Source organism: Papaver somniferum, chromosome 8 (assembly GCF_003573695.1).
Source record: "Papaver somniferum cultivar HN1 chromosome 8, ASM357369v1, whole genome shotgun sequence".
NCBI classification, from domain to species: Eukaryota; Viridiplantae; Streptophyta; class Magnoliopsida; order Ranunculales; family Papaveraceae; genus Papaver; species Papaver somniferum.
In genome coordinates, this window is record NC_039365.1 from 33,534,433 (window position 1) to 33,678,611 (window position 144,179).

Genomic DNA, 144,179 nt, shown 5'->3' on the forward strand with positions numbered 1-144,179 from the left:
GAATACTCCATATAGGAATAAACTCCATATAAGAATAAAAATTTATGGTCCCAATTTGGGCCAGTTATATTTAAGAATAAACTCCAAATTGGAATAAGTCATAATATTTTCTAGTCTCGCCTTAAGGAACCTACCTCCATATAAGAATAATTGACATTATAATATAAATATATAACACTTGTCATACATAAAAATTTAAGATGAACAGATTTTAGTAACCATATTAAAAGTCGTTTTGTTTCAAAAGGATTTTTTTTATTTTTTGTGCACAACTTAATACGAATTTATTCATACTCATTTGATTTCATTTGTCAAATTTTCGATGTGATGATTATGATGTATGTGAATTGTTTTATTAAAAATTTTGTATATACATAAAAATATAAAAAAATTCTCATTTAAATAGTGTTTGTACATACTTAGATACATTTTTATACTTTCTATGCATATGCATGCTCATAAATCTATCATTAGGTCCGACAGGTACGATATCCCACAATTTCTTGATCTACGATTAATATAAACAATTGACGGATAAGTTTGCAGTTTTTCTAAAACATATAGAGAATAAAAGTAACAACCATCGACATGAAGTAGGAAAGAGTATATACACATATGAAATTTTTTATTTGGTATTTAAGTTAGACCTTCATATAAGAATAGCTTCCATGTAAGAATATTTTTTTGTGGTTCCTAGAATATTCTTACACAGAGGTTTTACTGTATTTTCTCTTATCATTTTCTGTATACATCGACTGTCAGCTAAGAAATTACCAACTGTAGTGTAATTGTAATGGATACATCTGTTGATTGATAAAATACACAACGAAAAGGAATGGGTTTTAAGGTATACTCATTCCAACCTCTTGAAATGGAGGAATAAATCACCAGATAAGTCTTTTACAAAGTTTGTAACCTGACTGAAGTGTAGAAATGACGATGATAATGAATGTGATGCACGGCATACTCGCAGATAGAACCGCAGATTTCCAAACTGATGTTGTAGGTATTAATTCATACCTTGTAATCGCTCCAAATGCGGATGAATTAAAACTGATGGATCACTTGCGTCTCATGTTCTTGAACCTTCAAACTCGACGGTGAGTAGGTGCCACGATAACGAGCACAAACTATATTTCCATAAACTAAGTACCGTATAAAACCATAACTTTCTCACCAAAGGAAACTAAGGTATTTGGGTGATTCTTCGCAACTAATGTTGTATACGTGAAGACTTTCTCACTAACTTGAATGCTCACCGAGAATTCTCTAGCTTTGATTGCTCACTTAGAACTCTCTATCTTAATCTCCATACATGGTTTATTTCTTGCTAAACTCACTACTATTGAGTTATTGTGTTTTCTACTTCTTGTTATGTTTTAACAAATGAAACTAGAAGCCTATTTATATTTAAACTTCAGGTATCCTCTCTTGAAAAGTGTCAAGGAAAAACCAAACACTTGGAGCAAGTTCTAACACTAGTTAGCATGGTGTAAACACATGGAGTAAGTGACTAAACACTTGTTATCTTTAAGTAACCACATGGAGGAAAGAAACAAGAGACTTGTTTCACCATGGATTAGTTAGTTGGAGAAGCATTTTTCCTTTGACAAAGTCAAGCACATGAATTCTAGCTAAGATAACTTGAGAATCAAACAAATAATAGGTCTTCAAACTACAATAAAAGATTATACACATAGGTTCGGTTACTGAACCGTGTATAATGACTGTTCGGTTTGGAAAGTTATCCAAAGAACTAAAATCTACTTGATGTTAATTTAAACACCTAAGAAATTAATCACGATTCAAACACATAAGTGTTTAATAAATCAATGATGTCTTAGAAGTGTTTAAGAGAGTTCTAGTAATGTTAAACATATTAAAATAATAAGTATTTAAGCATCTGCTAAACGTTGTCGGGAAAATTGATACGACGGTTCGTCAACCGTAAGGCTTGTTCACAAGTAGGGGTAATTTGGTTCTTGAACCGGGTTCACCAACTGTTATCCAATCAATCCAACTTATTAAAATCAGTTCACCACGGGTCACCAACCGGTTTCGTGAACTGTTCCCAACTAAACTTGTGGTTTGCAAACTGGTTCGCCAACCTTCCTGTAATTCCGAATCTCAGATATCTATGGTTTTCAAACTGAGTTAGCCAACCTACCCTGAGTAGAAATTCCTGTAAGTTCATATTTATCTCTTTTGATGTTTGGAACATTCCCGAGTGATATAATCATTTGCATGGAAAATTTTCAACTGATCCACAAATTAATTCATAGAAAATATTGTTAAGGACCTTTGAACATCCAATCACTAGATCATATTTCGAGATTTTTCACAAGACAAGCTTGACTCAAAACATCTTCTTTGTTAATCTACTATAAATCATAGACATAGTCTCAATAGATAGAATGATGATGTAGTAAGTAAAATAGAAGTGTTCATCGTTCACATACTGATACATAAGTCTTCCAAATGTCTTCGTCGATCTTCAGTCTTCAAAGGTGATCTCTGATAATCAACTACAATTCTAACCTATATGAAACTTGACTTAGTAGACTAGAAATCAATATATAGTTTTGATCACTTAACATTGAAAATAATCTTGAATAAAAAAACTTGTGGTTCAACCGAGTAATGCTCTAACAAATGTGAAATCTTTTTCCACCTTTTACCATCTTCTAAACATTTTCTCTGCATCTCTGTCCCATAGGTAAGGACTACCTAAATCAATGTAACACATATTTAATAGGATAACATCGCATGTTATCCATATATTTCCTATTAATGGAGAATTCAAAGGTGCATTGAGCCGTCACTTGTATTTTTTTATCCTTCTTCAACCATTCAAATGGGTATGGCTTAAAGTGCGGTGTTGCCTTCACATTCACTTTCTTCACAAGTTGTTCAGATATCAAGTTTTATTGTAATTCACTATCAAGTAAAGTAGAGGATTTATGTCTTGTAGACTTGAGCATACACCCAAAATAACTCTTCTATAACATATTATGGTATCGATGGTTCCAGACCAGTGTCTTTTTTTGTTGTCGCGGTTGTGACCCCTTTTCTTGTAATCGTCATAATCTTATGATTATGTTAAGGCGGTCCATCGATTACTTCTTCTTCGTTTTCTTCTTTATTATAGATGGTTGTGGCAGTTTGCTTACGATCTTTCCACCATGCTGGCTTCAACTCCAGGTGAAATTTCCAACATCCTTCATTCGAGTGTCGATCAGTTATTCAATTCTCACAGTATTGATTGTTTTTATTTGCCATAATATGATATGTCTTTCCCTCTTTATAAGCAGTGTTCGAAATCTCCATTTATTTTTTTTATTGTCTTGCCCTGGAAGGTTGATTATTCATCTCAATATATATGGATTTCTTGCAAGCATCGTCAATATCAGTTAATGAAAATAATGCCAGTTCTGTCTGTATAGAAAAAAATCAGTCCTCCTTTATATTTCTAATTAGTCTCGGAATCTCTCATATTCACATTTAATGTTATATCTTTCTTGTGAAATCTTTCACTTGTCGCAAGAACTGCCATTGTTCGCGATTTGAGTTTGTGAACCTAAAAGGGTGAGTTCCCGAACCCAGTACAAGAAAAATTCTCCTACAACTTTTTGAGCATTTGAGTTCGCGAACCTAAAGGCTTGAATGTTTCTTATAACTTCATTTGTGTTTAAGTTCTCGAACCTATAAAAATTCTGAATTCTATTTTCTCTCTTATGAGTTCATGAAGTCATCACCCGAGTTCATGGACTTCAAAGATAAACAGGTCAATCTAATAAACTATTGGCTTTGAAATCATTTAATCTTCTTTAGATTTCAAGAAAAACTTTTCACACACTTAAGAATTGCTTTTATAAGTAATTCCTTTATGTGCAAAGTTTTAAGTTCTTTCTAAGAATTTATATAACTTGAGATTAAAGATTTTAGATCTTCTTCCAGACAACTGCCTCTTTGTACACATTGTATACTCTTAGTAGTTTGAAATTATCTTTGGTAGTAATAATTTTAATAGAATGTACTTAAGCTAACAATAATGTACAACTTCAAACTATGGAAATCACCTCATTGCAAGTCTAACTCTTACCAAAGAATAAATTTATGTATCTAACGAAACTAGGGGAATCACTTCTCCAACAAATCCTCCATATGGAGTCTGACCCCTCCCCCTAAGATTTGCTGGGAAACTTATCAAGGGATTTCTGGACCCATTTTTTAAATCCTAAATATATATATAATTTTAATATTTTGAGGGTGTTGCCAAACTGTACACAAATTTAAAACAAGGAAATTCTATGAATCCTAAGTATTTTGACTGAGTTACCAAACACACGAGGGATTTGCATGAATCTAGGAATTTTTAACCCAACTGGATTTTAAATTCTTCGAAATTGTGAATTCTACAATCAGACCCGCTATAATCATTTTTTATGGTTATCATAACCAGAATATTTTAATTAGGATTTGTTTTTCTTCTTTACTAAAGAACGCGCGATTGGGGGATATTGAGACTAATTGGGGATATAGGAAAATGACAAAAACTGGATCCAAATATCAAATCAGGGTCACCCCTTATCTAATTAATTTTTTAATTCCTAATCTACCCCTCACTAATCAGGTTTTGTGGTTAATAATAATTAGTAAAATCTTAAGATTTTTGATAAATGATTAGTGTGTATTTTTATTTGAATTTGTGTGAGTGAGGTGAGAGTAGAAGGAGGGAATTTTTTTTTGAGAGGGAACTTTTTTTGTGAAAATGGAAGATGATTGTGAGGAGAGAATTGCAGCTGCTGAATCTTTATCTCAACTACAACAAGAAGCATATCTTCAATCTTCGGTTAATGATAACACCTCACAATTTGAATTATATGAAGAACCAACACCCTTGGATCATGATTTTTGTGAGCATGAAGTGTTTTTTGAAGAACCAACCCAAGAAAGTAAACCAATTCAATATACAAGCATCCCCAATACACATGTAATGCTGCTAAGAGGTCGAAAACTTGATTAATTTTTTTTTGAATCCGCCATTTTTTTCTCTGAAAAAGCGTTGTGCCGGCATAGAAATAGTAAGATTACCATGCCGGCACCATCAATACCGGCATAGTATTCATACTATTTCCATGCCGGCTAACAATATCCCCCGTTTTGAAACATTTATCGGCGTGGCTTTCAACCAAAAATTCCATACCGGCGTGCAGTTAACTTTTTACCTACCACCGAATATTATATGGAATATTCCACCGGCATGGTTCACTCCTAACTTTACCATGCCGGTACCCCAATAAAAACATCCAGGAGTCAAAGAATTTTGAAATTCAATACCGACGTGGTATATAAATTATCAAGCACGACGGTACTACATTCCGGCTTTGAACCTTATAAAAGGAGCATGCCGGTACCACAAAAAAAACATCCAGAAGTTAGTGATTTTGGTGGTAATATACCGGCGTGGTTTTTAAGTTATCGACAGTGCCGGCTCTTGGTTCCGGCGTCGAAACTTGTGTAATGAGCGTGCCAGCAATTCCATTTCCGTCATTTATCTTCAAGAAAATACAATGCCGGTATTGTTTAAAATTAGATCCTCTTTTTCAAGTACAGTTTCGGAATTCAGGAACATTATTCGAGAATGCCGGCACCAGTTTCCGGATTTGGTTGTTTTGAGATTAATATGTCGGAGCTGTCGTCGAACATGCCGGAACTAGTATTCGGCATAATAATTTCATCTTATTTGGTAATAATTCAATTTTTTTTCATTCATTCCTTAGATTGTGACATACATTGATCCAACAAATTCCCAACTGCTTGGTCTGGATATGTCCAAATACTATAAAATGCCTCTGGTATGTTACCAAACAATACTTTTCACCTAGTTTTTAGAACTTTATGTGGGGATTTCTTGTAATGAACCTTATAATCACCCATTGTTTCCCTTATGTAGGGAATAAAATATCCAGAGGAATCAATTACTTGGCCAAAGAGACAGCTCTTAAGAACATGTGTGTGTTGTGAGGAATACCCCACGTTCAGATAATCGTTTTGAGATGGTTTGCAAGAGAAGTGGGCAATACAAGAAGAAGGATATCCATAAGAGAAAGGGTTATGTATATCCAAAAAAGACTAATAGGGTATACAAGACTCGTACGAGGAAAGATAATTGCTCCTTTAAGCTTGTATTCCATTTAAGAGACAAAGAAAAGGAATGGGATTGTACGGTGTGGTTTGGCCGTCACAACCACCGGGATCCGAAAGATTTTGTTGGTCACTCCCTAGTTGCAAAGCCAAAACCTCATGAATTCTCATAGGCTTCAAGGAAAAGGATGATACGAACGTTTGTTTTCTAAGTATAATTTATAGCAGACAAGCAACCATTAGAAGGGTGGAATGGGAAGGGAGGACCATTATGAAAGAATTTGAGAAGATAGTTTGGGATCACAACTACACGCGTATCATTAAAAGAGGACAGGACAACAAACCCCTTCAAATATTCATTGCGCATCCTTTGCTTTCACAATTGGCTCATACATGTTGTGGTGTTCTTATGATGGATTGCACCTACATGACAAACAAATACAACATGTCGTTGTTCAACATCGTAGGGCAAACATCGGACAAGGTATCATTCACATTGGCTTGGTGTTTAATGGAAAATGAGAGGGATTACAATTATCATTGGGCATTACGACAATTGAAATTATTATTCCCGGAAAATCAATTTTCGAGGGTCATCATAACCAATCAAGATGACGCACTAATGAATGTTATATCCGACGTATTTCCGGATGCACAAAATTTCCTATGTACGTATCATATAGGTCAAAATGTAACAAAACATTGTCATGCTTTGTGTGAACCCTCTAAGGCGGATATTAAGAAGAGAATGATTTCTCAACTAGAGAAAGATGTTCGCAAGAAGAAACTATCACCCGAAGAAGAAGACGACAAAATAGGAAATATTAAAGAGAGAGTGGACAAAGAACACGATAAAAATCATAAAAAGTGGTTGGAATTTCTAAAGGATTGGGATAAATTTTATGTCATATACCTAGTGCTTGTAGGTTTTCTTGGTCTCACTATATTCTGTTTCAGTCCTTATTTCTTTGTTAAGCCCATTGTAGAAAGGTTAGATTAATTTCTGTTTTAGGGCGAAGCCGGTTGTTTGGACCCAACGGCTGTTGAATCTTTTTCCTTGTTTATCTTATCGGATTAGGTGTTGTAAGAACCAGTTAACCAATTATTGAAATTTAATTGAGGCTCATCCTTCTTGAGGAGAGTAGGCACTGGAAGAGGTGAATCTTTGATTTAGTTCATGACAATTGGTATCAGCCTGTTCCGATCCTGATTCCCTGCGTTATGGCTGGAGGTGGATAGAAACCTACAACACTGAAGGAGGTTTTTGTTGTTCAACAAGATCAATCAGATCGAGATCGATTACAGCTTTTGGAAGATTCGTTTAAGGACCTATCGGCTGAAGTTCGTACTCTTTATACAGATATGGCTTCTGTTAAGACATCGTTGGCTACTATTGATTTATTCTGTCAACAACAGGTTGGTAATATCGTTCATCCTGTAGATTCAACTGATGGAGCATCTACTTCTCAGGGTAATGAAATGATGCACAAATTTGGTAAATTCTCTAAACATCCTAGAATTGATTTTCCTAGATTTGACGGTACTAATCCTCGAGGTTGGCTTCGTAAGTGTGATCGATACTTTCATCTGAATTCAGTAGAAGAGGGTCACAAGGTAGATCTAGCTTCCATTCATTTTGATGGTAAAACAGATTCTTGGTTTCTCGATTATCAGGAGGGTAAAATTTTCATCGATTGGCTTCAATTTTCTTCTGATATTTGTGGTCTTTTTGAAGATGTTTTTTATGGTAATTATGTGGGTAGCTTTAATAAATTGTCTCAGCTCACTACGGTTGAAGAGTATTATGAACGTTATGAGTCATTAAAAGCTTTAATGAGAGCTCATAATCCATCTCTTAATGATTCATATTTTACAATGAGTTTTATTAGTGGCTTAAAGGAGAAAATTCGTATCCCAGTGCAAATGTTTAAACCTACCTCAGACACTGATGCTTTTTATCTTGCTAGAATGCAACAAGCTTCTGTAGATTTTCAACATAAACGTTTTCGTCAATTCCCTAAACCATTTCCACCTTCACCAACTACTTTTTCCACTATACCATCATCTTCTAAGCCTTCCCTGCCTCAACTCACTAATATACCAAGGCCATATTTCTCTAACACTAAACTGTTTGTGACTCTTCCTAGTACACCTACTAAAACTACTCCATCTATTCCTCCTATCTGATGTTTAACTCCAGATGAAAACTAAAAGAGATCAAGGCCTTTGTTACAATTGTGATGAGTTTTACAAATCGGGACATTTTTGTAAGATACAACAATTGTTTATGTTGGTCGAGAGGAAGCTTCCTATCCTTCTTCTGTGGAGGATCTTAAAGAAGACCCTACTCCTCATACTTATCCTATAGAATCTTCTATGAAGATATCTCTACATGCTGTGACAGGGTTAGTCACTCAAAACACTATAAGGGTACCAGGCCTACTCCAGTCTGAAGATATATTGATCATAATAGATACTGGCAGTACTCATAGTTTTGTTGATTCACAATTGGTTGAGAAATTGCAACCCATTACACCCACAGGCAAAATGTTGGTGACAGTAGCCAATGGTGACACTACCATAAGCAATGGCTTATGTTCTGGCTTGGGTTGGAGTATGCAAGGCTATGAATTTTGTGGAGATTTACGAGTACTTCCTTTAGGTGGTTGTCACATGGTATTGGGTGTCAACTGGTTGAAGCAGTTAGGAGATGTCATGTTCAACTTGGCTGATTTGAAAGTTTCTTTTCTCCATCAAGGACAACAAATCACTCTTCAAGGTACTTCTTCCATTCCTTCTTGCAATATGATCAGTGGTAGCTCTTTTATGAAGTTTATTAAAGCCAACACTCCGGCTATTATTGGTCAATTTTTTTCCATTATCACTACTCCTTTAGAAGAAATTCCACCTGAGACAACAATCATTATAGACTCCTTCTCAGATGTTTTTGATAAGCCAACTACCTTACCTCCTCCAAGAGTTGTAGACCATAAAATTCCCTTAAAACCTAATTACACTCATGTTTCTCAGAGACCCTATAGATGTCCCTATATTCAAAAGGAAGTGGTTGAAAAATTGTTTCAAGACATGCTCAACACTGGGGTGATCCAAGAGAGTCATTGTCCATTTGCATCATCCATTTTACTTGTCAAGAAAAAAGATGGTTCATGGAGGTTCTGTGTGGACTATAGAAAGTTAAATGATATTACAATTAAGGACAAATTCCCAATTCCTTTAATTGAGGAGTTATTAGATGAGTTGAATGGAGCAATCATTTTTACAAAAATTGATCTTACATCTGGTTACCACCAAATCAGGATGAATTTGTCTGATATTTTTAAGACTGCCTTCAGAACACATCAAGGCCATTATGAATTCAGAGTGATTCCCTTTGGCCTTACCAATGCACCAGCCACTTTTCAGTCTCTCATGAACTCCATTTTCAAACCTTATTTAAGGAAGTTCATATTGGTTTTCTTTGATGACATTTTGATCTATAGCAAATCTGTGGAAGAATATACTTTACACCTGTCACAGGCATTATCAGTCTTAAGAGCACACTCTTTATTTGCAAACAAGAAGAAATGTTGTTTTGCTCAACCTCTGTTGGATTACTTGGGCCACCTTATTACTTCTCAAGGAGTTGTTGCTGACCCTGACAAAATTGCAGCCATGCAGACTTCGCCCCAATCTATTAACTTGAAGCAATTAAGAGGGTTCTTGGGCCTAACAGGTTATTACAGAAGGTTTGTGAAAGGGTATGGAGTTATCAGCAAGCCTCTCACAGACATGTTAAAGAAGGATTCTTTTTTATGGCCTCCTATGGCATTACATGCTTTCACTGCTCTGAAGGAAGCCATGATTTCTGCTCCAATTTTGGCTCTACCAAAATTTTCACAGCCTTTCACACTGGAAACAGATGCTTGTTCTTCTGGGGTGGATGCACTGTTGATGCAAAATGGCAGGCCAATTGCATTTTACAGCAAAGCATTAAGACCAAAAGCTTTGGCCTTGTCCACTTATGAGAAGGAACTGCTTGCCATTGTCATGGAAGTTCAAAAATTGAGACATTATTTGTCTCACAGCCAGTTCATTATCCACACTGATCATCAGAGTTTAAAATTTCTAATGAAACAAAGGCTTACTACTATCCTCCAACAAAAGTGGCTCATGAAGTTAATGGGATTGGATTACATAATCAAATACAAGAAGGGAATGGACAACAAAGTGGCAGATGCTCTATCTAGGATTCCTTCCGGCAATTCTACTAGTCAATCTATGGCAGTCTATCAACCTCAGTGGTGCCAAGACATTATTTCTAGTTATACTGAGGACCCTCTTTCTCAACGATTGATTTCTGAATTGCTCATTACTCCCAACAACAAACTTTATTCTCTCACAGATGGCATTCTCATATTTAAATCCAGACTGTATGTGGGATCTCATCTCAACATAAGACAGACTATCATTCATTTTGTTCATGCCTCAGCTTTTGGTGGACATTCTGGCATGATGGGCACATACAACAGAGCTAAAGCCTATTTTTACTGGCCTCACATGAAAGAGACATCTTCAAATTTGTGGCTTCTTGTGATATCTGCCAATGTAACAAGACTGACCATTCTTCTCCTGGAGGACTTTTGCAGCCACTACCAATTCCAGATTGAGCATGGCAGCATATATCTATGGATTTCATAGAAGGCCTACCAATGTCCTACAAGAAGACTGTTATTTTGGTGGTGGTAGACAGGTTGACTAAATATAATCACTTCATAGCTTTAAATCATCCATTCATTGTTGTCTCTGTACCCAAGGAGTTTATGCACCACATTTTCAAGCTTCATGGACTACCCAGCTCCATTGTATCTGACAGAGACAAGGTATTTATCAGTTCTTTTTGGAAACAAATTTTTAAATCATTGGGCACCCAACTGCACCTCAGTAATTAATACCATCCTCAAACTGATGGTCAAACATAAAGAACCAATGCCTGTCTAGAACAATATCTCAGATGTACGACTGGAGCTAATCCTAAACAATGGTTTCATTAGCTGGCACTTGCTGAATGGTGGTTCAACACAAATTACCACACCAACCTCAAAATGACCCCATTTTAGGTCTTATATGGTTATACTCCACCACACATGGCTTTTCCAGTGCAGGTTACTACTTCTGTTGCAGCAGTGCAAGATTACCTCCAAGCAAGAGATCACATGTTGCAGTTACTCAAGGAAGATTTATTACATGCTCAGCACAGGATGAAACACTTTGCTGATCTCAAAAGAACTGACAGATCTTTTGTTGTTGGTGACTTGGTCTTTTTGAAATTACATCCTTACAGACAGTCTTCGGTTTCCCTCAGAACAAATATGAAGCTTGCTGCAAAATACTTTGGTACCTTTGAAGTAGTGCAAAGAATTGGTGATGTTGCTTACAAATTGAAGTTGCCTGTTGGTTCCAGAATACATCCTGTGTTTCATGTGTCCCAACTAAAGAAGAAAATTGGTCAACACCTAGTTGTTTCTCCTGCATTTCCACTGGTGGATAATGCTTGTACATTTATTGTTACCCCAATTGTTGTGCTGGATTCCAGATATCTCATCAGAGATTCCACTACTGTGCCTCAAGTTTTGATTCAATGGGCCGGCGCTCCTGCTGAAGATGCAACATGGGAAGACTTAAGCCACATGCAATACCAGTTTCCAGATTTTATCCTTGAGGACAAGGATATGCCAAAGAAGGGGGTATTGTCATATACCTAGTTCTTGTAGTTTTGATGGGTCTCACTATATTATGTTTCAGTCCTTATTTCTTTGTTAAGCCCATTGTATAAAGGCTAGCTTAATTTCTGTTTTAGGGTGAAGCAGGTTGTTTGCACCCAACGGATGTTGAATCCTTTTCCTTGTTTATCTTCTCGGATTGGGTGTTGTAAGAACCAGTTAACCAATTATTGAAATTGAATTGAGGCTCATCCTTCTTGAGGAGAGTATGCACTGGAAGAGGTGAATCTTTGATTTAGTTCATGATAGTTTATTGGTCTGTTACCGAGGATATATATGAAAAGAGATTGAACATGTTTATTGCCAAATATAACGAAGTGTATCCAAGTGCCGTCTCATATTATCGGGATAAATTATTGGATAAGTTCAAGGAAAAATTTATGCATGCATGGAAAAATCGGTATAGACACTACGGGAATGAAACAATTAGTATAGCGGAGTCCTCTTATGGGAGATTTAAAGATCTCATCCAGTCCGTCCAAGGAAACGTGGTTACAGTCACCGAGGCAATGGAGCAATACTTTAAGGATGATATCGATAGGATCAAGAAGGCTTTTGAGAAAAGCTCAATGGAAAGGATGACATCACATTTTCGATATGATAATTTGCTCCAAGGAATAGAATTCAACGTCTCACATTGGGGAATAAAACATATGATTAAAGAAATGGAAAAGGAGATAAACTACGACAAATCGGGTGATGTGTGTATTTTTCCCGACATGTCTTCGTTGGGGCTTCCGTGTCGTCGTATGCTTGTGAAGTATGAAGAAGTGATACCTATTGAGGTCATTGATCCGTTTTGGAAGAAACTATATTTCGACCCCCCCCCCCCCCTACGGAAGCTCCCGGATAATCACCATGGATACAAACGATGCAAAGCAATTCTATGAAGCTTACTCACGTGGCAACTCGGCTAGCCGACAAGTATTGTTGATCCAACTAAGGCTAATTGCACGCCCATGGATAGCACAAAATGAAGAGCCAACAAAGGGAGATCCGCCCAGTAGACCAGAAACTAAAACGACAAGGAGAAAACAAAGGAAAGAATTGAAAGCAATGAGTCAACGCGAATGTGAATACGAGGCAAGTAAGAAACGAGACCAAATCGGATGTGAGCTTTCGGAAGAAAGGTTCGCGGAAGCGTCGGTTCCAAAGAAAAGGGGTAGGCCGAGGAAGGAACCGCCATCAAGTCAACAACAAACGGGTAATTCCGTTTCCACACCACAAGTCGATGAAGTGCCGGTTCCAAAGAAAAGGGGTAGGTCGAAGAAGTTACCGCTATCAAGTCAAGAACAAATGACGGATTCCGTATCAACACCACAAGCCGATGAAGTGCCGGTTCCAAAGAAAATTGTGTTTTACCAAAAGCACTTTGTAACAAACTGTGTTTGGTAAAAAAAAATTACCAAAAATTGTGTTTCGTAAAAAAAATTCAAAGTGCTTTGGAGAGAAGCACTTTCACTTTAAGCCTGCTGATAGACGCATTTATGTGTCTATTTTGATTTTAATTTTCTATGTTGTTAGCTGATGAGTGCTAAAAAGTGCATATTTCTATATGTTTTTCTTGGCATTTAACTCATCTTTTGTGCATTAATTCTACATTTTATCCCATATTCTGTGTTTTCGTTGTTTTCAAGAATAAATAATTTTCTTGATTAATTTTGCATTTTTAGGTACTAAATAAAGCCTGGTTATCTCACGGAGCGAAAAGAGCAAAGGAACGGCAAAGACTCCCGCTAGGAGGAAGCGAAGAATGATGTTTGCAAGAGCCGGATCAATTAGAAGTGGGCTTGAAGAGGAAGAATTGTTCTTAAAGAAGATATGGGCTTGGCATACCCAAGACCCTTAACCAAATCCATTTCCATTATCCATACCCATTTCCATGAGAGCCCTCAGATTGGATCCATCTCATCATCCAACGGTTGCCTCATCATTGTGCATCAAACTCCGAAGCTCCCGTCAAACACTATAGTACCTAACTCCATCTGAAGCCGTCAGTTTTGTTGTATCTCATCATCCAACGGTCGCTTCTATCGTGTCGTTGGATCATTCCATCACCTTTTCAACCTACACTTTCGCTTCGCTGAGCATCAACCTTTGATACATCCGCCTCACACCCTAGCATAAGAAACCTATACCCCCAACCAAACGGACCCTTCTTCTCCATCGGGTTCTTCTTACCAAATCAATTTTCCCAAAAACCAGCTCCTCCTTCCACCCGACCATGGCAGCCTGCAACTGCTGCTCCTCGAGCTTCACTACACCCCTCTACGCCTCTACCAAAACCCGTACGCACCACAGTTTTCTCTCCCTAGCCTAGTCGTTTCCCCAAACCTACATCTCTCTGACCTAGGTGTGGAGTTGATGAAACAACTCGAGCTAGGGTTGCAGTACATCAATTGGAGCAGGAAGAGCATCAGAGGGACATCAAGAAGCATGGGTCGAGCAGAATTCACACATGGGTGAGAGAATTTGATTTTCCCCAAATCAATTTAGGGTTTTCAAAATTAGGGTTTTTAGAAATTAGGAATTTGATGTAAGCTATAAATAGAAACTGATGTAGGATGTTAAAAGGGTTCTTGGGTCATCCTAGTTCCCCCTAATTGGGTTAATTTGATTTTTCAATCCAATGCATATCTTCTTCTTATCCACTGTTAATGTTTGTTGTGTGAATGTTCAATTGTTTGTTGTCTTGTGAATCTTCTACTGTTAGTCCTGTAATTCCCCTGTTTACTTATATGTTCTTGTTTTGAGTCTTAATGCTTGACAACGTGAAAGCTCCTAACTCCAGCATGTTCTAATCCATCACTAGGGTGAGAAGACCCTTGAGCCAAATGGTTAGCCATTTGAGTTAGTCCCTGTTGAGCTAAAAACAGTTAGGTTAGTGACTTTCCAAGGGTTCATTGGCTTGTGATTAGTGGTGCTTTAAACAGACCATTAATGCTAGGAGTCAGTGATAGTCTGAGGGATTAACAAAGCCATATTAGTTAGAGACCTAGACCCTAAGTGACCTGTGATTGCCTATGCTTTAATCAGATAGGAAATGCTAGGGGTTAATCCAAGGACTTTAGGTAGTTAACTAGACACATGACAAGGTTAACCTAGGTGAACTAGCTAGGTGAAAGAGAATCCTCATCCATCTTCATACACTTCCATTCCCACTGTTTTCAGTTTCTTCACTGTTTTCTTTCACTTGTTTTACCTTCATTGCTCACTGTTTGTTTCCCCTCACGCTCACAGTGGTGTCTTAACACCACAATCTTTACTTGTTTCACTCACTGTTCACTGCCCCCATTCAGCTCTCATACCTCAGTCCATTCAGCTCCATGTTAGTTTAGGAAACTTCAACTTACACACACCTAGTCTCTGTGGTTCGACCCTGACTTGCACACGTCTACTACAATAGACCCTGTGCACTTGCAGGTATCACTGTAGGCTGTCTTTGCTCTTATTTTATACACTCTTAAAAGCCTACCAAGTTTTTGGCGCCGCTGCCGGGGACTTGGCTGTGCTGTTTTGAAGATTTCTTAGCCATATTGAATTTCATTCTAGTCCATTTGCATCATTGCATCATTGTCTGCATCAGCATCTTGCATCTGCATTGCATTCCTGCATCTTAGTGTAACTTGCATAACCATTGCATTCGCATCTTCCCTGTTTCAGTGTAACATTTTTTGCATTATTGCATCATAACTTGCATATTCATCTCTTGTCTTTGCATACTCACTTGCATTCATTACATCTTGTTGTTCTTACTATTTTGTTGTTGTGCCTCACTTTCTTCTTTGAGCTGCAGGTACAATTGAAGTCCTGCTCTGTGCCTTGTGGTGCCTCTGAACTTGTGGTGCTGTTGTTGTGGAGCTGGTGCTGCACTATTGTTGCTAGAACTTGTGCTGCTGTGGTGCTCCTTCTGGTGCCAGGCCAAGTCTGCTGCAACCCCTGCTGCCTGGTGCTAAACTGAGCCATTAAAGCCCAACTGGGCTGTAAGCTGCAGAAGGTGAACCAAAGCCCAACTGGGCTTTCGCAACCAAACTGAGCAGCTGGGCTGTGCTTAAGCAAGTAAGCCTAAACCCATTAAGAGAACCCAACCTGTGGGCTTCCATTTTTAATTTGTGGGCTTGTAATAATTTTTTCCATTTTTCTCTTGGGTTTGTAATTAATTTCTTGTGGGCTTGTTTGTTTAATTGCTTGTGGGCTTGTGGTGTTAGATTGATTTGGGCCTGTAGTTTTAAATTAGAAAAACTGAACTTTTGAAAGCCCAACTGGGCCTCAGACCAAACAAGCAACAGTTGGGCTATTTCAAAAGCTACATTGGGCTTCAGTTTGCATACACATTGTGGTTAGTTAGTTCACCTTCCCTTGGCAAAGCAATTTCTCCCACCAATGTGGGCTTGCTCCCAACACTAAAACCAAAATTCTTGCTCCCAATACTAAAACCAAAATTTTTGCTCCCAATTAAAACCAAATTTTTCTACCTCTTTAAAACCAAATTTGCTCCCATCAAAACCAAAAGCTCCCAAATGGGCTTTGTCTTCAAAGTCTAAAACCAAAGTTTTCAAAACCCAATAAACCAAAGTTCTTCGAACCCATTAAAACCAAATTTCTTTTCAAACCCGACAAAACCAAATGTTACCCATAAAAACCAAATTTTTCCCAAAAATCCAAACCCATTAAAAAAAAATTTTGGGCTTTGTAACATAGTTACTTAGCTTTTGAGCCAAATCATGTCTAGATCTTGGTCTACAGTTGGGGAATACAACAAATCCCTTAGAGAACTTGCGTATGGACATACTCCACGTTATGAACCTCCCATAGACCATGATGTCAATAGTTATAGGAAATTATGGACATTTTCAAAGTCCCGAGCCTCAATACATGAACCCTAATAACTATTCACACATGCATCATTCACCACAACGTGAAAATGAACATTTTGCTAGTGCCTCACTCACACAATCATCACTGATCGATCAATTAGAAGCTCGAATCGCAGCTTTAGAAATGCAATCACATGAGGAATCTGTCACATCTAATTTTCTTAGGCAACCTGAAATCTATGCATGTCCCGCATGTGGTAGTTTAGACCACCCTGTTGAGAATTGTCATATTTTGCATAATTTTAGGCAATCTAGAGAAAATCCAAGGTATGAAATGCCCATAAATTGTGAGAATGGTAGTCATTGGGACCATAATCAATCCTTTGAGGGTTGCGATCAATATTTTGTAAACCCTAATGACCATGCACACATGTACCATTCACCACAATTTGAACATGAAGAATTTTGTACTCCCATGAATTTAGACTCCACCACAGAAGCTTTAAGACTCAGTAAGCAAAACTTTGATAGATCTACATCACGAATTCATGCATATTTAGATCAGATTTTGCTTCACCTACAAAAGGAGGAAATTCATGAGGAAATGTATGTTGTCCCTAATGAAGTGTCTAGTCCCATTCATGTAAATGATGTTGAATATGAACCTAATTTAGAGGAACATGAATCGACTAATGACACCACCACTGTTAATGAGGACCAATATGCATGCTACCATGATGATGATTATGATGATTATGATGATATGTTAGAAGAACATGAAAATATTGTGGAACCTGTTGGTTCAATAACATATGGCTTCTCGCCCTCGACCTTCATGAATGTTGTTTTTTCTAATACTCATTGTAATTCATATGATTTTGATATTGACATGGGATTCGTACAATTATTCTGAAGATGAGCATGACATAGGAATAGTTGAATCTTCTGTAGACACTAATGCTTATGCATGAAAATATATTTGATGTGTCTGATTCTACCTAGGTCACATTGTGATATTTCTCCTGATTTGCCGATGCATGAGAATAAATTTGTTGATGATGTTGATGACTCTGATTGTGATCTTGCCAATTTGTTTGATGATTGTGAGCATGTTGTGACACGTGTAGAAGACTTAGGAGATGTTGATGTGATTAGTAATGATGTGCCTATCGTCCTACATAAGTCACAATCTGATGGCCTTCCACCCAACCTAGATTTGGTTTGTACCCATATTGTCAAACCGACTTTTCTGAGAGTCCCTAATCTAGGTTTGGAACTGTGTGCTTCCCAAGTCCTTTTGGACTATTTTGCATCTAAGTATAATATCTTTGAGGAGCCACAGTTGGAATTAGCATGTTTGCCCGTCCCTAGCAAGTTCATTTCGAGCTAGACCTTGTGCATGATGAACCCCCAAAACTGCGAGATTTTGTTTCCAAAATTTATCCGTTAAAAATCCAGGTTTGGGGGTAGCTCATTTTGTTTCACAGTTTCACTTGCGTTTCTTTCCTGTTATATTTGTGTGAAGCTGTTGAAACCTCTACACTTTGTCTTTTGGGTTGATCCTCAACTCTTTAGATTGTTAGTGTATGGTGAATTTTTGTATATAATCCAGTAGATAAAATTTCTTAAAACCCTTTTGTTCCTTTTGTATATATTTTGCTAATCCAATATGATCTCGGCTGACATATGTTGGATTCTTGCCTTGAATAACGGAGTTCTAATCTTGCTTTCGCCGAAATCGGGTATTCTCTTTCCTTTTTCTCTACTCAACATGATCCTCTTCATATGTTGTATTATAATTTTGTTCATATTTTGAAACATTGAGGACAATGTTTAGTTTAGGTTTGGGGGTGAAAAGTAGATACTTTGATAATATGCCATAATTGAAAACAAGAACTCCTTCTTTTTGAAAAAAATTAAAAATTCAAAAAAAAAATTAAAAATGAAAAAAAACATAAAAATGGAGCTCATTTACCTTGAAATGTTGACTCTTGTGCAAATATGTAATTTTTAGGAGTCTTAGTCTAGATATTTAGGCACCCTGATTCTAGCACAATTCACATAGTGATAAGAAACTTGCACGCGCACGATCTACCAATACATGTATAGCCTCATCCTTGAGGTGTTCTATCGGAAGTTTTAGTTGCCAATCACTTTAGAATACTGAACGAAACTTGACTAGCTTGTTCTTTGGTTGGTTGGGATAGAAGGTGGAGGTTACATTAAGAAAGACAACCATCGAATTTAACTGGGTGCATCAAAAAGGGCTACCTCTTGCAAAGTGTCATGTAATTTTGTTTCCTTTTGTATATGTATCAAAAGTGTTTCCTTAAAAAAAAAAAAATGATGTATATATTCAGAAAAAAAAAAAAAAAAAAAAAAGAATGAAAAAAATGAAAAAATCAATCAAGTATTTATCAATTCCATCCTCTCTTGTTCCAAAAATAAAAGAGAGTAGTCAATGTAAATAAGAGTCATGTAAATAGTCATTTTGTTGTTTCATTGTAATAAGCAAGGAGGGTGTATGCCATTGATGTACAACGCGAGTAATTGTGAAACACCTCCTACTCATTCACAATTCTCGTAAAGTCCGGACAGCTAGCTAGATTTCGACCTTGGTTCTTAGCCTGAGAAACTATCTCTTGGTGATTAGTAGTCATAACATCCGATCTTTATTTACACATGTGTAGATACACTTTACACTCTTATCACATGTCTTTATTTGTTATCAGTGCTAGGATTGTGCCTTTGATAGCTAGATTGACATCTCCATTTTGCTGTGAGCTTAAACTGACTTGCACATGTCACATTTGATGGAATCTGAGCTTATATTTTGACCTAGAACTTTGTAGGTATTTTCTAAGCAAACCTTCACGAGACTTCACTCGTCCACTAGGGACACTTAGTGGTTTAAAAGGCTTAGTGCATACGCTAAATGCATTCGAGAGACCAGCGACAGTGGTATAGGTAGGATTTCCTTAGTTTTGTTTTACTTGAGGACAAGTAAAATTCAGGTTTGGGGGTATTTGATGAGTGCTAAAAAGTGCATATTTCTATATATTTTTCTTGGCATTTAACTCATCTTTTGTGCATTAATTCTACATTTTATCCCATATTCTGTGTTTTCGTTGTTTTCAAGAATAAATACTTTTCTTGATTAATTTTGCATTTTTAGGTACTAAATAAAGCCTGGTTATCTCATGGAGAGAAAAGAGCAAAGGAACGGCAAAGACTCCCGCTAGGAGGAAGCGAAGAATGATGTTTGCAAGAGCCGGATCAATTAGAAGTGGGCTTGAAGAGGAAGAATTGTTCTTAAAGAAGATATGGGCTTGGCATACCCAAGACCCTTACCCAAATCCATTTCCATTATCCATACCCATTTCCATGAGAGCCGTCAGATTGGATCCATCTCATCATCCAACGGTCGCCTCATCATTGTGCATCAAACTCCGAAGCTCCCGTCAAACACTATAGTACCTAACTCCATCTGAAGCCGTCAGTTTTGTTTTATCTCATCATCCAACGGTCGCTTCTATCGCGTCGTTGGATCATTCCATCACCTTTTCATCCTACACTTTCGCTTCGCTGAGCATCAACCTTTGATACATCCGCCTCACACCCTAGCATCATAAACCTATACCCCTAACCAAACGGACCCTTCTTCTCCATCGGGTTCTTCTTCCCAAATCAATTTTCCCCAAAACCAGCTCCTCCTTCCACCCGACCATGGAAGCCTGCAACTGCTGCTCCTCGAGCTTCACTACACCCCTCTCCGCCTCTACCAAAACCCGTACGCACCACAGTTTTCTCTCCCTAGCCTAGTCGTTTCCCCAAACCTACATCTCTCTGACCTAGGTGTGGAGTTGATGAAACAACTCGAGCTAGGGTTGTAGTACATCAATTGGAGAAGGAAGAGCATCAGAGGGACATCAAGAAGCATGGGTCGAGCAGAATTCACACATGGGTGAGAGAATTTGATTTTCCCCAAATCAATTTAGGGTTTTCAAAATTAGGGTTTTTAGAAATTAGGAATTTGATGTAAGCTATAAATAGAAACTGATGTAGGATGTTAAAAGGGTTCTTGGGTCATCCTAGTTCCCCCTAATTGGGTTAATTTGATTTTTCAATCCAATGCATATCTTCTTCTTATCCACTGTTAATGTTTGTTGTGTGAATGTTCAATTGTTTGTTGTCTTGTGAATCTTCTACTGTTAGTCCTGTAATTCCCCTGTTTACTTATATGTTCTTGTTTTGAGTCTTAATGCTTGACAACGTGAAAGCTCCTAACTCCAGCATGTTCTAATCCATCACTAGGGTGAGAAGACCCTTGATCCAAATGGTTAGCCATTTGAGTTAGTCTCTGTTGAGCTAAAAACAGTTAGGTTAGTGACTTTCCAAGGGTTCATTGGCTTGTGATTAGTGGTGCTTTAAACAGACCATTAATGCTAGGAGTCAGTGATAGTCTGAGGGATTAACAAAGCCATATTAGTTAGAGACCTAGACTCTAAGTGACCTGTGATTGCCTATGCTTTAATCAGATAGGAAATGCTAGGGGTTAATCCAAGGACTTTAGGTAGTTAACTAGACACATGACAAGGTTAACCTAGGTGAACTAGATAGGTGAAAGAGAATCCTCATCCATCTTCATACACTTCCATTCCCACTGTTTTCAGTTTCTTCACTGTTTTCTTTCACTTGTTTTACCTTCATTGATCACTGTTTGTTTCCCCTCATGCTCACAGTGGTGTCTTAACACCACAATCTTTACTTGTTTCACTCACTGTTCACTGCCCCCATTCAGCTCTCATACCTCAGTCCATTCAGCTCCATGTTAGTTTAGGAAACTTCAACTTACACACACCTAGTCTCTGTGGTTCGACCCTGACTTGCACACGTCTACTACAACAGACCCTATGCACTTGCAGGTATCACTGTAGGCTGTCTTTGCTCTTATTTTATACACTCTTAAAAGCCTACCATTAGCATCCATTTTTGTACTTATTTTGGTACTTTATCTCTTTGTAGTTATTTTTTGAGAAATAAACATGTGTGGAAAAATTGGCTCGAAAAGTGATATATGCGCTCATGGGAGAAAATCACTAAAGGCACCCTTTATTTGGATAAGGGGCACCTCACTTACTAATGGGCACCCACTTGTTATTTACACCCCAAGACACCCAAGTGTTAATGGCACCCAGAATTGGTTAGAGGGACACCCATCTTCTATATTCAAATTCTAAAAATTAGCGGGAAAGTATGAGTTCTACGACAGAAATTAGGGTTCGATTTTTGGGTGACTTATAGAAAGATTCAATCGTTGTAATCAATTGCAGTGGGCTTGTTTTGGTTAAATAGAGATGGTATGGTGATTAGATTCAATCAACTTGGGCCGTAACAAAGAATTTGAAGAAAACAGGGGAGGATAGTTTCTCGGGTTTGTTTGGATTTGTTGAGGATAAAATCGATGTTTTATCTTGGACAGAACCTGTTAGAGCATAAAGGGGTTGTTATGTGTCTTTGGATCGATTGTATTTGGCTGCATAGTCGTGTTGAAGCTAAACAGGGAAGGTGAAATATCCACGGAAGTTTTTGGATTTTTTTATGGCAGTTACGTGCAGTTTGGAAAATATACAGTACACCTGTGTTCATAGGATTTTATCCTAATGGTTGGAACGAGCTTTGACAACTAAGAAAAGCCGCGTAGAGCAGAGAATAAAAAAAGGGAAGACCGAGACTTTCTGGAAAAGAAAGAAATAAGATATTTGCGTGATTTCTTAACCCTGTTGGCTATAAAAAGGCTTGCAGGAGTTCAAGGAAGGGGTGTCGAGATTTGGGGGCACCAGTAGGGATAACTGGGAGGCTACAGAGCCGAACAAATCAAGTTGAAGAAAGGTATTCTTTTGATGCTGAAGAAAAAGGAGACGAAGAGCATTAGACCCACACACACAGACGCAGATTCTGCTGCAATAACAAACTTTCGTTCTTTCTGCAGTCTTATTCTTTTGTAACAGTGTCTTCTGTAACGACCAATAAGTGTTGCAGATTCGCTGTATTATTATTTCTCTTCAATAAAAACACCTTTTGAGCCATGTTTCTTTCTTACGAGTGTGTTTTGAACATGATGAGCTAAACCCCAACACTGGGACGATGGAGGAAGCCATGTTTCACAATTACTTGGTAACTATAATGATTCTTCATGACTTTTAGCATTTATTTAATTGATTTATGTTTTTTATTAATTAGTTGTGATTTTGTCTGATGACGTATGCTTAGACTTAGAGCTTTTCATGCGTCATGCTTATGATTTACAATTAATATTTTAGAAAATCTACTTTTGGCAAAGAAATATAGTCCATAAAAGAGTTATAATTGTTATGAATCAATATACGAACCAATTGAATGTGATTAATGGTGGAAACCTGAGTCTCAGTAATTTCTCGTTATTGTGACAACCTTTCTATATTTTCTATTTAAATTCTGAAACCAAATCTCAACGAGTCTGAGTGAACGACAACTTTCTTACCACTATAAAAATATCATCAATTTTTGACGCCGCCGATGCGGACTTGTTTTTAGGTTAGGTTTTAGAAATTTTTTTATGTTTATTTTTTTTATATTATTTCTTTTGTCAAGATTTTACTTGGGTATTTTTTTTTTGGTGTGCAGGTTTTGCTTGAAGCTAAAAGTGGAAAGTTGGACTTGCCTAATATAGTACAGAGAATCCAAGATTTTTTTTTCTTTTTTCTTGGAATTTTTATATATTTTTTTTTTAGTATTTTATTTATATATATAAAACACGTGCACACACCAGTTGCATCGTCAGACTACCAAGTTTAGGAAAAATCGTGGATAAGTAAGCTGAACTCGTGCCTTGGGCCTTATGGGAGTTACCAACTGAAAGTCCACAAGCCTCAGCCTTGTACCTTTGACCAGTCTTTGACTGTAGGTATATTTTGTTATGGTAACATGAGCTTACCCAGTTTAGTCAACCTTGCATTTGCACGTACATAATATAATGTCGAGCTGGTATTACAATAGCCAATACAATGAATATCCGACTGAGCAACATGGACATTATTCTTATTATGACCATACTGTGAATAGTGGTTGAGAACGCCAACCTTTTCAAGGTTATGGTTCATACCATGGTGAGCCCAATTACTATTCGCACACCCACCAATCATATGAGCAAAACAATCCTTCTATTTCTCTATAAGAAGCTCTCAAGAGTCATTCCTTATTTATGAAGGAAACCTTAATATTCCAGATGAGTCCTTAGAGCAGTCAAAGATGTCACTAGATCAAGAAATTTACTGAGAATACAAATAGGATTGTGGAAAAACTTGCTCAAGATAGTCTTAATTTCCAATAATACCCCTGAAACTGAGGATAGTTATTTGCATAATCAAGATGACGAGGTTAGAATTGGTAACACTACATGTTTAGATGAGGTTCAACTATTTTCATCATATTATGATGACTATGATGAGGATAGTGTTGATGAAGAATTTGAAATATGTAGGCATCGTGATCAAGAATTTATTACTCCAACTAAGCTTTATATTGATCATGTTATTTCTAGTTCAAATCCAAATAATTTTAATGATTATTCACCTATTAAAAAGGACGAGGATTTGACAAGAAATACTCTCGTTTTAGACGATGTAGTATTTCCTTTTGATTACGAAGATAATTATGGTTTAGAGGAATGGGTATATTTTGAGTCTAGCGATTTAGAAAGAATAGTCTTAGACAAAGAAAATAAACTCGTAGAGATGAGTAAGGATGAACCTGACTTAGAAGAATCAATTGACCATTTTCAGGAATCTGATGACCTAGAAATTAGGGAAGTTGTGACTAGTCTTTATAGAGACATTGAAAACTCTAAGTTTGGAGGTGATTATCATTCTCCATGTGCTTTAACTCTTATAAAGGTCCATCACTTGGGACTTGACATATGTGCCTCAACCATTTTAAAAGATTATCTTCAAACACGTTTTCCTGAACCTAGTGATGTCCATAAGGAAGTTAAGTTGTTAGAAACCCATCCTCTGGTTGATGTGGTTTACCCAGGCTATGATACCCAGGTAGATTTTGTTTTCCCACAAAAAACTTTTCTTCCAATTGTGGGAATATTTGAATTCCAAATGTGTCAGTTATTAAGTTATGAGACTAAACTTAATTATTTTAGGAAAATAGAATTGACACATTTGCTTAAGAATTACCACCACTCTCATTATGGTCAACTGTGTGACTCAAATATGATTGACTTAGAGGATCCTCAATTATTCAGGTTATTATTGTGTGCTTCTAAATTTTTCCAGACCTTAGAACCTGATATTTCGGATCTTACTTATGAGGAGGTGCAACCCATGAAAATATTTTATTTAGACCCTTTATAGAACCAGAACCTGAACCACAAATAGATGTAGTTGTCTTAGACAAGAAACTAGGCTAGGGTGTGCTATGTTTATTCATTTTCTTGTATTTTTGCAGTTTCCTTTTGTCTGTGATAACACTTTTTGATGCAGACGACCCACAATTATTCCGGTTATTTCTTTATGATATGAGGTGATTAATTATTTCTTATGTCTGGCTAAAGACGTTAAACTTAGCACTTTTTGGGAGGTAACCCATGCTCATGCAACACGGTAATATATTTTCTTAACTCTTTTGCTTCAAATGGTAACAATTTCTCCTTGTTCATGCTTTTAATTTTATTTTTAGAACATTGAGGACAAGGTTAGATTTAAGTTTGAGGGTATGGGATAAACTTTTTAGTTGCAATAAATAAACTCCAGAGCCTAGAAATTTATGCCTATTAAATGTGGCACTAACCAATCTAAGTGAATGGAAGCATCTTGGTTGTAGGAGTTGAGGAACCAATCTGAGTGGATGGAAACATCTAAATAGAGTTTATTTACAAAAGCACATAGCTCCGGTGTCAGAAATAACATGGTAGTTTCTCCATATCTCGTTGATTCCTTTTCACTTTCTGTTTTTATTTTATTTTATTTTAAAAATATGTTTCTAAGTGATTTGTTTGGGCCCACAACATCGAGTTGTTACCACTGCCAGGGTGAAATAAAGTGATTGAGTTACGAAAAAAAATACCAGACCAATCAGACCAAACAGAATAATTCTCAAAAATAAAAATAAATTAACACTTGGATAGCAATATGTGTGTGTTTTCCCTGTCTTCGTCGCTTAAACAAGCGTGGAATGCAGGATCCATGGGAATTACCATGTAATCTGCTGACAAGAAGCATGCGCTTGGATCCGCAAGATCTAATCATGTTGTTAATGTTCAATAAATCGACCACCGGTTCCCTTATATATGCCAGCTGAGTTGATATAGAATTAGGATTATCGACCACTGGTTCCCTCACATATGCCAGTTATGTTGATATTAGTCATACCAGTATCTCAGTCTGTTAGGATAGGTTCATCTTGGAAGTAGCCTTCAGACAGATATGGGAAACACCGCTCACCTTAGTCAACATCAAAACCATGTACATTTTTTCTATATCCATCTTCTTAATCTATCCATGTGATTTGTTGACTCCGGATATTGATGTCCATAGTGCGGCTATCTGAGTAGAGCTTTGTCACTTATATATGAATTTTAGCATGCTTGAGTGCGAACTCGTCAGGGTACTTCCTCCTTTAGTCAATGAGAGTATGCCAACCAAGGAGATTCTTTAGTGCCTTCTAAGGTTCTGCGTAGATAGATAAGGTATGGAGTAAAGGTTTTGTGGGTACATCTCTTGTAAACCCTCCCGAGACTATAACTCGGCCACTAGGGCCACCTAGGGGTTTAAAGGCTTGTTGTACACGCTAAGTGCAATCGCGATGCCTGCGACAGTGAGTTAGGATTTTATTTTCTAGATTAGATTTGCTCGAGGACTAGCAACTAATAAGTTTGGAGGTATTTGATAGACGCATTTAAGTATCTATTTTATTATCAATATTTTATATTTTTAGTGTCCAGTTTTTTACTTATTTTGGTATTTTATCTCTTTGTAGGTATTTTTGGAGAAATAAACAAGTGTGGAAAAATTGGCTCGAAAAGTGATATTTGCACTCGTGGGAGAAAATCACTAAAGGAACTCCTCATTTGGATAAGGGGTACCTCACTTATTAAGGGGTACCCACTTGCTATTTACACCCCAAGACACCCAAGTGTTAAAGGAACCCGAAATTGGTTAGGGGGACACCCATCTTTTACATCCAAATTCTGAAAATTGGCGAGAAAATCTGAGTTCCACGGCAGAAATTAGGGTTCGATTTTTGGGTGACTTATAGAAAGATTCAATCGTTGTAATCAATTGCAATGGGCCCGTTTTGGTTAAACAGGGATGGTATGGTGATTATATTCAATCAACTTGGGCCGTAACAAAGAATTTGAAGAAAACAAGGGAGGATAGTTTCTCGGGTTTGTTTGGATTTTTTGAGATGTTTTAGTGGAGATTAAATCGTTGTTTTGTCTTGGACTAGACCTGTTAGAGCATAAAGAGGTTGTTATGTGTCTTTGGATCAATTGTATTTGGCTGTATAGTCGTGTTGAAGCTAAACAGGGAAAGTTGAACTATCCTCGGAAGTTTTTGGATTTCTTTTATGGCAGTTACGTGCAGTTTGGAAAATATACATTATACCTGTGTTCATTGGATTCTATCCTATTGTTAGAACGAGCTTTGGCAACTCACAAAAGCCGCGTAGAGCAGAGAATAAAAAAAAGGGAAGACCGAGACTTTCTGGAAAAGAAAGAAAGAAGATATTTGCGTGATTTCTTAACCTTGTTGGCTATAAAAAAGGCTTGCACGAGTTCAAGGAAGGGGTGTCGAGAGTTGGGGGCACCAGTAGGGATAATTGGGAGGCTACATAGCCGAACAAATCAAGTTGCAGAAAGGTATTCTGCTGGTGCTGAAGAAGAAGGAAACGAAGAACATTAGACCCACACATACAGTCGCAAAGTCTGCTGCAATAACAAACTATCGTTCTTTCTGCAGTCTTATTCTTTTGTAATGGTGTCTTCTGTAACGATCACTAAGTGTTGCAGATTCGTTGTATTATTATTTCTCTTTAATAAAAATACCTTTTGAGACATGTTTCTATCGTATGAGTGTGTTTTGAGCATGATGAGCTAAACCCCAGCACGACGGAGGAAGCCATGTTTCACAATTGCTTGGTAACTATAATGATTCTTCATGACTTTTTGCATTGATTTAATTGATTTATGATTTTTATTAATTAGTTGTGATTTTGTCTGATGATGTATGCTTAGACTTAGATCTTTTGATGCGTCATGCTTATGATTTACAATTAATATTTTAGAAAGTCTACCTTTGGCAAAAAAATAGAGTCCATAAAAGAGCTAGAAGTATTATGAATCAATATACGAACCAATTGAATGTGATTAATGGTGGAAACTTGAGTCTCAGCAATCTCTCGTTATTGTGACAACCTTTACTGTATTTTCTATTTAAATTCTGAAACCAAATCTCAACGAGTCTGAGTGAACGACAACTTTCTTACCACTATAAAAATAACATCAGTTTCTGGCGCCGCCGACGTGGATTTTTTTTTGAGGTTAGGTTTTAGAAAAAAATTTAGATTTATTTTTTTTATATTATTTCTTTTGTCAAGATTTTACTTGGGTATTTTTGTTTTAAGTGTGCAGGTTTTGCTTGAAGCTAAAAGTTGAAAGTTGGACTTGCCTAATATAGTATAGAGAATCCAAGATTTTTTTTTAATTTTTATTTTGGACTTGTATATATTGTTTGTTTTATTATTTATTTTTTTTACTATTTTATTGATATATATAAAACACGAGCACACACCATTTGCATCTTCAGACTACCGAGTTCAGGAAAACTCGTGGATTAGTAAGTTGAACCCGTGCCTTGGGCCTTATGGGAGTTACTCGCTGAAAGTCCACAAGCCTCAGCCTTGTACCTTTGACCAGTCTTTGATTGTAAGTATATTTTGTTGTGGTAACCTGAGCTTACACAGTTTAGTCAACCTTGCATTTGCACATGCACAATATAATGTCGAACTGGTATTACAATAACCAATACAATGAATATCCGACTGAGCAACATGGACATTATTCTTATTATGACCATAGTGTGAATAGTAGTTGGGAAAGCCAACCTTTTCAAGGTTATGGTTCATATCATGGTGAGCCCAATTACTATTCGCACACCCACCAATCATATGAGCAAAACAATCCTTCTATTTATCTAGAAGAAGCTCTCAAGAGTCATTCCTTATTTATGAAGGAAACCTTTAATATTCCAGATGAGTCCTTAGAACAATCAAAGATGTCACTGGAAGAGTCTCTCAAGCAATTTACTGAGAATACAAATAGGATTGTGGAAAAACTTGCTCAAGATAATCTTACTTTCCAACATAGTGTTTCTAATAATACCCTTGAAAATGAGGATAGTTATTTGCATAATCAAGATGACGAGGTTAGAATTGGTAACATTACATGTTTAGATGAGGTTCAACTATTTTCATGCTATTATGATGATTATGATGAGGACAGTGTTGATGAAGAATTTGAAATATGTAGGCATTGTGATCAAGAATTTGTTACTCCAACTGAGTTTTATAATGATCATGTTATTTCTAGTTCAAATCCAAACAATTTAAATGATTATTCACCTATTCAAAAGGACGAGGATTTGACTAGAAATACCCCCGTTTTAGACGATGTAGTATTTCCTTTTGATTACGAAGATGATTATGGTTTAGAGGAACGGGTATATTTTGAGTCTAGCGATTTAGAAAGAATAGTCTTAGACAAAGAAAATGAACTCGTAGAGATGAGTGAGGATGAACCTGACTTAGAAGAATCAATTGACCATTTTCAGAAATTTGATGACCTGGAAATTAGGGAAGTTGTGACTATTCTCTATAGAGACATTGAAAACTCTAAGTTTGGGGGTGATTATCATTCTCCATGTGCTTTAACTCTTAGAAAGATCCCTCACTTGGGACTTGACATATGTGCCTCAACCATTTTAAAAGATTATCTTCACATGTTTTCCTGAACCTAGTGATGTCCATAAGGGAGTTCAGTTGTTAGAAACCCATCCTCTGGTTGATGTGGTTTACCCAAGCTATGTTACCCAGATAGATTTTGTTTTCCCACCAAAAACTTTTCTTCCAATTATGGGAATATTTTAATTCTAAATGTGTCAGTTATTAAGTTATGAGACTAAACCTAATTATTTCAGGAAAATGAATTGACACATTTGCTTAAGAATGACCACCACTCTCATTATGGTCAACTGTGCGAGTCAAATATGATTGATTTAGAGGATCCTCAATTATTCAGGTTATTATTGTGCGCTTCTAAATTTTTCCAGACCTTAGAACCTGATATTTCAGATCTTACTTATGAGGAGGTGCAACCCATGAAAATATTTTATTTTGACCCCTTTATAGAACCTGAACCTGAACCACAACTAGATGTAGTTGTCTTAGACAAGAAACTAGGCAAGGGTGTGCTATGATTATTCACTTTCTTGGATCGTTGCAGTTTTCTTTTGTCTGTGATAACACTTTTTGATGCAGACCACCCAGAGTTATTTTGGTTGCTTTATGATATGAGGTGATTAATTCTTTCTTATGTTTGGCTGAAGACGTTAAACTTAGCACTTTTTGGGAGGTAACTCATGCTCATGCAACACGGTAATCTCTTTCCTTAACTCTTTTGCTTCAAATGGTAACAATTTCTCCTTGTTCATGCTTTTAATTTTATTTTTAGAACATTGAGGACAATGTTAGATTTAAGTTTGGGGGTATGGGAGAAACTTTTTAGTTGCAATAAATAAACTCCAGAGCCTAGAAATTTATTCCTATTAAGGATGGTACTAACCAATTTAAGTGGATGGAAGCATCTTGGTTGTAGGAGTTGAAGAACCAATTTGAGTGGATGGAAACATCTAAATAGAGTCTATTCACAAAAGCACATAGCTCAGGTGTTAGAAATAACATGGTAGTTTCGCCATATCTCGTTGAGTCCTTTTTACCTTTTGTTTTTATTTTCTTTTTAAAATATGTATCTAAGTGATTTGGTGGGCCCATAACATGGAGTTGTTACCACTGCTAGGGTGAAATAAAGTGATTGAGTTACTAAAAAAAAAGACCAGACCAAACGGAATAATTCTCAAGTATAAAAATAAATTAACACTTAGATAGCAATATGTGTGTGTTCTCCCTGTCTCCGTCGCCTAAATAAGCATGGAAAGCAAGATCCACAGGAATTACCATGTAATCTGCTGACGGGAAGCATGTGCTTGGATCCGCAAGATCTAATCATGTTGTTAAAAAAAAGTTGTTAATGTTCAATAAATCGACCACTGGTTCCCTTGTATATGCCAGATGAGTTGATATAGAATTAGGATTGTCGATCACTGGTTCCCTTGTATATGCCAGTTGTGTTGATATTAGTCAGACCAGTATCCCAGTCTATTAGGATAAGTTCATCTTAGCAGTGGCCTTCAGACAGATATGAGAAACACCGTTCACCTTAGTCAAGGTATATAGAGGTTTATGAGAGGTAATGGTGGATTAATGATATCCCAATAAGTGTGCCCTCTTTCCCCTTTTATAATGACCATCTTATGGATAAGTTCCCATAAGATTAACATATTACAAAACTACCATTTCCCTCTCCTTAAGTTATCACCAAACCCTAAGAGTCTTTCTCCTTGGGCCAAAGCCTAACTAACTTAATATACTCTTGGATGGACTAGAACTATCTCATTCTAATGGGTTAGGCCTAGTCCCCTAGTCTCTTTATCTTAAAAGGACCCTTTGATAGGCTATAACAGAAAAGTTTTTTTTTTCTAAAACTCACATCAATACCAAACTAGCCTTAAATCACCTACTATTCAAACCTTAATCATAATAATTATTCTGTGAGTGATCCAGGAAGATACAGGCTAAACCTTTAAATGAATCGGGAAAAAAAGTCAAGGTCAAACCCATTTGGCAAGGTATGGGCATGTTCAGAGAGCTTCTAATCTGGTACTGAAATTGTTGGACAAGATTAAAGTAGGGCACCCGAGTATAGGGTATAAGCAGTGGGTTTTTTTGGGCGAAGGAAAATTGGTTCAATCCATGGATCTATGTGGTACCATCTCATCAACAAGTTTGGCAGGTTGCAACCCAATAGACTCATAAATACCAAATTATGATTTTGGGTCGTATATGAAATAATTGTGAAAACCAATCATAGTTACATTTAAAAAATTACACAAAAAGAGGGAGATGTATTTAGTTAGAGCAAGTCTTATAGTGGAATCCATCCTATTCCAAGTGTGGAAAATTGCGGAATGTCAAATCTAGTGGATTCCAAACTGTTGTTTTCCATGAAAAATCCAAGAAGTGTTCCATGGTTTCGTGGGAGGTCCCTTGGAATCCATCTGAGCGCTAATCAGAATAGCGCTCAACGCTATTCAGAATAACGTTTTTTTTAATCTGTAGATTTAAAACGAGCCCTTGAAAATCTAATGGATGAAAAAAAAAGCGTTAATCTTAATAGCGTAAAGCGCTATTCTGAATAACGTTTTTCTAACGCTATTCCGATTAGCGTAAAACGCTATTTTAATTAGCATTTTTGTTGTTCCACCACTACACTTCCACAATTCTAAATGCTCTTAGAGTTGTGTTTACCTTAGTTAGGTTGTATTTACGAGACAAGCGGCTTTCTAATGCTTCACAAAAAGAGAAAAAATAAAATAAAATATTTTTTAAATTTTGGGCCTTAGGCCTATTCCTATGCACATGCCAAAACATGATATTTAGCATATATGCACCCACTATGGGTACGCCAAACTCATATGTCTATATGCTAGTCCTGGCATATAGGCATACACGCCAGAGTTTCCATCGAGCGATAGAGATTCCATCGCTCGATGGTCTTTGAAACGCCAGCGATAGTCAAGCTAGCGCTCGGTTCTCTGATCATCGCTTATCAAATCTTCATCCAACGGCTACCATTTTCCTCCCTATAAATACCTAATTTCAATCTCATTTCAACTCACACCAGAATTTCTAAACATCTCTAGAATTTCTCAATCTCCAATTCTTTTCATCACTCTTCCAATTCCAATTCATTGTTTGCTCATATGGACGATAATATGAGCGTTGCTGAGTTCATAGCAAACCAACGTGCTGACACAAATCGAAGAGATGATGATCGTGCCAATGTGGATAATGAAATTAGGAGAAGGAAAATTAGATTGAGAAATGAAAATAGGATAAGTCGAATAAGGCGGAAACCAAAATTCACTGTTGCGGAAGATGAATGTATTTGCAGGAATTATGTTTCTTCTACTGAGGATACTGTATTCAGAAATGCATTACATCACGAAACATTATGGCAAATGATTTTTTTAGATTTTTTTGGGAAATTTCAAGAAAAGACAATGAATCTCAATAATCGTGATGTTTCAGAGTTGATTCAACGCTTCAGTACAATCAGTAAGGAAGTTATTAGGTTTGTTGCTTTACTTCATCAAGAAGGTCCAACTTTGAGGAGTGGTGAAACCATGATGGAATTTCAACGAAGGTGTCGTGCGGAATATCGTCGCATCTACGAAAAAGACTTCAAATTTGAAAATTGTTTCGACATTTTAAAATATTTGCCCAAATATTGTCCAATATTTATGTTTTAATTTCTCGATTGTCTAAGTATTAGTTTAAGTTCTTATGTTTTAATTTGAAAATTGTCTAAGTATTATGTTTTAATAATTGTTTAAATGTATCTCTAATTAAAATGTAAGATCGGATTAAGAATAGAATTAAGCTTAATTTTCATTGAATTTCGATATAATCATTAAATAGTCATTTTTTACAAGGCATAAAACTAGACAAGAAAATTTTGAAATATACACTTTAAAAATAAAAATTTGGGACAATGTTTTTCATCTTGTTAATCTTCTTCATTTCATCAAATTTCCAATCAATGCGCTCATGAACGGATTCTCCTTTGTTTATCTTCTTCTTTGGCTTCAAATTTGTTTTGCCTTGAGTTTCCTTGCCTTGAACTTTTCTTTGCCTTTTCTTAGTTGCGGTTTTGACTTGGTTGATATCCAAAATTTGGAGACTTCTTTGCTTCTTACTTAATTCTTTATACTTATCACATATCTTGTTAACGGCACCTTCAAGCGCTACTCCCGAAAAATCAAGTTGTGTTACCGAATAAAGTTGGATTTGAAATTGTGACATTTGGGAAATTTCAAAAAAATAAATTTGATTTAGAAAGAGAGAAATAAAGAAATTTAGATTAAGAAAAAGAGAATTTCAGAAGAAAAAGATTGTGTAAAAAATTTCGGAGTAAATATTTGGGTTTGAAAATTACCTATTTATAGCAATAAAGAACTAGCCGTTGGCGTTATTCATAATACCGATCGACAGAAACTCCGTCGCTCAATAATTTTTCCATAGTGGCACAACTCATTTGCCATGCCACCCGGTATGCCAAACAACATTTTTTTTTGTGCCATACCCATGGGAATAGGCCTTATCAATGTGAGAGGCTCTAGAGTCTGGGCAATAGCCTAAATGCTCTGAAGTCTGAACTCAAAACGAGGGAAGAGTAAAGTTTCGGTGGAAGTCTGGAAGACGAGGAATTAGTGATAAACAAGAAGAAATTAAGGATTGGGTTTGGTGATTTGAGGATTATCAATCTATGTTTTAAACTAAATTAGAGAACGAAGTGAGATCAGTGGAGGGAGGGCATTGGGAATTTTTTTTGGGTTCTGAAGGTGATTGAAAATAAAAATTTATAGTTAGGGTTTGAAGTGATGATTCAGAAGTTTAATTGAGGCAAAACAAGAAATCAAGATCAACTGCTTCAATCTAAGAGTTTGGTTTAAGGTAAATTTTGTTTATCCCTAATACTATGTGAATTTGGTAAGCTCATTTGTTTAGGTTCAAAAGATGATTTTTCTCTTTTCAACAATGAATATGTCATGTGTGTCAGTAAACTAGCATGCACATTCTACCTTTTGATTTCATCGATCATACTTGTTAATTTTTCTTTGTTGAGTCGTTGAAGGAGAGATTTATTTGCAGAAAACTTTTGAGCAATTTTCTTTTCTTCAAATGCACCAGATATCCCGAGTACTTGTGAAGCCAATTGCACTTCTAAATATTTTACGCATCATCAGATGTGGGCATTGAATGAACATAAGATTAAGAACATGTAATAAATCAACTATCTTGCATTCAATAGGAATGTTGTTTCATCCACATACTATCAGTAGTCAGTGGAATGGAATCAAATTGGTATTATGAAAGTTCCATCCTCCTTAAGCTTTACTGGAACAATGTTGGTGAATTTAACTGACAAATGAGAAACACTCGTTTACTTCACTTCACAAATCTATATGCTCTGAGAACTTATACATGTTGTAGTTGAAGCATAACTCTTTAAGTCATAATTGACTTCCTTTTGTTCAATCCATTGCATTTTCTACTGTTCAATAGAGTATTCTCTTATATAAAGAAGACAAAAAAACCTGAAACATTACACTTTTTCTTCTTTGAATATTCTCTACTCAGTTGAAATCTCTTACGGCATTGTGTTTACTAGATTAGGAAAGTGATGTTTTGCATGTTTTCTTTAGACTGATGATGAATACTTTTTGGATGTTCATTTTGTTCTGTTGCAAAATGTAAATGTTTCTGCAAAATCCAAGTGCAGTTTGATCTTTCCTTTTTATTTGTGAAGGAGATGGAAAATGTTGAGTGCATAATTCACAAAAGCTTGGAAATGTAGTCTGCACACAAGTTTTGCTATATAATCTTTAATGTCTTCTTCCTATTTTTGAAGTTCAAAATTGCCTTTGCTAATTTTACTGCATCCTTGTTAAGAGTGTAGACTACACCTTCTTATATGTCTTTTGTTTACTGCAAACTAACTTATTTCATCGTATGCAGGTATGTTTATATTAGGAGGGGATAAAAGATAGAACACGTAATAGAAATAGAAGAAAAGAATTGGGGGAGATCATAGATGTGTGATAAGATCAACTGACCAAGGACAGATACGGGATAGCCACTATCCGTTCCGATAAGTACCGTTGACAGCCCTACTCAGCTCAGATAATCATGAACGTTTCAATAATCGGTAATTTCTATCAATATTTGACAGTTTCTCTTACTTATGCTTTTCAAATTGATTACTAATTTGCATGATTTGTTTTTGTGGGGGGGGTTTGTGAAGATCCTTTACAGGGAGATTTTCCTGAAGTCATTGAGGAGTTTTTGGAACACGGGGTTATGAAATGTATTGCATTTAACCGTAGGGGAACTCTTCTCGCTGGTAAGGAATTATATATAGTTCATCTTTTAAGTCTACTCTTATTGTAAACTTTAAAACCTAGACTAGTTCTGTTGGGAGTGGAATTATGCAGTCAGCGCAATCACTTCTCTGCATTCATGTTGTTGTTGTCGTTCTCTTCCTTTTTTGACTAGTAGATGTTTTCTTATTGTTTCTTCAGCTGGGTGCTCAGATGGAAGCTGCATTATTTGGGATTTTGAGACAAGGGGAATAGCCAAGAAACTTAAAGACTCAGAGTGTAAAACTCCTGTCACAAGCATTTGCTGGTCAAAGTATGGTCATGACGTACTTGTAGCAGCCATTGACAAATCCTTAACACTTTGGAATGTTGTCAATGGAGAGAAAGTAACGCGCATAACTGTGCAGCAGACTACACTTCAGGCTCATCTGCATCCTGGATCTCACACACCATCCGCCTGCCTAGCATGCCCTCTCTCTTCTGCTCCACTCCTTGTTGAACTAAACACTGGAAACACTACAGTGCTACCAGTGTCACTATCTGATTTGGATAGTGGTGCTGTTTCCTCCCGCAACAAGTTTTCAGATGGATCTGCTCCTTTAACCCCAACATCTGTTTGCTTTTACAAGTACGGAGATCTAATTTATGTAGGGAACTCCAAAGGTGAAATACTAATTATTGATTACAAGAAAGTTGAATTATACAGAGTTGTCGTCAATTCAGGTGTTGCTGTTATCAAGAGTATTTCATTTAGTAGGAATGCGATGTATCTTCTTACAAACTCAAATGATCGCACCATTTGGGTTTATGAGAATCATCTTTCTCAAAAAGATGGAGTTAAAGCCCTTGACGAATTACGTACTAGCTTCGATGATCTTCAGGGTGTTGAGAAATTGAAGGCAGTAGGATCTAAATGCCTAGCACTTTCTCGGGAGTTTCAGGATTCAATAAATAGGATACATTGGAAAGCACCTTGTTTCAGTGGCGATGGTGAGTGGGTAGTTGGGGCTTCTGGTAATAAAGGAGAGCATAAGATATATATCTGGGATAGGGCTGGACATCTTGTGAAGATTTTAGAAGGTCCTAAAGAAGCATTGACAGATCTAGCATGGCATCCAGTGAACCCCATTGTGGTCTCAGTTTCTATATCTGGGTTGGTCTATATTTGGGCGAAAGACTATACTGAGAACTGGAGTGCATTTGCTCCCGACTTCAAAGAGCTAGAGGAAAATGAAGAATATGTTGAGCGGGAAGATAAATTTGATTTGATGCCTGAAACTGAAAGGTTATAAATATCGATTTTGGCCAGCTGAAACTTTAGATTTGGGCTTATTCTTTCTTATTTTTTGTTCGTTGTTTGATTATGAGAAGTGGTGATGTAGGTGAAACATTCAGGTCTGAACGAAGATGAAGACGTTGATATCCTGACCATGGAGAAGGAGTCAGCTTTAAGTGATTCTGATATGTCACAGGAAGAGCTGTGTTTCTAACCAGCAGTGCCTTCTCCTGACGTTCTTGATCTCCAAAACAAGTATGTTGGGAGTTCATCGAAAATGATCGATAGCAATCACTCTGGTTCTCCACTCTCTGATGAGGCTGGTCAGGATGGGCATGGAGTAAACCTTGATTCAAGTCCAGTGGATGGTAGCTAACTTACAACTTTATCTAGATATTATCATTTTGTGGGTAGAAACACATTGTAATCTACAGTTTGTTTATTGCAGCATTAGGTAATTTAGTTGCAGATGATACAGGTGCAACTACTGCATCCATGAAGAGAAAACGGAAACTGTCAGAGAAGGGGTTGCAGTTACAACAGGCAGAGAAAGTGCGAAAAGCCATTAAAAAAACCTATCAAATCTTTTGGCGGCAAGATATTGAAAAACCGAAATAAATCTGTTGATGAATATATGTCTGCAGATGATGAAACCGACTGAGTAAATTGTTGGCAATTCTTTACTTCTTAGTTTTATATCCAATATTATATAATCAGTTTTCCACTTGCTTTTCATGTGGGGAACTTCTCTTAAATGAAAGATTACAGAACTTCCAGAGGATACATGTTAAGTATGCTCATGGTCAGAATTCAAAATTGCCATTACTTAACCATGATTTTTGAGATATGCTGTGTTTCTATTTGTTGCACGATTTTTAATACTTTAGTTTAGTTCCATATCTGAATGTTGTGATGTTGTATAGGCTTCTGATCTATTTGTAGTGATGAGTTCCTTTCTTCCTAAAAGTGGAAAAATTGTGTCTATTGCTGTGTATCCATCTGAGTTTGGGCTTAAGCGTATGGAAGAGGAAGCAGTGAAGGGTCCCGTTGGTTTATTTGACGATGGCAAAGGGAAGAGTGATGATGACGACGACGATGATGATCATGAAATTGACGAAGAAAAGTCGCGTACTTATGAGAAAAGTCGCCTCAGGTAATCTCTTAACTGCAAAAGGCGCCTATTTCTATGTTATTACTTTCAGTTTTGTTTTTGTATATATCCTGGAGTTAATATTATAATCGTAGCTGTTTCTTAATTTGGAAAAGCCAATCACTACGATGATGGTAAAGTTAGTTTATGTTCTGCATTCTTGGTGTTGATACTACTTCTACTAGTAGGCACGTCATAATGCTTCCAGCTTCTTAACGAGCTTTCTTTGGCCTTACTGCATTGTATTTCTGGATATCATTATATGCTTTCTACAATCATTTGAACAAGTTCGATATATCAAGTTATTGTGTATGTTTAATTTCAGGTATATGTGGTTGTGGAGTGTGATTCGAGCAATACGGCAGATTACCTGTACAAAAATTGTGATGGTATTGAATTCAAAAAAACATCTAATGTGTTGGATCTGCGGTTTATACTTGATTCTATGGAATTTAAGCATCCCCCCAGGGACATCGCCACAGAGGTACTATTCTTTGACATTTTTTTTTTGGACTAACTTATGAAGCGGAACAGTGTTACATGTACATGCTTCTGAAATATTCTGCTATTACGGTGTTTCACTTCTAAGACTAGATAACTTTTCAGTTGATGTGTTAGTCATTCCACTGGTAGAATATTACTTCAGGCACCTACAGACTATGAATGTATAGATTTTCAAACTCGTGCACTGCAGCATAGCAACCTTGAACTTACGTGGGACGAAGATGAGCCACAACGTATTAAGGCCCCGAAACGAACTTTCAATGCTGACCAGGTTGGTGAATATTGTTATGGTCCTATTACTGAAGTGATTTGGTTTGGTTCAGTAACTTTGAATTTTACAAGAGATTCGAGGTATTAAACTAGTTTGTGTAATTTAATGATTAAGGTCGCCTTGTGGGTTTCTGGTCCATGTATAATTATGGACTAGTCATTTCATGATAATCTGAAAATTTAAATTCTGCACGGGACAAGATTGAGATGCTTAACTAAAGTCCCATTTTAAAATTTCCCTAGCATTAGCTATATATTTATTCCTAAAGCTATGCTGACAAGTGCTATCACTTTTATAGCTTGCTGAATCGTAGATGAATGCGTATTTAGCTTCTGATGTAAGCGATGATGATGATGATGATGATGAAGATGAGATCGTCGCTCAGGATGACCAATCCAAAGAAATGATTACTAAAGCAGAGAAGTATCGGGTTCTATTTGAGAGGGGTGATGAGGGTTCAGATGGAGGAGATGATGATGAGGATGGGAACAAGGATATGGAGGTTACTTTCAATACTGGATTAGAAGACTTAAGTAAGCGCATTCTTGAGAAGAAAAAGGACAAGGACTCCGAAACAGTGTAGAATCAATATCTTAGAAAGAAGAGCGAGAAAAAGAAGGCAAGAAAGAACGCTTCTGAGCACTCGTCAGAGGATGAGAGTGGTGGCGAACAGGATGACCTTTTCATTGACGAATCTTCAATTAAATTCAGTAAGGGGGGTAAAAGTAATCGCAAGGAAAAGCAGCTTGAAGATACAGAAAAGGAACATGAAGCCAGCAAAAGCAGCTGACTACACTGATCCTCGATTTCAAAATCTGTTTAAATCTTCTCTTTTTGTGTTGGATCTTACAGATCCACAGTACAAAAGGTATGTAGCTTGCTTTACACACCCAGTAATAAGTTCTCCAGTACCAAATATATCCAATATGTACTCACATTTGAATGCTGAATCAAATCCTGTTCAATACATTCTTAACTAGACGAATTAAGCTGTTCCTTTTGATGACAAATCATTCTTGGGCATTGGAAGGGCTGTAGCGCTTGCTGGGTTGTGATCATCAGATAGAGTGGAACTCTGCATAAGTATATGCCCCAGAGGTGCATAGCATGCACTTGTCCCACTTTTCTATGTGTGTCGTTTACTATATACAACATTGGACCCTGTCGTGTAGCCAAGCTAGTCTTCTTCTCATTGAACTGTATTTGTAAAGTTTGGTTTCTAAAAATGGTTCTAATGGACAAGAATGTGGATGGATTTTGCAGAAGTGTAGCTTATGCTCGTCAAGTGGGAGCACAGAAGCAAAATGGTGTCCATGGAGACCTAGGCAACGGGGAAGAATTGACACCACACGCTCAATTGTCCTCAAACAACTCCGTGCCTGGCAAAAAAGTGGAGGATGACTTGAAATCTTAGGAAATGCCAAGTTCTTCAAAGAAAGAGAAGTTTGAGCTTTCATCCTTTGGTCCGATCTCTTAAGAGAAAGTCTCAACAAGCTCAAATTCCGTCTTCCTCGATAAACGTGCTAGAAAAAACTCAGAATCCAAACCCAATGGTCACATTGTAAAATATTTTAACAGAATATCACAGCTATACTGAATCTAAAAATAAAAATAAATGACACTGTGAGTGTTTGCACAAAAGATCAAAACATGATAATTAAGGTCTAAATCATTAGTTTAATCGAGATGAAAGGATAAGGACGTGATCATAAAATTATATTGTTGGGTTTGAAGAATCAAGAACGCATAACCGTACTTTCTACCACATAAGGGACATTATTGTACTTGTGTAACTTGTCAATATATTCAACGCTTTTGTTTAACTGTATTATCAACTTAATTTTGATTGGACTTATCCGGAGCAAAACTTAGCTAAAAAAAGCATAGACCAGGAATTGATTGTTAAACACAATCGACTCGATTAGTAATATACTGATGAAACATTTTTGCTATTAAAAACAAGCCAGTGCCTTAAAGGTCAGCCATGAAACTGGAAATTGTCAGCTGGAGAAGTGCAAAGATAATTGAGCCAAGATTGGTTGCCCATTTTTAATTTTTGCACTCTTGTTCCAGGAAACATTCATTCGCATAATGAATTAAATTTTTTGTTGATTTGTAAGAAGCTAAGCAGAGTAAGGATTCAATCAGATAGACCTTCAAAATATTTTTCATTGACTCATCAGGCAAAAGTCGTCTACATAAAATATCCAACTTAAAAAGTGCCAAGCAATTATTTGTTTGTGCGTGGTTTGGAGCTTCTAGGCGAAGGGTTCATCCGTGAAGGTAGGTTCCTCTTGGGATAGAGAAACATCAATTCCTCTGCATGTCAACTGAATAAAGTTTCAGTTAAGGACTTGATTCAACTGGCGCAGGTATGGGTGCTCCTCGATGAGCCTGTGGCGATGGTGGTGGCGATGGAGACATATGAACTGCAAAAGGGGATGGTGGCGATTGTTTTCCTCCAGTTATGGATGCACAATAGCCCTTGATTACATTTGGGTAAGCAGGATTGAAAGGTATTCCGATTCCCCATCCCCAATCATATGAGAAAACGGCCGGCAAGCAAGTCTCACTGAGGTCAATAATAGCTTTGCAACATGCCGGACCTAGTCGGAGCTGAAATGTAAATAGGAAATTCAAGATCTCAGCTTTGCAACCTTCAATATCAACAAGAGCTGACCAACATTTTCCGATATCCGGATTGTATGGACCTGGCAATATTGGTGGAAACAACTCAGGAATCCCAACTGTATCCAGTTGGGTGGGAGCTAGAGATTGGGATTCAGCTATGCCCATTGTAACAGCTGATGCGACAATCAGTAGTACCAGAATGGAAAACTGTTTTACCTTCTTAGCCAACATCTCTTGAAAGCTCAAACTCTTCATTTTTACTGTTTATCTTTCTTGCTACTATTGTTATACTATAGTGCACTACTGGGAAGTACTTATATAGTGTTCAAGATATGGTGAAACTGTTATACTCTTCATTTACACCTATTAATGTCGAGGATTTATGAACATCGGTTTTCTTGTTCACCTCTTAAGTAATTCTTACTGTAACCATTTTTCATTTACACTGTAGTAAAATCTAATTAATGCAATAACTATTTCAGTTGTTTTCATGCAATGAATGAAAACATGACTTGTATTTTCACAAACCAGTCTACATTATAGGCCATTTGTCACACCCTTCCTTACACAGTCCCTTGTAGCCACTCTCAAGTCTAGAGTTCCAAATGAGTTTACCTGGGCGGCTGGGCCAGTAACATTTTTCTCCATCACAAAATACCTTGACGATTTGTTTCTGCGTTTTACCATTCGAAATGTGCAATATGAATTTTAACACAAACTTCTATATACTTCACAATTTGAATACATTTTTGTTAGTTACACTTGACAAATATTTTTGGTATGCGTTAATGCATATCTCTTATTATTGTATATATAATTTGAGTCCAAATTAGAGAGCTGTGGTTGAAAGCTGAACAAACCTCGAATTTTAGAGCTTCCGGCCCCACTTGAAATAATATAGAGCAATAGCAATTTTGGGTTTTGAGATCTTTTCGGTGTTTTTGGTTGCACACGTTTTTGGGTAAGTGATGAGTACCTTCCCAAAAATCATACAAAAACCTAATCTGATAGCGTCTTTCCGCCTCTCTACTCTTTTTTCTCTTAAAACCCTAATAAGATCATTCTTTTTCCTGTTTTTTTTTCTGCGAGTAAACATAAATCTCAAAGGGTTTGTTATATCAGTGTTCATTTTTTTTTTGTTTTTTGTTTTGTTTTTTGGAGGCTTCAGAGAATCGATCACTTTAAGGTAAATAAACTCAACTCCAAGTAGTATGTGTTTGATTATTTGAATATTTTTTATTTGCTTATTCTTTTTTTCTTTGATACTGTTTGGTTATGGTTAATATTATGATGTTGTATTTTATTATTTTCGACAGACAGCGGTTTAATTAAGTCATGGATATGGAAGAAGAACCTCTTTAGCGGGTTAATCCAGATACATTCCCTTGCGGATGATATCTTGAAACATTTCAAAGTGGAAAAGATAATTTGTTGATCATTCAGGGTCGACTAAAGACGCCCGCCTTTGTGTTGGTGGTGGTATTTTTCCTGAAGCATCGGTAGAGGATGATTGGTCGGTGTTTGGCGATCCACCTCATCTTCTGTTTATAGCTGCGTTTGTGTTTCCCCAACAACTTTTACAAAATCTTAGGCGAGAATGTTGTAGTTAGGATGAACACTTCTCAAGAAAGTAATGTTTCCCTTGCCTTCTAAAGATTTCTTAAAGGTTAACACTGCTTCAGCAGTATCATCTGGTATATTCCTTTTCACTTTTCCACACATACGTGTGGGTATTGATTATTTCAGATGCTTTTATTGTGAAATTATAAGATAACTCAATTAGTGAAATTGCCTAATCATCACCACGATTATATAAAGGGAACCACAAGATTGAAATCACTGTCTACAATTGCTTATAATGAGTTGCATGCAACATAAATTTCTGACACACAAGCAAGTGTTTTATGTTTCAAAGTTTCAGTATTAATCATAGATTCTTTTTTTCTTCTTGATCGGTTTTAATCTTAGATATTCAATAATGATGTTATTGTCTCCTTAACTTTCAAGTGTTGTATGTTTACATATAGAGCTATAGTTCTGAGATCCATGAAGTAAAACTGTGCCACTATATGCATGCCACGGGGGAAATGAAGTATATGATATGCATATGCACTTGATGGATGAAAGGTATGTACTGCAATGTCTAAATGCTATTATTTACGGACTCCCACTATTTTTTGATTAACCATGCTAAAGTAATCGCTGTGTGTACCACAGAATAATCAAATGCAGGCTAAAGTACCAATAGCAGGCATGCATAGGTTTGAACTTTGAACCTCTTCTACTAAAAGAAATGTTGTCCAATAATTGTGAGATTCACTACTGCAACACCATATGGAAACTACATAATCATGCATCCTAAAGATGTTATGTAGTTAAACAAGCTCACCAAGGTCCAGTACTGCGTGGCAAATAGGAAATCTTTCCATGAGGGAGATGGTGATCGTAAATGCGAGGTAAACAAACTATTATACATTTCTTATTTGGTTACCACATGTAGTACATATCTTTCTTTGCTACGCGTAATACAATTTTTAGGCAGCTGAGCCATCATGAATATAAACGTATGAGGTGAATGGATAAAGTGTAATTCAACGATGGGAATGGGATGGTCGAGGGTAATGGACAAGCTTGTGGCAAATCTTTGCCATTGGTAGTGCCTACTTGAAAGTTCTTTAGCTTTTGTGGGATTAAAAACATTTAATTCAGTTCCAAATTCGCTCTGGAGTTCTTATTATTGGAACTTAAGCTAAATATTTATGATTGTAAGTTCCTTTGTTCCATTTCAAACTTAATGACGCTCAGAGACATTTTACTAAGGATGTTGGTGTGATTGCAAGATAAAGAGTAGCAAGAATCATCATCGAGCCAACTATAGCCGCTAGCTATCTCCTATGGTTAGCTGGTGATAGTGTTGATAGGGTAAGAGAAAAATCGAAACATAAATTGCAATAGAATGCGTGTCATATTGTACCAAGGTTAACATTGGATAGGTTTTTGCAAGGGTCCATCCTATCAAGTACACACCGAAATTTACTCAACTTTACAGAAAATCCATTGCTCCTATGAAACAAAATATTGATTACTTTTTGCTTTGTTATTTGCAGAATTTAAGGGTATACCAGTATCCAGCATGGATGAAAACCTTATACCAGAGTACTTGCACGGTTTGCGCTTGAAGAGTAAAGAAAAATCTGGATGTTCTCATCCTACTGTTACCTACAATTAGTACAAGGTGGTACGCTTCTGTAATTTAGTGTCACTTTTATTTGAACTTTTGTTATGATTCTCGCTGCTCTCATTCTATTGTAACTATAATCCTGAATGTGGAGCTGCGATCAAGAAGAACGAGGCGAGATGAGTTAAAAGTTTTGATTAAAAAAAAGGATGGTGCACCATAGGGTTGTGCTCAGATGTAAGCAATTTCTTAACTTTTTTCTACACTTCCCCGCTTCATTAAGTCACCTATCTTATATGTCATATAAATTTCTACCTGGACTATTTTCTAACGCGTATAGTCTCTTAAAATTGTAGAGGCTGGAACTAGAGATGCCTTTTCTACAACCTATCTAATACGGGCCACTTGACATATCCTCATGCCTTATACGCTTCCTTTGTTGTCGGATGATGATCGATGAACACCTCATGATTTACAAAGTAAAAACTGCCTACAGTTATATGTAGTCGCCCAGTCATATTTCCATAGTCTTAGCGTAAAAGAGTGTGGTTGCTCTATAGACGATCATCTCATCCATGAGGAATCAACTGCAGATCATTGTTATCCCTGGACTGGGGTTGGTCTAATCTTGGATAGGTTTAACTACACGATGGCTCGAAGTTTGTTTTGATTCCAACTCTAACATTTCTTTGCACCGGCCTTGCTTTCATTTTTGGCTCACCGGCTAATTGTACTAATCGCCTGTCTAACTCGCAAAAAAAAATCCACGAAGAAAATATTGAAATTTCAGACACGGGGTATCGGCCTTACTCACTCCTTTTGGCACTCACTATATGTCTTACATTGGGAAGATGGATTTAGGCCCGTGCAAAGCATGGGAGAAACACTAGTACAACATGAAAAAAATTCTTACAAACTGTAAGAGACAGTCATCATCTACAAGACACAGTCAGCATATACAACTCATCATCCTACACAGTCAGCATATACAGCTCATCATCCTACACAGTCAACCAATGTACTTATGACATGTGTATCTTAGCAGCTCATTGATGTATCTTTACAGCTCATTGTAACTGTTTTTGTTTCTTTCTTCTGAACTTTACTTTTCTTCTGTAACTAGATACTATAAGTATCTCCTTCATTTCTCTTTGTAAAGTTAACTGAATCAATACAATTTATCACAGTTCCCGTATGGTATCAGATACCAAGAGTGGAATTTCAACTTCCAACATCAAAATCTGCTTAACTCGATCCTTTACAATCTAGTTGTTGAGCAATCATGCCTACAACCACCAACAATTCATCTTCTTCCGCTGCAAATCAATCAAATTCACACACCAATAACAACAACAACATCAAAAATCTCATTCCTAATCTAAATTCTTCTGTTTTTCCACCTCTTACTGGTTCTCCATTGATGAATCGGTCACAACCACAACCAAATTCACCACAACCACCACCATATCAATATCTTTTTCGTTGTCCACAACTTCCATTTCAGAACATCTCAAATTTTGTTTTAAAAAAATTAGATGGATCAAATTTTCTGGTTTGGAGAGATCAACTTTCATCGATCTTGATTAGCACCAACTTATATGGTCTTGTAGATGGATCTATATCTCAACCGCCTCAATTTTTGGTGCAGAACAATCTTCAAACACTTTATCCGCAGTTTCTTGAATAGCGATCGATGGATCAATTTGTAAGTTCTTGCATCAATGCCACAGTTTCACCTTGTCTTGCTTCTGAATTGCTTGGAAAGATTACTGCTAAAGAAAAATGGGATCATCTTTCAAGAATCTTTACTCAACATTTTTTTGCAAGAAAATCTCAATTGAGGTCTCAGCTCCATACAATCAAGAGAGGTAACAGCTCTATCTTTGAGTTTCTTCGACAAATCAAGTCTATCTCTGATTCTTTGGCTGAAATTGGTGAACCTGTTACTGATGAAGATTTGGTAATGTATACATTATCTGGTTTAGGAAGAGAGTTTGCTCATTTTGTTATTATTATTCAGAATCGTGAAACTCCTCTTGTCTTTTCTGAACTTAGAGCTCGTTTAATTCACCATGAGCAATGGCTTAATTAAAGATCAAGATCATGAATCTTACTCTCCTCAAGTTGTAGATCCCACTAATTCTGCATTTTTTGTGCGAAAATTTGCAAATTCTCAACATTCTCATGGTAGTTCTTCTAATACTTCTGGTAATCATCCTACACCTACTACTGCAAGAGTTACTGGAAATCATCTTCTCACAATAGTCATGGTGGTTCCTCATTTCCAAGAGGTGAATTTAATCCTGGTCAGAGAGTTGATTATTCAACTATTTCTTGTCAAATCTGCAATAAGATGGGACACTTTGCTAATAGATATAGATTTAGGTATTCTGCTTCCAAGAAGAATTCTACTTCAGCTGTTCAAAAAGCCTTTGCTGGAATGGAGATTTCATCTCCAGTGTTCAATCCTTGGACTGCTGCTACTTCTCATGCTTCTACAAATGCTTCACCACCTGCTAATTCTGGTGAATATTTTACTCCTACTGGTCATTGGGGAGTTGATGAGACTGGTTCTTTTTGGATTCCTGATTCTGGTGCAACCAGTCACATGAAAAATGATTCTACAATTCTCAATAATTCAGAGGAATTCACTGGTGATGAACAAATTATGATTGGTGATGGTAAGCTTCTACCAATCTCTCTTACTGGTACAACTACATTAGCTCCTGCCACTAGCTCTAAGTCCTTTGTGTTGGATAATGTTTTGTTTGTCCCACATATAAAACATAATCTGCTTTCCACTGCTAAATTCACCGCTGATAATAAATGTTCTTTTGAATTCTTTCCTTGGGGATATGAAATAAAGTCAATTCTCAATAAACAAGTGCTGGCTAGAGGTTTGATGCAGCACAATCTATATCCTATGAAGTCTTCTCACCAACATCTTCTACAGCCAGTAACTACAAGAGCTCTTTCTTCAGTTTTAGCTTCACCTGACATATGGCATCAAAGACTAGGACATCCAGCTGCAAAAATAATCAAGAAACTTGAATCTTCATCAACCATCAAGCTCTCCAGTAAAGTGTTTGAGAATGTTTGCAGTTCTTGTCAGCTTGGGAAAAGCAAATGTTTACCATTTTGTATCTCTAGCTCTATTTCCAATAAGCCTTTGGCTCTTATCCACTGTGACATTTGGGGACCTGCTCCCATTCAGTCTACTTTAGGATACAGATATTACATCTTGTTTGTAGATGACTACAGTAAATTCAATTGGATTTTTCCAATGAAGTGTAAATCTGATAGTTTATCTTGTTTCAAACTATTCATTCAATGGAATATTTATTGGATTTCAAAATAAAGGAGTTTCAAACTGATGGTGCTTATGAGCTAGTTAAAGCACAGTTTAGAAATTTTCTGGATTCTAATGGTATTTCTGTGAGAATATCTTGTCCAAATATTCATCAACAGAATGGGGCTGCTGAAAGAAAGCACATGCAGATTACTGAGGCTGGTAATACAATATCTTTTAGAGCTTCTCTACCTAAGAAATTTTGGTTTGATGCCTTTTTAACAACCACATACCTTGTCAACAGAACACCAACAAAGTTATTAGACTATAAATGTCCTTATGCAGTTTTGTTTGACAGACTACATGACTATGCTTTCCTAAAGATTTTTGGGTGTTTATGCTTCCCAAATATTGTTCATACTAGAAAGGACAAATTGAGTCATAGATCTACTCCTTGTGTGTTTATAGGATATAGCCCCTTTCACAAGGGTTATAGATGTTATGATCTAGCTACTCACAAAGTTTATACTACTATTCATATTGTGTTCAATGAATCAGTATTCCCATATGGTGCCAGTAATATCTATTCTGCTACTTCAGTTCATCCTAATACTTCTGCAGAACTCATTACTTCGACTGTGTCACTTCCTACTGGTACTTCAGCTACATCTGATACTTCTACAGCTTACATTCCTTTTGCTGCTTCATTGCCTCATACTGCTTCAGATTCAAGTGATACTTCTGCACTACATATTCCAGTTTCAAGTGATGCTTCTGACACAATACTTCTCCTCAGGTATCTTCAGACTCTTTACCTCATTGATCAAGTACTGATTCAACACCTACTCTAATCCATACTAGGTGTAAATCTGGTGTTAACAAATCCAAACAATTACCATCTGATTTTGTTGCTCATAGTCACACTAAACATCCAGTTCTTAAGGATTTTACTATTATCTTAGATACACTGAAAGAACCTACTTCTATCTTGGATACACTGAAAGAACCTACTTCTTTTAAGCAAGATTCCAAACTTCATAACTGGGTTCAAGCAATGACTAATGAACATACTGCATTATTTGAAAATGACACTTTTGAATATGTTCCTTATGTTCCTGGCATGAATGTACTTGGCTGTAAAGGGGTCTATAAGACAAAACTAAAGCCTGATGGTATTTGGAGAGGTTCAAAGCCAGACTAGTAGGAAAAGGCTATCATCAGGTAGATGGAATTGATTATGAAGAGACTTTTAGTCATGTTGTAAAGGCCACCACTATTAGATGTGTTCTCAGTTTAGCTTTACAACACAAATGGACAATTAAGCAACTTGATGTCTCAAATGCCTTCTTACATGGAACCCTCACTTAAGATGTGTATATGGAACAACCTCCTGGTTTTGTTTCTTCTCAATTTCCTTCTCATGTTTGTCATCTAAAGAAGTCTCTTTATGGTCTTAAACAGTCCCCTAGGGCATGGTTCGATAAATTCAGTGGTTTTCTTCTCTCTTATGGTTTCAAACAGTCAGCTTGTGATCACTCCATGTTCTATTTCAGTCAGTCTGGCATCAAAATGATTCTCTTAGTATATGTTGATAATATTATACTTGTTGGGAATTCTGATGCTAAGTTATCAACTTTTATTTCTTGTATCAAGAAGGAGTTTGCTATGAAGGATTTAGGTAATCTATCTTACTTTTTGGGAATTGAAGCTAAGTTAGATGAATCAATACATTCTTTGCTTCTTACTCAAAATAAGTATTCTCTTGAGTTATTAAAGAAATTTGACATGATTGACTGCAAACCTTGCAAATCACCTGTTTCTCAAGGAAGAAGAGCTTCTTTGTATGATGGTACTTTGTTAGAGGATCCAACTTATTATAGAAGCTTAGTAGGAGGGTTACAGTATCTCACTCTTATTAGACCAGATGTTAGTTATGCTGTGAATTATGTGGCACAGTTTATGCATCATCCTACTGATATTCATTTACAATTGGCCAAGAGAATTTTGAGATTCATTAAAGGTTCTTTAGGTACTGGTATCACTCTTGGCAGAGGTGATTGTTCAGTCATTACATCCTTTACTGACAGTGATTAGGCAGGTTGTCCTGAAAAAAGAAAATCTACTTCCGGTTACTGTGTTTTTCTTGGTCAAAATCTAGTTGCTTGGTCCTTAAAGAAGCAACTTACACAGTCTCATTCTTCTACTGAAGCTGAGTATAAGGCTCTGGCAGTTGCAGCTTCAGAAGTTAGATGGATCTCTTACATTTTGGATGAACTTGGTGCTCCAATTAGATATCCTTGTACCTTATTTTGTGATAATATTGGTGCAGGGAGCTTAGCTGCAAATCATGTCTATCATGCAAGAACCAAGCATATTGAAATTGACTATCACTCCATTAGAAGTCTAGTCATGATTGGATTTTTGACAGTCAAGTATGTGCCTTCACTCCAGAACATTGCAGATTTATTCACTAAAGGATTGTCAAAGACCTTGTTTCTCAGACTACAAGGAAAATCGTTGCACTTTGATAGTGCTCAGTTTGAGGGGGTATGTAAGAGACAGTCATCATCTACAGCCTGTCACTACAAGACACAGTCAGCATATACAACTCATCATCCTACACAGTCAGCATATACAGCTCATCATCCTACACAGTCAACCAATGTATTTATGACATGTGTATCTTAACAGCTCATTGTTGTATCTTTACAGCTCATTGTAACTTTTTTTGTTTCTTTCTTCTGAACTTTACTTTTCTTCTGTAACTAGATACTATAAGTGTCTCCTTCCTTTCTCTTTGTAAAGTTAACCGAATCAATACAATTTATCACAGTTCCCGTACAAACATAAAAGGGGGCCAAGTTATATACTCAATGACTTTTAATTAATGGCAGAACAAATTCTTCGGATCTCGCCTTGTGTGCCAGTTTTCACTTCAATATTACTCATTTTCACCATAGACCGGCCGAACTCCACACTGAATCTCAACCCGCTCAAGCCTTTAAACGGACCTGAAAAGCGTCGAACAAAAGTTTGTGTGGTAGCATCATTCCATAACTTCTGATCAGATTCTAGAACTCCTCTTCCGTTCCTCAAGTTTGTGTAATAACTATGGTCAAATCTTGTTTCGCTGCCAGTGTCTAGTGCTACACGTCTAGATCCATCGCCATTTTCTGGGCAAAGATTTTGCAAGGTAGTAAGAAATGTTGGGTTGATTGTGGGATCAGCAGTTCAGCTCCATTGAAATTGTATAATCTGTTGCTAAAGAACTGACAAGCTGATGTCCCAATTGTATGGGCACCTAATAAAACCACAATATACCACTGATCAGTAGCTTATAAACGCATAACGACTCGGGAAAATGTCATTTCGCTACAGAAAATTATATATATATATATATATATATATATATATCCTTACCAACTAAAGTAACAAGGTCTTGAGTATTAAGTCCTTTATCATCAAACTTTTGTATTTGCCTTTGATAGAGTCTGTAGCGCGAGGCAGCTCAGCAGTCTCTGATGCTATTGATACCCGACCGTCTAGCCGACCTGTTGGCACTGACCAGCTTGCACCTCCACTCTGCATTATCAGTTAGGATTGTTCAGTATTTAGTTGTACATTAAAAAATAGTTAAAATCTTAAAATTATCAATTTTAATTAATAACAATGGATTATCAAATGATCTAGTTACCACGACAACAGAGTCACGAGCAGCAATGGCAAGAATATCAGCACAAGAAACGACGTTAGGGCAAGCAGCTTCAATCTGTGTTTTTGCATCATCAATAACTTCACAACCTGGAATTAGATTGTTAGATATAGAAGTTTTTTCTGTGGAAGTTCCATCAATAAGGATAGATGCATCACATCCTCGAACAAAGCAATCATGAAAATGCATTCTAAGTAAACCAGGAGCGATGGTAGGATTTGATCGAAAATGGGTATTGACTGTTGATCGAATAATCGCTTCAGCTCTAGGACAAGAACTCGAGTAAAATCCCACTCTGGTTTGTGCTTGAACAGATATGATGTTACTGTTCAACATCATGAAAATGTTAGCCAAGATACAAAGGAATGCAAGAGAAGTGTGTGCCATTACTGTGTAATGTGCGAATCTCCAAAGATTGAGATAAACAGATGAAGGGAGAAGATATAGCTGGGGAGTTAGAGAGTTTGTGAATGATTGGCCGCTAACGGTATTGATATGGAGTGTTAGGAGGCACGGAGTGCAATTTACAGAGGGATTGATTAAAGCAGAAAGTGGGTAAGAACTGAAAAGTAAGTTGCGACGGCTGAGTTGACATCAAGGAAATAACCAAAAACGAATGATTAAACGCTGACATTAAATGCATGAGAAATCGAGGGAGAAGAAACTTCAAAGTTTGATTGCTATGTGTGAACCAAATTAAGTGTGCCAGGCCTACACGTTTATATACCGCAAAGTACAGGAACTGGCACAACGCTAGAATCGTGCTTTTGCGTTGGGCTAGACGAATCAGCACACTGGCCGCATGGATAAACACGAAGCTAGCACACAAGGCAAAATTAATTTTCTAGCACAATGCAACAAGGCAGCATGGTCTTGTACATTTTATTTTTTTATCAAGCTTATTATAGGGGCGGCATGTGGTTTATTAGAGGGGCGGCGGTGTGATAGTAATGTCCCTTTAGTTGGTTAGGGGATGTCCTAAAGGGGATGTAAATTGATTAGATTATCCTTTTCACCTTAAGCAACCAAAATCAAATCAGTTTTTCTAAATCTAATAAATCAGAAAAAATCAAATCAGTTTTGTTTTCATCTTCTTCTTCATCTTCTTTTCTCCTCCATCAACTGTAACCTCCATCAAAATTGAAATTTTATTGTTTTCGATTAATCGGCGATTTGAAAATGTTTGGAAAAACCCAGTTAGGGTTTAGTTTATTGTGTTGGATTTAAGTTAGTTTTGTATCAAAAATTAGGATTTTGTATTAAAATTGAAATTGAAATTTCTGGTTGCATGTGAGTTACGGTTGGTAATAACTCAAATACGAACCGTAACTGTAGATTGGGTTGATGTTACGGTTGGTTTTAACTCAAATACCAACTGTAAGTTCTTAGTTTTGAGAAATATGTTCAGTTACGGTTTGTATTTGCATCATACTTATCAACCGTAATTGAGTTACGGTTTGTAACTCAAACAACCATACCAATTGTAAATAATCCTGTGTCTTAAGAATTTATCAAATAATGATTTACGGTTCAAAAGTTAAGTTGACACACCAACCGTAGTGTAGTTACGGTTGGTCTCGATTCATTAGTTACCAACCGTAATTTAGTTATGGTTGTTGTCCAAATTTAATTACCAACCGTAACTGGTTTTACGATTGGATCTTCCCCAAATTTAACCAGTTGCGGTTGGTATTCGATAACTAACGAACCGTAACTAAGAGTTACGGTTGGTCACGAGCAAAATTGCAACCGTAAGTTCTTCTGAAAATTTAAAAGTTTTGATTTTGTTACGTACTTTAGATAATTTTGAGCGAGAAAAAGCTAATGGGAACTAATTTAGAAGTATACCGGGTTACTGGAATCACTCATTTGGTTGAGTGAATCAAAATCTAGGGTTTCAAAAATATCACAAAAGTTTTTCTTTTTCTTCTCCCCTGAACTCTTTTTTTATTTTTAACTCTATAAATCTGATTTTGTTTTGATATTGAGTTAATATAAGTGAAATTAATCGTTAACACTAAACTTGATTATCATCACTAAACTAGGTTATTAATACTGAGAGTTAATTTGTCATTTCCAGTTTTTTTTATAAGGGACACCTTGAATGATCATGTAATGACCCTTTTTATCCTATTAGAACGGCGTATCTCTAATAAACCATGTCGCCACCATAATAAACTTGTTTTTTTATTGAAAGAAAACTGTTTCTTTTTTCGTTTTTTTTATTGAAAAGAGCTTTCCTGAAATTGTATCCACTTGCATGTTTAGTTGACCGAGCAAGTATTTTATAGATGACATTCCAAAACGCTGCTGCTCCCTGACTGATGAATCCACTTGCATCAGTTGTGTTTTAGTTAGAGATAATGAAACACAAGTAGTATCGCAATCAATGTAAAAGCTTTTTGTATAAAGTTAAGATAAGATACATCTAACTGTTAAGAAAAATAAATTAACAGATGTCCCTGTCCACAAACACGTTGGCTTACCATGTATATTCTATTGAAATGTCTACGGAAAGAAAATTGTTGATCAAAAGAGCTGGCAACAATTTAGCAAATTGGCAATAATATGCATTGCTTAAAGTGCCGTAAGACATAACTCAATAATGAAAGGGTTGAAAACTGAAACTGATCAGTTCTTTGCTATAGTTCATCTACCGATAATTAACCATAGCACGTACGTACTTTAGTAATCTTGAAGATGGACCACATATTGTATGTTGAACATCTTAATTTGCTAATGGAACTTCTTGAATCGAAACAACATTCAAGAGTTGCCCATCCTAATGGTTCTTGTCATAAACTATTAAAGACAAGTCAGTACCTTAATACGGCATACATATTGTGCATTATACGTCACTTGCAAAGATAAATGAGCCAAGATTAGCAAATTTCATGCAAACAAACAAGGTGAAAAATGTTGTCTTATTAGCAAAGTTGAAGATAAGTTATCCATTCTGTATTTTTGAATTCATGTTCGTGGAGACATTCATTCGCATCATGTAATAACCTTTTCATTCATTTGTAAAAGAAACTGAGCAGAATGAGGATTCAAACAGATAGCCTTGAAAAGTATTTTTCATTGACGCGTCTGGAAATAGTCATCTACTTTAAAGTGCTAAGAATTTATTATACGCATTCCCCAAAAGAATGGATGTCTAGTTATGGTGCACTTCTGTTGAGGGAGCGTGGTTTAGAGCGGGTGGTGATGTTTTCCCTCCCGTTATGGAGGCACAGTAGCCCTTGACTACATTTGGGTAAACAGGGTTGAACGGTATTCCTCTTCCCCACCCCCAATCCGATGAGAAAACAGCCGGAAAGCAAGTTTCAGTGAGGCCAATGATAGCTTTGCAACATGCAGGACCTAGTCGGAGCTGAAACGTGAATAGGAAATTCAAGATCTCAGCATTGCAACCTTGGATATCAACAAGAGTTGACCAACACTTTCCGATTTCTGAATTATATGGACCTGGTGGTAGTGGTGGAAACAATCCAGGCATCTGAACTGTATCTAGTTGGGTGGGAGCAAGAGGTTGGGATTCAGCTGCGGCAATTGCAAAAGAGGTGGTTGGTGGTTCAACTGACGCAGGTCCAGGTGCTCCTAGATGAACCTGTGGTGGTGGCGGTGGAGACATATGAGCAGCAAAAGGAGCTGGCGGTGATTTCCCCCCTGCAGTTATGGACGCACAATAGCCTTTGACTACATTTGGGTAAGTAGGGTTGAGTATTCCTCCTCCCCATGCGAAAACGGCCGGCAAGCAAGTCTCACTGAGGTCAATAATAGCTTTGCAACATGCCGGACCTAGTCGGAGCTGAAATGTAAATAGGAAATTCAAGATCTCAGCTTTGCAACCTTCAATATTAACAAGAGTTGACCAACATTTTCCGATATCCGGATTGTATGGACCTGGCAATATTGGTGGAAACAACCCAGGAATCCCAACTGTATCCAGTTGGGTGGGAGCTAGAGATTGGGATTCAGCTATGCCCATTGTAACAGCTGATGCGACAATCAGTAGTACCAGAATGGAAAACTGTTTTACCTTCTTAGCCAACATCTCTTGAAAGCTCAAACTCTTCATTTTTACTGTTTATCTTTCTTGCTACTATTGTTATACTATAGTGCACTACTGGGAAGTACTTATATAGTGTTCAAGATATGGTGAAACTGTTATACTCTTCATTTACACCTATTAATGTCGAGGATTTATGAACATCGGTTTTCTTCACCTGTTAAGTAATTCTTACTGTAACCATTTTTCATTTACACTGTAGTAAAATCTAATTAATGCAATAACTATTTCAGTTGTTTTTCCAAACTTTATACTCCCGCCATGAATGAAAACATGACTTGCATTTTCTATATCTCCCTTCCTGACATAGCCACTTTAGTGAGAAGGCCTTGCCACAAAACGAAACTAATCATTGTGGAAACTCTAGCTAGCGTTCCAAATGAATTTACCTCGGGTAGTAGCATTTTTCTCGATCAGAAATAGTATATCTCTTAATAATAATTTAACAAAAACTTTTATAGAACTTGACAATTCGATTACATTTTTATTAGTTACACTTGACAAATAATTTTGGTATGCGTTAATGCATATCTCTTATTATACGACATGAAACAAATTCTTATAAACACAAAACGGAGCCAAGTTAAACCCAATGACTCTTAATTAATGGCTGAACAAATTCTTCGGATCTCGCCTTGTGCACCAGTTTTCACTTCAATATTACTCATTTTCACCATAGACCGACCGAACTCCACATTGAATACCAATCCGCTCAAGCCTCTAAATGGACCTGAAAAGCGTCGAACAAAAGTCTGCGTTGTAGTATCATTCCATAACTTCTGATCAGATTCTAGAACTCCTCTTCCGTTCCTCAAGTTTGTGTAATAACTTTGGTCAAATCTGGTTTCGCTACCAGTATCCATTGCTACACGTACAGATCCATCGCCGTTGGCAGGACAAAGATTTCGCAAGGTAGTAAGAAATGTTGGGTTGATTGTGGGATCGGCAGCTCCAGTTCCATTGAAATCGTATAATCTGTATCGGAAGGTAAAACAAGATGCTGACCCAATGGTATGGGCACCTAATAAAACGACAATATATTACTGAATTAGTAGCTTATACATGCATAACGACTATAAAAGATCATTTCGTTACAGAAAATTATACTCAGTTGCTTACTACATATAGCCATTATTCTTACCAACTAAAGTAACGAGATCTTGAATATCAAGTCCTTTATCGGTGATGAACTTCCGTATTTGATCTACAATAGAGTCTGTAAAAGCGGGTAGCTCAGCAGTATCCGATGCTAATGATACCCGACCGTCTAGCCGACCTGTTGGTACCGACCATCTTGCACCTCCACTCTGCATAAGGAAAAAGGGTTAATTAATTATTTTTTATGATCGGTAAAGAAAAATGGCAAGAATATCATTTGGCTGAGGCTGAGAAATATAGTTACCACGACAACAGAGTCGCCAGCAGCAATGGCAAGAATATCAGCACAAGAAACTGTTGGAACAAAGGAGAATATTTGGTTTCTCTATTTATGTTTGGCTTACACTGCAAGAAAATATTCTCTAGATATGTTGCTATTTGTACGAATATGTGGCATGTATAGGATATACATATACACGTCTTGTAAAACCTCCATTGATAATAAGAAACCCTAATCATTCTTCTCCCGTGGACGTAGGCTATAGCCGAACCACGTTAAACTGTGTTTCTTCTTTAATCTGTTTAGTTAACTGCATAACATCTTATGCAGATCCTACATTGACTGCATAACAAGTTATGCATACTTTAATCTGTTAGTTAACGACATGGTATCAGGGGATCGTTAACGATCCTGGCCATTTCTCTGTAATCAAGTTTCGTTTCTCTATGTGTTTACTATGGCACAATCAGATCATAATACTAGTTTGCGTTTAACCTCTGTCTTGCTGAATGATGTCAATTATGTCAGCTGGTCTAGGGCTGCTGCTCTTGCTCTTGGGGGTAAAAGAAAATCTGGGTATATTGGTGAGAATAGTACTTTTCCAGATGCTAAAGATCCAAAGTATGAAGATTGGATTGCTGATGAACAACTGGTTCGCACGTGGCTGCTCCAGTCGATGGAACCCCATATTTCTGAAATTTTCTCGTTTTCAGAATCTGCAAAGGATTTGTGGAAGTCTGTTGCTAGTCTGTATGGCTTACGGAATAATGCTGCTCGGGTGTTTGAGCTGAAACGTGAGATTGCTGAGGCTGCACAAGGTACGAAAAGTTTTACTGAGCATTTTGGTTATTTAAAAAAAAAAGTGGGATGAACTGGATACATATCGTCCTCATACAACTGATGCCAAAATTCTCTTGAAGAGGGTTGAGGAGGATAAAATTTTTGATGTGCTCAGTAGCCTCACATCAGAGTATGAATCTCTTAGAAGCACTATTCTCATGAGTGCTGAATTGCCAAGTTTGTCTAGTATCTGTGCGACTGTGCAGCGTGAAGAGACACGTAAGAAAGTTATGAATCCTGTTTCTAAAAGCATTGTAGACCTGGATGCTGCTGAATCCAGTGCTCTTCTGAGCTCCAGAGATGATAAAGAGCCATGCCATTTGATAAGGACAAGAATTCTCGTGCTAAGGGTAAGAGAGAAGTTTTTCATTGTGATCATTGTAATAAAACTGGTCACACCAAGGATCGTTGTTGGGATATTGATCCTCATCTTAAAGATAATTTTGACAAAAATAAGCTTGCTCGAGCTGCTGTAGCTGATAATTCATCCTTTACTATCGACCAGTTGAAGGATTTCTTTCACCAGTTGGGTAATAAGAATGAGCGCAAGGCCAACCATACTTCAGGTAACCTGCTAGCCTTTCTTACTACGCCTGTTTCCAACCGCCATATTTGGATTATTGATTCAGGAGCTACAGATCATATGGCGAATGATCCTTCGTCAGTTCATGCATTTATTCGCAGCTCTCATAAAAATGTGTCTGTTGCTAATGGCTCTACTGCTCCTGTGATGGGAAGTGGGAAAGTGCATTTTTTTCCAGATTGTCCGCCATCTAATGCACTTGTTGTTCCCTCGTTTCCTACTCAGTTGTTATCTGTTGGTCAAATCACTAATTCTCTGAATTGTGATGTTACATTTACCCCTACCTCGGTCATCTTTCATGATCGAAAGACGAAGAAGACGATTGGTAGAGGCATCTTTTCTCATGGATTGTACCTGTTACGCTCTAGTGACATGGCATGTCTCACTCAAAGATCAACTCCGCAGTTTCTTTATCATCAAAGACTTGGTCATCCTTCCAGTCGTGTTTTGTCTAGGATTTTTCCCACATTTTCTGTTCAGTCTCAAGTCTGTGATGTTTGCCAGTTTTCTAAACAATCTCGTTTTCCATTTCCTAACTCTGTGACTCGAGCTACAATGCCTTTTGAATTAATTCATTCTGATTTATGGGGTCCTGCTCCAATTGATGCTTATGACGGGTATAAATATTTTGTTATCTTTATAGATGATTGGTCACGTGCTACATGGATCTATTTACTCAAATCCAAAACTAAAGTTTCATATGTATTTGCGGATTTTCATTGTATGATACGCAACCAATTTGATGCACAGGTTAAAATTTTTAGATCAGATAATGGCACTGAGTTTGTCAAAGGCCCTCTTCCAGGCTATTTGCGTAGTCATGGTATTATCCATCAAACTAGCTGTGTTGGTACTTCACACCAAAATGGTGTTGCTGAAAGGAAACTTCGTCATATTCTGGAAACAACACGTGCTCTTATGATTCAGATGCATGTTCCAAAGGAATTCTGGTCTCATGGTTCTCTGACGGCCACTTACTTGATCAATCGTCTGCCTAGTCATGTGCTTGAGTTCAAATCTCCATTAGAGGTTTTAAAACATCATCAGCCTGGAATTTCTCATCTCAGAGTTTTCGGTTGTGTTTGTTATGTACATTTACAAGCTAAGCATCGTGATAAACTGGATTCACGGGCAACTAAGTGTGTGTTCTTTGGTTACTCATCTACAAAGAAAGGATATATTTGTTATCATCCACCCACTAGAAAGCTCCAGATTTCTCGTGATGTTGTGTTTGATGAAACAGTGGCTTATTTTCAGTGTGATTCTGGCAGTCGGTCTCAGGGGAGTGTTATACAGATTTGGCACCACTTCCAGTTATTAATGAGATACCTACTGCAACAGATTCCCACAGAGATAATGGTGATGGGGTAGAGTTGGTGGACGTGCCTAATACAGTGTTGGATGTGCATAATGAAGCAGTTCATGAAGAAGCTTCAGACAATAATGTTAGTGTTACTGATGATAATACAGGACTACAAGATGTGCAGCATCAAGTTCCAGAAACTGAGGTTATGGTTCCACAAGATCATCAACCAGTGGTACCAATTGTCAGAACCTCAAGTCGTGAGAAGAAGGCTCTAGAGAAATACAAAGATTTCTTTACATATCATTCCGCTGCGTATCCTATACAAGCACATTTAACTTATGATCATGTAGGTTCTTCACACTCTGCATTTCTAAGTGCTATATCCAGTCATCAAGAACCTAAAAACTACAATGAAGCAAAGTCTAATCCAAAATGGAGGGAACCAATGGAGAATGAGTTACGTGCCTTAGATCTAAATAATACATACAGTATTGTCAAGTTGCCTCCCGGGAAGAAGACTGTTGTATGTAGATGGGTGTACAAAATTAAATACAGAAGTGATAGAACTGTTGAGCGTTATAAGGAAAGATTAGTGGCAAGAGGTTTTACTCAGAGATATGGAGAAGACTACATAGAAACCTTTGCACCAGTTGCAAAGATGAATACGTTTCGTGTTCTTATGTCTCTTGCAGTTAATAAAGATTGGAAATTGTTTCAAATGGATGTGAAGAATGCATTCTTACAAGGTGATCTAGAAGAAGAGGTGTATATGAGTATACCACCTGGACACCCTCGAGAAGGAGAGAGCAATATGGTTTGCAATCTTAAGAAGGCAATATATGGTTTAAAGCAATCACCACGTGCATGGTATGCAAAGCTAAGTTCAGTACTCATCCGGAATAAGTTCAAAAGGAGCTCTGCCGATTCTTCCTTGTTTGTTAAAAGAAGTAATCTTGGTACAACTATAGTTCTAGTGTATGTTGATGACCTTGTGATTACAGGAGACAATCAACAAGAAATTAGAAATCTTAAAGAAATGCTTCACTCCAGATTTGACATCAAGGATTTAGGAATACTGAAGTATTTCCTGGGATTAGAAGTTGCTTACCCAAAGAAGGGTATTTTTCTGAATCAAAGAAAATATGTGTTGGACCTGCTGAAAGCTACAGGAAAAATGGGAGTAAAGCCTTGTGATACTCCTACAGAAAATGACAACAAACTTGATAATGATGGTGATGTGTTAAGTGACATTGGGTCTTATCAAAGGTTAGTAGGCAAGTTAATTTATCTCACTGTTACCAGACCTGACATAGCACATGCAGTAAGCTTAGTCAGTCATTATATGCATACACCTCGTGTTAAACATTTGAATGCAGTAACTAGGATTCTACAGTATTTGAAAGGATCACCATGAAGAGGAGTTTTGATGACAAAGAATGAAGCCTATTCAATTTCTAGCTATTGTATAACAGCATATTCAGATGCTGATTATGTTGGATGTCCAGTTGATCGTAAATCAACAACAGGGTATTGCATATTCTTTGGTGGTAATCTGGTTACATGGAGAAGCAAGAAACAAAATATTGTTTCTCGATCAAGTGCTGAAGCAGAATACAGAGTCATGGCTTCAACAACATGTGAGATTGTTTGGCTGCGAGCATTACTTAAAGATTTGGGTTTTCTGTCACCTCAGCCAGCTAAGATGTTCTGTGACAATCAAGCAGCGATACAAATCGCATCAAATCCCACCTTTCATGAGCGTACAAAGCACATAGAAGTGGGTTGTCATTTTGTTAGAGAGAAGGTATTGGCCAAAGTAATATGCACTCCCTTCGTTCGTAGTCATCAACAACTGGAAGATGTTTTTACTAAGGGTTTACCTGTCAAGCAATTCAATGGAATTCTATCCAAGTTGGGATCCATTGATATCTTCGCACCAACTTGAGGGGGAGTGTTGGAACAAAGGAGAATATTTGGTTTCTCTATTTATGTTTGGCTTACACTGCAAGAAAATATTCTCTAGATATGTTGTTATCTATACGAATATGTGGCATGTATAGGATATATATATACACGTCTTGTAAAACCTCCATTGATAATAAGAAATCCTAATCATTCTTCTCCCGTGGACGTAGGCTATAGCCGAACCACGTTAAACTGTGTTTCTTCTTTAATCTGTTTAGTTAACTGCATAACATCTTATGCAGATCCTATATTGACTGCATAACAAGTTATGCATACTTTAATCTGTTAGTTAACAACAGAAACGACGCCAGGGCAAGCAGCTTCAAGCTGTGTTTTTGCATCATTAATAACTTCATAACCTCTCTAAAGAAGATTAGGTGGAGCATTTTTTTCTGTGGAAGTTCCATTAATAAGGATAGATGCATCGCATCCTTTAACAAAACAATCATGAAAATGCATTCAAGTAAACCAGGAGCAATGGTAGGATCTGACTGAAAATGGGTATCGACTGTTGATCGCATAATCGCTTCGGCTCTTGGACAAGAACTCGAGTAAAATCCTACTCGGGTTTGTGCTTGAACAGAAATGATGTTACTGTTAAACATCATGAAAATGTTAGCCAAGATACAAAGGAGTGCAACAGAAGTGTGTGCATAGTATGCCATTATTATGCAATGTGTGAAGCTCCAAATTGTGATAGGAGAATATCTAAGAGAGTTTATGAATTCTAGGCCGCTAAGGGTATTGATATGAAGTGTTAGGAGGCATGGAGTGTGATTTACAGGGATTTGCTTCAGCAGAAAGTTGGTAAGAACTTAAAAGTAAGTAAAAACGGCTGAGTTAACATCAAAAACGAATAATCAAACGCGACATTTAGTGCACGAGGAATCGAGGGAGAAGAAGAAATTTCAAAGTTTGATTTGCCTGCAAGAGCTAGGGGGTGAAGTGTGCAACTTTATAACACAACACGATAAAATTTGAGCAGAACATGAACCTGGCATAACATGACAGCTTCGTATATTGTGTTGTGCCAGACCTTTCAGCATATTGCACAACACAGTATCGCGGAATGGATAAAAACGAAGTAGAGCACAACTAGATTAATTTTCTGGCACAATGCGGTACGGCACATGTGGAAAAACAATAGTCCCACATTGCTAGTAATTACATAATTATTTAAAATATAATATGGAAGGGCCACTCCATTCATGGCCAATCTTTTTTGAGTTGGATGACCGCAGACTTTAACATGGTATCAGAGCAAGGTTCGATTTTGGCCTCTGTGACCGAATGACGTACGTAGATGCACGTGCCTTACACGTGGAGGGGCGTGTGGAAAGACAATAGTCCCACATTGTTAGTAATTACATAATTAACTTAAAATATAATATGAAAGGACCACTCTATTCATGGCCAATTGATTTTGAGTTGGATGTTTAACAGCATGGCAAATCTTTTACATATGTGATTAAGTCAACAAACATTGTGTTGGGCAAGTATTTTACCAGTAACATTCAAAAACGCCGTTGCCACTTGCATGCTTTGTATTTTAGTACCGAAATGTAAGAAATTAACAGATGTCCCAATCAAGAAACACGTTGGCTTACCATCTATTCTATTGAAATGTCCAAGGAAAGAATTGTTGATTAAAAAAGCTGGCAAAAATTTAACAAGTTGGCAATAATATGCATTGACATAACTCAATCCAAGTACATAATAAAGGGTTGAAAATTGAAACTGATCAGCTCTTTCTCCCGCTCGATTACATATAGTTCATCTTCTGATGATGAAGCGTCGTTGTCATAAACTACTACAGACAAGTCAGTACCAAGGGTATACATATTGTGCATTGTAGAAACTTGTCGCCTGAGAAGTGCAAAGATGAATGAGCCAAGATAAGCATATTCCATTAAGATAGACTAGGTGAAAAATACTTAGCAATGCTGAAGATTAGTTATCCATTTTATATTTATTCAACTCATGTTCGAGGAAACATTCATTCGCATCATGTAATAAATTCTTGTTTCGTTTGTAAAAGAAACTGAGCAGGATGAGGCTTATATATAGCCTTGAAAAGTATTTTTCATTGACGCGTCAGGCAAAAGTCATCTACATTAAAAATCTAATTTAAAAAGTGCCAAGCATTTATTATACGCATCCTCCACAACAATGGTCAATGAATGTCTAGTTAAGGTGCAATTTTGTTGAGCGAGCAAGTGGTGATGTTTTCCCTCCAGTTATGGACGCACAATATCCCTTGACTACATTTGGGTAAACAGGGTTGAACAGTATTCCTCTTCCCCACCCCCAATCCGATGAGAAAACAGCTGGCAAGCAAGTTTCACTGAGGTCAATGATAGCTTTGCAACATGCAGGACCTAGACGAAGCTGAAATGTAAATAGGAAATTCAAGATCTCAGCTTGGCAACCTTGGATATCAACAAGAGTTGACCAACACTTCCCGATTTCTGGATTGTATGGACCTGGTAGTAGTGGTGGAAACAGCCCGGGAATCTGAACTGTATCCAGTTGGGTTGGTGCTAGAGGTTGGGATTCAGCTGTACCCATTGTAACAGCTGACGCGACAATGAGTAGTACCAGAATGGAAACTGTTTTACCTTGTTAGCCAACATCTCTTCAAAGTTGAAACTCTTCATTCTTACTGTTTATCTTTCTTGATATGTTACTGTTGTACTATTGTGCATTGCTGGAAGTACTTATATAGAGTTCGAGACATGGTGAAACTGTTCTACTCTTCGATTGCAGCTTTAATGTCAAGGATTTATGACCATCGGTTTTCTTATTCACTTCTAATGCAGTAATTTTTTTCTGTAACATTCAAGCTGTTAATAAGATCTAGTGAATGCAATAACGTAACTACGCACATACACTTGCGGTAACCAACAAAGCCCAGCCCAATTTGTCAAGTGGGAAAAAAACAGTTCAATCCAAAAACGCGTGAAAAGTTACAGATTAGTCCATCCCGAGTTAATTAGGTACAATTTAATCCAAAAGTCATTGAAAATACGGAAAATACACATATAACTTTCCTGATTTGAATTTAGTTCAAATACTTACACTTTAGTCCAAAATGACTCATGATGATGTCAGCAACTTTAAATAATATAAAAATAATTTATTTTTTGAACCGTTTGTCCAAAATCTTTCCGAGAGCTACAAAAAGAGTATCTATATGACTATATAATTCTAATTTTTAAAAAATCTCTATTTACACTGCACAAACATGTACATATTTACAAAATTCCAGAAAATGAATCCAAAGACAACACCACTAACGCTATCCATATTAAATGAACATAACATGACATGGAGACTCAAGTGGATTTGAACCATTAACCTCCGTAGACCTTGTGATAGGCTTCTCCACTTTCTTAAGCTCCCTCGAAAAGTACCTAAACCCATAACAAGCTTGCTATTAAAATCATCTCATGATATCGAAAAACAATAATTTAGGGTTTCATGAAGATTTTTTTTTTTAATATATTTTTGAGAGAACAATGTTGTACAATTACATACACACCTACAGAAATCTAACATCTCTACCCACAAAACATACCATATATGATTGAGATGGCACAGTGGTGTACAACTATGTACACACCTAAAACAAATCAAAAAAATCTAAATAATCAACAAGAGGACAACTATCTACACCTGAATAACGTAACATGCGCATACAACTATGTACACATTAGTGCTTTGTCTAATTTCTGACACTTCAAAATGAATAATATTTGTACAACTATGTATACCTAAATAATCAACATATGTACAAATATGTACACATTAAAAACCAACATGTGTACAATCATGTTACATTAAGAATATTGCTAAGGAATCAATCCATGGCTTTGAAGTCAGTACCACCGACAAAATGATTAGCACATATAAAGTTAAAGCAAGAGCTCCAACCAAAGAATCATTATTTCTTACTGATTAGTTACTACGCCGTCCTATAAAGCAAAGCAATGTATGAGAAAGAAATAAACTCAAAACATTTTGATGCATGCATTAGTGATTATATACTCCAGCATTTGATATTATTAAGAAGATATGAGCACTGTTGAAGACAAATTTGAAACATTGTTGATGCACGAATAAGTAATTACATACTCCTTCATGAGATTATTAAGAATATACGAGCACTGAAGATATCTCAACTAGCACTATTTTACAACTTGATTCATTTATGCAATCAAATATGAAACTCAAAACAGTAGTCCTAATATGTGTCATTAAGAAAAGTACAATTGACAAAATAAGGGTGGTACCTGTGGCTACGACCCCATCATCGCCATTATATCCTCTTTTTCCTTGTGATCTACCTAAGCCATTGCCTCTATCATCTCACCGAGACGGTGGGGGTGCAGGAGTCTGTACACAAGGCTGTTGTCAATTGCACCGCGAACAAAAACCAATAAATAAATAAATGACAGTAAGAACTTTAAACTATTTCAAGTACTGAAGACAACTTACAACTCAGCCATCTGGCAGACCCATCAACACCATTGTTATTCCTACTGGCATTGGTCTTCTACCATATATCATATCCCATGCGACATATTGCACCCACTCCATGAGAAAAATGCAAAATTGAAAGAAGAAAAATAGCCCAAACTCTACCCAAAATGAGAATAAATTCACAGAAGAGCATAAATTGGAGAGAAAAGCCATCCACTAAATGAATAATCCACCAAGTGATTATTATCGAAAATAAGATGGCACTGCAGAGAGAAACTAATAACACCAACATAAAATCCGTGATCATCGAAATTTTAAATAATACTTTTTCTTCCAAAAAATTATAAGGTCAGGAGCCTAAGAGACCAATGTAAATTTAAGAATATATGTCACAAGAATAATTAATTTCCTACTTAAACCAATGTAAATTTACAAGTACAAAATTTCATGGTTCACATAGTTCCTCTGACACATATAACACCAGCCAACAACTCAAAAAATGATATCACCGTCATTTGACACAGTCCTACGAAGCCATCAAACAAATGATTCCTGACTAAAAGAGTCGAGTAACGATGTCACACCTACGGATAAGCCCCGTTAAGAAGATGCAATTTAGGTAGCAAGTTGAAGCCTCTTACTCATGCAGCTGATCACCATGTTCTTTAATTTAACTACAATCATATCACTATCTTTTTTTCCCCTATAACGATCAATAGGTGTACAAATATGTGCACGCTAACGATAAACAGTGTATGGTAGGTATACAACTATGTGCACATTAAAGATCAACAAGTGTACAACTATGTGCACATTAACGATCTGCATGTGTACATTATGTACGCATTCAATATGTGTACAACTATGTGCACATTAACAATTCACTAACAAAATGTGCACAAACCGGTTAGGGAAGTGTTTAAAGTATCATATAAATATGGTAACACTAACTTTGGTCATTTTGCCTCAAAACAGTCCTCACCTAATTCCCTTAGACTCCTTTGTTCATGTCATTAAAATCACATTCCAAAATTCACTTATAATACCTTTATTAGCCGTACAACATCTCACAACCTGATGGTAGAATTAGATATGAGAAACAAAACATGTTCGGGTAAAATCCAACTGGTATATGGTTTCAATTTGTCGAAATTCAGGCATGACAAACCCCCTAAACACCGGTACGCTATCTTTACCTTAGTAGGGATAATAATTCAAGCATCCATCAAATCCTCATATCTGCCAGTTACAGGGTTGTACCAAACTTGAAATCATCATTGGAGAGTACCTGAAGTAGAAATGTAACAGACAGTCAGCTGATGTCTAGGTTTTCTCACATAAGGCTTAAAGCCATTGCCGGAGAAAAGGTAATAACAACAGGGACTAACAAGGTATCTTTAAGTAAACATCCAAGTAGGGATTATTCATAAGATAAAATGGACAATGTGGACACTGGAAGTACTAGCATGGACAAAGATTGATGTAATAATGTAGTAGCCACACAAACTCTGTCACATATCCTATGCTAATAACCTAATATAGTAGAATGGGTAGAAAATATAGTGCACTTTTATGTACACTGCGTATAACTGGTGTATAAGAAAATACACCTCATATAGCCAGTATAAAAAAAACAATGAACATATAAGTAAACTGCGCATAACTGGTGTACAAGTAAATACACCTCGTATAACTGGTACAACAAACACTGCAAATTATAACTAGTGCAGAAATAAATCAACTATATAAAGATAGAATTAGTCTCAAAAAATGCACACCTTAGAAACACAGAGGATATTAAATGAAAGTGTAACAAATAAACACACCTAAGATGAAACTAAAAAATAAATAAAATAATAATCGATTCTTGTCCAACTACACGTAAGATAAACTTCAAAAGTCAAATCAACATTAGGACTCAAACTGCTTGCGTTAAAATATGAGAAGTCAGTCTATGAACAAAGCATTTTTACGTGAATTTGACAAGAACACTATAAGATTTTCAAAAAAAAAAATTGCATCTAACAATCCCATTTTTAAGACAAGTTTACTTTCCTCCTCTAGGAACCAAAAATGCAAGTAATAATCATCAAATCAGTCAATCATACAACAAAGAATATCAAAAAAATTTATCTCAAGTAATGAATGGCCAAGATTCCAAGAGTCTCTAAAACAGGGAAAAGTGGGTTAGTAATAAAATCAAATAGGTTCATGCTCTTATCTAACACGTTCCTCAATGCCTTAAAATTTCCTCATGTAAACTAAAATATTCCCTAATAAAGTTTACTCAAGTATTACCGAGTGACCTCCGTTTATATATTGGCGTTGCCACTGATATGAAAAAAAGGAACACAATACAACCCCAGTTTGGCATTAACCTAGAGAAATGCAAACACCATCTTAACCATTTCTTTTGAATATCAAATTCATATTCAATAAAATAAGAATCCAATTAAGCATGACATATCTGCAGTCTCAATTCAATTAATAAAGACTATTTCTCTCTATGAAACTATTTAAAGGTAATCTTTTCCAATCCATTCATCCTAAATTTCTTTCATGACAAAAAGTAGCTTAAACCAAAATGACAACTAAACAAAGATAATTGAGCTTACTTGATTTTAATAGAAGCAGGAGTCCAAGATTGCGTAAACTAAGTTTCACCTCTGGAATTAACAAAGAAGGAAGCTTCTGTAGCAATATAATAAATATCATCATCATCTTGAGTTACTTTCTTAATCAAAATTGCATTAAGAATGAAAATCAATTGTATGATTTGAGAACGAAGAAAAAAAAAATTAATGCTTCTTCCCAATCTCTTTACGTCTATGTTTCGTCTAATTTCTCCTTCAAAATATCGAAAACCCAATCTAACAGTTCATTATTGCGAAATCTCCAATGAAATTGGTGAAGTGAGGAAAAAGAAGACGAAATATATTTGGTTACACTATCTTTGGCGATTGGATCATATTTTTTATGATCCATTGTAATTGAAGCAGATGAAGGGAAGAGGCAGAAGAAGAAGAAAGTTTAGATCTTTCTTTTCTTCAATTGATTTGTTTTCTCACTCTACGAAACATCGAAAGCATTAAAAAGTTATTTACGGCACTATGAAAAACTGAATTTTTCTGGACCGGTGATACTTTGGACTAACTCGTATTCAAAAAGATTAAAATGTCACCAAATTTACAAATTTGGATCAACGAGTATGAGGCCTGAGAGAGTAGGACTAAAACGTCCAAAACCCAACAACTTTGGGACGTAAATTTCTATTTTGTCAAGAGCATGACGCGTTAACTCAGCTATTAAGGACCTCTCTGAATCCTATACCGATTTTTATTTCTGGTACTGTACGTGTCAAAAACCCAGAACCTCTTGGAATTCAACTCTTCACCACGTATCTTCTCAAAATTTCAGAAAGATGCCATAAATTACCTTCTCTTCCATTCTTATTGCCTCAATCAAAAATCACAGCTAGAAAGAACCTTTCAGAAACCCTAATTATGCAAATTTTCAAGAATTCAGCATCCCCAATTTACAGAATCTACAGAAACAGAAGCTTGCATTCAAGATTCTTCTGTAATAATCAACAACAAAAATCTCATTTTGAAGATGTAGGTTCTTCAATGGCCTCACATCTAAAAACACGATCTGTAATTCGTTTTAGAGGTCCTGATACTATTAAGTTTCTTCAAGGATTAGTAACAAATGATGTAAGAAAGTTTGGTGAAGCAATTGGGGAAAAAACATCAACTTTAACTACACCAAATGTGTCAACAGTATCAGAAACACCCATTTATGCAGCAATGCTTACACCTCAAGGGAGGTTTTTGTATGATTTGTTTATTTATAGACCTTCTCGTTCTTACGAGAAGCTTGATAAAACTGGTTCTAAACCTGGTTCAAACCCAGCAGATGACCTTTTTGATTTGCTTGCTGATGTTGATGCTACTGTTATGGATGAGCTCATGGATTGCTTTCACAAGTAAGGGTCTTCTTCTTTTTTTCAGCTTTTTTTTTTTGGAAAATGTCAGACTTGAACTACTATGAGAATCAGTCATAGTTGAAATCATATTTCTGCAAATTATAGGATACTGATTATGAAAGAAAAACCTAGTTGGGAACTCTAAATTTCAAATGCTTGTAATTAGGTTCTTTTTGGTTAAGAGTTTCGAATTGTTCCTTGTCATTTGTTTTAGTGATATTGGGTAAAACCCCTGTTTCATTTTTACATTTTTATGCACTACTATGTTTAAGTAGGATCTAGTAGTTCCAGCTTTAGGAAGCGTACTATTAATTCTCGTAGTCAAGCAAAGGAAAGCAATGTTGATGATGCCTTCTTGTTGTTGTCTTGTTGATAAGAATAGCAGTAGCTCAAAACATTGGCAGATTACAGAAGTTGTGGCTTTATCAGGTGCCAATAACCCTTGTACGTGTTCGATAACTAGATAGGTATCTTGTTAGTAGGTTGGTTAGGTCATTGAGTTGAGTGTTTAGAATTTTTGATACAGAACCGTCACTGTCAACAAAATACTGTCATTTGAGAGATATGCTGCAAAAATATCTAGAGAAGTAAGTATTAGATAAATTATAGTTTATGAACATGTTGTCTGTATAAAGAATCACAAGAGTATTTGTTCTCTTAGGTTCTACGGAAGTAGTGGAGGAGAAATATTAAGGGTTTGAAGTTTGAACATACAGTACAGCGGTTTCCTTTGCTGAGTTCAATTAACTGGCTATTTTTTAGGGCATTTTCTCCTTTTCGAAACAGGCTGTAGTGTTTATGCTAAGATGGAAATTTTATTTCTTTCAGTTTTCTCAGTCATCTAGCCATCTCTATTCCCTATTGGTTTGTTCCTCTAGAATGAATCTGCAACAGTTCTGACTTACTAGGAAGAGAATTTGATACATTATGATTGCATGTGTTTTGAGATTGCCAATTACCAAAGAAACGTACAGGTATAAGAGATATTGTTAGTTTAGACCTTGGCTCCTCTCAGAAGCCAGTGAACGGTTGAAGCTTATTTTAGCTTGTTTAACTGGGAAATTTGGGTAAATGCAGCTCGGTGATGTTAATTTTGTCCAATTAGTTTGTATCTGTGAGTCTTATATGTATGGTTGTGTTGCAGATTTCGGCTAAGATCAAAAGTTGATATTGAAAATGTGAGTGAGGAATTTTCTTGCTGGCAACGTTTTGGTAAGAACCTATCTACATCATCTGACTCGAAAGAAGAACCTGAGGCTTCAGCTCTTGGCTGGGGAGCTGGTGTTGACAAAGCCGGTCAGTCATCTACAAAAGGGAATAGTTCTGGTTGGCAATGGTACAAAGATCCTAGATTGGATAGTCTTGGTTTCAGGGGAATTTTTCCTTCAAATACAACACGTAAGTTTTACTAGTGTGTTATTTCTGAAGTAACGCTGATATTTTTATTAGTGTAATGATCTCTAAGCATATTTATATGCTTTCAATTGAGCTTTGGAAATATGTTTTTCTATTTGCAGCACCATTGATTGAGGCAAACAAAGAAACTGATGAGCTAAATTACCTTCAATGGAGAGTAGAGAAGGGAGTGGCAGAGGGCTCAACTGAGATTCCTAAAGGTATCACTTTCATGATTCTTTTCAGAGTTGGGAGAGTATAGAAGGGAGTGACGGATTTTCTATTCATCATTATTAAATTCTCAAATTGAGCATTAGTAAGAACCGCTTACTGTTTGTGAAAATTTTATAAGCTTCTTCAAAAAAGTACAACATGGATACCCTTACCGTCTACCACTTGAATCCACTAATTGTGTTTGTCATGGCTAATTGATGGCTGCCTTCAAATTGTTGCTTAACAACAGTTTTATGTTACTTTAATCTCAGTTATCACCTACGGACTTCATTCGTATCTTTTAATTTTTGTGTTACATAAAAGGATCATGGCTTGTTTTAGAATATGTACAGGTTTTAAATTTTGTGGAACAAAATTTATTTATTTGCATCTGAAAATGGAGCAGATTTTTTTTATTCTCTTGGCAGCTTAAGTTGCCATCTTTCCTCGGTCAACTATTTTTTCACAAAAGCAAACATATAGCACCAGATTGAAACAATCTATTTGCAGATCATAATGAAAACATCAATTAAACCTGAGAAGGTAGGAAGTAGTAACAAGTGATACTAATAATATTCATAGATCCCTTATAAACATCTTAAACGAAAAGAGAAAAAAGGACTGTCTGAGCAGAACTAAATGGATGCATAAGAATTTACAACTTCTTGTTCGTCATCTTATCTACTAGAACATGTTTTCCTTTACTTTACCTGGAATTGCAGTTAAAACCCAAATGTGTTCTCCCCACTGTAAGTCATGTACAGAAACCCATCTTCATCCTTGTTTTCCTCATGAACACAAAACATATCATTTTCAGAATTGCTATATTATATTAGTTCTCAAAAACAGAGACAAAGCTTCTTACAATAATAATCATAACTATAAATGTTTCTTTTTTTCCTTCAGATTTCAATGCAGGATGCAACAGTTTAATCTTGATTTCTGATTCTTCCTTTCTCAGGTGAGGCAATTCCGCTCGAGTACAATCTTGCTGGCTTGAATGCTATAAGCTTTGATAAAGGATGCTATGTCGGGCAGGAGTCGGTTGCTCGAACTCACCACCGTGGTGTCATTCGAAAACGCCTGCTTCCTTTGAAATTTCTCAACAAAAGCGGAAATGGTGATGTTTTCTTCCTTCTTTTCTTTCTAGAGTCCATTTTTGGTTTTTGACACTATTCGCATGTTAAAGATTAACTCATAGAATATGTGCTTTGTTTTGGCAATTTGCAATTAGTATCTAACATTAGAGATGGTGATTTCCACACCTATGTGATCCTATACGATCTCACATCGATGTTATCAACTGAAATGAACATAATAACACATCAACATTGTCAGATATCAAAATAGCATGTCACCTGCTTTACCAAATATTATGGATGAAATTTTTGGCCATCTAGGTTCTCACACATTATTTTTCGTTTTTGGTTCAGAAGTAGACCAAAAGGTAACTCCAGGATCGGAAGTAGTTGGAGTTTCATCTGACAAGAAAGTTGGGACTGTCACAACTGCACTTGGGTCTCGTGGTATGGGCCTACTGAGGCTAGAAGAAGCCTTTAAAGGATCAGGCTCCTTGAGTCTTAAAGGGCAAGATGATGTAAAGATCGAAGTTATTAGACCAGATTGGTGGCCTTCTGAATGGTTTCCAGATCATTAACACGGTTCAGTTGCTTCAAGAGGGAGCTAGACCAGTCTCTCTCTCTAAGTTAAAAGTTTATGTAATTCTAACTTTTTTGTAGTTGATCAAAATAAGAAGAGAAACATCTTTTGCATGTTTATCCTACATGTGGTCATTGGCTACATTGGTTCTTCAGAGTAAAGGGGATTTTTTTTTTAAAAAAATTGACCCCTCTGCTAATGTAGTTTAGGTTAAATGATGCTTTTCATCTTTCCATTTATTTACTGATCTCATTTACTGTTCTCATATCACAGTAAGAAACTGTGTACATACCACCAGAGCTCACTCCGAGCTTAGCGCTCACGGCTTCCCCTCGTTTGTGCAAGCAATGCAAGGCATTTCCTTAACATTTGGTTGTGCTCAGGGAAGTGTTGATTTTGGCTGTCATGCTTGTAGCTTACAGGCCAAAATTAGCTGATGGCATCCTTTTTTGGTCTCAACTAACTTATGTCTGATACAGGGATGAGCTCAGCTAACTTATACTCACAGCACAAGTTGCCCCTTTCATAACAACTAACATATGCAGTGTTATATGGTTCACGGGTGTTCGTATTTTAGTCTGTGATAGGTCAGGTGATGCAATCTTTCACTATCTAATGTCTCCATTTAATGGTGAAAAAGGTTTCAATTGAAATTTCAAACAAAAGTTTTGCACAATCATTGAGTCACGAGCAGCACACAGAAAATTTCCATCAGATGTACAGAGTGTGTGAGAGACAAATAAAGAAAAGAGAGGGATATGATATGATGGTGAACGTGATGATGTTGTTCACCCAAAATGAACTAATAAACCTGGTGCATTTTGTATCTTTGTGTAAGTGAGAATTATTCTCGTGAAGCGTGAAAACTGTACTGGTTTATCAAATCAGTACTTAAAGTTTGAGATAATATTCCATATCCAAGCTGAATGAGTCCAGTTTACTATAGTAAAAGTTGCAGACAAGTTCACAGGATCCCTCTGTAAAACGTTAGGGGATAAAAAAAACCACACTCACGTGCTTTCACCAGATTTTATGTTTTCATGGATCTTAAAATTTTCCCAAGTTCTGGGTTCATTGGTATTTCGGATGAGGGGGCAAGCAGTTGCATGCTCTCAGCTCTGAGAGCCTTGGAGATATAAGTTGCAGTGATCTGGTTTTTGCCGGAAGGTAGATTTTGAGCAGTAAAATGAAGGAAGACATTTTGTTATACAGCTAAATTAAGATTAATTAGGAGTACAAGTTAATGTACCGACTCTGTTACAAAATTCCTCCTCTAAACTACTAATAATACATGGAACATGATTTCATTCACAAACGAAGCCTAACTTGGTCCTTAGGAAGAGGACAATGCTTAAATCTAGCTTGAAATTTTCAGTCCAACATCAGTAAGTAGTTAGTGATGCGACAATGACGATGACGATGCTAGTGACCGTTGTTTTCGGTATAGGCCGTGAATACTAGGAATTGTTAGGAACCATATTTAGTTCTTGAATGACTGTTACCATGTCAGGTCTTTGGCTTGGAGATTTATGGGTGCAGATCAATGCTATCTTTACGAGATTTGCAGCTTCGGGTTCAGCGTACTCCCCATCAAGATATGCATCCATGAAATCTTCGAACTTGCAGCATTCAGCTCCAACTCGCATTGGAGGAGTGATTTTTCTCTTGCCACAAAGGATTTGCAAAATGATCATCCCAAATGCATAGACATCACTCTTCTCTGTGAAACGGCCTGTCGTTGTGTATTCTGGAGCAAGATAGCCCATAGCAGCACTGGCCTTCAGTGTCGAGAAAACAATATCATCGGCCAGGAGCTTGTGTAAGCCAGAATCCGAAAGCAATGGGTTGAATTTCTGATCTATGAGGACTTTCTCGGCAGATAAGTTTTGGTGAACTAGAGATGGCTTGTTCACTTTGTTCCCATGTAAATACTCAATACCTACAAAACAATACAATGGACATCAACTTCAGTACAACCCTGGGTTGCCAAAGAAACTTTAGCATAAACGAAACTACAAATGGCTTGTTTTTACTTAAATAGAAGTTCTACAAATGAAGTACTTATATTAGTTTTAAGAACTATCCATTTAGAAACATGATTCATAAGCTGTTCAACACTTGTATGTTAATCCACCACTTCTCAGTAAAGCTCATGCTTAATGACGATGAATATTGCATAACTGGAATTTGTTAGCTGTAGACACTAAAATGAAGAGATAAAAAGAACAGAAACTGACCTTTGGCAATGCCGTTGATGATTGAAACTCTGGTAGACCAGTCAAGAACACGTGTATTACCGTCCTTCAAATCAAGATACTGCAACAAGTTTCCATTGGGAACGAAATCATAAATGAGGAAACACTCGCCTCTACCTCTTGAACAGCAAAAACCCCTCAAACCAACAAGGTTCTCATGTCTCAATGAGGTCAGTAGAGTCAATCCCTTCAAGAACTCGGCTTCTTCAGACTTACAGCTTGTCTTCTTAATACTCTTAATAGCAACAATAGATCCATCTCTCAAAATCCCTTTGTAAATTGCTGAAAAATTGCTTTTACCCAACAAATTCACATCAGAGAAGTACTGTGTTGCAGATTCAACCTCTTCTAAATTAAACCTGAAAGTCTGCAAAACCTCTTGAGAGAATCCACCGCCATTACGCCCGTCTGCTAATGGATCCCAACCATTTGAATACTCAAGATTTATCAATGGAGAAGCACTTTTTCTATAAACTTCCTTGTTAACCTGATCAGTACTGAGTCTATTATCTGTAGTATCAAATGTGCTTCCAATCTTTTGTTTTCGGCGCCGGTACCAAGAGAAGGTCAATAAACCGGAGACAGCTATAGCCACAACCACTGCAACAACACCAACAACAACATACATTTTTGGGGATTTTGAAGAGGCTTCCTCGCAGCTGGTTTCATTGCAATGAACACGGAAATTTGCAGATTCAGGGATATCTTTAGTGAGATTTGCTCTAGGACCATATGGTTCAGGCTGACTAGTCAGATGACTTGAAGCACTGCAAACACTCAAAGAAGCAAACCCAGCTCCACATAAATCCGAGTTATTCCCGTATTGAAATCTCTCATTCAATCTCTTCAAAGCTGTATATATTCACCAAAACAAAATTAGCATTCAATAATCAACTCACCAACAAACCCAGATAAGAACCAACGAAAACTTAAAATGATAATCAAAGGAATAGAAAACATAGATTACCTGGAGGTACATTGCCTGAAAGAGAATTATTCCGAACATCAAGAACTTCTAAAACAGGTACATCAGCTAACTTCACCGGAATAGAACCAAACAGCTGATTGAAACTTACATCCAATCTCATTAACCCACTTAAATCCCCTAAACTTGCAGGAATTGCACCAGTTAATCTATTACTTTGAAGTGCAAGAACAGAAAGTTTCTTCAAAGATCCAAGTTGAGTTGGTATACTTCCTGTCAACTGATTATAACAAAGTTGCAAAACTGCAAAATAAAACAAAGCAAAGAACAATATCTTTGATTAGATCAACCAAAAATGAAGTACCCTTAATGCATGTTGAACAGGTATTAAGAAGAGGACAGAAAAAAGTTAAGGGGTTTGTTAGGAGACATTATACCAACTAAATGCATTAACAGTTTCACAACTAATAATAGAAACCCATTTAATCAAAACATAGAAAAGGCTTAGATTCAGTTCCAAACTTGAAAAAAAAGGACTAGTTTTTACTGAACCACAAAGAAGAACAAAAGAAATAAAGAAAACGAAGAAAACCCTTTTAAAGAACTAACCTTGAAGACTAGCCATTTTTCCAATCTCAGGAGGAATAATACCAGAGATATTATTAACATTCAGATATAAATCAGAGAGTTCGGTAAGATTTGAGATCTCTTTGGGTATTTCACCAGATAATGAGTTATAATGCAAGTAAAGACCAGATAAACATTTCAATCCAGAAATAGCTGATGGAACTTTTCCTGATAACCCTTTCCCTTGTAATGAAATATTAGCAACTTTTCCTTCTTCATTACAAGCTACACCTTCAAATGAACCACTACATGGATTACCATCACTAGTCCATGATGATAAGAATCTATTCTCTGGGTCTAGTGATGCTTTCATTTCCATTAATGCTTTCAACTCTGGGTTTCCAAATACATAGCAAAATCTCATCAAAACTAACACAGAAAAAAATAGATTCACCATGAGACCCATTTTCTGTGTTCCAGTCTTTTGATCAATCTCAAGTGGTTGAGTTGAGTTTTGAGTTTAAATTAAATCCTTTGTTTTAGATTCTCTTTCTCTTCACCACTTCTCTCTGTCTATCTATCTCTATGTGTGTGTCTTTGTATAGTTTTGTCTTGGATGAAGAGAAGAACAGGACTCAAAAACAGAGAAGAGAGTGAGAAACAGACAGAAGAGAGGTGACTATTTTTCTATTTTTGAAACAAGAAAAGTAATTATAAAGAAATGAAGGAGATGAGCTTTTTAGAAGGGACCGTGAATAGTAACAGGGGGTGGATGCCCCAAGAAAAGAACAGGTAGGGGGTCCTAGAAACTGAGATAGGTCATTCCAAACCATGAAGTTGGACGTTAGTTGTTAGGTTCTAGTGACGTGTGGTGTGGATTAAGGTAACTCTTGTTCGGATCTTATCTGAACCTTATAACTTGTTGATCAAAATGAACAAGATTACTCGAGCAACATTTGTTTGTAGCATTCATTGCTGGCAATTTATCCAGACAACAAGAAAGAATGGCCTTTAAGTCGGTCTGTCCAAGAGGTCGATGCATTGTTGAGATTAAGGGTGCACACGGTATGGTTCGGCTCGGTTCTTGCTGAGACCGAGTACCTGTACCTTTCAGGAATCGGTTCCCAGATTTTAGATCGGTACCGTGTACTTCGGTTCCGGTATCATTCGGTACATGTACGATTTCGGTACGGGACCGATACCGGTCGGTATTTTTCCATCTCATCTTCTTAACTGTGAGCAACACTTTCATTACTGTATTTTCGATCACATCACGAAACCCAATTACCAGTCTGTCGAGCTACTTAAAAATAGTCTTAATTGCTGCCAAACAAACTCATGTACTCAGCCACTGAACCACCGAAAACAGCCACGACTTCTGTAAGTGCACTGGTCGTTCAAGCCTTTAAACAAACACTTGATGTGCATCTTTGAGCTGTTGATGGAGATTTGAATTTGCTGTTGATTTTAAGCTCATAATATCTCCATCTCTACATTGCATTTCACATTTAGAACAAACCCATTCTGATAAACCTTCTCAAACACACATCATCAATCAATGGCATCAATCACTTCACAGGCGGTGGTATTCTCTTTCTTCCCATGTTTCTTTGGTAAAGGTTAACCCTTAGTTTATATACCCCCTTTAATCTAACGGCTAATACTGATCCTTATCCCGCAAATCTAACGGTTTATATAATTCGGGACTTTCGGTCCGGTACGGCACGGTACTTGTATTGGACCGTGTACATGTACCTCCCAGACCTCGGTTCCTATTTTTGCGACCGGTACCTGTACCTTGTACCTTGGTTCGGTCCAAAATCAGGTACGGTTCCACCGATTTCCGGTTCGGTCCTTCGGTCCGGTTCGATTCCTGTGCATCCTTAGTTGAGATGGACAATGCATCAACCACCTGCTTAGCAAAGTTTAAATTAACATTGTCTGGCTCTGGGAGCACGTTTTAAGACCATTAAATACTAGAAATATGAAGTATTTTACCAACAATGGTGCTTGTGGGGATTTGTAGGCTTCTTTTTTTTTCTTTTTTGTGGGGATACGTAGGTTGGGGTTCTGGAAAAACATTTTGATTTAAATTGTCTCTTGAAAGACTTGTCATGTAGGAGACAAAGAAATCTTGCTCCAATACCATGAGTTAATCCCGCAAATCAGGTATAAATTTTTTTTTTTTTTTTTAAATTTAAAAGTCACTCTTAAATTTGGTTCTCAACCTAACTTTTATTTTATTTTTCTCTTGTAGAAATCAAAAACGGCTTCTCAAGATGTATTTAAACACCTTTTAAGTCTTATGGTTCACACTCCAAGACACGTCGTTGTGGAGATGGGACTAAGTTTTATGGCTGTGACGTGAAGGATGAAGCTCGAAATGGTATCGCATTCTAAACGTGAAACCATACAGTTTAAGTTGTTGGATCTCCACTGACGATTCAATGGCTCACTTTATCAACGGAATAAATTCTGAGTGTGAAATGGTTTCGCTAACCCTGATTTGCTAATGCAAAATAGTTTTGTGTGCACTCTACATGTGATTCACAACTTTCTTCCTTGTTTTTTAGGAATGAAATTGTGAAATTTGGCAAAAAGAAGAAGAATGAAATACGAAAATTGTTGGTATTCGAAAAGACGAAAATGGGATGCGGATTGACGAAATTAAAGAGAAGAAATAAGAGATAAAGAGAATTCAATTAAGAGATTAAACGAATAACAAGATAGGTAATCTTTTGAGATAAAGCCTTGTTTATAGAGGCATAAACTAGATACCAAAAATAACTTGAATCCTAAATAAATGAAACATTAACATGAAGAATTAACTATAACTTTTAAACTAAGGACAGATGTCCAACATTAGTCCTCCTTGTTTGGGTAAAACTTATCCCCAACTGGTCATTACAAAATATTATTAGTAGGCTTCGCGATCAATTAGTTGCAACGCTTCTTGTATTATCAAATTTGCTCTCAAGCCACCAGTACGTCTTACCACGATCAAACACAAATCGAATTTAAGAAATTCATAAAAGAAGTAAACAAGAAATGGTGTTCATTGCATCACGTGATGTGTTTTTAGATTTTTCGCGGTCAAACACAAAACTTATATCACCAGTGGTGGTAATTAAGTCAATCATTCGAGCAGCGACCACAAGAACACTTCTCTGAAATTCATAGCTACACTTATGAACGTACGCTTAATTGATTTTTCCTTTCGATGATCCAAAACTTTGATTAGCTCCTTAAGTACGATATCTACATTTCCGTTTTGGAATAAAATACATCAACCAAGTTTTCTATCTTTAACGTAACATCTTATTTCAATTATGCTATCCAGTAATCTCCCAATAATAATGCAATATGGAGAAAAGAACGACGTGTTTAGTCTTATATAGATTGAATTTTTAAAATTCTCCCAAATATTTTTTTATCACATATTCAATGCATCACATAATGTCTTGAATCAACAAAATTTGATCGTATTACAAAAATCCTATTTTATTCTAGATATATAACGACTTTGTTATTCGCAATAGTATGAAAGAGACTATAGACGCTGTAAACATCATATACCAAGACGCCATTGTAGTGGATAGCTAGATTTTTAAACCCCCAAGGATCATGTACACCTGAAATATTGATCGTGTAAATAGAAGAATTCCAACAGTTTATTATTATAATAATCATAAAATAAAAGCACACTTTGTATCGGTCCAAATACCACCAATGGGTACTAGTACGTGCTCACTGAAACGCTTGAGCTCATTCGTCGTTGCATCCACCAATCTTTCAAAGGTAAATCTTCCAAATTCAATAATTAAAATATTAGGTGTCATGTCATCAAGCAAAGACATCGCAAACCCATGTCATTCTTGCAAATGACATCAATCAAAGAACTATACAAAACAACATCTATTTTCACATGGGTTTGCTTGAAATCTCTAAATATCTCTATCCTTGGCACATTACCGTACACAAGATCCATTGCATATGTCAGAACTCCAAACGAATCCATGATGGAATGCGTATTAGAAGTTTCCAAGAATGGTTTATATGTTTTTCTCCTTTCAATCTTGAGAAAGTATATGGAGCTGGACATAACAACTTGTTAGAGTCGATATTAAACTTGGATTCACTTGTTTGGCCTTTTCACATCTGCTAAACTTTTTAGTAATGCAATAATTTTGCAAATTGAGGGCGAGAACATAAGATCGCCAATAGTAACGACGTCTCCTAAAAAAGATGTTTTCATTATCACGTCGTCATTCAGGAGAAACTTGATTTTCCATACAAAGCCACTTTCTAAAATTACTTCTGATACTGCTTGATTCATGAGCCTAAAATAATCTTCTTTTATTGTTTTCCTCCTGGTGTTTAAGAAAATTTTACCACCAATTCTTCCAGCATATTTTTCTGCACTTATATCTTACTGAGATAGACAATTACACACACAAACATGCATATAAAAAGAACACAAAAGAATTCTCATATGATGAATCCACATATGTTGATTCAAATACTTATACCTTGTTAGGGAACATACGAGACATCATTGGTGTATTCAAATGATTAAAAATTTGATTATTTTCAACCCAAGATAAAGTATCAACATCAAGATCTACTAAATAAATTTCTAAAAGATTTGATAACTCGCCATTTAACACCTGCAAATCATGCAAAACCTCATTGTATTCTTCGTCCTTGGAAACAAGTTTTTCGTCGTCTTTCTGAGAATAAAATTTCATATGCTCCTCACCAACTGATGTAGCGGAAATAATGAAAGTGTTATTTTTAGTTGATGACGAATTTTATCTATTCTCGTCATGAGATTGTAGCGATATAACTATGGAATCTACTAAAGTACTAGTCTTATCGTGCTATTTAAAGATTGCAGCAGGTTTAGAAGGACACAAAATTTTCTTTTTTCCATCCTTGTAGAAGGTGTATGTGTTTTCGTAACAAAATAGTGAACAACATGAATATCACATTGCCAAGGTCTACCAAGAAGAAGAAATCTAGCAGTCATGTTGATCACATCACACAATACTGAATCTTCATAACCAAGAAAATAAAACTTAACGAGATTTAATGAGTAACTTCTTGAGAAGAAGAAGGTTGATTATGTAATATAAGACGAATCATCCGTAGAAAATGTTCGTCATCAGCTTTATATACTTCTTCATATTCATCATTATCCAACTCATCATCTTCTTGTCTCATTGTTTTTCTGATGAAGAAAATAGAACCTTCTAGTGTGTGCTTTTTCTTTCCTTTTTTAAATTACGCTTTTTATTTTAAGTGATACCGAAGATCGAATTTTAGATGAGAATCTAATATTCTTGGCTTTGAAACCAACTTATGTAGAACAATAAAGAGGAGAATGCAATAGGAGATTGGTGGGATGCGAAGAGACGATAAGAGATGTGAGTAAACGAATCTAAAGAGAAAAGTGAGAGAATAAAGAGAGTTTAGTTAATAGACTAGAAGAATATTAATATTGATGATAAGATAGATTATGTTTTGAGACAAAAGCATGCTTATATAGGCTTAAACTAGATACCTAAAATCTAAAATACGGAAAATACTAAAATAAGGAAATGCTATGACTTATAAACTAAAGACGGATATCCTACATCATTTATTGTTACAGAGGACCTCATAGGATTCTCTTATTCGATTAAACGCCAATGAGGGCAATATTAGGTTCTTATAGTTCATTTACATTTTGGATGTCTTACTCTTAATTCAAACTAGGCCATTTAAACTTTTTTGTTAGTTAAAAATCAGTATGCAAACTATAATATTAAACGGCTTGACTATGCTTGACATTTGTTCAAAAAAAAATGTACCTGCTAAAACCCCTGATCAATCCTAATCAGTCCAATCTTTTTTTTTTTTTTTTTTTGATCTGTAAAGATAAGTATATTGATAAAAAAACGAGAGTGCAAAAGACTTGTACTACCTTCCTGTCAAAGAAGAGCAAAAACCACTGTCTAATAAAAGAAAAAAAACTAACTAACCAGACTTAAGGAGGAAAATAAGCTATACGCCAGTTAGCAATTACATCATTGTAAGAGAGATTTTCAAACTCTTTAAAAACTAAGCACCATATGAACATGTCATATTGTGCTTTACAAATGACAGTAAAAGCAGTATGTAGTTTACTTTCCAAAGCTCTTGAATTCCTTTCTTTCCATAAGCTCCACGGAATAACAGACTTTCTTTCAAGTGACAACGGCCAAGCCAAAAGAATTGAAACTACATCAAAAGACATTGTAAAATACCACTTTAGTTTCTCTATAAAGTGTACCCAAACTGTCTTAATCTAGCAATCCGACACCATACAATGCTTATTTCTAGACAAAGCAAACAAATTTGGGAAGACTATAGATAAAGGAGAGTCAAGAAACCAATTATCAATCCAAAATCTGACCCTGATACTAGGGCTGTCAATGGGTACCCATTACCCGGACCCGGTATATTTGGGTCCGGTTCCGGGTCCTAAAGTTGGATCCATTAGCTACTTAGGTACCGGCAGGTAATTACCCGATTGAACCCGAATTTAAACGGGTCCAAATGGGTAATACCCGTTGGGTACCCGCGGGTATCGGGTACCCGTTTATTCATTCTTTTATTCATGTTTTTAGCAAAATTACAAGTATTTTTGCTAGTTTTAACTTTGATATTTTACTCATTTAAATTTTTTCTCTTACATTTAACCTTTATTTAGTACATTAATAAGAAATAATAATAAATTTTTATAAAAATTACTTAAACCCAAGCCAAAAAGAGAAATATATTAAGTTTTTGAGGTTTTTTAAATAGTTTTATTAAGACCCAATGGGTACCCGGAACCGATGGGTACCCGGGTATTTAAACGGGTCCGGTTCTGGGTCCACAAGTTTAGGAACCGGACCCGGAACCGTTAGGAACCGGACCCGACCATAATAAGTAGGGTCCGGGTCCGGATCTAGTGATACCCGGGAAGACCCGGACCCGTTGACACCCCTACCTGATACCCTTTTTCACCTTAAACTTGATATGTTTTGTGAAGATATCCTTGCATTATATAATGTCTTTCCAAACCGCTATGCTAAAGGTACTTTTTGGATTTTCTGATAGCCAATCAACACCATCAATAACATATTTTCCAGCCACTAACTTCCTCCATAAATCATCTTCTTCGATTGCAAATCTCCCATGCCATTTAGTTAATAAAGTTTGATTCATTTTCCTTAAGTTTTTAATATCCAAACCTCCAAATTTTTTACTTCTGTATAACACCTTCCAATTAATTAAATAAAAAAAGGAAACTTTTTTGCAGACACTCGGACACTAATATGGTGACGAAAAAAACTCTGCATGCCTCAGTGGAAAAATAGGTCGAAATTAGAATGTGCACTCTTATCTACTCGTGGTAAGAGCTATGTTTTGTTTTAGTGTGCATATCAGAGGACCTATTGGCACAACATGCCTACGCTATAGGCGAGGGCCAATTGAGGCAACATGCCAACGGCCAACATATGTATAGGCGAAAGACCTACTGGAACAACATGCCAAATTTAAAAGATCATCTCTGGTTTAGTGTCTTTCCGTCCCTTGTGGCAAGCACGCTAAACACCTAGTCCCACATTAGTAAAGAAAATTCATGCAAAATGTTAGTTACTGTAGTTGACCACAGTAGTGATAGTTTAAAGTTAAACTTTAAGTATCTTTTACAGAGTCAGAAGACTGTTGTGTTGGCCCTTCTTTTGAGATTAATAGTCCATTAAGTATCTTTAGAAGAGATCTAGTTTGTGAATCGGACGATCATGATCTTAATCAAACTGAAATAGACAAACAAGTACCACCTCGAGATACCCTGACAGGTAAAAGCAGAAAATTCGAATTCGAAATTCTGAAAAGAAAACAACTTTTTCTTGTTGTTTTCTTTTCACCCACCACACGATTCAAAGTTTAGGGTTCGTTTGCCAAAACTCCACTGCCTTTGGGAAAATGACAATTTTACAACATCAGGTTTTTACGTACCATTTTCATTTTTCTATCTTTAGTTGTTTAATCTGTTATTCTTGATTCCTTACCTGACATAAACAACGACCGTTTCAACTCAAGTTAAATAAATAGATAGATTATTGTATCTGGAACCAGACCGAAACTAGTAAGCTTTGCCAAAACTCCATTATTTTGAAGTGTACTAGCATACTTGGGACTACTATATGTCGATGAAAAAGCAAAACTCGGACCTAGCAACGAGTGCTGCCCAATTGCCATGCTCCCCGTCAATCGCCAGTACATGCAGAATGGGTCACAGAGGAACTTTTTTAAGCTCGAGATTCAAAATTAATTAACTCGGACCCTTACCAACAACGACCAAATAAATCAAATCCTCGCAACATGGATCGAGAGACAGTCTTTCCCGCCCAAGTCTCGCTCGCAACGGTCTATAGCGTAAGGACTTGCAAAACCTCTCCGTAAATCACTTTTCAGAAATATTTTTTCAAATTTCAAATAATTTTCTGATTTCTCGAGAACATGAACAATAATAAAATAATTGAGATATAAATGCAATGTTCATTTGAATTGAATTAGACTTGCGTGGTCAAGAAAAATATTCCTTGTAAAGTTTTCTTTTTACTCCCGTTTCTACTGTTACAATTGACCACTGTCCCTGGGACTAGCATTCTAGAAGCATGAGGGCGGGACCATCTGGGGCATGGTATGGTAGAAGGGAATATACCTAAAATCTTCAGGTTTGACGGACTTCTTGGTCCATTGGTAAAACCCATCCCTTTTGCCCATAGCGCGGGCAAGAGGAAGGATAACAAAATCCTTTAATAAATACAGTTGGAAGACGATTATGCGTGCCTCCAATTTTCTGAGTTTAGTCAAATAAGCATGTTCATAGAATACTGTACATGTTGAGACAAGCATCAAGTGAGAAGTCAACCAAAGTTTTATTGGCACATAAAATGTGGCTTTCCCACATGGGAGGATATGTTGGGGGATGGGAATGTTAGTCATTCAGGTCAAACAGTTGTAGTTTAACAATCTGTCAAAATAGTTCATGGTTCATAAATTGGTGATAATTCTTGGACTCCCACTAGGCTGAATAGTCGGTAGATGATGACTTTGTTAGACGCCGGATGTAGAAGCAAAATATTAATTAAGTGATATGATAGTGGGAGTAAAAGGGGTGGATTTGTTTGAGTAAAAAGTCATTAGGTTTCATTGAAAATGTCTAAGATTTCATTGTGAATCAGAGAGATAGTGGTCCTGTGGGGAAAAGATTCAAAGAGAAAAATCAAGATTTTGAAAGACCTATAATCTATTGGGATTACAAGAAAAAATATCGTAGCTTGACAGTTTTGAAACTGGAATTGGATCACACTCCATTACTTTGTTTCCTCATCGGGGATGTTATTTCTTTTTCCAACAGGGTCTGATTTATACACTACAAGAAAATTTGGTTTAAACGACCAAAATCTTAGCAAAATCTTAAAATTTTGGTCGTTTTAATAGTTAAACAACTATGTTTGCAATTATCAAAAACTTTGGCTGCTATTAACATGCTCCCATTAAATCGTAGTTACTAATTAAATTTATGGGTTATTCCAGCATTTTTCCCAGTACTACATAGCGAGTGGAATAGTAGGTTAGTAGCTATTTACTTCAAGCTACCATGTATCAGCAATTCAAAATATGTTTGGCTGCTAAAAACCTGTCTCAGCAACCAAGGTATAGCGACCACTAGGGCTGCACAAGACCCACCCACGATACCCAAACCCACCCGTACCCGCTAAATCCGTGGTTTTTTAATCCATACCCGCCCGTTGTGGGTGCGGGGTTGGTTATGAAAAAAAAAACCCGTTGTCTGTGGGTGCGAGGTTGGTTTAAGCTAATACCCGCCCATACCCGCCCAAAAAACCCGCAGATTATATACCATTAGATAAAACTAATCCTAGTCGTCCATTATGAAACCCTAATACTAGTAGATAGGATAACTGATAACCCTCATTCACTTCTACACTATTCTCTCTGTTCTGCCTCTCCTCTTCTTCCTCCTCAGTTCTTCTTCTTCACCTACGAACGACAATTACCAGAAATCGACAACAACAACTTCGAATCTTCACCAGAAATCGACAACAATCGAAAAATCAACAGATTCAACACTTAATCTTCATCTGTGAACTTCCTAGATATGAATATTTTGAGGGTTTTGGTTTTTTTTTTCTCACTTAATTAAGGAGAATAGAAGTTACTCTAAATACTTGAATATAAAGCGGGTTTAAACCCGTTTAAACCCATACCCGCCCAACCCGTAGCGGGCGGGTAACAACACCCGCCCGCTGTTTGTGGGTGCGGGGTTGGTTATGAAAAAAAAAAACCGCAGTTTGTGGGTGCGAGGTTGGTTTTAGCTTATACCCGCCCATGTGCAGCCCTAGCGACCACCAATTCAGAAAAGGAAAGTAGATGATTCTAACAATGAGAAAGGGAAGCGATCACCAATCTAGTGTTTGATGTTTGATATTGAGATGTTTAGTTTTGATTTATAGAAATTTTACGAGGTGGGTTTCCAATAAAAGTTATATAGTAATTTTACGAGGTGGGTTTCCCATTCTTTCGCATTTTGCTAATCATTTTCATTCAATTGATTTATACACATTCGTAGTATTCAATCCAAAATTTATATGTTCTACATATTTTATACGATAATAATTCACTTGTTCATTCCCGTCCATTTCTAATACATTACTCGAAATTCTATCTGTTGAGAAGGTAATTACCGAATTTGTTTCCAATCATTACCTAGCTCTTGGCTTTCTATTGGCCAGATAAATTTGAAAAATCGTATTCCTTGTTTGTTTTGTAATTAGCACAATTTTGTATGATCTTAAATACTATTTATATCCTAATTTTGTGATTAAAAAAAATTGGGACAGAGAAAAGAAAGAATCGGAAAAATCTGATTCCTATGATTTAACATGAAATTTATTTAGGTATTTTATCAAAACCTTGAAAATTTTAAAATTATATCATTAATTCATTTTTTCAATAAACCGGTGGAACTTGGTCAATTTTTCCGATTTACTGTCAGTAGTTCCCATCCTCGGTGAACTACTGATGGACATTCAGTTAAAATAATGGATAACTGGATAAACCAATTTATGTAAGAGAAATTGAGTAAGGTCGAGCGAATTGGATAACATTGATAGATAAAGGGTGAAATACACAAAGGTCGATAGACATTCAGTTAAAATAATGGATAACTAGATAAATCAATCTATCTAAGAGAAACTGAGTGAGGTCCAACGATATTGGATAAGATTGATGGATAACAAGTTAAATTAAGTTAATACGAAGGAATTTTAGTTTATTTGATCGATAATCATATAAACTCGTGGAATCTAAGAAAAATTGAGTGAGATCCAGTAATATTGGACAAGATTGATAAATAATGTCTTTAATTAATTAAGGTCGATGAACATTCAATTAAAATGATAGATAAATAAAGAACCTAATAACTTTTGGGAAAATCTGAGTAAGGCCGATTGACATTGGGTAAGATTGACAAATAACAAGTGAAATTAAGTGAAGCCACGAAAATTCGGTTTATTTGATAGATAACTATGTGGCAAAATTGACTAAGGTCGATCGATTGAGATGCACTTGTATAAACCAAACAGTAGGTTTCGGATAACAAGGCCGGTCTAATTTATAATCAGGAATCTATTTTTAAATCGAGACCGAAGAAATAGAAATAGAGACAGACTGCATATCTAATATGTGCGAGCAGAAAGAGAAAGCACAAAAACACAAAGAGAAAGCACCAAGAAAACACACTTTCCTTGATCCGTATGACAGTCTTAAATTAAATCTTTATCGTCCAAAGATTTTCATAATCCGTATGCAACCTTATCTTCTTCACCATAAATAAATGTCTTCAACACCACAGAACTCTTCATTTTCAGATCTGAAAATATGGGCGGTGGTATCAATGACAAAGCTGGTTCAAGTAGTATGATAGTGTGTTATACCGAATTTGAAGTTCGAATGGACATTGAGCTTCATATTTGATGATTTCGATGATATATCATGCTAAGTTTAAAGTCAGAACCCTTCTGAAGCTTCGTGGTTCATAGTTTGTATGCCATTATACCACGTTTAAAGTACGAATCGACATTGAGATTCATATTTATCTATTTTGATGATGTATCCTTCTAAGTTTGAAGTCAGAACCCTCCTAGAGCTTCTTGGTTCATAGTGTCGTTGTCGTTATACCGAATTTGAAGTTCGAGTCGACATTGAGCTTCATATTTATCGATTTTGATGATGTATCATGCTAAGTTTGAAGTCACAACCCTCTTGAAGCTTTGTGGTTCATAGTTTATATGTCGTTATACCGAATTTGAAGTTCGAATCGACACTGAGCTTCATATTTATCGATAAATATGATGTATCATGCTAAGTTTGAAGCCAGAACCCTCCCGGAGCTTCATGGTTCATAGTTCCTATGTCGTTATACCAAATTTGAAGTTCAAATCGATACCGATCTTCATATTTATCAGTAATAAATATTATAAATTACTTCATGAACTATATGACTAGTAGAAATTACTTCATGACCTATGTGACTAGTCGAAATTCAAAGCAGAAACACACAGAGAAAGCACAAAAACACAAAGAAACACACCAATTATCGATTTCATTTTTCATTTTCCCGATTCATTCTTATGTATTTTTTGGATTTTTTTATATCATAATGTCGATAACAATGTCCTAAATTTATTAATATTTTTTTTGGATTTTTTTCGTGTCGAATGTTGATAACAAAACCGGATACATGATTTCGTATTAGCACAAATAGAAACACACTTACTTCTCAATCCGTATGAACATCCCAAATATAATATCAACCATCAAGATCTTTTTCTTGATCCGTATGAGTGGATCAAACGAAATATGGTCCGTCGATCATTTTAATTTTCATTCTTGTTTGTATCCCTCGACCACTCGAACTCTAATTCCAATCTGGTTCTCTCTTTCTTTCTTCCTCTCATCCGAAACACACTGTCGGCGCTCCATCACCACCGCTGCTCTTCTCTCAATCCCTCTTCTTCATCTCCATTTCTTGATTGAATTGACCCATATTAATTCTCATCTGCAATTTCTGGTGAAAATCATCACAACCTCAGTCACAGAAACTCATCAATTGAATACCTCAGATCCACCTTCTACAAACCCTAAATCAAACGATTCGTAATCTACTATTGATTTCTTCTTTCACTGATTCAATCTCAGAACCCCTTTCAATTCTTCACTCAACATCTAACCTAGCCATAAGAATCATATCTCTCCATCCCTGAACATCGAATCAACAACAGAAAATTCATTATCTCTTCCATCTCTGATTAAAGTTTCTTAATCATGGGTTCGATTTGTGGAATTGATGTTGTTGCTGCTATAAATCAAGATGGATGGTGAATTACAGTTAGGGTTTGAACAAGAAATTGGAGATGAAGATTTTGACTGAACTGTAGGTGGAATTGATTGCAGAAAAGAAGGAATTGAAATCGGTGATATCGGCTGAGTAGAGAAGAACTAAATGGTTCTCTATGTGATTCGAATGCTTAGATTATTGGAAGAAGAATTTTTAAGTGGGTTGAGCAGGTTGTGAAATGAAGAGTATGGGTGTCTGTGTTAGTGGTGTGTGGTCTGGTAAATCTTGAGACACTGGTAATGAATATGTAATATGGGAGATGGCTTGTGCTGAAACAGATGGTGGAGTTTTCCGTGGTGATTACCCACTTGGTTTCCTTGCTATTTATCATTCGAACTAACCCTTTTTTTTCATTTGGCATTATCAATGGTACCTGGTGGAGGTAATGTTGGTACTGGAGGTCTCTAAAACCAAGTTTGCCCCCTGTCAACATGGCATTGTTCCTGGAGCTGGTAGAGGTGATTGAAGACCTATGGGGGTGAAGGGAGCTCCTTCCACGCGGAAAAGGTTTCATCCAGGTTTTGGATTCGCTGGACAAGAAAAGGACTGGAATTCACATTTCCATCTCTTAGGTAACTTATTCTCAACATAGTACATAGGCCCATATGAATTGTGTCGAATGGCATCCCCATTCATGAGAATATGCAGTCGTGTTAAGTATCAAATAAGCTTTTTGCTTTTCAATTATTTTTCTCGGATACAAGTCTGTCCTATTCCGTTAGAGTCCTTAAGTAAAGATATGTGCTGCTATAATGTGCCTCCACATCAGGATTTAATGTTTCATTTATCTCTGTCATACACAATGTTGCACTTCCTGTTGAACTGCACAAATGGTTATCCAATAGGAAATTTATCTTCATTTTGAATGTGGAAGTGTTTCTCTGTCCTCATTTACAAAACTAGTAACATGTTTAACTGCACTAGCATGTCATTATGTATTCAGGCGGAAGCTCCGTGTTTATTTGTTATTGACGCTTTGTGGCTGGTGGAATTAATCTTATAGCTAAGAGAGTTGGGATTTCCATTTTTCTGAGTTGAAGTCCCTATGAAATAATCCCACTGAAAAGCATGTGTTGCTATTTTCTGTTTCATGTTTCGAAACGGTATTTGACATTGATGGCATAGAGTAAAAGATAAAATGAGGAGGAAGCATGGAAAGATTATTGCAAATAGCTGGCAAATTATTTTCTTTGTAGATTACATGAATTCTCTAATCTTCGTATTATTATGTGAGGCTAATATCTGAGATTGTGCAGGGGCAACTATGTGTGGAAGCTACCTTGCACTCCAAAATTAGAGTTTATGAAGGTGGACAATCCGTGCTGGTAATGAGAAGTGGCTGCTTTTTTTTTCTTCTCTTAATTTTATAAAACATAGGGAAAATCATTGTCTCTTGTCAAAAGTGGGAGAGATCGAGTAGAAATATAAGTGTACATTCTGTATTCTCTCAGGACTATGATCTCAATCTGGTTCCCGAACTTTAACTGAGAAAAGATGAATGATGAGCAAGGTGATTTAACTGACCAAGGAGCTGCACATGCCCGGTCAATGATGGTAGATCTTAGCTGTTTTTTTCTTGTCTAGCCAATTGGATTAGTCTTTAGACAACTGACATATCTTGAATATTGTGCATCATCTTACTCATGGTGAATCTTAATATTTCTCTTGTCACTCTTTTATATTACATTCTGTAATCACCGTGGATCTTTTACGTCTCTGTTGAGCTTGTATCTCTGTGATCCTTACAAATTAGTACATTGCTTGTTTTATATAGCACCACCAGGGATGACAATTCAAGTGGAAGGTGGTTATGGCGAGCGTCTTCCACCCGCAGAAACCAGATTTAGTCATAGAGGTACATGCACTCCTTTTTTGTTTCCTGCTGCAATAATCTGTAGTTGTTCAGAGTCTTAATCTGCATGAATGATGCTCTGATTAAAGTTTCTCTGGTGAAAAAATCGTGTCGTAGGACTTTGTGGATGATTACGTTTCCACTGATAACGACCAAGATGATCAACTTGGGTACGAGGTGCAAGGAGAGGATCTTAAAGGGGGCCGCGAGACTGAAGAGGATATGGCAGCACAGCCTGATAATGAATCTTATGAAGGAGATGGTATTCTGCCTTTCCCTTCAGAAGCAGCACCTTTTCTTTATTGTCCCCTGATCCTAAAAGGCATTACTCTGTCTATTCTCTTAGGGGTTTTTGCGCGCCCCACGAAGGAAGGTAATTATTGCTTTTAAAATTTTGACAAGGTTGTTATTATCTATTTTCTCTATTCATGTTAGAACTAGGAGAAGTTTCAAATGACCCTTTGAGGATGATGATCTAAGGGCTAAACTCTAGATAATGTCGCTAGGTGGCCAAGGGGGCTGGTGCCTAGAAGGACTAGTCGAGGACTTGGTGGATATTAGTATACTACCGATATATGTATATGCAGTATTGTGCATGTGTATAGAGAGACAGAGGTGGTTTAAAATTATTTGGAAGAAATATAAACTCTTAACAATTGGAGAAGAGAAGGCAGCTGGTCTTCTTTCTCCTACTCTCTATGTTTTGCGTACTCGGATTTTAGGCGAATCCTAGTCGGGCAAGCCCTTTAGTTGTTAAGCGCCCAAAAGCCACCTGGGGACTAAGTAGAGCCTGTTCCTGCTCTTAGGTGGGGCCTTTGACTATCCATCATCTGTTTGATCCTATGTAGATAAACCTTAGATTTAATACTTTAAACTCTTGTTCTGTGTGTTTGCTTATAATTCTTTCTTTATCTTTAATTTTTTCTTGTCCCTCAAGGCTACTTGGTGCAAATGCCTACTGCAGTTTTAATCAAAATGGAAGAATGTTATTTTGGAGTATGTATCATTTCGATCTTCAGATCCAATTGATTTTAGGTTACCTGGTATTGATTTATTTTAATTAAATTAACTGTTCTCGCACATGGGAAAAGAACACGAGATCTAGTAGAGTCTTGTATAAACAAGATTTTGGTCGCTTAACCTATGTTTTCGTACAGGATCAATTTGACACCATATATTTGTCAGACAATGAGAGTTATGTTATGTACTCTTGCCCTCATTTTTTAGATGGTACGCCTTGTTTACTGTTTGGATCTCCTCCAAATTATTGAAATATGCAGTTCTATGTGTATTCTTAAATATATCCACTATCTCCAGGAACTTAAGCACAAGAATGATGATGGCAGTATGAATCTCTTATTATGAGCTAGGTGCTACAAAGTCGAAGGAGTATTCATCTTTTGTTTCAAAATTAAGGAAATTGTAATCATCATTTTATTAAGAAATGATTAGTTTGTATTTTTAATCTTTTTGTTCCTGTAAAGATTTTGTTTTTTTAAGAAATGATGTAAATTGATCTATGTGATATGATAAAACTTGATTCAGTTTTTAATTTGGTTCATAATTTGTTTTAGTATCAATTTTAATTGTTATTTTAACTTTAATTTCAATTTGGGATTATCTAAATCGAAATCTGCCAGATACTTCCGGCACCAGAACAACAGATGTAATCGGCAAAAGTTTGGTAGCTCAAAAATGTAAGCAACCAACTTCAGGTATTTCACTTGCTGTATTATTATGGTTGGTCTATCTATGAAGCGATCGGCGTTTCACTTGCTCTATTATCGTTGTTTTATCTATGAAGTGATCATCGTTTCACATGTTGTATTTTGGTTGGTCTAGCTTTAAAGCGATCACTATTTTGCTTGCTCTAGGAAGGTCGGTCTAGCCATGAAGCAATTAAGAAAAAAGACGCTACATGATAATTGCTTGATTACTAAAGCGATTGCCTAACTGTTTTAGACTTGTTGAAATCCCACTTTTTGCAATTCCAGAACGAGAGCCAAATTAAATCGCTTTAAGGGATAGATCGACTCAATATGGGTTTTTCCAACCAAAAATGCCTGGTCGCTTAATCCAACTTTTCTTGTAGTGATATTTTGTTGAAATGAAGTGATCCCAGAATCGGTTCTGGGATTGAAATGATTAATAAGGCTTGAGCACTGCCTGCTTTACAATTTCTCCCGTCGAATCTATTGTTTCTCATTTGGCATATCGCCATCTACTACAACTGCTTTGAGAGACTCATGTTACATTTGTCATATATGGTCCGTACTACTCAATGTTAGAATAGATGCTAATTAAACCTAGTACTACTAAACATCTAGCTAGCTAGTAGGTGATAGTGCAATAATAATACACCAAAAGAAATTATTTGGAATCAAATACTCTGTTAAATTAGCTCTTTCTATCCATGTATTATATCTGACATGATAAAACAGCAGTTTTAGATTCCTTAACAACTAAAATAAGTCATTTAAGCAAAGACAAATCACAAAAGCACTGTTGGAATATTTTGGTTTATGCACTAAAACCCTAGCTGGGAGCAAATACTAGTTATTTATATTAGGGATTTTTAACAAACTGCCACACTTCCAATTTCATGTTTAAGAAACTGCCACCGTTTTTTAAAAAGTTTATTAAATGTCACAAATGTTAGTGTTTCCGTCTGGACCCACCTAATTGGTCAAAAGTTCACTGACCAGGTCAAGATTCTTACACATGTCTATATATCGACGGCTCAAGATTAGCTTCATGAGATTACTACACGTGTAGTTTTTTAATTTACTATCATATCCTTCACGGAAATGAAACCAAACCAAGTTTTTTGCTTTCTCATTTTTCATTTCGTTCTCTCCGTGTCTCTCTTTTCCAGCGGAGAAACTTAGGTTAGAGAAAACTAGGGTTCTACAAAGGGATTTGGTTTAGGTTGTGAATCTGAGTAAAGGGTTTCAGCAAAGTTCAAGATGAAGAAGAAGAAGAACGGGAAGAACAACCAGTTGTATGTTTTACTAAAACCCTAACTTCGTTATTCTCGATTTCTGAAGAAACCCATCTCTTTCTTCATCTTCTTTTTGTCTTCTTTTCATTTTGTTACTTAAATCGATGTTGTTGCATCTTAGGGTTTTGAATCGAAGCATGAGTTGATGTTTGGTTTGATTGTTTTCTGATTTTTCATTAGGGTTTGATTGTTTCAGTAAAGTTCATAGTGATTCGAAGCATGAGTTCAATTTCTGAAGTTTATTTTTAATTAGGGTTTGATTGTTTGATATGTAATGTAAGTAGGGCTTAAATTTTGGAATTTGTATGATTAGGGTTTAAATTGTTGGATTTCAGTGCTTAGAAATTTGTGGGTTTACTGAAGTTTATTTGTTTACTTATGATACAGTGATGAAACATATTATCCATATAGAGACATCAGCGTCTTGGTTATGGACAGTAATATGACTTTGTTCTTCCCTCACATGGATAGAGAAAAATTTGACCTCAAGGAATTTGAGCAGATGTTGCGTGTTAAGTTGCGCCTTTCTGAAAATGAAATTCCTAGTTTATATTGGATGATAGAACCATGTTTGCCTGAGATTATGGATAGGAATGAGGACTTGTTTAAGTTCTGGGAGCATGCAGTACCTGATGATAAAGGATTTATATGTTTACATTTGAAGATATTAAATTCTGAATTCGGTAATGACAATGACTTCATTGAGGCTGCAATGGAACAACCAGTGACAATAATTGATGAGACACCAAAGAAGTCCCATAAGAGGATTGCTAAAAAGCCAGTTTCAAAGGAAAAGTTTGTAAGGAGATCACCAGAAAAGACTGTAAGGAGATCACCAAGGTTGCAAGCTCAGTCAAAGTTTGAAAACTCAAATGGAGGAGTATCTAGGAAATTGTTTGTGGATCTGTTAAATGAAATGGAATCTCAGGGTTATTCTTGCGTTAGTCAAGCCAGTGTTGTGGGTTCTAGCAGTGTACCAATTCAAGTGACTGAAAACTTTAACCATGATTACTGGGATGATGCAGTGAACCAGATTGATGCAGTGAACAACAATGATGTAGGGGTCAGCAGTGATGATGATGAGGAGAATGTGGTGTTAGAGAACACTATTTTGGATGAATGTCACCCCATTGAAGACCCAAATGCTCCACCAATATATGACAGTGATGAAGAGGATGATATTGATTATGAAGATATTGTCAAGACATATAAAGTTGGAGATGGAAGTAGTCATTCAAGCAGCGGTGAAGAAGATGATGAAGAAGGTATTGAAGTATTAACCCTTTGATGTTTATAACTTATTGTCTATTTCCCCTTTCTTTAAATGTACTAACACTTTGATGTTATTTGTTAATTGCAGTTTCTAATGATGGTGGGAGTAATGATAATAATGATTGTCTTGAAGCAATAAATGATAAAGATGTGAAAGCGAAGTTTGATTACAAGAACTGGAAAGAAGACTTCAATATGCACAGTGATGAAGAAGAAGAACCCTTATTCCCTGTAGAAGAAGAGGTGGCTCCTGTTGATCCTACAAAGATTGAGGTAAAGTATGCTTTTAATAAAAAAAAAGGCATTTAAGAAACATCTTAGGGGTTACTGTGTAAAAAATAATTATCAGTACACTGTTTACAAGAGTGATAAAACTAGATTAAGAGTCAGATGTAGGTTTAGGGAAGAGTATGGATGTCAATGGTTTGTAAATGCTAGCATAAAAAGGCATGATCCTACTTTCATTGTTAGGAAGGTTAATCTAGAACATACTTGTGTTGGAAATCCAAAGAGTTTTAACAGATCTGCCAATCCTGAGTTTGTAAAAGAAGTGGTACATGAGAAGTTAAAGGAGACAGCTGGGGCCTTAATTCCAAAGCCTAGACATATAGCAAGATACTTTTTTGTTACTCATAACATAGATATACCATATATTTGTGCATGGAAAGCAAGAAATCTTCTTTTAGAAGATCTGTTTGGTAATTATGATGACAGCTACAAGGATGTACCCATCTTTTGTACAATGGTGGCTCATACTAATCCAGGGTCAGTTGCTAAATACAGTTATCGAAAAAAAGGTAACATTATGTTCAATACATCTTATTTATGCTCTTCCCTTTATTTATTTGTAAGTTATGCTCAGTTAGTTACACAGTTTGGTTAACAATTTCTCTGAATCTTTTAATTCCATGGCTTCTAATATGAGAGATAAACCTATAATCCAACTAGGAATGATGTATGGTCAGTTAGTCATGGGTTTGTTATTTAAGAGAAGGGAAGAATCTGCTAAGTGGAATGAAAATGGTTTGGTCCCTGCTGTTGTTAAATTGATAAATAAGATGCTTGACTTGGTTGGAAAGTTTGATACAGAAGGCAGTGTGGTTGGACAAGTTTATTTGGTAACTAATGTGATCACCAAGAAAATATTCACAGTGAATATTATAGACAAACAATGCACTTGTTTGCAATGACAGCTAAGGGGATTCCCTTGTCAACATGTTGTAGGTGCATTGAAACTGCTGAGGCCAAACTGGAAAGAGTAAGTGGTTTGTATTATTCAATTATTTTTTTTTGTATTATTCATTTACTTTTGTTTTTGTAAGTGGTTTGTATTATTTATTGTTCCTTGTACACTGACACACCTTTGTTTTATTGACTGAACAGTTATTGTGCTCCTTACTATTCTGTGGAGTATTATAGGACCACATATGCAAATGCTGTCACACCCTTAGAAGACATAACTGAATGGTTATGGGAAGATAAGGTAGATTTATAAACTTTATTGAAAGTGGTGCATTTACTTTTCAAGATATTGGTTATTTATTTTTCTCTTTTCCCTATTTAAGAATCAAACCCTTTAGGGTTTCATTACTTTAACTTTCTCATTTGTTTTCTCTTCTTCTGGCAGGAAACCATGAGCGTCAACGTAAACCCTCCTCCTTATCAGAGAAAAGCTGGAAGACCAGCAAAGAAGAGGAAGAGAAGTTATGATGAACCTGAAACTGTGGTGAAGAAAAGGAAGTGTGGAAAATGTGGATCTATTGCTGGCCACAACAAGAGAACCTGTGCTGGTGGTGATTTTGGTAAAAACCAAACTGGATTCAAGCCAAGCACTGAGTATGATGCTGCAAACTGCACCTTCACACAGAGAGATCAGCCTGAAAGTAGCACTGCAAGGGGTAAAGCCAAGGTGAACAGATCCATAGGTACATCATTTTTTGTTGGTGAGTCATCTGCAGGACCTAGCACTCAAGGAAGACCAGTAGCAGGACCTAACACTCATGGATCTACACAAGATAATCAAAATTTCAGTCATAATTTTGCTGGTATTGGATCTGTCAGTCAACATCTTTCTGTCACAAAGGGAAAGCAAACCAAGGCTAAGAAGACTAGGAAGTGGAAGTGTGTGTGCTTTATTGTTTGTTTTAGATATGTTGTGGACAAGTATCTAATTGATGGTTAGTTTTTTTGGTTGCTTTAGACACTGATTCTGGTATGGACATGTATATGTACCAGAAATCAGTTTTAATTTGATGGGATAATCTTGCTTTATGAATGAAAATGATATTAGTTAGAACTAATTTTCATATTACATGTTAATTGTCTTTCCAAGTCAATTTTTACATATTCTCGGATGCATTTCTGATTTGCATTGTTCTTTGTAGCATTCTTGTTTATGCAGTGGCTAACTCGTTCCAGGTTAACTCGTTTTCTTCACTGCACCGAGTCGCGAGTTAACTCTCTGCTCAATCACTGGCTTACTCGTTCCAGTTACTGATTCAGGGGCTTTAATGTCATTTTACGCTGCTGATTTAATGCCACATATGCACTAACGGATACTAACGCCAGTTAACTGTTTTCTCAAAAAAACGTGACGGAAAAAGTCAAGATTGTGACATTTAATAAACTTTGAAAAAAACGGTGGCATTTTCTTAAACATGAAATAGGAAGTGTGGCACTTTATTAAAATTCCCTTTATATTATGGCAAACAAACCAAACCCATCTAGATCTCCACTTTTCATTAACCAATATCTTTCTCATTTTTCCATGTTGCTTTGTGTTAAAAGAAGAAATCCCTTTCACCTTTTTATGCTCACCACTTTCCTCTCATGCTCACCAGATAAAAAATCTCATGCTTGCTGCTGTTTAATGGGAAAATGTAAGGCATCGTCTCTTTAGTGGTATTGGAAATTTGGAAACACGGGGTGATTCTTTGTATTTCTTTCACTAACAAGGGAATAATAGAATATTAGAATGCGGTTCTGCTGAGATTGCCATCTCTTGTGTGCTTTAACAAAGTGAGAATCAGATGCAAACTTCCCCCACAAGGTGGTGCCAGAATCTCTTCTTCCTCTTGTACAAAATTTTTTGCAACTTTTTGTCATTAAATTTTCTATCATTTTCTATAGTGACTTGCCATGAGTCACTTTTAAGAAATTCCATTGACAAGGCACTTTCGGCAACAACTATTTGTGCATGTCAACCAGCCGAACCGTTTACAATGACGTAAATCCTATTTCAGGTTATGGGAGGACGTTAACAAGGCTGTTACATGAGTTTACCAAATTTTACTATATAATTGAGGAGGTGTTTTCGCTTGTTACTAGCAATCTGGCAGTCTCATAAAATCTACAGCGTCTCACGATTTAGCAATACAAAGTTCACATTCTATGATGACTAATAGTTTAGTTTAATTAATCAAAACTTAATGATACATATGATATGATCAAACTACATATTACTAGTAGTAATTAGAGCGTGTATTCTCATAATCATGCATTTTCTTGCTTCCTTACAAAGCAAATCATAAAAAGGTGAGGCCTATAGAAGAAAACATATAGAAGAAAAAAGAAGCATGGCTGCTAATGGGGGGACCGGAATTATCGGGGATACTGTTTTATATGAGACAAAAGAGTTATATCTGATCCTGGTCACCGGATCGCTCAACCGATATCCTGGTAATTCCGGTCCCCCATTAGCAGCCATCGGAAAAAGAAGCATGGCCAGATAGTCGGCTGATGTTTGTTGCATAAAAGTTGTAATCAAGGAGGACTTTCAACTACATATATTTTTCTGTTCCAGCTTGCATATATTTATATTAACCTGGTAGTATAACATGACTTTGAATCAAACTAACTAAAATGTCGATACATGTCAAATTTAGTTAGGCCAGCACATATGATCAGATTTGTAGTCACTATCATCGGTGAGAGCAAATATGCCAATATCTTGACAACTTTAAGCAACAGAAATGGTAGCCTGCCTTAAAGTTGAAGGCCTACATATTTCATAGCTTTCTATGGTCCCTCAAAGAATCAAGAGGTGAGGCAGGCATCTATCCTTCTCATATCTCTTTCATCTTTAATTTTACTTCCATCCTTCTTCTTAACTAGCTACACCTAGTCCACTAGGTCCGCTACAGTTGTTACACGACTATTTTCTTACTGCGAACTTATTTGGAACTTGTTTGACAACAAGAATCAGAAGACTTATGTGAAAACATGTTTTTCCCAATTATTAAGTAGAAAAACAATTTCTTGTGTGGCATCCAACCATGCAAACACCCTCTTATATTATATCTTGACGTCCTTTAATCTCCAAAGACAGACAGATTTGTACTGCATTATGCAAGAAAATGGGCCGTGCATATTTGAGTTTGTATTGCATTTTCTAAAACCAAGTAAACTGTCTGTTTTGAAAATGGGCCGTGCATATTTGAGCTAATTGTCTGCAAGTTTTATGAGAAAAAATTGTAAACAGAACTTCAAAGAATCCAGATTGATATAGAAATCAAACAACTTAAGACACTCTACAACTTAGGACACTCTGCAAGTTGTGAAACATGATAGACATTAGGGTAACCACGTAAAAAAATGATTGTGTAGATAACATGAAAGTAGAAAGAATAAGTTCTGAATTTGCTTGACCGGTTGTTCCTTTATAATTCAATTCCCTCCAACGTCTCAATTTATGTGTACATTGCTCCAATCTTATAGCCAAGAAACTTGTTTTCAAGTTCTCTGAGTTTTTTTTTTCTTCTATACAAGAGAATCCTTGGAGTAAAAGGAAGTCGGATGTCATCACATCTTGAGCTAAATACGGCTGGGTAAATATCTGGGATCACAAAAGAAAAGATGTTAAGTCAAAACAGGTTCAGCATGCACCATACATGCTAAAGATGTGAGATATTGTGTTGGGGTTCATAGGTGTGACATCCTTTATTTTCATTTTGATCTAACAGAAGGTGTGACAATATGATACTGCAATTCGTTTGTCTTGACTCTTCTTATATAGATCCTTCACTGAAATCAGAAATCAGAGCCCTTTTTCCAGTAACAAGTATCGGTTCGGGCAGAGATAAATCTCGAAAACATCTTATCTCCAAAGATGCGACGAAGTTTTTACACCGGCTGCCTGCAGGCCTAGACGCAACTTACCCAGAGGTAAGAGTAATCCTTAACACATTCTGTGTCATTTTGTGATGAACAGGGAGTGGATACACTGCTCTAGTAGGGTTTACGCATTCGCGACCATTAGAGCAGCAAATCCACTTTACCCATGCCCAGATGGCCGAGCAAATCTGCAAAAGGGTGGTTTAACATGTTCACATATTGAAGGTATAGCCATCGAAAGAGTGTGACCCTGGACGAAGGCGAGCATACACCTGAAGGTCCAGGCATATCTTAAGCCACCCGGATGGGCATAACGCTATATGCACCGATAACAACAACCTTAACGCTTAACATTGTTGCACATTCTGTGCCTTGTTCGTTTTCGGTACAGAGGGTGCAGTAGTTATCACTTCAATGGAATTATGCATTCGCGACCATTAAGGTGATGTGTCCACATACTCCATGTCCCGGATGCAGGGCTACGAGGGTGATTCCCTCTTCACAATCCTGCGAGCTGCAGAGCTACGGGGGAGTCCCCCCTTCACAATTCTGCCATGGAGGTTTACATGTTCGCGGTTTATACAATCTTACTAAAAAAAAGATTCAGAAGTAATGGGGTCAGCTCACGTACTTCGTGTACATACCTCTTTCACATGGATCGCTGCTTTCCACGCAGTTCTATCGAGCGCCACCTCTCTCTCCAAGCCTCGGTCAGTCAAATCCCGTATAATCAGTTTATCCCATGTCAGTTTCGGTCGTCCTCTAGGCTTCATTCTACCTTCCACCCATGTGATGCGTCCTAAGCGAACCGGGGCATCAGGAGGTCTTCGTTGGAGATCCCCGAACCAACGTAACCAGTGTTGTGAGAGTATATCCTCCATTGGTGCTACCCCAATTTTACCACGGACAAACTCATTTCTGATATTATCATGCCTTGTATGCCCACATGCCCACCTTAGCATCCTCATTTCCGTCGCATGGAGTTCTCTGACGTGCGAGTTTCTAGTCGCCCAATATTCCGCTCCATACAACATCGCGGGTCGGATTGTCGTCTTGTAAAATAAGGATGAACTAAGAATTGTGAAGCAGTAAATACCTCAGCTCAACCTTGACGAAGTTAGTGTAAGCTCACTGGGCTCAGATAATAAGCCCACAAAAATAAGAAACATAAAACTTCAGACGGAATGATTCCGTCTACAATACCGGATAGCACCATACCGAATATACATTTTTTTATTCAAAAAGAAATTTTATCAACGAGAGTTATGAATTAAAAGATTACAGATTTTTGATCCCTTACGATCCAAGTATTGGTATCATGAGGGAAAGTTTCATAATACTCAAAACTAGAACAACTAATCCTAGCTATTTTAGCAATATTGTCTGCAGCTCTATTCTTATCTCTTCTAACTAACTGACACAACCATAATGGTTTGTTCTGTAAAAAAGACTTTATATCTAAAATGATACCATGATTATGACCAATGAACATGAGGATCGGATTCCTTGAAAGACTTTATTAGTAGTTCATTTTCATATTCAAAAACAACTATCTCTATCTCCAGGTTGCTGGCCCATTCATCTATATCTTTCAGTGCCACGCATTACAGCAGCTCTACTTCTTGTTCTGGAATTGTCCTTCCTTCAAAATATTTTTTTTTACTTCATAGCATCTGCAAAGTCACGTAGTATTAGTCCCAAACCTGCTTTTCATGTTTCTTTTTTAATTTTATGAAACCAATATTAGGGGGGTCCCAGTTTTTCCCATTCTCTGCTAATTAAACAAACTGTAAATTATTGGACATGCTTGAAACTGGATAACATTGATTAGCTAGGAGTTTTATACACTCAATAGTAGTAACCCTGTATTATTTTAAATTTTGAAAGATAGCTACATATCTATCTTTCCAAATCATCCAAACAGTAATCAAAAGAGTATATGGGTTTGCTCTAATTGAGTAGAGTTTACTCCTGTAGAAATATTACCTGCAGAAAACCAACTTAAAATCAGTTGAAAATATCAGTATGATCATTAAGAACCTGAGATACATTAACACCAACCCCCAACCATAATGATCTAGCATAAGGAAAATCAAGGAACCAATGCTCACTAGTTTCATGAGTAAAGTTACATGAACTACAATGAGTGTTTATGTCTGTTTTTATCTAGAGATTTTATCTCTAATTTGAACAATATTTCTAAGGCATTTCCAAATGAATAAATTCACTTAACGAGGGAGTTTAATTCTCCAAAGATATTTCCAAACAGAAGTACTTACAGGAGAATTATAAGATTGATTGAGTTATGTGCATTCAGTAAACATGTGTAAGCACTTTTAACAGAGAAGTCGCCTTTTTTATCAGGAATCCAAACAAGAGTAACCTCTCCACCAGTAGATACATGCATTGACATACTAGCAATCTTATCAGTAATAGTTTCAATCAAAACAGTATTCCAAGACCTAGTGTCATGCAAGAAAAGTTCATAGTTAAAAGTATAAGTCGAAGAGAAACTAGCAGTTGTAGAAGGCTTAGGTGGTTGATTCATTCCTATAATCCAATTATACATCCAAATTTTTTTTAACCCTAGTGCCATATCTCGACCAACAAGATTTTTTTTAAACCAAATTTAAGTCATTATAGATACCCCTCCAAATCTATGAACAATTATCATTAAGCTTGTTTTGATGCAAAAAACCATTATCCTTTGAGTATTTAGCTTTCAAGGCTTTAGTACTTAGATCATCAGGATTTTTGCAGATTTTTCAAGATACTTTAGCAATCAAAGCATGATTAAAGATTTCTAACTTCCTAAATGCAAGACCACTTAACTCTTTTGAAGTACAATGAGTCAATGACTAATCCAGGCTATAAAACAAAGTCCTCTATTACTATTATGGCCCACCATAAATTTCTTTGCAGAGAGTCAAGTTTTGTGATAATATTATTAGGTATTTAAAAACAACCCATCTGGTAGGTAGGGATAGCGTTCAAAACAGACTTAACTATAGTAATTCTACCAGATTGGTTTAGAGAGGTACTACACCAATTGTTTAGGCTAGCTTCAAAAGAATGCACAGTAGGAGAGAAGGATTTTATTTATTTTGACCCAAAAGAACTATAGTGCCACTATACCCTTATTTATGTTCATGGTGTGATTCATTTCACGAGCAAAAATAATGTTGTCATGAATAGATCTACTAGGAAAAAAATGCAACCAGGTATCGGGATATCATCTTTTTGAGATAAGGTTTTATTCTATTTGAGAGAATCTTAGAAATGATCTTGTAAGAGGTATTACAAAGACCAATATGTCTAAAATCAGATGGAGTTTTTGGGTCGTTATACTTAGGAAACAAAGATATATAAGTCTTATTTAGACTTATAGGAATAAATCCAGAATCAAAGTACCTTTGGACCACATCAATGACATCACTACCGATATGCTTCCATTGAGTTTGATAAAATCCTTCTTGGAATGCATCTGGACCAGATGAGCTCCAAGAAGACATGCTTTTAACTAGATAATCAATTTCCTCCTTAATAGGAGTACTTATCGAGCTAGCATTATCAATATCATAAAAAATAGTAGGAATGCAATCAAAAGTAGTTTCCTCAAAAACAGGATTAGTAGTACTACCCATGAAAGAGAAATAATTAGTTAACAGTTGACTAATACCATCTCTATCATTGTACCAAGTTCACACAAAGCATTTATGTTGTTTTTATGTCTTCTTTTATTCATCAGAGAATGAAAAATATCTAGTATTGTAGTCCATGTCAGTGATAAATTTATCTCTAGATTTTTTTTCTATAAAGTTTTGTTTGGATATTAAACCACTTCTCAATCTATTTTGTAAGAGACACTATTCTATCATGATGATGATAACTATAATTTCTATCTTGAACCGGTTTTGATTCCTCCTAAAGCTTGTTAATGTTATCCTGAATATCATCAAATTCCATCTTGTTCCAATGAGACAGAGTTGTTCTGGTAAACTGGAGTTTCTACTGGAATTTAAATATCGTACTACCATGAACATCTATATTCTAAGCTAAATCCATTTGGCTTTCAAAAGTTTCATGTTTTATCCAAGTACCAAAGAAATTGAATGGTCTTCATAAATTCTTAGGAATATGATCATTTAACAATAATATTGGACAATAATCAGAAGCAATGTGACTCGAATGAAGGACTAAAAAGCAATCATTATTGCTTAATCCTAAGTCAAATCTAGCTATCATATGACCAATACCAAATTTGTTGCTATACCAAGTGGAATTTCTACCTTCAAAACCAATATCAACTAAACCAGAATCCTAAACTTTATTTCTAACACAACCATCCAAACTATTAGCATCCTCATTTATATGAAAGTTAAGATCTCCTAGAACTAGCCAAGTTTTCCTAACATCTTTACTCTGCTCATGAAGAAAGTTCCACTTATGTTTTTTTGGTTCAAGATAGGTAGCCCATACATAAAAGAAATAAGGACCTATGAAGCTTGAGGATGAATTTTGATAAGAGCATGAATGATATTTCAGCAGCACTAGCAATTTCACAGAAAATTCCATCTTTCTACATAAGAAGCAAACCACTAGCTAAGGTAATTCTACTTATGTAATCACAGTGAGGGTAGTTTAGCTAAGATAAATCATTTTCCTAATCTCCATTTTAGTCTCAGACATGAAGAGAAAACCAGGATTTTGAATTTTAACTAGGTTATGTAACTGTTGGTTTTGGATTTATTTGCTAGACCCTGAACATTCCAAGCAAATATCTTCATTTCAAAATTCAAGTAAAAATTGGATAAAAAAGAATGCAGGATTTTTTAATTTATTTAAAGACAGATTTATAGATTACTTTAGCCTCTCCAGCTTGAATTGCAAAATGTTTAATCTTTTCGAAAAATTGGATGTCATGTCCTGCAGTCAGCTCCATTAGTCTGGATTCATTTGATTGATCAAAAACTTGGTTGTTGATGAGAAAATCATATTGATGGAGCTCTACGGTAGGATTAAAAGATCTTTGTCTTTTGCCAAATCTATCTTCAGGTTGACATTCAATCTGAATAACATGATCAATACTTTCAATAGCTATAGATGCAAACTCGGGTAATATGAATCCATCAGCTGGAGGAATAAAATGAGCATCTTTTTAGTTTCTTTCTTGGCATTTTGCTTCATAAGTGGAGTAGTGTTTCTTTGCTGAAGATTGTTAGAGCACTGCTCGGTGGAACTCGCAAGCGTTGCTATCTCAGGCTTGTTTTCAAGTTTAATTGCCAAAACTATAAGTCTTGATTTCTAGTCTACTTATAGCTAAGTCTCGGATTAGGATAGTAAGTGTAGTTGAGCATTAGACGTCACGACGTTCATCAACTGAAGACGAATAACTAATAAGGAGAGCTTATGGAACTTCATTAACAAAAGGTATGTGGAGACTTGACCTCATCTATGACTCAAAATTCTATCTACTTTATCTTCTATTTTGAGACAAAAGTCGTATAGCTATATAGACTTCGATTATACACATTTGATATTTCGAGTTGAGTTTAACTCACTTACATATTTCTCGAAATATGTGTTGGTAAGCTTTCGCTTTAACCAAGTTCATCTTAAATTCTTGACGAAAGTCAAAAGATGATCATGTGAAAATCTCCTGGTAACATCTTACATGATTTGTGTGAAACGGTCATTTGATGTAGACTCAGAATGTTTCGTATTGATCATTCGATCACTTGAAAATTGCTTTGAAGCTAAAATTTGTGTGAGACATCCATTGTCGCCTTCTAAGAATGTTTCAATAATTGAAATGGGAGTTTAGAACAATTAACCATGATTGGGTAAAATACAATATGCGTACTTATATTCTAAACGGTTGCATGTTATTCCAAGTCCGGGAACCAACATATGCATGCCCGTATGTGTACTGGTTGGTTAATGAAAGTCCGGGAACTTAGTATGCGTACTTGTGTAAAGTTTATGTCCAAATATTCAACTGAGTTTGGAGGTATGCATACCCGTTCGCACACTGGCGAACCCAAACTAAGTCTGGACACTTAGGTATACGTACCCGTTTGCATACTTGAGTAGGTTATGTTCTAAAATCGATTTGTTCATGAACTAATACATTTATAAATTAAGGAATGCAATCTTTTGCAACTGTGGCTATAATGTTCATGAATTGATTTAAGTGAATCAAAATCGATATTGTGTCTTGTATACTTCCATGATAATATAAAAAATTAAACAACTCTATAACTAGTTTCATTTGAGTCATTTGAACTAGTTATGGTTAAGATGAATAAGATTGATATGAAAGTGTTCATATGGATAACTTCTGTTAACTATTGTTGAGACAACAAGGTGCACACATTTAGGTACGGTTACTCATATCTAAATTAAGCTTTTCATATGTGTGTAACAAGCTAAGTTCGAACTAACGGTTGAAAGATATTAGCTTGAGTCTAATCAGGTTTTCATCTAACGGTGAATATTGAATGCTTTATTACCAAGGTAACATTGATTGCAAACCCTGGTTTAAAGACAATATATGGGAGAACTCTAGCAACTGGAAAACCTAATACCCACACCTCCTGTGTGATACTAGTTGCAACTAGAGTCGATTCTCCTTTAACCTTAGGTTTTTTCCAAAACCATGTAGGTTAACGACTTGAAGACTTCATTGGGATTTCCAGACCCAACTATTTTCTCTGTAGTTGCGTGTTCTGATCTTGTAGTTTCTATCGTATTGAGTACTATCTTCTCTAAGATTTGCTCGAGAGTTGATCTCCGATAGGCAAGATAAAAAGTAGTCACAAACATCTTCGTCTCATCGTTTGTGATTCCACAATATCTTGTTCCTCTACCATACGATTAAGATTATTGTGAGGTGATTGATATTACTAGGCTGTTCTTCGGGATTGGTTTCTGTTCACCTTGATTTATCAAAACACGGAACAAAACTCATTGGTATTTCTGTGGGAGACAGATTTATCTATTCAATAGACTTTTATGTGTGAGACAGATTGGTTTATCAAGTCTTCGACTTTGGGTCGTAGCAACTCTTAGTTGTGGGTGAGATCAGCTAAGGGAATCAAGTGCGCAGAGTCCTGCTGGGATTCAGAGGCGTAAAGGAACACGAATGTACCTTGATCAGTGTGATATTGGTTAGGGATCTACTACATTCCAGTCTGAAGTTAACTTGTAGTAGTATACTGTCTGTAGCGGCTTAATACATTGTGGTGTTCAAATATGGACTAGGTCCCGGGGTTTTTCTGCATTTGCGGTTTCCTCGTTAACAAAATTTCCGGTATCTGTGTTATTTCTTTTCTGCATTATATTTGTTTATATAATTGAAATATCACAGATTGTGCGTAAGTTCAATTAATTGTGATCCAACCATTGGTTGTTTATTGTATTAATTGACACTTGGATATTGGTTTTTGATACTGTCCAAGTTGTTTCTTATAATAATCAGGCTCACGGGTTTCTATCTGTTTGATTTGCTGATTACATTAAGAAACAGAGATATAACTCTTGGATATATTTCTTGATTGAGCTCGCTTTATTAGTTGGTGCTCTCATAATTATATTGGTGTTTGTTCATAAAAATTGCCTAAACGAAATATTGGGTGAGGTTGTTAGACCTCCGTTTTTTCAATTGGTATCAGAACATGCAAACACGTTTAAGACCTTATAAGTCTGTGTTTGTAGCGATCTGACTCTATGGGCAGAAGTGCTATCTCAGTAAACGTACCACCAGTCTTCGATGGATCAAATTACTTATGGTGTAAAATTGTTATGCGTGCCTTTCTTCAAGCGCGTGATTTTCAATCATGGGTTTATGTTGTTAATGGCTATAATCCTCCAATATTTACAGTAGATGGTGTCTCTATTACAAAGGATATTGGTAGACCTAACGAGATTCTCGCTGCAAAGCAAAATTCTGACGGTTTAAATGTTATCATTCATGCAATTACCACAGATCTTCAGCACCATGTGACTACGTGCACCCGGTTTAAATATGCGTGGGATATCTTAGAAACTGTATTCGAAGGGAATACCTCTGAAAAGGAAGCTAGGATTCAAAACCTAAATTCTGATTGGGAAAACCTTCGTATGGCTGATGAAGATTCATTTGATGAGATTAATCACAAAGTGTATGAAATTGTTAATGCATCTTTTGCATTGGATAAGACTATTCATGAAAAAGACATTGTGATGAAAATTCTCAGGTCGTTGCCAGCCAAATACGATTCTAAGAAACATTCCATCGTTAAAGGAAATAAACTCGATACTTTATCCAGAAATACGCTGGTTAGGAAGTTAAAGATATTTGATCATGAGCATACATCTAAATCTGGGAAGGATATTGCTTTCAAAGCACAAAATAACACTAAATTACTCGATAAAATTAAAAGTGTTGGCCACTTTGAAGTTGATCCTATTGAGACTGATTCATCAGATGAAGATCTTGACAACTCAGTTTCACTGATTACTAGACAATTTATAGATCTTCTGTTGAAAAGACTTAAACGGTTCATCAGAGATAAACCCAGGTCATCAGTCAAACCTCACGACCGTTCCCCTTCTTAAAACAGAGACACTGTCGACACTGATGATAAAGATATGCCACGTTGTTAGAGCACTGCTCGGTCGAACTCGCAAGCATTGATATCTCAATCTTGTTTGTCAAGTTTAGTTTCCAAAACTATAAGTGTTGATTTCTAGTCTACTTACAACTAAGTCCCGGATTAAGATAGAAAGTGTAGTTGAGCATTAAACTTCACGGCGTTCATCGATTGAAGACGAAGAACTACTAAGGGGAGCTTGTGGAACTTTATCAACAAAAGGTATGTGGATACTTGAACTCATCAATCACTCAAAATTTTATCTACTCTATCTCCTATTTGAGACAAAAGTCGTATAGCTATATAGACTTCAATTATGCACATTTGATATTTCGAGCTGAGTTTAACTCGCTTACATATTTCTTGAAATATGTGTTGGTAAGGTTTCGCTTTAACCAATTTCATCTTATATTATTGACAAAAGTCAAAAGATGATCATGTGAAAATCGCCTGGTAACATCTTACATAATTTGTGTGAGATAGTCATTTGATGTAGACTCGGAATGTTTCGTATTGATCATTCGATCACTTGAAAATTGCTTTGAAGCTAATAGTTTGTGTGAGACAGCTATTGTTATCTTCCGAGAATGTTTCAATGGTTGAAATGAGAGTTTAGAACAATTCGATATAAGCACAGTATGCGTACTTGCATATTTATAATCCAAGTCCGGGAACCATGGTGTGCATACCCGTATGCGTACTTATTGGTTTAGTAGAGGTCCGGGAACTAAATACGCATATCGGTACACAAACTGGCGTGATTTTCAAGTTCGGGGACTTTACTGAGTTTGGTGGTATGTGTACCCGTTCACATACTGGCGACCCAAACTTAGTCCGGCCACTAAGGTATGCGTATCTATTTGCATATTTAAGTGGGTTATGTTCTAAAATCGGTTTGTTCATGAACTAATACTTTTATATAATAAGGAATGCAATCTTTTGCAAAACGTGACTATAATGTTCATGACTTGATTCTAGTGAATCAAAATTTATTTTTCTTCAATTGTGTCTTGTATACTTCTATGAGAATATAAACAATTGAACAACTCTAGAACTAGTTTCATTTGAGTCATTTGAACTAGTTTTGGTTAAGGTGAATGAGGTTGATATGAAAGTATTCATATGGCTAACTTCGGTTAACTATTTTTGAGCCAACAAATGTGTAAACATTTAGGTATGGCTACTCATATCTAATGAAGTCACTTTTCATTTGTGTGTAACAAGCTAAGTTCGATATAACGGTTGAAAGATATTAGCTTGAGTCTAGTCAGGTTTTCATCTAACGGTGAATAATTGAATGCTTTGTTACCAAGGTAACATTAATTGCAAATCCTGATTTGAAGACTATATAAAGGAGAACTCTATCAACTGGGAGACCTAATCACCACACCTCCTATGTGATACTAGTTGCGACTACAGTAAATTCTCTTTTAACCTAACCCTTTAGGTTAACGACTTGAAGACTTCATCGGGATTGTGAAGCCAGACCCAACTACTTTTCTGTAGTTGCATGTTCTGATCTTGCTGCTTTCTATCGTGATTGATTACTATCTTCTCTAAGATTTGATCGAGATTTAATCTCTGATAGGCACGATAAAAAGAAGTTACAAACATCTTCGTCTCATCGTTTGTGATTCCACAATATCTTGTTTCGCTACCATACAATTAAGATTATTGTGAAGTGATTGATATTTCTAGACTGTTCTTCGGAAAAATAAGTCAGGTACATCAATTGGTTCATGTTTACCTTGATTTATCAGAAGACGGAACAAAACTCATAGGTGTATCTGTAGAAGACATATTTATCTATTCAATAGAATTTACTGCATGAGACAGATTGGTTTATCAAGTTGTTGATGGTGGTTTTTAGCTTAGGGTTAAAATCGTAAAACCGTACAACTGACATGACGTCACTATGACCATTAGCACATTTATTGAATCGATCAGCATGCCTACGTAAGAATTACCAGGGTACCTTTTTGTTTATGTGTCATGTTCCACGGAAGAACCCTTAACATTGACCGATATCATCTATGCCAAACCCTAATTCCCATGCTACCGCGCCAAGGCATGCCAACCATGCCAGCCACATCTCCGCGCCAAGGCATGCCAACCATGCCAGCCGCACCACTGTGCCAATGGAAAACCATGCCAGCTGCACCACTGTGCCAATGGAAAACCATGCCAGCCACATCTCCGTGCCAAGGCATGTCAGCCGCACCACTGTGCCAATGGAAAACCATGCCAGCCACATCTCCCCGCCAAGGCATGCCAACCATGCCAGCTGCACCACTGTGCCAATGGCAAACCATGCCAGCCACATCTCCGCGCCAAGGAATTCCAGCCACATCTCCGCGCCAAGGCATGCAAACCATGACAGCCACACCGCTATGCCAATGGCAAACCATGCCAGCCACATCTCCGCGCCAAGGCATGCTAACCATGCCAGCCGCACCACTGTGCCAATGACAAACCATGCCAGCTGCACCACTGTGCCAATGGAAAACCATGCCAGCCACGTCTACCGCACCAAGGCATCCCAACCATGCTATCCGCACCATGCGCCAATGCCATGCCAAACCCTTGGCCCCGCAATGCCAAGTCAACCGCACCTTTCCTTGGCCCCAACCATGCTAGCCGCACCATGCGCCAATGGCATGCCAAACCCTTGGCCCCACCATTCCAGGCCAACCGCGCCTTTCCTTGGCCCCAACCATGCTAGCCAGACCATGCGCCAATGGCATGCCAAACCCTTGGCCCCACCATTCCAAGCCAACCGCACCTTGCCTTGGCCCCACCATGCAAAGCCGTCCGTACCAAATCCTAGGCCCCACTATTCCAAGCCATTCGCGCCATTGTCCTTGGCCCCACCATGCCGGCCTTCCCTATGCGGCTACCAAAACGAAGGAGTGCGACGATCAACGACCATCCTTCCATCCTAGATGCAAATCCTCGCCGTCCAAGGTTGCCAAACAACGCATGGTAACCTTTGGCCCAAAACCCTAGTTTTGGCCACGCCAAACTGCGGCAAGGCATGCCATGCCATATGTTCCAATGGCATGCCAACCATCTTGCCGTGACATACCATGCCGGCCTTCCCCATGCGGCTACCAAAACGAAGGCGTGCGGCGATCAATGGCCACCCTTCCATCCTAGATGCAAATCCTAGCCGTCCGAGTTCGCAAAACAACGCATGGTAACCTTTGGCCCAAAACCCTAGTTTTGGCCACGCCAAACCGCGCCGAGGCATGCCATGCCACATGTGCCAATGGCATGCCAACCACCTTGCCACGTCATACCATTCCGGCCTTCCCCATGCGGCTACCAAAACGAAGGCGTGCGACGATCAACGACCACCCTTCCATCCTGGATGCAAATCCCAGCCATCCAAGGTCGCCAAACAACGCATGGTAACCTTTGGCCCAAAACACTAGTTTTGGCCACGCCAAACCGCGCCAAGGCATTCCATGCCACATGTGCCAATGGCATGCCAACCACCTTGCCGCGCCATACTATGCCGGCCTTCCCTATGAGGCTACAAAAACGAAGGCCTACAACAATCAACGGCCAATTTTTCATCTAAGATGCAGATCTTAGCCGTCCAAGGTTACCGACTAACACATGGCAACCTTTGGCCCTAGTTTGGTCGCGCCTAAACAAAGCCAAAACCCTAACTTTTGGCCGCGCCTAAACTGGGCCATATTAAAGCCATACTGATCATACTTTCATGCCACTGGATACCAAACGAAAGGTTGCAATAATCAACGGCTACCTTCCTCTTAAGATGCAAAATCTCGATCGTTGAAGGTCACCACCGAGCCGGAAAGTCTCCCAAGCTCAACTTTCCAGACAACAACAACATGCTACATGTTTTCCATGAAAAAACTCGAGACATCAACACATGTCACAAACTGGGATATGCTCATTGGGTATTGGTTTGGCGGTTTACAGCGTGCGGCGTACACTACGCTCGTTATAAGAAAGTGTCATAAGGATGAGGCGGTTAGTAAATACAGGAAGTAATGGTGAAACACTTTCTTTTATGGAACATCAATTCCAAGCGTTACCGGTTACCACATCCTCCCATTTACTCACCCGTTTTCCATTTCTTAATGAGACCAGAGTACGTTTCACTTCGACTTGTATAAATAGGCATTACCTATTTCCACCAAACAACAAGTTCAGATCAGGATGATACAACACTCAGAAAACATTTTCTAGCTTTCCATCTGTTAGCTTCCCACTTTCTGATACAAGTCGTGAAACAACTACTCTTCCAGAATCAACTATTCTGGTCTCAACAATTTCTTCGCTTCCCTCCCCAAAACCAACCCTTCTCCTTCAATTTGTGACCGAAGCAAGTCTGGAACGTCCATTTCTTGGTTTAGGCCGGATTTGTACAGATTGATCTCTCGAATCTAAAGTAATCCCTTGTAGTATATTGTTTAGGGTTTAAATTCATTTCTCACCCACACACCCGAAATTACCAAAATCAGCAGAAACCGTTTTCACCCTCAAACAATTGGCGACCATAGTGGGAGATTGATCTTTCGGTTACAATGTAAATTTTCGACCATTGATCTCATGCTTCGACCCAGACATCAAGGCGGTAGAAGCAGGAGATCCGCTCAGGGATCGACGACTCAGTTACCAGACAAACTGATTATCAGTCTTGACACGGCGAGGGATGACTGTGGACTTCCTAGAGGTTAAAAGAGAACGATCCAACCAGGGATCGACGACTCGATTATCATATGAGACGACTGGGGACTTTCCACAATCACGGCGGTGCCTCCTGTAAAACTCGGTCTTACACCCGGAAGATTCCCTTTTCATCAGGAGACCTGAAAAACCGATTAAGTCTTACCTAGACAAAATACATGGTTTGCTATTTCAAGTTTTCACGGGAATGATAAAACCGATATCCATGTTATGTTTCACCCCATGTCATCTACCGACACGCAATGCTCATGCTTCCATGGTTTTCCTGGGATGTTTGTGTCACTTGCAATCGTAACCAAGACAACATCATTCCAAAAACAATCCATTCCAAAACAATTCACTTCAAAATAATAATCCAAAACCCTCAAAGTAACATTTTTCTATCAACCCAAAAATCCAGGAAATCTAAACCATAAACTAGGCGTTTCATTTGCCTTTCAAAAAAAAAACTAAAAATAAGAAGTTCAGAAGACAGAAATACATTCAAGGAAAGTTTTTCAACAATGCCTTGCTCTTCTTAGCAAGAGCCTTCTTCGTGCTTTGGAGAGCCTCCCTCTTCAACTTCAGCTTCCTGGAAAATTTTTCGACTTCCGCTTCCTGCTTCTTCACCATATCCGCAGAAGGACCTTCGACTGTTTCAACCAGTAAATTTCCAACCTCAGAGAAACCTTCAACGAACCAAGGAACATTGAACTCGAAGTTTACACACATATCACGATGGAACCCCCAGCTCGAGATTACATCCTCAGAAACAGTATTTCCGGTCACGTTGCACATGTCGTAAATCGAAGACAAAGCTTCCTCCACACGCTTAACCAACGCAAATCGACTAGTAACCTTCTTGGTCGTGGCGATATGTCCGTAGCTTTCCCATATCTTGGTGTATAGCGCCGCATGTTTGGCTGGCACGCTAAATCCCCCGATCAACGCATGATCCGGATAAGGAACCAGGTATGGAGGGTTGAAAGTGGCGCCCGCGTCTACATCAGCAACCGGCAAGGGATTCCTAACGACAATTGCACCTGCGGCCACTGAAGTACTCTCCATTGTCTGAGTCATAACGACGTTTTCATCTCGATCAACATCCATTCCAAGGTCGCCTGGTGCGGCTACCACAATTGGAGACAAAGATGTATCACCACCAGTCTCCGTCTCAGGGCCATCTTCAGAAACGGTTTCCCTCTATGACATCACGGATTAGATATTTTCCAAAGAGAAAAAAAAACATGCAGGAGACTCACTGATTCGCTTTCAGACTGGCTAGAGGAAGATTCAGCACTGCTGTCGGAAGAACTACTCTCGCCATCACTGAACTCTGAAATTTCATCCTTCTCGGGTTTCCCATTGCCACGGATAGGATCAACACCGCTACCCTCAGTCTCGAGAAGCGATGTTTTCTGACTACTTGCAAGTTTGGTAAAGGCGTTCACGCTGCTGAGACCATAAACAAGATATAAAAACGGATACTCAGGAAAGAAACAAGGATATACACGATCTAACTAAATTCAAGAGGAAAATCAAACGTACCCGCATATTGTACGAACTGAAAGTCGGTAGGGCTGTCGAAACTGACTGGGAACCATCTGCACGGATTTTAGATCTTCTCTCCTTCACTTGGGGACTATCTACATTCGGGCTAACGGATTTTCGCTTGGGCGAAGAAGGATCCCTTAGCAGTGGATGCTCCGCTAAAACCACATGAGAAGGCTTACCGAGACGGTTTTCTACCACATCATTCATGAATCCATGGAAAACGAGAAACTCATCCTTCCAAAGTATGTTATATTTTGAGGTTGTTGATGGATTTCGTTCCTCAAGCAGGAAAGGGAGACTTTTACCTGACACAAGAACAGTAGCATCGAGAACAGTTGGCAATGAGACTTCTGAAACAACCGGATGACGAACAAGTGGGACCCCTTGGTCAAAACCCATATGCCGATCCGCCCTATCGATATTGTAAGAGACTGCTTTTCAAGATCCTCGAAAGGAAGACGGCTCATAACTGGGCGTGCATCTTCGCATGAACACCATCTCTCCAACACTCATATCCTCTCTATCAGAAGACAAAGACATGCTCGGAGCAGGAGCAAAGGTACTGATCTGAGTTATGGACGCATGCACCGGAGCCCATGGACGAAAATTGACCGTATGCGAGTTTTCAAAGAATCCAACCAGGTTCGAACCAATCTTTTGGTGCCTATTCGACCAGCGCAGTATCCTAGAGCCACACTAAGACTCGGGAAGTACGGCCAACGGTTTTGGAGCATACCTTTCGAAGTGCTCCCACAGCCACGCTTGGAGAAAGGCGGCATGAATATACAAATCCACTTTCATGTAACCATTTGAAGCGCACATGTCCGCGACCAGCTGATCCAAGTGTGTGTACAGAGAACCAAGAAACAAGCCGCCAATAGGGAGAACGACACCTTTTGCCAATTTTATGGCAAACTTGATAAGTTCCTGTCTTATCTCCTTTTTACCCGAGCCGTCATCTAAAATATCTCTGGATAACCAAAGAGCTAAGAACGCCGCGACATGAAGCGTACTATTCTTCAGTTTCGATTCCAACTCGTCGAGAAACCATTGAGACACCCACCATCCATAGAAGCACCTCGTCTCGTTTTCTTTCGGAACGAATCCTTTTGATTTCGCAACCAGAGAGGACGACCCTCCTTTTATAGGCGTGATACTTGGGAGTTTGAATAAGGAAAGGACTTCTTATTTGAGTCAAGTAAGGAAAAGAGGCAACCGGGCCCGCGAAGACCAATCACCATGCCAAGACCGTGTGCGCCAAGTTATACTCCATGCTTGCCTCGCCAGGACAGCGCCATGCCTTGGCCCCAAATGCCAAGCCGTCTGCGCATGCTTTGCCTCACTAAACTGTGCCATTGCCTTGGCCCCACCATGCCAAGCCGTCCGCGCCATGACTTGCCGCACCAACACCGATAACTCGCCAAGCCAGTGTCATGATGTTCCCTAGCCCAGCCAAGGTGATGCATAACCAAACTAAGCCGACGATCTTCATCTCACCACTTCACGGTCTACACCATGAATAGAATATACGCAAGGCCGCCAAACACGAGGATCATGGACTCTCCTTACCTCTCGAAAAAGGTTAGTCGGACCTTCCTGACCATCTTTCCATGACTTGTCATTTTGATTTTTTTCCTTGCCCATCACCATCTTATGCTTACCTCACAACAATGCTCCTGTTCCGAGCTAAGCAGGGGACTTAATGTTGATGGTGGTTTTTAGCTTAGGTTTAAAATCGTAAAACCGTACAACTGACATGACGTCACTATGACCATTAGCACATTTATTGAATCGATCAGCATGCCTACATAAGAATTACAAAGGTACCTTTTTTTATGTATCATGTTCCACGGCAGAACCCTTAAAATTGATCGACATCATCTATGCCAAACCCTAATTCTCATGCTATCGCACCAAGGCATGCCAACCATGCCAGCCGCACCACTGTGCCAATGGCAAACCATGCCAGCCACATCTCCGCGCCAAGGCATGCCAACCATGCCATCCGCACCACTATGCCAATGGAAAACCATGCCAGCCACATCTCCGTGCCAAGACATGCCAACCATGCCAGCTGCACCACTGAGCTAATGGAAAACCATGCCAGCCACATCTCCGCGCCAAGGCATGCCAGCCGCACCACTGTGCCAATGGCAAACCATGCTAGCCACACCTCCGCGCCAAGGCATGCCAACCATGCCAGCCGCACCACTGTGCCAATGGCAAACCATGCCAGCCACATCTCCGCGCCAAGGCATGCCAACCATGCCAGCTGCACCACTGTTCCAATGGCAAACCATGCCATCCACATCTCCGCGCCAAGGCATGCCAACCATGCGAGCCGCACCACTGTGCCAATGGAAAACCACGCCAGCCACATCTCCGCGCCAAGGCATGCCAACCATGCCAGTCGCACCACTGTGCCAATGGCAAACCATGCCAGCCACATCTCCGCGCCAAGCCATGCCCACCATGCCAGCTGCACCATTGTGCCAATGACAAACCATGCCATCCACATCTCCGTGCCAAGGCATGCCAGCCGCACCACTGTACCAATGGAAAACCATGCCAACCACGTCTACCGTGCCAAGGTATGCCAACCATGCTAGCCGCACCATGCGCCAATGGCATGCCAAACCATTGGTCCCACCATGCCAAGCCAACCGCACCTTGCCTTGGCCCCAACCATGCTAGCCGCACCATGCGCCAATGGCATGCCAAACCCTTGGCCCCAACCATGCTAGCCGCACCATGCACCAATGGCATGCCAAACCCTTGACCCCACCATGCCAAGCCAACCACACCTTGCCTTGGCCCCACCATGCCAAGCCGTACGTACCAAACCCTAGGCCCCACTATGCCAAGCCATCCGCGCCATTGGTCTTGGCCCCACCATGCTGGCCTTCCCTATGCGTCTACCAAAACGAAGGTGTGCGACGATCAACGACCACCTTTCCATCCTAGATGCAAATCCTAGCCGTCCAAGGTCGCCAAACTGCACATGGTAACCTTTGGCCCAAAACCCTAGTTTTTTCCACGCCAAACCGCGCCAAGGCATGCCGTGCCACATGTTCCAATGGCATGCCAACCAGATTGTGGCGCCATACCATGCTGGCCTTCCCCATGCGGCTACCAAAACGAAGGCGTGCGACGATCAACGACCACCCTTCCATCCTAGATGCAAATCATAGCCGTTCGAGGTCGCCAAACAACGCATGGTAGCCTTTGGCCCAAAACCCTAGTTTTGGCCACGCCAAACTGTGCAAAGGCATGCCATGCCACATGTGCCAATGGCATGCCAACCACCTTTCCGCGCTATACCATGCCGGACTTCCCCATGCGGCTACCAAAACGAAGGCGTGCGACAATCAACGGCCACCCTTCCATCCTGGATGCAAATCCTAGCCGTCCAAGGTCGCCAAACAACGCATGGTAACCTTTGGCCCAAAACCCTATTTTTGGCCATGCCAAGGCATGCCATGCCATATGTGCCAATGGCATGCTAACCACCTTGTCGCGCCATACCATGTCGGCCTTCCCCATGCGGCTACCAAAACGAAGGCGTGCGACGTTCAACGACCACCCTTCCATCCTAGATGCAAATCCTAGCCATCCAAGGTCGCCAAACAACGCATGGTAACCTCTGGCCCAAAACCCTAGTTTTGGCCACACCAAACCGCGCCAAGGCATGCCATGCCACATGTGCCAATAGCATGCCAGCCACCTTGCCGCGCCATACCATGCCGGCCTTCCCTATGCGGCTACCAAAACGAAGGCCTGCAAAAATAAACGACCACTTTTTCATCTAAGATGCAGATCTTAGCCGTCCAAGGTTACCAGCTAACACATGGAAACCTTTGGCCCTAGTTTGGTCGCGCCTAAACAAAGCCAAAACCCTAGCTTTTGGCCGCGCCTAAACTGGGCCATATTAAAGCCATACTGATTATACTTTCATGCCACTGGCTACCAAACGAAAGGTTGCAATAATCAACGGCTACCGTCCTCTTAAGATGCAAAATCTCGACCGTTGAAGGTCACCACCGGGCCGGCAAGTCTCCCAAGATCAACTTTCCAGAAAACAACAACATGCTACATGTTTTCCATGAAAACAAACTAGACATCAACACATGTCACAAAATGGGGGATGTTCATTGGGTATTGGTTTGGCGGTTTATAGCGTGCAGCGTACACTACCCTCGTTATAAGAAAGTGTCATAAGGATGAGGCGGTTAGTAAATACAGGAACTAATGGTGAAACGCTTTCTTTTATGGAACATCAATCCCAAGCGTTACCGGTTACCACCTCCTCCCATTTACTCACCCGTTTTCCATTTATTAATGAGACAAGAGTACGTTTCACTTCGACTTGTATAAATAGGCATTACCTATTTCCACCGGACAACAAGTTCAGGTCAGGAGAATAAAACAATCAGAAAACATTTGCTAGCTTTCCATCTGTTAGCTTCCCACTTTCTGATACAAGTCGTGAAACAACTACTCTTCCAGAATCAACTATTCTGGTCTCAACACTTTATTCGCTTCCCTCCCCAAAACCAACCCTTCTCCTTCACTTTGTGACCGTAACAAGTCCGGAATGGCCATTTCTTGGTTTAGGCCGGATTTGTACAGATTGATCTCTCGAATCTAAAGTACTCCCCTGCAGTACATTGTTTAGGGTTTAAACTCGTTTCTCACCCACACACCCGAAATTACCAAAATCAGCAGAAACCGTTTTCACTCTCAAACACAATTCTTCGACTTTGGTTCGTATCAACTCTTAGTTGTGGGTGAGATCATCTAAGGCAATCAAGTGCGTAGATTCTTGCTGGGATTCAGAGACGTAAGGAGCGCAACTGTACCTTGATCAGTGTGAGATTGGTTAAGGCTCAACTACATTCCAGTCCGAAATTAACTTGGAGTAGGCTAGTGTCTGTAGAGGATTAAAACAGTGTGGTGTTCAAATCTAGACCAGGTCCCGGGGTTTTTCAGCATTTACGGTTTCCTCTTTAACAAAACTTCTGGTATCTGTGTTATTTCTTTTTTGCATTATATTTGTTTATATAATTGAAATATCACAGGTTGTGCGTATTAATCAGTTCTTGAATCCTTCCTTTGGGTTGTTGATTGAATTGATTGACACTTGGATATTGGTTTGTGATACCGTCCAAGTTATTTCTTATATTCAATCAGGATCACAAATTCCTATTTGTTTGATTGTATATTGAATTGAGAAATTGAGATATAACTCTTTGATATACTTTTCTTAAGATTGAGTCTAACTGTCTAGTTGATTCTCTTGAAAATATATTGGAGTTAATCCATATAGATTGTTAAGCAAAATATCGGGTGTGGTTGTTAGACCCTCGCTTTTTCACACGATGCTTCAAGTGTAAAGGTTTTGGTCATTTTGCTAATGAGTATTTTCCAAATGGTAGAAAATACACTGGGAACAAAGGTCTTGCTGCAACTCTTTATGAGATGTCTGATCACTATGATTCAGATGAAGATGAAAAGCCAAGTGTTGTACTGCTTATTGAAAATATTAATTTTGATAATTGTAGCAATACGTACATCAATCTTGATATTCTTACCGGAGAAACTTCGTCAACCACTATGGAGGATAAAATTGATTTTTCCCTGTCTACTAAAAATTTTATTTCACATGTTTCAGGTACTTCATTTTGTTTAGCAGCATGCTCAGCTATGGTGTCTTAACCGTCCTCCACATTGACATGTTCGTATTGTACTTTTACTGGTCATGAACTCTCTACGTCAATAAGATATATCAATCAACTTCAACGGAGGGCAAATCGATTAGCAAACAAGCTCAAACTTGTTCAGAAGTCGTCTGAGGTATGTAAACTCATCTCTTTTCCGAAGAAGTTAATTTCCAAAGAAAAGATTAGACCACTAGAGAAAAAATTACGGTCTAAACAGTCTGTGAAACAGGGTTCTAAGAATTCCATTCAAGAAGGTTATGGTGGACAGATTATTGTTCACCCTAGCACAACTTAATTATATTGTTGGTGTATCTTGTCTCAAGTGCCTGGTTTAGACCTGGAAAACGGGCGGGTCGGGGCTAGCTTGTTACGGGTTTCACTGGTACGGGTTAACACGGGCCAAAGCTTGTGGGTTGCTACTCTTTACGGGTGGTCATTTCTCCAACCCGCGCCCGTAACGGGTAAAGATTGCGGGTTCACGGGTTAGCTGGAATCTGATGAGTCAACTCGCCAGAAACGGATTTTGACAAAGATTCCTCTTTTTTCTGGTTATTTCCGGCCACATTCGGTCCATTTAAAGCTCCTTCCCTGCAACCTAACATTCGTCTAATTCTCAATTCAATCAACAGATTCAATACCAACAAAACTTACTCATCTTCTCAAATGGAAAAATGGAAAAAACATATAACAGGTCTTTACTGTACAAGGAATTGGAAATCATCGGTCCCACAAAATCAAACAAGAAAATTCAAGAAATCTAGCTCCAATTCACACTAAAAACAGACTATGTATTCTTGCTCTAACCTTCATCAATCTCTCCAACCTTCATCTTCAACAAAGAACAACTTCTTGTTCTTAAACAACAGAAAATTTTCATAGTACTGACCACCACCTCATACAAATTGTACAAAACCAAACTATTACATACATATTGGATCACAACCCTAATCTTATTATTCCATCAATAACTCAATTCTCTTCTCAATTTCATGAAAACCCAAATTCAATTGAAGCCCTAATTTCTTCTGGATTTCTCAATTCTAGTTCGTCATTGAAATCAACCCTAACTATTAGTATGATAATCTTCTTCTTCGTATAATCGTATTCTACTTTTAAAACCCAACCTTAATCACTCACTTTCACTTCCAATCTCCAACTCAGAACCTACATCAAAAATCAACCCAAAAACAGAAAGAAAAAGAAAAGTGAAGAAGCAAATCCCCACATCAGTTACTTGAGCTTAGATCCATTATTGTTAAGCTTATACTTACACATGCAAAGAAGAACATACACAGAGAAGGAAAAAAGAAGAAGACGGAGGTGGTGCTAAGAGCCGCAGAAGCAGAGAGCAGAGTGGAGAAAGAAAATGGGAAAGAATGAAAATGATATTTTAGGTTTTATTTTTGAGTTTCATATCACGAACGGACGGACGAGATTAGATGTATTAATCATACGGTTGAAATTATTAGGAGTGGACGGGTTGATAGGTTTAACCTGCGGGGTTTACGGGTCGAGAAGGGTTAACCCGTTTTCTCACAAACCGTTATTCCTCCAACCCTCTCCCGGCTTGTTTAGGACCCAGCCGGGACGGGCACGGGTTTTTTCAGGGGTCGGGAGAGTCAACCCGTGGATTTTTGGCTGGTTTGCCAGCTCTAGCATGGTTCAAAAGAGACAAGAGATTGCACACTTCAGGCTTTTGGAAAAGAAAAACTTTTTTTTTGTTTTTGTTGTTCGTCTGTTTGGAATTTTTCCATCTTTTCATATCTAATTGATATTGAAATGGCTTTTCATGTTTGATCAATAAAAGAGGGTTAAAATCGACAATTCTGCCTTCTTTAAGGTTGAGAATTGTGCATATGTGAATCTTCTTTTGTATAAAGGTTCTGTAACCCTACATTCCTTTTTCCTTCTCTGAAAAACTCTTTCTATCACAAGATTGCTTGTTAAGCCTTTTTTGTGAATTCCTCTCACAATCTCATACTTTTATGGAGACTCCAAGCATTATGTCTCCTGATGGAAAATATGTTAATATGATTGTTAAGCCATCAATCATGAAGGAAAAAGATAAATCTTTTGTACCTTCAACTTTGAAAATAAAAAGGAGGAATGTGAGAAAACCAAAGGTTGTTTCTTCAAATCTTCAGAAGTTTTATGGTGTTCTTGAAGAGTTGAAGGAAACAAGAAAAGAGATGCAATAAATAAAGGCTATTGTTTTTAGGACTCTTGAAATTCAGAAGGCCTTGGTTTGACATCACTCAAGAAGGTTTGTTGGAATTGACTCCTTTCTTCATGAACCTTACATTCCAATGGCTGTTGACGACAAGGAGTTCGGGGACGATAAAGAATTTTTCAAAGGTCTTAATATCTAGGAAACTTCTTATGAGAATTTATTCTTGTGTTTTAAGCAGGATAACTAGGGTTTGGAATAACAATTATCGTGAGAACACGTGGATATTTCCAACGATTTTCATCTTGCAATGTTTTTAGATTTATTTATTTAAATTCTAAAGTTTATTTGGAAGATGATTTTGCAGTATTAATCTTTATTGGTTTCATATATTGCAAAAATTATTATGGGATATGTGTGTTTTGCGTGCGTGAACTATGATTGTCCCATATTCTGTCAAAAGTTAAGCCTATTGTTTCATTATGCAAATATTGATGGAAGATAGGATGGACTTTTGATTTCTCAAGCTTGTTGTCAAGTTTAGTTTCCAAAACTATAAGTCTTGATTTCTAGTTTACTAATAGCTAAGTCCCCGATTATGATAGTAAGTGTAGTTGAGCATTAGACTTCATGAAGTTTATAAATTAAAGACGACGAACTACTAAGGGGAGCTTGTGGAACTTAATCAACAAAAGGTATGTGGAGACTTGAACTCATCTATCACTCAAAAGTCTATCTACTCTATCTCCTATTTTGAGACAAAAGTCGTATAGCTATATAGACTTCGATTATACACATTTGATATTTCGAGCTGAGTTTAACTCGCTTACATATTTATCAAAATATGTGTTGGTAATCTTTTTCTTTTAACCAAGTTCATCTTATATTCTTGAAGAAAGTCAAAAGATGATCATGTAAAAATCGCCTGGTAACATCTTACATGATTTTTGTGAGACAGTCATTTGATGTAGACTCGGAATGTTCCGTATTGATCATTCGATCACTTGAAAATTTCTTTGAAGCTAATAGTTTGTGTGAGACATCTATTGTTGTCTTTTAAGAATGTTTCAATGATTTAAATGGGAGTTTAGAACAATTAACCATGATTGGATATAGCACAGTATGGGTACTTGTATGCTAAACTGTTGCATGTTATTCCAAGTCTGGGAACCATAGTATGCATATCCGTATGCGTGCTGGTTGGTTGATGAAAGTCCGAGAACTTAGTATGCATACCCATATATGTACTAGCGTAAAGTTCATGTCCAAAAATTCAACCGATTTTGGAGGTATGCGTACCCGTTCACATATTGGCGAACCCAAACTAAGTCCGTCCACTTAGGTATGCATACCCGTTTGCATAATTGAGTAGGTTATGTTCTAAAATCGGTTTGTTCATGAACTAATTGTTAGAGCACTGCTCGGTCGAACTCGCATGCGTTGCTATCTCAAGCATGTTTCTCAATGTTAGTGATCAAAAATATAAGTCTTGGTTTCTAGTCTACTTATAGCTAAGTCTCGGACTAGGATAGAAGGTGTAGTTGAGCTCAAGACTCCATGGCGATCATCATACAAAGACGAATAATTACTCAAGGAACTGGTGGAGTTTGCTGATTTTAGTCCACGTACGCGGATTTGGTACGTGGACTTGGTACTGGCGATCATCATACAAAGACTCAATTTCTAGTCTTGTTGCTCAGGAAAACCGGAACTAGAGTCCACGTACCAAGTCCGCGTACTGTCAGAAGTTCTCATCCCGAGAATTTCTGCTAGAGTTTGTGAACTGAAAACAAACTTATTCCGGGTACTTAAGTCCGCATACCAGTCCGCGTACTTAAGTTGGTTACATTCTAAAAACGATTATTCGTGAACTTAAACTTATATAAACTAAGGAATGCAAGTTTACAAACTGTGGCTATAAAGTTCATGAATCGATTTGAGTGAATCAAATCGTTTTTGCTTCGATGGTGTCTTGTATACTTCTATAAGATCTAAGCAATTGAACAACTCTCTAACTAGTTCATTTGAGTCATTTGAACTAGTTATGGTAAAGAAGAATATGGTTAATATGAAAGTGCTCATAAATGGTTAACTACTGTTGAACCAACTAGATGTACATGTTTGTGTACGGTTACACAAACCTAAATAAGCGTACATTTCATTTGTGTGTAACAAGCTAAGTTTCGATCTAACGGTTGAAAGATATTAGCTTGAATCTAATCAGGTTTTCATCTAACGCTGAATATTGAGTACTTTGTTACTAAGCTAACATTGATTGCAAACCCTAAGTTGAAAGACTATATAAGGGAGAACTCTAGAAACTGGGAAACCTAATCCTCACACCTCCTGTGTGATACTAATTGACCGTAGGTTTCTACCGAGACCCTGTAGGTTAACGACTTGAAGACTTCATTGGGATTGTGAAGCCAGACCGATACTACTTTTCTTGTAGTTGTGTGATATGATCTTGCTGTTTCTATCGTACTAAGTACAATCGTAATATTGACTTGAGATTGATTTCTCTGATAGGAAAGATATAAAAGAAGTCACAAACATCTTCGTCTCATCGTTTATGATTCCGCAATATGTTATTTCGCTAGTCGATTGAGATTATTGTGACGTGAGTGATAATACTGAGTTTTTCTCCTTTAACCTTAGGTTTCTACCGAGACCCTATAGGTCAAAGAACTGAAGACTTCATTGGGATTGTGAAGCCAGACCGATACTACTTTTCTTGTAGTTGTGTGATATGATCTTGTTGTTTCTATCGTACTAAGTACAATTGTAAGATTGACTTGAGATTGATTTCTCCGATAGGAAAGATATAAAAGAAGTCGCAAACATCTTCGTCTCATCGTTTGTGATTCCGCAATATCTTCTTTCGCTATTTAATTAAGATTATTGTGAGGTGATTGATAATACTGAGTTGTTCTTCGGGAATATAAGTCTGGTTTATCAATTGGTTCTTGTTCACCTTGATTTATCAAAAGACGGAACAAAAAATCGTAGATATTTCTGTGGGAGACAGATTTATCTATTATCGTAGACTTTTCTGTGTGATACAGATTTGTTTATTAAAGTCTTCGACTTTGGGTCGTAGCAACTATTAATTGTGGGTGGGATCAGCTAAGGGAATCAAGTGCGTAGTATCTTGCTGGCATTAGAGACGTAAAGAGCGCAACTGTACCTTGGATGAGTGTGAGATTTATTGCGGTTCAACTACAGTCTATACAGAAGTTAGTTTGTAGTAGGCTAGTGTCTGTAGCGGCTTAATACAGTGTGTGTTCAATCTAGACTAGGTCCCGGGGTTTTTCTGCATTTGAGGTTTCCTCGTTAACAAAACTACTGGTGTCTGTGTTATTTATTTTCCCCATTATATTTTGTTATATAATTGAAATATCACAGGCTGTGCGTTAAATCAATCAACTTGGAAATCCAACCTTTGGTTGTTGATTGAAATTGATCGATACTTGAACATTGGTCTTTGGTACCATTCAAGTGATTTCTCTTGTATTCAATTAGACTCGCAAATTTCTATTTTCTTGAGTAAGTATTGAATCGAGAAAGAGAGATATAACTCTTTGATATACTTTTATTAAGATTCAGTCTGACTGTCTAGTTGATTCTCTTAAAAGTATATTGGAGTTAGTCCATACAGATTGCTAATCGAAATATTGGGTGTGGTTTTTAGACCTCCTCTTTTTCATTAATACATTTATATATTAGGAATGCAATCTTTTGCAAACCGTGGCTATAATATTTATGAATTGATTCGAGTGAATCAAAATCGATTTTGCTTCAATTGTGTACTGTATACATCTATGAGAATATAAACAATTGAAAAACTCTAGAACTAGTTTTATTTGAGTCATTTGAACTAGTTTTGGTTAAGATGAATAAGGTTGATATGAAAGTGTCATATGGCTAACTTCGGTTAACTATTGTTGAGCCAACAAATGTGTACACATTTAGGTATGCTTACTCATATCTAAATGAAGTCACTTTTCATTTGTGTGTAACAAGCTAAGTTCGATCTAACGGTTGAAAGATATTAGCTTGAGTCTAATCAGGTTTTCATCTAACGGTGAATATTGAATGCTTTGTACCAAAGTAACATTGATTGCAAACTCTGATTTGAAGATTATATAAAAGAGAACTCTATCAACTAGGAAACCTAATCCCTACACCTCCTGTGTGATACTAGTTGCGACTAGAGTCGATTCTTCTTTAACCTTAGGTTTTTCCCTGTAGGTTAACGACTTGAAGACTTCATTGGGATTGTGAAGCCATACCCACCTACTTTCTCTGCAGTTGCGTGTTCTGATCTTGTTGCTTTCTATCATGATTGAGTACTATCTTCTCTAAGATTTTATCGAGATTTAATCTCCTATAGGGAAGATAAAAAGTAGTCACAAACATCTTCGTCTCATCGTTTGTGATTCCACAATATCTTGTTTCGCTACCATATGATTAATATTATTGTGAGGTGACTGATATTTCTAGACTGTTCTTCGGGAATATAAGTCAGGTATATCAATTGGTTCATGTTCACCCTGATTTATCAAAAGACGGAATAAAACTCATAGGTATATCTGTGGGAGACAGATTTATCTATTCAATAGACTTTTCTGTGTGAGACAGATTGGTTTATCAAGTCTTCGACTTTAGGTCGTAGCAACTCTTAGTTTTGGTTGAGATTGGCTAAGGGAACAAGTGAGCAGAGTCCTGCTGGGATTCAGAGGCGTAAGGAACGCGACTGTACCTTGATCAGTGTGAGATTGGTTAGGGCTCAACTACATTTTTTTTTTCTAAAAAAAAAACAAAGAAATTTTATTACTATAATCAAAGAATTACAAAAATAATAAGGAGCCAAAGAGAAAAATGGACAACATGTCATGCTGGCCCAAAACTAAAGAGGCAAATATAGACAACATGTCTTAAGCCTAATATAATTCAATTGAAGATAGACAAAGTGTCTCAAGCACATTTATAATCTGCAATTTAGAACATGTAGTAGACTTTATCAGGCATTTCCATTCTATGCATATTAGGTGGTCTGTTAGAGAACTTCGTTACCTGTCCTTTCATTAGATAAACACCTTTCTTGGCAAAGAAATCAGCATAGAAGTTAGTTTTTCTGTAGACATGGTTAAAATTAATGGATCTCAGCTTCTTGCAGATAAACAACCATATGGTCCATACAAACCATGGAAGTTTATTTTTCACGAAAGAAGAAATGGCAGCTGTAGAATTTGAGTTGATATTTACCTTGTCTTTAGAATTTAACACAGCCCATTCCAGTGCACCAATAATCCCCAGAACTTCAGCTATAAAATTTGTTGAAATACCAAGTCCAACACTTTCAGCAAAATTAAAATTCTTCACTGTCTTTAGCAATGAACCCATAACCAGCACATCCAGGGTTACCTTGAGAGGCTCCATCACAACAAAGCAAAATTCTATCGTGGTATGTAGGGAGAAAGTACACTCCAATGCTCTAAAGGATTTAACTCTCCTACAACCAATGTTAAAAAATTTTAAAATTTGGAGGTCATAAGCAGAGTTATTTATGTTACCTTTCAGTCTGACTTCACAATCATGAATCATCCCTGCTATCCTTTGTTTTGCTTTTCTACTATTAGGGAGTATATCTTCAAATAACAACTTATTTCTGGTGAACCGGATTTCCACTAGAATATTAAAAGCTGTTATGTGTCACAATTCCTGTATCACTGAACTTTTGTCTTTGCAAGCAGACATGATATCATCAAAGGATTTAGGATTTTTAAAAGCAAAAACTCCCCATATCCACTTCCAAATAATTTGCCCATAATCACAAGACCACAATAAATGAGGAATGGTATCTTGGTCTTGTAAGCATAAATAACATCTAGAAGCAATATTTATACCTCTTTTCTGCACATTTTCATCAGTTGAACAAGCCCCTCTGGTAATTTTCCACACATTTGCAGATGTTGAAGGATGCACACAAGCTTTCCAAATTTTTTTACACCATCTCAGTTTTGGGTGTTTTTGCCTAATTACATTTATTGCACTGTGCACTGAGAAGGATCCATCTTGAACCAAATTAATTTGTCAGAGTCTGCAGATAGTAATGGTAATTCCTCAACTGAAAAGAATTTGAGCATATTTTCTGGTATATTCCAAGTATCGTCATTGATCAATTGATCAACTTTCATATTAATGTTCTGTTGAATGAATTCATCTTCAGGGAAAGCTTTTATTATGCTAGATTCCAGAATCCAATTGTCCCTCCAAACTGAAATATGTTGCCCATTACCCACTAACCATCTGGTATTATCTTGAAAGTCTTGTAAAACCCATTTTATACCAGGCCATATAGAAGATTTTTTGTAATGAGTTATCCAACAACCATTTTTGTCTTCATATTTGGCTAAGAAAAATCTTGCCCATTCTTCATCAGATGTACTAATTTTCCACAATAGTTTCAACAAGAGAGCTTTATTAATATCTTCAAATCTTCTTATACCTATCCCACCTTCCTCTAAAGGAGCACAAACTTTATCCCATGAAATTGTAAACTTCTTATCTTCAGCATTACCACTCCACAAAAAATTTCTTAGTATTCTTTCACAGGCTTCAATAACTTTTTTAGGCCATTTATATATTGACATATTATATATGGGAATGTTACTCAAAACAAATTTTATGAGAGTTAATCTAGCTTGAAAGTTGAGGAATTGACCAATCCATGTAGCTAGTCTTCTTTGCAGCATTTCAATAAAAGACCACAGATGTTCAGCTTTTATTCTTCCTTGAACCAACATCACTCCCAAGTATTTATCTGGAAAAGAGGATAATTTCATATTTATAAAATCAGCAATTTGATTTTGTCTAAGATTTGATGTTCCATCAACAAAACATTTGCTTTTGATAGCACTCATTACTTGACCAGAAGCATTTTGATAATCCATGAGTAATTGTTTGAGATGAGTGAGTGTTTTCTTTCCTCCATTGCATAAGATAAAAATGTCATCAACAAAAAATAGATGTGAAGGATGGATACCTTTCTTAATGACCATAGGCTGTATTTTACCCACTTGAATAGAATGAAATAAGTTTCTACTAAGCACATCAGTTGCAAGAACATAAAGAATAGGGGATAGGGGATCACCTTGTTTAACTCCTCTGCCAACACCAAAATAGCCAATATGACCTCCATTTAACATAATGGATATCTTAGTAGTCTTTAGCAGAGTCATAATCCAATTACAGAACCTTGCTGAGAAACCAAACTTATTTAGAACAGCTAGCAAAAAATCCCAGCTTATAGTATCATAGTCCTGAGAAATATCTAATTTCAATCTTACATTCCCTCCCCTTCTAGTAAAATGCATTTCATTAACTAGCTCAGAAGCTAAGAGAACTTGCTCATGTATATTCCTCAATCTGATAAAAGCACATTGTTGTTTAGGTATCAACTTATGTAATAGCTTGCTCATTCTTATGGTGATAATCTTTGTAAATATTTTAAGACAAAAGTTACTCAAACCTATAGGCCTGAACTGATTAACTTTTTTTATTCCTTTGACTTTTGGAAGTAACACCAAGAAATTTATATTTAAACCAGCAGGGATAATTTGGTTGCTCCAGCAATACAGAATAGAAGCAATAAGATCTTCACTTATAATATCCCATGCAAATCTATAGAATATACCAGAAAACCCATCAGGACCAGGTGCCCCATCTTGATTCAATTCAAATACAGATTGTTTAATTTCATCCTTTGTAGGCAGAAGCTCCAGGAAAACATTATCTTCATCTGTTACTAAATGAGGAATTGCTTCAAATACATTTTCAGCAAAATGAACTGGTTGGGCTGTAAATTTAGCTTGGAAATAATCAATCAACATTCCAGCAATGTGTTGTTCATTAGTCATAATGTTACCAGATTCATCTTCAATTTCAGCTATATTATCTTTTGCTTGTCTTAACTTGATAGAAGTATGAAAAAAAACTGTATTAGCATCCCAAAACTTTATCCAGTTAATTATTTCCTTTTGACTCAGCATTGTATGGTAATTTTGAGCAGCCACATCTCTAACTAGCATCCCAAACAAAAGCTGAAGTTGTTTTTTGAGCCGCTGGATTAAAATTAGGCTCCCAAGCTCTTAAACTGACATTTTGTGATTCAACAGACCAAAGACCTTTCCAAATATAACTCCTATCATCAGCATTATCCAATTTAATAATGAAAAAACCCTTACCTAAAGGAATCAATTGAACAGAACCTTTGAGTTTCCATTGTTGTGTCAATGAAGCTGTAACAGTATCCATTTTAAGCTTGACTAAATCCAATATTCCAATCAAACTGAAACGCCATTCATCTAAACATTCATCAATAATAGTATCAGGTATAAAAAGAGAAGGAGATGTACCATTCAATCCTTCCTCAGATTCCATAGTGATTACCCTAAAATCAGAAATTTCATATCTAAAACTATACACAAAATTTTCTCCAATCGGATTTTAAGTTGTTTCCGACATGGTTTATGAATTAAGATTTAAGACCACCATAATAATGAACACCAATCATCAGAAACACCTGGAATTAATGAAGATTCACGACTGAGAAGATCGAGAAAACTGAAAAACTGAAGAGAAAAACTACTGAGTCAATCGCCGAGTCAAAAAACCGATTCAAGGATCACTAGGTATCTATTGGAGCAGGCTAGTATCTGTAGCGACTTAATACAATGTGGTGTTCAAATATGGACTAGGTCCCGGAGTTTTTCTGCATTTACGGTTTCCTCGTTAACAAAATTTCTAGTGTCTGTTGATAAAAGATTTTTTGGTGGTTGTAGTAATGATGATAAGGGGTATCGTTCAAACTCGAACTTGTGAAGGTAATGGATTTTTAGATTTCAAAATATATATACAAATATTGACAAATTGGTAGAGAGGTACTGGGACTAATGATTCGGCCAATCTTCATAACATAAGGCTTAATGATTTATCCTCAACAATAATAGGTCAAAACATATATGGACTCTTATTTTGCCAAAGTCGATTCTCAAAACATTGGTTGTAAATGTTAAGCATGGAACATCAAATCACCTAAGCTAAGCATGACCCATCTAATCAAATAACACCCAATTTAATCAAATCATATTTCAATTAATTTTTAATGCAAAAGTCTTAAAAAGAATTAATAAAATTACCCATTTATGAAGCTCGGCCTCCTCCGTCGCCCCAGTGTTGGGGTTTAACTCATCATAGTAAAAATGCTCTCAAAATAATTCATTGATGCTCAAAAGTGTTTTACAATGAAGAGAAATACAAGAAATTGATGTAAAACAGAACTATGCGACCCACAGAAGACGTCCAGAATCAACGACAGAGCTGAGTTGTTGTTGTCGTTGAAGAACTACGACCCACAATCGACAGTCGATGTTTCTGTTGATAAACGACTGCTGCTGAGAGTCCGTTCTTCGTGTTCTTCAGGCGTGTTAATGGCAGCAGCAGCAGCAGCAGGTAACTTCTCTGCAACTCCTCCTGCGCCTCTCTGATCGCCTCCAAACCTCCCCAAACTCTCGACAAACCTTTATGAGACTTGTATCCTCCGTTATATACTACCCAGATCCATAAATCTCGAGAAATATTTTTCTTTTTTCCTCCCTGCCAAGTTACGGTTTTTCTTTTCTACACGGTTGCTGACCCTTTCCAAACTCTCGTACGCGTTTTCTGTTGTTACAAAACTTTCCCAAGATATAAGGGAATCGAATAAGAGAAGATATCTTCCCTAATCCTCCACGTAATCTCCAAAATTATCTCCACAGCAGACCCGTGAAAACATCACCTCTGTTTTGCTTAATATCGACGATTCAGCCCAATATGCTCGACCCAAACGCACACATAAACCTTGTTTGGTCCATTAAAGTCCATCCCAATCGAGTTTGGCAATTGAATCTCCATAAAACACGTCCAACAATTCGAACCCTAAACTGCCAGAGTTGAAAACCAATTTCCCGCCAAAATTCTGTTTTAAACGTGAAGAAGAAGGGTGTCCCCCTATCCAGCTCCGGTGTCCCTTTAGCAGCTTCCTGGAAATGGGTCACCCCTTAGTAATTAGGTTACCCCTTATCCAAAATTGAGGGTCCGTATAGTGAGTTTTCTGGGACATTTTCCGCACTTTTTCGGGGTTCCTCCGAGGTATTTCTGAGGTGCTTCCGGTACTCTATCAACGGAGGTCCAAACGCTGCGTTTTCAGCCAATTTCGCCGCAAAACCTTATTCTTCTAATAACACCTACAAATAAATAAAATAACCAAATAAGTATAGAATCGAGCACTAACACTATATACAATTGAGATATATTAGACACATAAATGCGTCTATCATCTGTGTTATTTCTTTTCCGCATTATATTTGTTTATATAATTGAAATATCACAGGTTGTGCGTAAGTTCAATCAATTGTGAATCCCACATTTGGTTGCTCATTGAATGGATTGACACTTGGATATTGGTTTTTGATACCGTCCAAGTTGTTTCTTATAATAATCAGGCTCACGGATTTCTATCTGTTTGATTTGTTGATTACAATAAGAAACAACTCTTGGATATATTTCTTGATTTAGCTATCTTTTTTAGTTGGTGCTCTCAGAACTTATTGGAGTTTGTCCATACAGATTGCCTAAACGAAATATTGGGTGAGGTTGTTAGACCCCCGCTTTTTCAAAAATTATTAATCTTCTTGAACATTTTCATAGTTCCAAGAGGAACTAGAGTCTTATGAGTATCTTCCAGTAGCTTTGCGACATCAGAACAATTGCTTTTTGAGTGCTTGATGATGTAACAATTATGACAATTTTATGATACTATTTTTCATAAAAGAACCTCACCCACCTTGTTTATCCTGCAGAAGTAATTTCCAAAATACCTCTCCTTAAAGGAGTAGAGAGATTAATCTCAACACATACTTTGAAAACTTCTCATGGTTCAGATAGACTAGTCTTTGGCTCAACGTCAGTTACTTCACCATTATTTGCCCCATCTCCTTAACAGTTCTCTAATTCATATGTTCTGGCATCAGATACTTCAAATCGATCTAAAACTCTTTACTGCTCCAATATAATTCCTTATAGCTAACAAAGGATTATAATGATGTAGAACCACTAAATGACCATTAATACACCATGGTCTTGTTTGAAAGACAATTTTCAATTGATCCCAATTTCCAAATTTAAATATCATGACATTAGGATCAATCTCAAGCACCTTGACATCCTCCTCCGGAAGAAAAGATCAAGTAAACTTTACTTGGTTTTGAATAGGTTTATCTGATATATTCCCTTCAATAATAATCGTACCAACCAGACTAATATCCATATTTTCAGCATCCTCTTCCATTATTTCTTCAAAACTAGTAGATGGACTTCCAAATGAAACCATCTCATTATCCATATTAGTATTTTTTAGCTTAGAAGTGATATGAGAAACAACTGTAGCTTCATCCTTGCTGTTAGCTTCAGTATTCACATTCTCAGAAGATTGAGAGGTCATTGGTTTCAGAGACATTATAGAACCGCAATTGCACTAAACATTCTCCATATTAGTCTAACTAAGATCAGAATTAACTTAGTTTCTCTTATCCGGAATCGAATTGGACTAAACAACTCATCCCGTAAACCTTTTATCTCGTTAAGCCATAAATAATTCATACAAACCAAATAAATCAACTTGCATAATTATTCACCTCAACCGGAAGCAATTGAAACAACATAGACATTATAGCACCGAAATTTTGTAAGCCTAAACAATTGATACCACACAATAAAGCAAGATAACAATAGTTTTTATTAACCAGAACCAATTGAATCACACATACATCCATACACACATAATGGAATAAACATCAATTGTACCAAAATTTTGTTAAGCAAAAGAAAAATACATATGAAATAAAAATCTGGCTTTTCTTAAACAGGAAAAAAATTAACTAACAACATTTCGCATTCACTTCTCCAATAAGTTTGCGTCTTCATCCAGGGAGAATTGATATCGAATATCATTATGTTGTCATCCTTATGCAAAAACAAAAGAATAACAACAACCAACTTTTACCAGAGAAATGTTGAAAATCGATTTTAACAATTGCAAGCAAAAGTTGAAAACCGTTGAAACACATATGCTTTTATGTTAAACCAACCGATTCAACATATTATGACTTTTTCACATATTGTTTATACCAATACCCCTCATGATTCTTTGATAAAGCCTACAAACATGGGCTAGAACTTAATCATGCTAAATCAAAAAGTCACCCAAACCACAAGGGTTCACAACATATGAGATCGAATATTAAGGTCATGAAAACCGAAATCATACATCTCATAAATCAATTTGCAATACACCATAAATATTCCATAAAGAATCAAGTATTGCAATTACCTCTATCTTGTAGGGAATTGAGTTGTGAAAACAACACAAAAAGAATGAGGTCATTTCGAGTTCGGACGAAGAGGTTATGGGAAAAACATTTTTACACTTCTTCGTATCGGGATAGACTTCTCACTAGGATCGGTTCCCCATATTGCACCTATCACTAGGATCGGTACTCCAATTGTTACTTGTGATGGATCACAACACTAAATTGTTTTTGACATAATTTTTTCATATGATGTCCGAATTCAGTGATTTTTGGCTCGTTTTAACCGTAAATACAAGAGCTACACATATATGATCAGTAGATATCAACATCATAAACTCACAATTACCGTTTCTATCAAAACCTCAAATATATATAGAGAAAGTATGAGTATAGAAGAAAATAAATCTCCTAAAGATGTTAATTAGTCATATAATAACCGAGGGATCATGTGCTCAGTTTCATGTGCTTCCTCACCTTTTAAAACAATTGAGCACCAAGGTGAGTATGCACATTTTAACACAACTAGGTTGTGTTGAGTTGATCCTTGTCTTGTTCGTCACGAGTAACTAAGACAGAATCATCATTCTTGACCTCTTGCTTGGTTTTTTTTCTCTTGTTCCGTCTCTTGTTTTTCTTCTTTGACTTGTGATGAAGAGTGTCATTATCACAACCTTTACTAGTACAAGAGATTTCAGACATAATGTCTTTCTTTAGCCTTTCAAGAAGACTCTTGTAATTATTGTCACCAACAATTAACAGCTGAGAGTCATTCTTGTGACTAACTTTTGGTCCCTTATTGGCTATAGAGGACTTCGGGACCCATTCAGAGTTTGGTTTTGCAGGAGCAGCCTTCTCCTTCATACCATTATGATCATTGTCTTTTTGAATATTTTGCGAAACACCCTTTCTCCAATTTGGAACATCAGATCTTGTCTTTGCGTTTACAAAGTTATCTCTCTTTTTATATTCAGATCTTTTATGAGATGACCTTGTTGAGTGATATGCAAAATTTGAACTATCATTATAATAATTCTTTTGCCTAAACTTAGGACAATAAAGATATGAGTTCTTATGAGGAGAAAACTTAGCCAATTCGTTTGATACAAAAGAAAGTGCATCTTGCATCTTACGAACTTTGCATCCCTATTGCAAGTGTCCTTTATTACCACAATAATAACAATGCTTAGTATAAATATAGGAAGTATGAGTTTTGATGTGACCTTTTTGTGGATCCTCTTGCATTGGAGATCGACGAGTTTTCTTCTTCTTCTTGTCTTTGTTCAAAGTTGTTGCTTTCTTTACATTAGCAGAAATGCTTTCTTTGATTACTACTGGTTGAACACTATTCTTAGGCTTGACAAACTTTTCTTCTTTACAAGAAATCTGAGCATCTTTGTCATCAGTGGAAGCCTCTGGTTGAGAAGAATTAGTTGTTTTAACAAATTTTAACTCTTTGTTAATATTTGAAGCATCTATTCCCTTATAGCCCAATCCTCGTGTATCACAATGATTTCTACTTGCTTCTAACATTGAAGTTAAATTGTTTGAGCTAACATTGAGGTACAAAATTTCTTATTCCAATGTCTTGATTTTATCAAGAGCACCAGCTAGATCATCCTTAAGATGTTTTTCTCGTGAGAGATATACACCTTCTTTCTCTTCAAAACTCTTTGGTTGATAATTAACCCTTGCTTCAGATTCAGCAAGTTTCTTTTTCGACAAAAAGAGATCTCTTCGAAGAATTTCACATTCTAATTTATTATAATTTAGCTCATCAGTACGATCTTTAAGAAGAGAATCATTGGTTTGATAACCAATATAATATCCTTGAAAAACCCTCCTCAGTTTCTTGTTCTCACGAAAAAGAGGAGTCATAAAACCAAAAAAATCTAAAGTTTTCAGCTTTTTATTTTTCAAAGGTTCCAGCAGTTTAGAGTATTCTGAGATATCCTCTTATACTTCTTGTTCAAAATCTAAGTCATCATCGTCGGAAATTTCATCTAACCCTTCTTGTAGACGTATTTTCCAGTCGTCATCTAACAAGATTGACTTGTCTCATAGAATCTCTAGAGATGATTTCTTCATATATTGAATCGTAGATGCCATCATAAAGTGTTAATTCAAAACTCTTGAAGTATTGCTTTACGTTAACTGAATCATTCATTAGATTCAATTCTTATAGGTTAGATCGCACGAAACACAAATTGTTAGATCTTTTCGTGTTTGCCTGCTCTGATACCAATTGAAAATACGAGGGTACCCAAATATACCTCAATTTAAAACTTTTCCTACCTATAAGTCCTTTCTCCAAAAATGATTGTCTATGGACTGAGTCGAGACAATGCAACTAATCGGTTCACACTTCGTGTGATCGTCTATGGATACGAGATCGAGACAATACAACAACGAAGTATGTTTACTTGATAAAAAGGTTCAGACTTAACCAAACACAATAGGATTCACTTATCAAGTAAATAAGAATTAACGTTTGTATAATTTACTTTAAATTATAATAAAGACAATTATAATTGCGAAAAATAAAAGTAAATGACACAGCAATATTTTGTTAACGAGGAAAACCGCAAATGCAGAAAAAACCCGAGACCTTGTCTAGAATTGAATACTCTAAGGATTAAGCCGCTACACAAAATTATACCTAACTTTGTATAGTTGAGACCAATCAACTAAACCTATAGTTCACCTAGTTCCATCTGTATTCCCACGCCTCCAACTTATAAATAAATCACGTACTTGGAACAATTACTTTGGTTCGTATTCCAAACAGTAAAGGAACAACAAATCTGTTTGGTATCAACTCTCTTCAACCAAGTGATATGAGTCGGACAAAGGCTCTTCTGTTTATCTTAACATAAACTTCTTCATCGCGTCCTTAGATCTATCTTATGTTCAATTACCAAAGTAATCGTTAAGATTTTGCAATCAACACTCTTAATCCAAAGAATTGTGTTGATTCCGATCTACTCAATTAATCAATCCAATTCTATCACAAGGATAAAACCGATTGTTAATTGGATCCTCTTTTTACCGAAACAAGTATTGTGCACACCAAAGATTATGAACCCACAAATCAGAAATCTTCAATATCTTCTTCATCTTCAAATATTCTTATATCTTCAATAAACCCCTGCACACAATCAATTGAATCTCTTATGATCAATCACGCACAGAACGGAGTCTATTAACAATGAATTATCACAAGATCGTCTTTAGAACTAACAACAGTCTAAAGATTCCTGTCAAAACTCTGAACTAGTTTGAGTAAATCTTATATCAGAAGAGAATATCCTCTAGCATAAACAAACTAGGTGCAATCAAATTTCAACCACCGTTAGTCAATCAAATCAATGAAAACAAAAGATAAACCGCAATTATCTAGTTTCCCACCAACGGTACTAATAGAGCTTCCCAATACCAAAGAAGACTTTAAACTGAGCGGCCGTAAGATATTTCGCCTAATTAGGTTACTCTCCTCTCCGAATAGGCGGCTTCACCAGTAGCAGCACAACAAGAGGTAGTTTGCTGTTACAAAGGATTAGTTTGCTAGAAATGTAAACTTCAAGTATTTATAGACTAGGAAGTTTGGACACCAAGGAATTTTCAAAACCGAAAATATTCTCAAGATATTCATTAAAGCACAAATTAGGTTTCCATAATTCCTGGAAATGCTCTGTCCAAAAATAATGATCGAAATATCTCAGAAAATCTTTAATTAGTAAATGCACATTACTGATTCTTATTTTCCTAAAAATGAAATTAACAACCTTAATTAACAGATTCTTAACTTATTTATGTTTCGATCCTGGGATTCTCTTCCCTTAGCTATTAAGGAATAACTTTGAACAATTAAATAATAAACATTCACAGCACATGTTCAAAGTATGTCGACATCCTAACTTTGTAAGTTCTCTTTCATACTTACAACCTTGAAACCGATTTTCCACACTTCCAAACAAGTTTAGAATTGGTTCATCTGACTTTCAAGAACTATGCGATTGATCAAATAACATTCAATCACAAATCATGGGATTAACGGTTCTACCTCCATGTGAGTATTGTGCATAGTCACACTAGCTTTCCAAAACTCGGTTGACTAGGTACTAGGATCGGTTCCTCACATATATATGGTATCTAACTTGAATGTGTTGCACATGTCCATAGGATCGGTTCCCCTTTGCCTAAAAACATGTTGCACATGTCCATAGGATCGGTTCCCCTTTCTGCTATAAACCTGTTGCACCTCATACAAAGATCAGTTACCTTTTGTGATGTACTGCACCTCTTACTAGGATCGGTTCCCCTTTTCCCAAATTTGGTCAGACATAAAATCACAAACCCGGTCATACCATCTCAGGTGATTACTTAAGATCGGTTTCACTAATAAAAGTCATACCAATACATAAGTAAGGCCTTTGTGAATAATTTTACCAAGAACACAACAAGTCATGAGCGATTCTACTAATCACACATATTGGTTGTTCATAAGATATGCAATGAATAACAAAACCAATAACACCTGGTGATTTCCTTTTCGATTCACAAACCAAGTTCATGAATTTACTTCCTTAGAACACATGAAAACATTGTTCCCTAGGATGAAATCCTCACCTCATACCCATAGATAATCACAACAACATTCAAATGATTATGACGATGTATTATCTACAAAGTTTAATGGTTAAGCAATAAACCTCGTATTGTATTCCTTAATACTATGTCTATCTAGAGTTCAAACATGCTTCACAGTTGTGTTTTCAATATGCACGAGTTGAAAGATACATTAGGAAATGAAACAGTTCAATTCAAATATCACTATCCTCAAGTGGAAGGATGATTGTTGTCGTTGTAGCTCCTTGCTTCTTCACATCTTCAAGTCTTCGCAATACTTGTAATGTGTCATATCCTAATACTTTCAAGCTAACCTATACGAAGTTGACTCTAGTACATAATCAAGTGACTCTTAACATGAGTTTTGATTCACTAAAATATAACAAGCAAACTTGACATACCAACGCTTGGTGGGTTCAACCAAGCTATGCTCTAACATTGAGTAAGTATTGAATCGAGAAAGAGAGATATAACTCTTTGATATACTTTTATTAAGATTGAGTCTGACTGTCTAGTTGATTCTCTTAAAATTATATTGGATTTAGTCCATACAGATTTCTAATCGAAATATTGGGTGTGGTTGTTAGACCCCCGCCTTTTCAATTGGTATCAGAGCACGCAAACACGTTTAAAGACCTTATCAGTCTGTGTTTGTAGCAATCTGAGTTTGTGGACAGAATCTCATCTCTGGCATATACGCATACCAAAATTCCTTCCAAAGCTTTTAACTATGTCAAATCTCTTGGGGTCATATCAAAGGATTACTCCTTCGCTGATTCTTCCGAATCCCGAGGTAGAAAAAAAGGATCTATCAAATGTTGATATTTGTTCCTCTAAAGAGACAGTTGACACTATCGCAAAAGATGAAAAAGAGCTCACCAGAATCTCAAAAAGTTCGACTGAGACTATTGATTTTCAGAATCATGCTCAGCTCATTGATGAATTTGAAAAGTCTCTTGGTCGAGAACGTGAACTCTATAATATCATTGAGTCATTCTATAAAAATATCGAAAAACTTCTTCAAGAAACTTCTCTACAGCGTGAAAAGATTAGTGTTCTTGAGGATATTGTCAAGGAAGATTCAATTAGAGAAAAACGTTTGATCGAGACACACTCATCATAAATAAACAACTATCGTATTGAAAAAGAGAAACTTGTTGCATCTCTGCAACTTTCCCAAGAACAGTGTAACGCCTTGAAAAAGGAAAACTCTGTTTTGATGATTAAGTCATCCTCTACACCTTCTCCTGATACTCACAAGGTTTTACCTCGTGTAAAGAAAAATTCCTACAAGGAAGTACCTACTGAGAATCACTTGCAAAATGTGCATTTGAAGGATGAAGGTTTGGATCAAGGCAATCATGTCTCAATTTCACGATGTTGTTCATTCTGTGGGAAAAAGAATCACTATGTTATTCATTGTTTTGCTAGGAGGAAACAAATTTCTAATCTCCATAATTTGCTTCTTTCTACTGTCAATGGAGTAAATCGTCTGAGGACATCTACAATGAATTTCTTGCCAACAGAAAACCAGAAATCTTATAAAAATGATCTCTCTTCAAGAAATCATCACAAGTTGAATGTTCCTCATGACGGTATAAACTCTTGTGCCACTAATGAAGACTTTCCCTGTGCTCATAAGAACAATTCTGGCAAGTCTAGACCAAGAAAATGGAAATCCTCCAAATTCCCTTTTCTGGAACCTATTTCTAGAGATCCTATACTCAGCCCTCAAAAAATCCTTCAGATGGACCTTTGAAAGGGTTTATGATTAATTCCTCTGGAATACGTTATAATCAATGGAAAAGGGGGAATATACAAGTAAAATGGTCAAACAACCTGTACAACCCCTCTTCCATGTTTGGTAGTGAGATCACTTCTCACTCCTTTACCTAACTTTAGGTAATCTCATCCTTGAATAT

The 144,179-nt window shown here is 37.0% G+C and overlaps 4 protein-coding genes, 1 long non-coding RNA gene and 4 pseudogenes across 6 annotated transcripts; 3 read left to right on the top strand and 6 right to left on the bottom strand.

The window, feature by feature from the left end:
* The first annotated feature begins 34,334 nt into the window (after positions 1–34,334).
* LOC113304875 lies at positions 34,335–38,121 on the top strand (annotated as a pseudogene).
* On the top strand, positions 38,100–41,081 carry LOC113305376 (annotated as a pseudogene).
* A 10,167-nt stretch (positions 41,082–51,248) lies between these two features.
* On the bottom strand, positions 51,249–52,467 carry LOC113305377 (annotated as a pseudogene).
* Positions 52,468–55,087: 2,620 nt separating this feature from the next.
* LOC113304340 lies at positions 55,088–56,173 on the bottom strand. Of its 2 annotated transcripts, XM_026553426.1 has the most exons (2): positions 56,123–56,148; positions 55,088–55,891 (listed from the first exon to the last, which is right to left on the bottom strand). In XM_026553426.1, exons 1-2 carry the CDS (start codon positions 56,135–56,137, stop codon positions 55,238–55,240), a joined length of 669 nt encoding a protein of 222 aa, XP_026409211.1. In that variant the 5' UTR covers positions 56,138–56,148; the 3' UTR covers positions 55,088–55,237. The 2 variants fall into 2 exon arrangements, with proteins under 2 accessions (XP_026409211.1, XP_026409210.1); XM_026553425.1 differs by having other exon boundaries at positions 55,088–56,173.
* Positions 56,174–56,751: 578 nt separating this feature from the next.
* Positions 56,752–62,889, bottom strand: LOC113304341 (annotated as a pseudogene).
* A 1,519-nt stretch (positions 62,890–64,408) lies between these two features.
* On the bottom strand, positions 64,409–64,792 carry LOC113305378 (egg cell-secreted protein 1.2-like). The gene has a single exon (XM_026554426.1). It carries the CDS (start codon positions 64,790–64,792, stop codon positions 64,409–64,411), a length of 384 nt encoding a protein of 127 aa, XP_026410211.1.
* Positions 64,793–65,339: 547 nt separating this feature from the next.
* LOC113304877 lies at positions 65,340–69,855 on the bottom strand. Its single transcript, XR_003338464.1, has 4 exons — positions 69,322–69,855; positions 66,722–67,994; positions 66,517–66,619; positions 65,340–65,637 (listed from the first exon to the last, which is right to left on the bottom strand). It is a non-coding gene; the product is annotated as an uncharacterized LOC113304877 (long non-coding RNA).
* Positions 69,856–69,974: 119 nt separating this feature from the next.
* Positions 69,975–74,082, top strand: LOC113304876 (putative transferase At4g12130, mitochondrial). The gene is made up of 5 exons (XM_026554007.1): positions 69,975–70,691; positions 71,836–72,089; positions 72,209–72,307; positions 73,261–73,419; positions 73,733–74,082. Exons 1-5 carry the CDS (start codon positions 70,210–70,212, stop codon positions 73,954–73,956), a joined length of 1,218 nt encoding a protein of 405 aa, XP_026409792.1. The 5' UTR covers positions 69,975–70,209; the 3' UTR covers positions 73,957–74,082.
* A 1,061-nt stretch (positions 74,083–75,143) lies between these two features.
* Positions 75,144–78,406, bottom strand: LOC113304878 (probable LRR receptor-like serine/threonine-protein kinase At1g34110). Its single transcript, XM_026554008.1, has 4 exons — positions 77,748–78,406; positions 77,181–77,441; positions 76,196–77,065; positions 75,144–75,897 (listed from the first exon to the last, which is right to left on the bottom strand). The coding sequence occupies exons 1-4, from the start codon at positions 78,169–78,171 to the stop codon at positions 75,416–75,418; spliced, it is 2,037 nt and encodes a 678-aa protein (XP_026409793.1). The 5' UTR covers positions 78,172–78,406; the 3' UTR covers positions 75,144–75,415.
* Positions 78,407–144,179: the final 65,773 nt, after the last annotated feature.

Excerpts from the sequence above, each read along its gene's own strand:
- LOC113304878 (XM_026554008.1), bottom strand. The coding sequence starts at position 78,171 with ATGGGTCTCATGGTGAATCTATTTTTTTCTGTGTTAGTTTTGATGAGA. Across the intron at positions 77,442-77,747 it reads AAAAATGGCTAGTCTTCAAG|TTTTGCAACTTTGTTATAAT; the intron begins GTTAGTTCTTTA and ends TTTATTTTGCAG. Across the intron at positions 75,898-76,195 it reads CATCAACGGCATTGCCAAAG|GTATTGAGTATTTACATGGG; the intron begins GTCAGTTTCTGT and ends ATTGTTTTGTAG.
- LOC113305378 (XM_026554426.1), bottom strand. The coding sequence starts at position 64,792 with ATGGGTACAGCTGAATCCCAACCTCTAGCACCAACCCAACTGGATACA.
- LOC113304876 (XM_026554007.1), top strand. The coding sequence starts at position 70,210 with ATGCAAATTTTCAAGAATTCAGCATCCCCAATTTACAGAATCTACAGA. Across the intron at positions 70,692-71,835 it reads CTCATGGATTGCTTTCACAA|ATTTCGGCTAAGATCAAAAG; the intron begins GTAAGGGTCTTC and ends GTTGTGTTGCAG. Across the intron at positions 72,090-72,208 it reads TTTTCCTTCAAATACAACAC|CACCATTGATTGAGGCAAAC; the intron begins GTAAGTTTTACT and ends TTCTATTTGCAG.
- LOC113304340 (XM_026553425.1), bottom strand. The coding sequence starts at position 56,161 with ATGAAGAGTTTGAGCTTTCAAGAGATGTTGGCTAAGAAGGTAAAACAG.